Raw genomic sequence first — 111,420 nt, 5'->3', positions numbered from 1 at the left:
TCAAACACTGACGTCACCTTGGACCGGGCTAGCAGGGGGGTAAAGTGATTGGTTTACCGGTCCTTCGCCATGACGCATCATGAAAATAAAAGTTATCCTAGCCCTTAATTATCATATTCACCTTTCCAGTGCACTCTCCCGTGTTGTTTTGGTAGGACGTCCAGACCAATACCAGACTTGCCGCAAACAGCCCTTTGACCACAATGTCTGTCACTACACTCGAATAAAGAAATAAACAGTCAGGCAAAAGGTCACTATCGGTTTTGGCTGGGAAACTTCCATGGTTCTGTTTTTACATATTGTCCGAGGTTTTCCCACCACAAAAGGTTTGCAAGCGGACCCAGTGATGAAATGGAAAACTTGCATTGTGTTTTTATTGCTTGAGGTTAGAACGCTCTCCCTCTTTCTCCTGTGTCTTGTATAAAACCAGTGTGACAACAAAATGTGTAAAATTAAATATGTCATAGAAGGTCTCTGGTTTTCTCTGTGGGGTGGTATTCCTATATGACACTGCTCCTCCTTCCATTGTCTACAAAATATTTTTTATCGTGCTCTGTTCCATGGCTATATTTTAACGTTTTCATATAATCCCATGCTTGTTATTTGTAAATACAAATAATTTAAAATAGATTTTTCACTACAATAAGGCTTTAGTAGTGATTAAAACATTCATTACAAAAAAATATTTTTACCGTCTGTCCTTTTTTCTATAATTTCTTGTTGACAGGTCAGACTGAATTCACCTCTGGCTTTTCAAAAGAATACATCCAAGGTATAGATGTGTGCTTTCTATACCAGGACTACCTATGGAGCATAACATATGCATTACACCAATCTGTAACCCCTGGGCTTTAGTAATTTCCTAAAACTCTACCTCTTAATGTCTCCGTTTATTTTGAGTGTATAATATTGCTTCCCGTCTGGGGGCAGACAATTGTGTCCTGATAAGTGCCCGAAACAAACTAATTTCCTAGAATAAATAGAAGATTAAGTGCCACACCTAGTGGTCAAAGGGGGTAGAGCATTTACAGCATAATTCTGCCAGAACAGGCAGTGAACACTGATGGACCTAGTGGAGCAAATAGTTGTCAAATCACCTTACATTCTCCCAGAGTAAGGCCTTTGCATCTTTGAAGTTGCATGCATTCTTGTTTCTTGGGAGCAAATGACGAGAATGATAGCAACGATAATGAAGGTAAAACATTGATGATGGTTATGATCGTTGTCTTCCCAATTTATCCATTGAAATTAGACCATTCAATACATCTGAATCAAGGCCATACAACTATATTTTAGTTTCCTTCGAAATCCTAAAATGAGAATAACTTGCACTGCGATTCACTAGCTGAGGCATGAATAGGCCTATTTGTCATATATTGGAAATAACAGTTTAACCATACAGGTACTATTCCCGACAAGATTTACAGTTGAGAATAAGTTTCCTTTTGGTGTTAAATGTGATAGAAAAGGTGCACGCATGTTGGTTAATGGGCCCATTTTGAGTGACTTCTTCTCATTGGTCAATTGTTCATAATTGAACGACCAATCAAACTCGTTTCCAAACCCCATATAGAAAAACTACTTTTAAAAACGTAAAGTACCGTAATATTAGTTTGGGAGAGAGTATATGAGTCATTCAACTTCGAGACTAGGGGTGATAGCCTACAACAATATCCCACTCAAACGTCACGTGTTGTGCCTAATTTCACACGAGAATCAAAACGTCTGCGATTGTTTTGTTTCATGCACTAGGACCTTGAGGGAGCCTCGGTGTAGTGTGAGGACCTAGGCAGCTAAATAGCATATGTCATCTTCATAATCTAAAATAATAAGAAAAAGTACTTCACTCTGGTCAAGGGGCTTCTAATTCTGAGCAGCCCCACAGATCTAGAGATCTCCACGTGACAGGAGCAACTATATGAGAATGCAACCCAAGCATCAGGACCAGTAGTAGCCTACCACTTCATCTCAGCTCGACGCGCAGATGCAGACAATCTAGAGGAGAATCTACTGGCTTTGTAACCTTTGCTTTAAACCCCAACGTAAAACGGGACATCCGAATGGTATAGACAAGTTTGTTTTAGTGGAAAGCTTTCACCGGGGAAACAGGTATTATCGGAATAAAACTCGCGTGCGTCTCAAGGAGAAGGGAGATCACCCCGACCTCTCTTCAGAATCACTTTTCATACAAGAGGGATGCTGTATGCTCCAAACCCACTGTGGCTTTCTGAAGGAACTTAGAAGTACTGAAGTGGATTTAGACTGTCACATGCAGGTATGTTTCACATTGTGTTCATTGTTAAACACAGCTTCTTGTGCTCCTTATATTGGAAGGTTATTGCTTGTTTGAGGGGCACAACAGCCACGTTAGAATGTAATGCATTCACTTCATGCCAATCTCTTTTGTCGAGAATGTAGCGTAAATTAACACGTGGGCAGAATAAAGTTTCATTGTTGCAGTGTATTTAAATACAGTAGCCTTACCCTCCGAAACTCCTTAGATCAAGTATTCTTCCCATGTTTGGATAGATGTTGATCTCGTCACATTTGTTATCACAATAACCCATATCTTTCTTTTTACAGCACACAAAGGGACACTTGTGAATGAAGGATCCGTGCACTTCATAAAATGATATTATTCAGTGGTGAGATACTATGTTGTCGCTGCTCGTTTAATGTGTGACAAATTGGAATCATTCAAGAAACTGGAGGACACGTACCAGATAATTCATCCCAAACACCATTGGCACTTCTTATTCGACTCGGAACACCAGCCGTCCAGATGCAGTTTCGACTTTTCTCATTGGCTTTAATCGTGTTGAACTGTATGGAGTACAGCAACTGTCAAACGCAGTCAAATCGCTGGAGGAGGAACAAAAGAGGTAAGGGAAAAATCGTCTATCTATGCATATAGCATCCTTGACAGTTGAGAGCGAGATACGTTTGGGATAGTTTCTGAGACAGCAACATTATAAAAATAAAAATAGACATGGCCGGACAACTAATATTGATATCAAATTTTGAGACCAAGAGTTTAATCAACATTTGTTGCCATTGTATATCCTGTTCTGCTTATGTTGATGCTGATGTCATCATAAGCATGATCAGATAATTACCTTGCCAATTTATTCAAACATAACTCGTTGGCACGTCGCCTACACATTGACACTATCATCGCCCTGAGCACGGTGTATTGATTAGTATACAGTGAACAACTTCAATTAAATAGGAGCCTACAGAGGTATCGTGCTTTATCTCCTGCATCAATACAGTGGGTCCGACCGTCCAGTATCCTGTAGGCTATGCGTGGCTAGGCTATTTGAGGTGATGCATTTCTGGTAAGTGCGCTCGTGAGTTCCTGGATGAGTTCTATGCACTCTTGTTATTATCGGCCGACAGCCGCTTTAAGATTAAAGGAGCATTCAAAAAATAGATTTGATCCACCTAATATATCCATCCCCCCAAGACGAAAAGCCTACCGAAAAGCAAAGTCCCACAGTGGTGTAAAGCAGTAGCCGAGTCTGCCCAGACTTTGGGTATATTTTATGAGGCAACTGTTCGGGACTTCTCGAGTTCAACGTGGAAACTATTTTTCTAAATTGTAACAAATTGGTGAGACTTCACCACGCAAAGACATTGTTAGTTGTATTACTAGATTACACGTAATTCTTGAAGTTATGTTTTGGGGACATTTTGGCAAATGCGCAAAATGTGCGTCTTGGACACATAACGGTCATGGTTTGCCAACGCAAAATATGCCTGATAAGATTTGTGATATTGTTATCTGCTTCGTGTTCCTTACACAGTTGCTGTTGTTGAGTCCTTTGGTCAAATAGTCTAGGCTACCCCACATTGCTTCGGGCTCTCTGTGGTTTTACCTGTCCGACTGTCTGTGCCAACAAAGAGAGAGGGCTGTGTCTTTAATTAAATGTGGTACTGCTTAGTAGGATACAGCGACTAGACAGTAAAAAGCTGGTAGTGCGGCTATGTCTATCTATTGTGGAGCGCAGCGGCTTAGGGGGGCCTATTGTGGGAGTTTTAATGAATAGATGCGGAACCCCCTTCCCCTGGCATATGAATTCGACCTCTCCAACCTCCTAAGCTGGTTTTAATTGATCTCATAACCGCAGAGTTATCTTTGAACAGTTGGTACACGCATAACAATCGCCTCTGGGGATGTGCAGGGATTTAGCCCATTGGTAAATACAGCAGCGCTGAATGAATGAGCAGACAGTGAAAGCAGTGTGCCTGCTGTTAGCAGCACCCCCCTGGATCCGTGACATAAGCAAGGTCCTTACTCCAGTGGTGGCAAGAGAGAGAGGGAACACTGCTTAATCTGAAGTGTGTGTGCTATTCCTTATTGACCCCATGGTAAACTGGTTATAGCACAAATACCCTAAACAGAACATGTTAGGTCTATACAGTGTGGTGTTGAGTACAGTAGGAGGATCCTCTTCTCAATGCACATTTTTGGGGGCTTGTAAATTGTAAGGCAATCACAGATTTAATCATATGCCAGGGGGAACCTCCACTCCTGGCTGCAAGCCTTCCACTGCCCATCTGCAAATAATCAAGCAATCACTGCGGGGTACTGGCACACACACACATTTCTATGCTCCTCTATTTTTCTCTGAGGATTGGGGTGATCTCAGATGCTCCGTAATATAATGTTCTTAATGGGATCAAACATTTTGGCACAGAGTGGAACTGGTTAAGTTTGAGATGTTATAGGGAGAGAGGCAAATTGATAATGGCATAGGTGTGTGTGTTTGTCTGTGTTTCTGTGTTTGTTGTTGATAGAAGTGGTTGAAATGCTTTTGGCTACCAGTCTAAAGGCATAACCCTTATGTGTGCGTGTATGTATGTGTGTGTGTGAGAGCTGAAGGTGGGGGTGAGAGCAAGAGGGTAACTCATACATTTGACCCTGAGGACGGGATTAGGCTGAGCTGTACACACATTACCGAAAACTCTCTGAACATCTCAAACTGAATGCTCTAGCCCTCAGCCATGTATGGGTTTTATACAGATTGTTTTTTGAGGGGAAGGTGGAGGATTGGTTCCTGTTGTTTTGGAATGGAACGGTCCAACTGAGGCCAAAAGCGACATTTAGCATACACTGGCAGGCAGCCAAGCTTTAGGTTTTCACTTCCTTCCTTTATTTATTATGGTTATTATGGTTATTGAGAGAGAGATAGGCTCTGAGAGGGCTGAATTTGTGTGCCTTGCCCTCGAGGTTCACTATGACAGCTCTACATACAGTATGTCTGGCATGCAGCAGGAACATAGTGAGGTTTCCAAATCAGTCTGGAGTGTTGAGTCCCAGACACATTTTTAAAAACTGAATATGGAATTGGCCACGTTATGCTCCCCAGGCATATATTTTATGCGTAAAGAAAAGTATCCTGTGCGTGAAATAAATAGTAGAGCCTTTGCCGTTGACATACAGTATATGATTGGATTAGCTAGTGAAGTGTATGGGAAGGAGATGGGTGTATAATAAGAGGATGCAAGAGTGAAAAGCAGGGCTGTTCTAGTCGGCAACAGTCTGTGTTCAATGGCAAACTGTAAGAGAGTCTGGCTAAATTAAGGGAATCTCTGGTGTAAATGGTTTGATCATGTCTTGCAAGCAGCTCCCATACTCTACTACATGACTCAATCCTCTCTTCCACTGTAGTTATTGTTTTTTCTCTTCATATAAAACAGATGATTTACACCTCCTTACTCCCCCACCCCACCCCACCCACTAAAAAAGGGGAAATCATTACTTTTACATTTTAGTCATTTAGCAGACGCTCTTATCCAGAGCGACTTACAGTTAGTGAGTGCATACATTATTTTTATTTTTTATTTTTCATAATGCCCCCCATGGGAAACGAACCCACAACCCTGGCGTTGTGGGTTCGTTTCCATGCTCTACCAACTGAGCTACGCCATGCTCTACCAACTGAGCTACATCATGCCAATGAAGCCTGCTATGATATCATTGAGAGACTCAAGGGTATTGGTTTTCATTTTTATTCTCTGGCTAATGATGCCACCTGCTGACTACATAAAAACAGGCTCAAGTACCAATGTTGCCTGGAGGAAGAGATGCACCATGGGTCAGGGGAGTTTGTAAATCCACTACTAGGAAATGGCTATAGTAGTGAAAGACTGTACAGCGCTGAAGAAATTAACCCTTAATGTTTTGTAATCATTCCAAGGTGAACTTTGATTGTGTAGGTCTACTGTGTCAAAAGATAATAGAAATGATATGGTTTTGAATGTCCCCACAATCAGATTTTTTACAATAATAAAATAATCAGAATCAGATGAATTCAAATAATAATCTTCAGCTATTTTTCCAACGCTGCCCGAGGAAGACTCTAGTAGTCAAAGTGCGTTTTGCAGTTGTGCGTCCTGATGTACAATGCTGATTGCTCCTGTATGTATTATTTTGTAAATATATTCTGTTAATAGTTCACTAAAGTTATTTGCAATGTACTGGCCGCCTACTCTTCTTCTTTCTCAAAATGATATGAAACAGATTTTGAGATTAAGATACTTAAAGATTTACTCCAGTATCTTAAGCAAAACAAATTTGTAATATATCATCCATACGAATTGCAAAAAATATATAATAATAATAATATTTGCAGGACGTAACTGGTTCGAATCCCCAAGCCGACTAGGTGAAAAATCTGCCGATGTATCCTTAAGCAAGGCACTTAACCCTAATTGCTCCTGTAAGTCGCTCTGGATAAGAGCATCTGCTAAATGACTAAAATGTAAAAGTAAAATGTACACAATTTGATGACATAGTACACAAAAAACCGGAATCACTTTTATCTCATGAGCACTACTTTCAAAACTACTGGCTGAAATTATACAAAAGTTTGAGATTGCATCTTTAAGTAACTTTGTAACCACTAAGTGATAATAAATTATCTTAATTGTGTCAAAGTCTACTTGAATATGGAGAGGTTTGGGCTTATTTGAGGAACCAGACTCAATTTATGTGAAATAAGATGAAACACACAGTGATGATGCATCTAATGGGAAAAGTTATTTAGAACATCCAAGATACAGATCGGTTAGTACTGTACCTGCTGAAGTCGTATTCATTAGTCACCAAACAGAAGAAAACGGACTGAAACAGCGAGGGACTACCAATAAGAAACACTCATTTTTGTTTTCCGTTACTAAACATTTTCTGTTGCTTGTAGTATGAACACACACATTCAATACAGATTTTTCACCTAGCCGGCTACTGGCCCAACGCTCTTAACCGCTAGACTACTTGCCGCCCTGAGAGCACTCAGACCGCACTTGCTAATTCTCTGTCTTTTCTGTGAGAGAAATTGATACAAATAGCATGACTGTAAGTCACTTGGGATAAAAGTGCCTGCTAAATGGCATATATTATTATATATTAATAGTTTATGACTGTCTATTAAATAGCTTATTGTCCCTCTTATTGTTTGGTGGACATGAAGCCATTTTTAACTGACTGTGAGTGAGAGAGATGTGTAGGAGTGAGTCAGCAGGTTTGGAATGTAATTTTGAGATGATTTGGAGAGAATGAGCATTCCCTCTCTCCAACAGGGAGAGGGAATGCTCCACGAGGCCACTCTTAAACCAGCTTTGCCACTCTGCCTTTGGAAAAAGTGAAAAGGGGCCGCAGATGGCATGTCTTTTAACAAGGCTTTTCACATAATGCCACTCTAATCCATGGGATGGGTGCCCTGTATCCTGCTGTGTTAGTTTGTGCGCTCTCTCCTAAGCCAGGAGGACTGTGTGACTTTTTAATTCCACAGCAGCAGTGCGTTTCTCCTGGCTGGTTATGAAGGAGCCCTGTACACTGTGCACAGGCCTGTTCACCGCGCCAAGCGGCACATGGAACGATCACTTTACGGAAACGCTGAAAAGCGATCCGGGGTTCGTGGTGTGGAATAGCAGTATCCCCCATCCTCCCAAGTTCTGCTCCTTGCCGAGGGGGCTTTTAAAGATGAGAGGGGGTAGGGGGACGGGGACGGGAGAGAACATATTTAAGCAGATCAGCTGGATGTGGCTGAATGTGAGCAGCATCACCTGAGAGGGATTACTGCTCGCCAAGTCCTGACCTGAGTCCCGGCTACAGCGTCTAAGAGGAACTGTGTTCCCTTTCTCTTCCCATCAGCCAAGCCGTTAATGTGTGTGTGTGTATGTGGGTGTGTGTGCGTGTGTGTGTGTGTGCGTGCGTGCAAGTCTTTATGCAGGTGTGTTTTTGTGTCTGGACAGTGCCAATTTTGTGGAAAACATGGCAGGTAATTCAAGTTTTCAGCTGCATTCACAAATAAATTCAGTAATAAAAACAAAATCTGTGAACTACAGTAACTGGTGCGGTGAGGTCAGTCTGGTGTGACCCACTAACCCAAGCATGTCCATCCTGTCTGTCTGTAGTGTAGCAAGACCTTCTAGGTCTCAGTCACAGCCGTATCAAATGAAGCCAGTGAAAGGGTCCTCAGTCCTCAGTGCACCCATTCCATGCTACACTGGTGGAAATCCCCCCTGAGAAAAAAACAACACAGGTGTCATGAACTTGTAGTTAGGCTCGGAGAGATTCCTCGGGACCCAGGTGACAAGCTGTGGGTTATCTGTTTCTGTCTTGTCTTCATTTTCTCTCACCACAAAAAAACATTGTCTATTCACCCTCTGTCTATTCACCCTCTGCCTAGCCCCCTTTACCCTATAAACTAAATTAGCCCTAATTCATTTCAATTGGCACCAAAACGTTGCTTTCGGATTTGATGGCGGTGCAGTAGGTTTGCGAACTAGAGGGCTTAGGTTTTCCCCTTTCTCTCTTTATTTGTGCGCTGTTTCGTGTCAGAGCGCAGACCGAGGAAGATCCATTTCACACAGAGGAGAAGGCTAGTTTTGTAACACTTCTACACATTTCCATTTATCACGTCACGGCAGAGAAACAGTCATTGTGTGGATTTGGTCCCTGTTTTTTTTATTTTTCTCAGGGCAATGCACAAGGGGATCTTCTCTTCCACCCTCAATCATTGTCATCAGAGGATCCCATATGTTGGCATCGCTAAATGCCAAACAGATGTTTTTCTTTCAGGCTACATTTTACCACACTGTAAAAGTTCATTTTCGGAAATGTGAAATAAAATGGACTTATTATATAAATCTTATAATACACTCCATATTTCCCAGTGGTGATTGGAAACTCCAGAGCTACAGACAAAAGGTCCAGTGTCCCTTTCGAGTGCGAGGAACATTTTGTAACCTTCACCTACATTATTCTCTCAATAGCACGCCTGCCTACAGCAATTACACCTTAATACGTTTTCGTATAAAGCTACTAAATATGGCCAGCCAGTTTGGTTCAATACTCTTGAGTTTATTGGGCCGTAAAAGTCAGAATGTGGCAATCGTTTCTAAGTGGCGCGCATATAACAACAACACAAAAGAAGCAATTAAACACAAAAGTGAGTCATGCGAGGGCTTCAGAGGTAGGAGAGTGGACCAGAGACAGAGAGAGGGAGGCCCTCATCAACTAACCTCTCACTATACTCATGTGAAGAACAACACTCAAGCATTTACTCAGCATTTACTGAACATTTACTCAGAACAGTGTATTGATAATAACATGGTGATAACTGGTGTGATTCTTAAGGCATACTATAAGTGTTGGGATCAGAATAAAGAATTTGGGCATATTTTAAGAGGTTAAACTCGTCGACCAGCAGTTTAGCAGTCGTTGGGCTACAGGTGATTAACATCACCACTCCTATAGTCATAGCTAGAGACACAAGGGCAGGGAGGGAATAGGGATTGTTTAGTGTTGTGCTACTGCAGTGAGCCACATATCTGACTCTTGTTTGCCATGTCTGAGTGTGTTCGTCTCTGTGTGCTTGCAGACTAGTACCTACTTTGGATCGATCGCTGCAAGGCCCTGGTAACTTGAGATCAGGAGCCCTCCTCCCCCTGACACACACAAACACACACACACACACACACACACACACACACACACACACACACAGAGGAAGACAGGCAGGCGTGTGGGGTTGGTTTCTGGCTCTGCAGAGTATTTACATCCACGCTTGCTCTAATGGCTGCTACAACTACATTCAGGGAGGCATGGTGGAGCTGTGTGATCCGGAGAGCAGAGCAGGGCTCCCTCTACCCCCTCCACCCTTTAACACTCGACAGATGGACATGCCTTCTTTTTCCCCCTCTCTGCTTTTATTGGACCTCTAATTATGCTTACACGCCACATCAAAATAAGGCTCAGCATGCAATGCCTTTGGTATGGGGAGGAAGTGAGCTGGTCAGATGCAATAAGCCGTCTCACTGTGTGGAACTCGCCTGTAATTTAGGAATCCGCCGGACATGGATGTACTGTACTGTAGGTGATGGTGGTGCTCCCGAACCCACCCACCCACTGCGTGCTACCCTGTGTCCGGAGAGTTCATTGTATCATAGAGAGGCTGCTGGATTGATGAGTGCAGCTGGGGATAGGGCTGGGCTGCACCTGTGGCTTGACTGGGGCTGGGGGTTGGGCAGGGGTTGGATCTGAGGCTGGAGCTATAGGACTTGGACAGAAGCTTGACTTGGGCTGAAGCTTAGGCTGGGATATTGGGTTTGTGCTGTATGGGGCTGGAACTAGGCTGGGACTGGGACTACTCAGCTGGGGCTGAGGCTGGAACCGGGGCTGTATTTGTATTTATTAAGGATTTGGGCACGAGGTTGGATCTAGGTCTCGGGCTGGGGCCAAATGCTGGAAGTCATTACAGGGCCCTGATGCTGAGCTTATTGTCTGAGAGAGAGAGAGAGAGAGAGAGAGAGAGAGAGAGAGAGAGAGAGAGACAGAGAGAGAGAGACAGAGAGAGAGAGAGAGAGAGAGAGAGAGAGAGAGAGAGAGAGAGAGAGAGAGAGAGAGAGAGAGAGAGAGCCTCATCAATCGTCTAATTAGGCTCACTACGTTGCTGCTATTAACAATGTTGACAGTTGACAGTCTCACACTGAAAAGGACTGTCAACACAGCACCGTCATTCTGCTCTAACAGAAGTGAACAGAGCACTCTAGCCATCCAATGTACAAAACCATATGAGTGGCACTGGCATTACATACTGGCATTACATACAGTATGTAGTTACAGAGTTGTAGATAGAGAGTGAACAGTGCGATATTCTCACCAAGTGCTGAATATGAAATGCCCCATTTAGATGCACCAAGTTACTTTCTCTGGAAGATTATCCTGGCAAGAACCAAATACAGTGAAGGCAGAGCTAGTTAAAACCATGGTTCCTAGTCCTGTGTACTTGGTGCTTCTGATCAGAACAAGCATTCTCCTCTCCATCAGACCTTGTCGGAGATGGAATGCATCCCGAGTCATTCCACATGGGCCCAGACATAAGACTGTCTGTAATATAGCTTACTGCATGGTTGGGTTCTGGTCAGTGTGTGGTTGTGGTCATTGTTGTTGTTTGTCTTGTTGTCTGTGTAGACTCAAGGCCGTGCACGTTTGTGTGCTTTGCTCTGGCTGCATGCCACACAGCCAGGATACACAGAACAGACAAAGAGCGAGATATGGAGAGAGATAGAAAGAGAGAGAAAGTGTTAAGTGTAATCTAGGGAAATTTACAAGCTGCATTATGTTTTTAATGTCGCTTGTGGCTCCCTCACATTTCCAGCTTGTTTGTTTACTGAATATCCTTTGTTGCGGTACTTTTATGCATTCTCGACTCCATTCATTTTTTTCGCTAACTTGGTTTATGGACCAGACAGTGGAACAAAACTGCGGTAGGGAAGATTGATGAAGAAAAAGTGAAAGGGGGAAAAAAAGAAAAAACCCATTAACATTTTTCGAATTCCTTTCTTTCTTTTTCTTAAAGTTATCCGCTTGTATTACATCTTGGCTGACTTCTCCTTAACTCAATATTATTATTTTTTGAACCGCAGCCAGGTCTCATGAGAAGACTGTATAAACAACTGTCACAGACAGGAGCCCTAACTAATAGGTGTAAGTAGGCAGGGGTCACATGTAGTTTACATGTTTACGCACTAATGGGTTTCGAGATGGCACGGCCATGATGCCATAATGGACAGTAGCAAAGTGTAATGGACAATTTAGGGCTGGATATCATCATTAAAGCACAGTCGCTCGTACATGCACAGTGCACACGCACACACTGTACAGTATGTGTATGGTTTTAGCAAGCAGTGTTTGGTTGAAAACAACACAATTTAAATGTAAGAGCCAGAGGAAGGATGATACCTAAAACCCATCAGCTTTTAAGGATGTAGTGAAAGGATGTAGAGAAGGTACACTCTTAGAAAAAAAGGTGATATCTAGAACCTAAAATGCTTCTTCGGCTGTCCCCAAAGGAGAACCCTTTGAAGAACCCTTTTTGGTTCCAGGTTAGGGTTGCAAACCTACCGGTAAGTTAGCGGACTCTTGAGTAATTTTAATAATTAACAGAATCTATGGTAATCTATCATAACTTTGGTAATTTATAAAAATTTATTCATATACAGTATTCATTTATTATATCTGTGTCCATATTTTCCATGAGTTTCTAGTAGATAGACCATATGGTTGAAGAGAAAATAGCCCAATTAATGAAAAAAGCATCTAATCAACAATGGCATTGCTTTCGATTAACTCTGCCAAATCTTCCATCTATTGAATCCACCAGTTTAATGCCAAAACATTGACAACAAATACATATTGACATAGTAAAATAAAAAAATATATATAAAGGATATTTCATGCTGAAACCCTCATATTAAACACCAATGGTATTCACTAAATTGATGGTTTGTATTTAAAATCATCTTATATCATTATTTCATATATTGTACATGTGATAGGCCACACAGAAGGCCACACAGAGGGACAGCAATTATTACAGACACCTATGATAATCTGAAGTACCCAAAAGGGTCACTAGATGTCTTGTGATAGACATAAAATCCTTGAAAGATACCAAAATTCTGGTAGTTTACTGGTAAACTTAGAACATTTCCAATAATATACCCTCCCTTTGCAACTCTATTCCAGGTAGAACCCTTTTGGTTCCAGGTACGACCCCTTTGGTTTCCATGTAGAACCCTTACAGAGGGTTCTACATGGTCTATCTACTACAAACTCATGGAAAATATGGAAACAAAAAGGATTCTAACTGGAACTTAAAGGGTTCTCCTATGGGGACAGCAGAATAACCCTTTTTTCTAAGAGTGTAGTTTTCTAACTCTGAATGGTAATCCTACCACAACAGGGCTAGGAATTCCATCAGGCAGGACTGTTTAGACAAGAGAAGAGACTCCTGCGGTTTGAGTTATCATAACTCCTTAGCACGGCCAGTGCCTCAGGGGCTTGGGTAATAGCAGCGGCTCTTGCATAAAAACTAATTTGTTGCTAATTTGTAACAGTAAGTAGTGTGGCATGTTGACACCTGCCAGGTAGGGACTTAGCCTACTCTAGGCTGATGACTTCTTTGTAATGAGACACTCAGGGCTTACATGCCACCCATGTAATTGGATGGAAGCCACCTCCTAATTCACACGTATCACATGATCTATCCTATCTGACACGTCTTGTTTTGTTTTGCTTGTTAGTTTTTTTAGGAACTCAGTTGGGGTCTCAACTTACTGTTGAGTTAGAAGAGTAGAATACACAAGGTGCAATTTCGAAATTTGGTTGTGCATCTGCAGTTTTGTTCTTGTTATGTCAGTCACTGACAGTCACTCAATTAGGCTGTGTCAGCTAACATTTTTTAGATTGATAAGTTAGTCTAGCCAGCTATCTAAACTTGTAGTAGTCATGGCTGAATTACTGACCGATGGGCCCCCATTGATTTTGTTAGTCACTCTCACTCAGATATCATATTCAAAACTGTAAACATTTATGCAGGACATTAGCAGTAAAACTGCGTACATTTTTCACATTTCAAACACATTATTTTCCACTTAGGGCCCTCAAAAGGCATGACTGCATGTGTGGGTACGCAGACCCGCGAGCCACTGCGGCCCCTCATGATGAGTTCAGATTTTTTGTGGCCTCCACCCCCATCAAAGCTGCCCATCCCTGCTCTAGTATGTGAATTAGACGTACGGTTCACTATCCCAATTGGAACACCTATTGCACATACCATACTGCCCCTAGAGGTGTGGAGGGTTAACACATTATTCTGTACTTTTCCATCCGCTTTCATTACTTCTATGGGAAATGATCTCTAATAGGACTCTTATACACATTTCAAACCCGCCAACTTTTTGCAGAATTTTCATATATACAGTATGAAAGGTATTGCCAGCGATAAAGCCTCTACTTTTATTTCCGGCAACCGACCTAGTCATGATTGCGGTAAAGTTCTGCCTACGGAATGAAATGTAGCCGTAATGCTGCGGCGGCATTGACACGCACTACGCTCTTAAGCTCTTAATGGTTGCTAGGCAGCGCCCATTACTACCATTCTCCTGCCAGTTCTAAACTTTGCGAGGCATGTCACTTCACCCATATGTTCTCATAGCCCACCACATGCACTGTTTTCTTAACCACAACTGGATGTATCCATAAAGAAATACTGTTCCAGTAAATATCACTGAATGACGAAAATATTGGAATTAAGTAGGCTAATGCAATTGAAGACATCAAATTGTTGCTTACTGAAACTGAAACTTAGGATGAAAGTCATCCAATTGTTATAATACATTTGAAGCGATAGCTTACCCGCGTGTGTTCAACTGTTTCAGCACTGTTTCACGCGTGGTGTCTCGTAAGCGTGGGGCCTTATCTTAATAAATTGATCAATGTCAGATTTTTCTTTTCACTGAATCTACATTTGAATATTGGTTAGGCTACGATTAGGCTGTAGAAATGTTAGCTAAGGTGAGTGCTGCTCATGGTCATCTTGTCCAGTTGGCTAATGTATTAGCACTGGTGATCAGAACATTTGCCAGCATGTTATGTAGCTTAACAAGTGGATTATGTTGCTCTTCACTCGCAGTCGCTTAGTAGCCTAGGCCTTCTCCCGACCAAAAGCCTGTGACTCGTCTTAATCAATCAATGTGATTTTGTTTCACTGAATCTCCCTCTGTAGGCCTATATTTGGGGAGCCAGGTTCAGCCAATCAGAATTATTTTTTTCCCACAAAAGGGCTTTATTACAGACAGAAATACTGGTCCGTTTCATCAGCTGTCCAGGTGGCTGGTCTCAGACGATCCCCCGCAGATGAAAAAGCTGGATGTGGAGGTCCTGGGCTGGCAGGGTTACACGTGGTCTACAGTTGTGAGGCCGGTTGGACGTACTGCCAAATTCTCTAAAATTATAGAGAAATTAACATTACATTATCTGGCAACAGCTCTGGTGGACATTCCTGCAGTCAGCATGCCAATTGCACGCTCCCTCAAAACTTGAGACATCTGTGGCATTGTGTTGTGTGATAAAACTGCACATTTTAGAGTGGCCTTTTATTGTCCCCAGCACAAGGTGCACCTGTGTAATGATCATGCTGTTTAATCAGCCTCTTGATGTGCCACACCTTTCAGGTGGATGGATTATCTTGGCAAAGGAGAAATGCCCACTAACAGGGATGTAAACACATTTTTGCACAAAATTTAAGAGAAATACGCTTTTTGTGCGTATGGAACATTTCTGGGATCTTTTATTTCAGCTCATGAAACATGGGACCAACACTTTACATGTTGCATTTATATTTTTGTTCAGGGTATTTGTTTGCACATCTATCACTGATCAGAAACATTTAGCATGCTATAATGTAGCCTAAATCAAATCAAGTGTAGGCCTATTATTTTGCTTGATTGCATTAAGGCAACTCCAAAAGCTTGCAGAGGTTGTGAAATATGAACACGAGACTCACATCCTTTGAAAATATAGATTGCTATTATTTTTCTGTTATTGATACTCTCGCCTGCTCCCTAACAAAGCAGAGTGAGGGAAGGAAAGAGATGAAAAGTGGATCAAAAAAGCATGGCCTTGCCTTATGCTCTGTTTCAAAATATCACTTTTTTAATATATTTTCATCGGCATGAAACTGGTCAGAATTTAAGGAATGATGGTTGGTGCTAAATACAGGGAAATTCTTGAGGGAAACCTGTTTCAGTCTTCCAGAGATTTGAGACTGGGACGGAGGTTCACCTTCCAGTAGGACAATGACCCTAAGCATACTGCTAAAGCAACACTCAAGTGGTTTAAGGGGAAACATTTAAATGTCTTGGAATGGCCTAGTCAAAGCCCAGACCGCAATCCATTTGCGAATCTGTGGTATGACTTAAAGATTGCTGTACACCAGCGAAACCCATCCAACTTGAAGGAGCTGGTGCAGTTTTGCCTTGAAGAATGGGCAAAAATCCCAGTGGCTAGATGTGCCAAGCTTATAGAGACATACCCCAAGAGACTTGCAGCTGTAATTGCTGCAAAAGGTGGCTCTACAAAGTATTGACTTTGGGGGGGGTGAATAGTTATGCACGCTCAAGTTTTCTGTTTTTTTATCTTATTTCTTGTTTGTTTCACAATGAAAAATATTTTGCATCTTCAACGTGGTAGGCATGTTGTGTAAATCAAATGATACAACCCCCCAAACAATGATTTTTAATTCCAGGTTGTTAGACAACAAAATAGGAAAAATGCCAAGGGGGGTGAATACTTTCGCAAGCCACTGTAAAAGGCTTATCTCAGCAAGAATGTGGTAAAAATGGGACTGTATGAATTGGGCTCTAAACAACAGGCAACATACCATAAAGTCTATCTGTAAAGGGTATTATAAGAAACAGTCCTCAATTACTGTAGTTTGAAAACCCAAGGTGGTGCAATTCTCACTCTCAAGTGAAAGGTGGTGGTGGGAGATATTGGAGCCAGCCAAACTCTCAGGGAACGATGCTTTGAAGTTGGCTTTTTGTGGCGTGGACCATGTGTGAAAGTAAGACCGTGTCTTAGCCATCGGCCCCCCTGTGGAGCGCTCCACTTTTGACCCTGTGGATCACCTCAGATCTCCCTCCAGGCCGCAGGGCCGAGCGGGGGTGTGAGGTTGTATCTTGTTAAAGGGTTAATGAGGTAGAACTGTGTGGCACGGTTCATGTTCACCCAGTAGAGAGAGGGAGGGCCGTAGTGATAGTCAGTGTGACTATGTATACAGTGTGTGTGCAGGGCTCTATAGTGCGACCTGGAATTGTATTTTGGGAGCACCAGTGCAACAAAAAGAAATCACCCAGAATGATAGTTGTTATGATTAGGATACGTTGTACCACTGCCTCCGAGTGCCATACCCTTCGGGCCCGGAGAGCAAATCAAGTGCACCTATAGGCCTATGGCTGGCTAATCGGATAGCTCAGATTACCGTGTCTGCAGCTTCCAGGAGCGCACAGAAAAATTGATACTATGAGATTTAAAAAGTTTAAAAACCATGACTAGAGACCCAGCTAGCACATTAGGTTCCTTGGAAGTTGTGGGAACGTACAATTTTGGTTTACCATTGGTTCTGGGAACGAAGCCATACGTTTCCTGAATGATGAAACTGAAAGTTTTTTTAAACGTTCTAAGAACGGTAGTGAAAATGTTGCCTTCTTCTGGGAACGTTTATTTTTAGGTTGCAGGAAAGTTCTGATAACGTTTTACTCTTGTTCCTTGCAAGTTTTCCTTGGAAGTTTTTAAAATAACAAATATTTCCATAAAACTTTCACAGAATATTCAACAAGACTTTTAAAAACACTGCTAGCTTATTTTGGGTTAACTTTTTTAAACTCCAAACACAGATAGGACACATGGAAATTAATTTCCTTAGGCATTAGTCATGGAAACATAAAGTTTGTATTGTGACACGGCATCAGAGATTCAAACCTATAATCGTCTCTATTCATGGAATTAGTCCACTGCACCACAAGGATGGAGCTAGCATGCCATGTTCTTTTTACGCATACAAAGCTGTTCATTTTAGTCTATTCAAACAGACCACAATTCAAAGGAAACAAGCACTCATTAAGATCAGGTGTGGCCAATTAGTGGGTGAGACCAACACACCAGAACACACTTAACAAGTTAGAGGATAGGGAGAGTTTTGTTGATGCACAGAACGGAATGTATATGTTTTTAAATAATATTCTTAAAACGTTCTCTGAACGTCACTAAAGTTTTCTTGTGGTTTTTATGGAACGTTTTCTTAACGTTCTCGGGAACAATTTGAGAACATGAATTTAAATAGAACCATGAGGAAACCTGTAGGAAACATAATGCTAAAGTACTGAAATTCCCACAGAAGAACATTGTTTATTTACATTCTCTGAACTATTTGAGAATATTCTCAATGTCAAACAAGTTGGAGAACTTTCCTAGAACATTACCAAAATTGAAATGAAATGTAACCATGTTTGAACTTTTAGGAAACATTCTGTTAAAGGAATGAAATACCAAGAAAATAACTATTCCCAGAAGGTTGTGGAAAGGTTGTATGCAAAATCATCATAGGACAACCACGCTCTCACCAAGTTCTAAGAAACATATGGTTCTCAGAACGTTATGTACTAAATGGGGAGAGACTGTCATGAATACAGCAAAGAGCTGCTGTTTTTAAGAGCAGTTAATGTTTACGTTTTTATTCAGCACTGTCAACACTTTTTAGTTAACACTTTTATAAGCCATAAAATGAGCTTCTCCCTTCTTCCACTCGCACTTTAACCAGCACTGCAGCTGCAATGAACGAATAGCAATGTGTATAAAAAGTATTGCATTGTTATTATTAGCACACGAGGCTGAAATAATGGGGTGCGACTCGAGTTTCGCCATCAGCTGGAAGAGGGTGCTCACTGGGCACAGACGTCAATTCAACGTCTATTCCACATTGGTTCAATGTAATTTCATTGAAATTAGTGGGCGTCCCCTTTTTGGTCACGGTCAGTCTCTGCGGGGGGATGGTGAGAGGCGGACCCTCTGCTGCTCTCTCCCTCCCTCTGCTGAAACTGACCATCAGATGTAGACAACATCAGTCCAGTAAAATTTAAAAAGCAAATTATTTAAATGTATGCTCACTCAGCTGTGCCTCACGATTAATACAACAACTGATCTATTACCAGTCTGATCATATACGGTAACTGACAAAATAAAGGAAACACTTGAATAAATGAGGGATACAAAGTATATTAAAATCAGGTGCTTCCACACAGGTTTGATTCTTGAGTTAATCAAGCAATTAACATCCCATCGTGCTTAGGGTCATGTATAAAAATGCACAGTTGCCCATTATTTTGGCTACCATGGCTAAAGAAGAGGTCTCAGTTACTTTGAAAGAGGGGTCTTAAAGGAGCGTGCGCACGTGTGTGTGTCACCAGATCTCAACCCAATTGAAAACTTATGGGAGATTCTGGAGCGTTTTTCACCACCATCAACAAAACACCACATTATGGAATTTCTCATGGAGGAATGATGTCACATCCCTCCAATAGAGATCCAGACACTTGTAGAATCTATGCCAAGGCTCAAGCTGTTCTGGCGGCTCGTGGTGGCCCAACAACCTATTAAGATGCTTTATGTTGGTGTTTCCTTTATTTTGGCAATTACCTGTATCCTAAGTTTTTAAATATAATTTAAATGGTCTGAGACAAACAACATTGGCAGGGCAAATCAAGCATAGCCAATATGCAGTGATAATGTATTGGGCCTATAGCTTACTGCACAAACCTCATTGCTACAGAACTGTTTTTAATAGGTTATTGTTGCATAGGCTTAAATATTTGTAGATTTTTTGTTGTTGTTGGTATTTTACCCCCTTTTTCTCCCAATTGCGATCTTGTCTCATCGCTGCAACTCCCCAACGGGCTCAGGAGAGGCGAAGGTCGAGTCATGCGTCCTCCGAAACATGACCCGCCAAACCGCACTTCTGAACACCCGCCCGCTTAACCCAGAAGCCAGCTGCACCAATGTGTCGGAGGAAACACCGCTCAACTGACGACCGAAGTCAGCCTGCAGGCGCCCGGCCCGCCACAAGGAGTTGCTAGAGCGCGATGAGCCAAGTAAAGACCCCCCGGCCAAACCCTCCCCTATCCCGGACCAATTGTGCGCCGCCCTATGTGACTCCCGGTCACGGCCGGTTGTGACACAGCTTGTGACACTGCGATGCAGTGCCTTAGACCGCTGCGCCACTCGGGAGGCCAGGCTTACATAAAAAAAAAAAATCTGCAGTAAATCTCGGCTTGCAGGTATTTGTATGAACGTTTTAGCTTTTTATAATTAACAATGTCTTTAAAGGGTTATTAGTGTCTAGGGCACATAATGTGCTTCAGAAGTAGCTAGAATTCATATAGGCCCAATATAGGCTTTATCTTAATTAAAAAATCAGCTTTTCTGGTGCTTCTAAATTTTATGTTGTGCTCCTACATTTTTTAGGTTGGAAGTATCAGTGCTACCAATGAAAAATGTTAATGTAAAGCCCTGTGTGTGTGTGTGAGAGAGTGTAGTGTGTGTTAATTTGTGTGGATGTTTTTGTTTGTTTGGGACGCTTCAAATAGACCCGAGCCCTAAGGGATGTTTATTTTTGGTGCTACATAGCAGGGAGAAGCTTGGTATCCATCCACCTTTTCTTTCAGATGTGAAGAACCTAAAGTATCCATGGCTGGTAGAGTAAAAGCAGTAAGAGCGAAGGAGGGGGCGGGGTGGGGATGGAAGAGGCCAGACTGAGCCATGCTACATGTGGTGCAAAAATGCCAAGCACGCATGCCCCTGTCCACTCTTCACAGGCTGTCATGTCCCCTTTCCTCTCATTCCGAGCCGGGCGTTGCGGGGAAACCCAGGACTCAGCCACACTCAAACACAATGTGAGAGTGAATTACTGGGACTCACAGCACATTGAGCTACAGGTGTGAAAATTAGGTGTGAGGTTTATGTGTGATAAATTACCAACAGGTGTGCTAATTTGAGCCACTCGACTTCACCTCCATCCACCCCTTCTCTAATTCTACCCCTTTTCAGAGAAAGGAAAACACATTTCACTCGCAGCTTGAGAGGAATTCGGGGATTGGAAAATACCAAATATAAAAAATTCCCCCCAAAAAAGAAGGGAGAAAAGAAAGAGAGAGAAACATAAACCACAGGGCAGAAACATAAACCACATGTTTGTGCCTTCGAGCATTGCCAGAGAGTGATAAGATCCATTGTGTTGAGTCACCCATTAACTCTTTCTGTGATCCTGCACTGGAGAGTAGTAAACCCTGTAGCACCTGCTCAGACCTATTGGCCACACTGGCATCTAAACAGCATAGCAACATGACAACCAGAGGCAGATGCTATATAGACAAGAGCACCGTGCCAGTCAGTAGCTGGAAGATCATTCAGAGTGATAGTAGAAGTAGATCACAGAGCATGGTTTAGAGGAGATGTGCCACAGAGGGACAACTATACACAGTTATAAATGCATCATGTAATGAAATTAGTTTAATCAAGTTAGTAAATTATGCTATCAAAACAGTCATGCTTTTTAATGGGATGTTTAAGTAATGTGATTAATGATGGTAAATAGTGTTGCTGTTGTTTCTACTTTCCTCTCCTGAATGGACTATAAAGGATTTGATGGGACCTCGTGTAGAGATGACACTGACTTGTCAACTGCACATCAAGGCAGTTCTCACTGCTTTTCCTGTGCAGTTCAGTTCAAATGGGGCTATGAGAGTTTCCAGTCCTTTCCAGTTCTTTAAAGGCATAATCCTTAATTCATTTTATTTATTATGCTAGAGGTATTATTTTGTAGCAATACATTGTTAGTTTACAACGACTAATGTTAACAATTGAGTAAAAAAACCAAAACATTTTGGGTTATGTTGGGGTAAGACAATTATACTAAGTTCATGGGGCTTTATAAGTTATATTCTTCAAGAATCAATGGGTATATACACGACTGTTCAAAAGTTTGGGGTCACTTAGAAATGTCCTTGTTTTCCATGAAAACATACATGAAATGAGTTTGAATAGGAAATATAGCAAAATGCATAGGAAATGTAGTCATTGACAAGGTTAGAAATAATGATTTTTAATAGAAATAATAATTGTGTCCTTCAAACTTTGCTTTCGTCAAATAATCCTCCATTTGCAGCAATTACAGCCTTGCAGACCTTTGGCATTCTAGTTGTCAATTTGTTGAGGTAATCTGAAGAGATTTCACCCCATGCTTCCTGAAGCACCTCCCACAAGTTGGATTGGCTTGATGGGCACTTCTTACATACCATACGGTCAAGCTGCTCCCACAACAGCTCAATAGGGTTGAGATCCGGTGACTATGCTGGCCACTCCATTATAGACAGAATACCAGCTGACTGCTTCTTCCCTAAATAGTTCTTGCATAGTTTGGAGCTGTGCTTTGGGTCATTGTCCTGTTGTAGGAGGAAATTGGCTCCAATCAAGCACCATCCACAGGGTATGGCATGGCGTTGCAAAATGGAGTGAGAGCCTTCCTTCTTCAATATCCCTTTTACCCTGTACAAATCTCCCACTTTACCACCACCAAAGCACCCCCAGACCATCACATTGCCTCCACCATGCTTGACAGATGGCATCAAGCACTCCTCCAGCATCTTTTCATTTGGTCTGCGTCTCACAAATGTTCTTCTTTGTGATCCGAACACCTCAAACTTCGATTAGTCTGTCCATAACACTTTTTTCCAATCTTCCTCTGTCCAGTGTCTGTGTTCTTCTGCCCATCTTTTCTTTTTAATGGCCAGTCTGAGATATGGCTTTTTCTTTGCAACTCTGCCTAGAAGGTCAGCATCCCGGAGTCGCCTTTTCACTTCACTGTTGAGGTTGAGACGGGTGTTTTGCAGGTACTATTTAATGAAGCTGCCAGTTAAGAACCTGTGAGGCGTCTGTTTCTCAAACTAGACACTAATGTATTTGTCCTCTTGCTCAGTTGTGCACTGGGGCCTCCCACTCCTCTTTCTATTCTAGTTAGTTTGCGCTGTTCTGTGAAGGGAGTAGTACACAGCGTTGTACGAGATCTTCAGTTTCTTGGCAATTTCTCAGAACAAGAATAGACTGACGAGTTTCAGAAGAAAGTTATTTGTTTCTGGCCATTTTGATTCTGTAATCGAACCCACAATTGCTGATGCTCCAGATACTCAACTAGTCTCAAGAAGGCCAGTTGTATTGCTTCTTTAATCAGCACAACAGTTTTCAGCTGTGCTAACATAATTGCAAAAGGGTTTTCTAATGATCAATTAGCCTTTTAAAATGATAAACTTGGATTAGCAAACACAACGTGCCATTGGAACACAGGAGTGATGGTTGCTGATAATGGGCCTCTGTACGCCTATGTAGATATTCCATAAAAAATCTGCCGTTTCCGGCTACAATAGCCATTTACAACATTAACAATGTCTACACTGTATTTCTGATCAATTTGATGTTATTTTAATGGACAAAGAAATGCTTTTCTTTCGAAAACAAGGACACTTCTAAGTGATGCCAAACTTTTGAACGGTAGTGTATTATTAATTTATTGAAATGACCACAGCTGGAGGATATTGCAGATTGTACCTTTAATGTGACACTTCCACCATACAGCAGGATCTCAACCAACTACTGGTTGAGATCCAACTGACTGGTAACTGGCGCTGACGAAGATGGCGGCCTCGTGACTAGCTCTTAGGAAACGTTTAGGTATTTAGTTTTTTTATGTATTATTTTGTAGATTATTAGCTCAGAAAGTGTTTTGTATCATTACAAACAGCCGGGAAAAACTATTGGATATCAGAGCGGCGGTAACTCACCAGCATTACGACCAGGAATACGACTTTCCCGAAGCAGATCCTTTGTTTGCTCTCCCCAGGGCAAATTAACTGATTCCAGCGGTTGACCCAAAACATCGCAGGCGGAGGAGAGGCACTCAGAGCGGCCTGCTGGTTCGACTTAGAAGGCACGCACACCACCCACCGCTTCCAAGTATATTACTCGCTAATGTTCAGTCTTTGGATAACAAAGTCGACGAGCTCAGGGCAAGGATTTCTTTCCAGAGAGACATCAGGGCCTGTAACATACATTGTTCCATAGAAACATGGCTCTCTCTGGATATTCTGTCGAAATCGGTCCAGCCAGATGGGTTCTCAGTTCATCGCGCAGACAGAAATAAATATTTCTCCGGGAAGCAGAAGGGCGGAGGTGTGTGTTTCATGATTAACGACTCATGGTGTAATTGTAGTAACATACAGGAACTCAAGTCCTTTTGTTCACCCGACCTAGAATACCTCACAATCAAATGCCGACCGTATTATCTCCCAAGATAATTTTCTTCGGTTATAGTCACGGCCGTGTATATCCCCCCTCAAGCCGATACCATGACGGCCCTCAAAGAACTTCACTGGACTTTATGCAAACTGGAAACCACATATCCTGAGGTTGCATTTATTGTAGGCGGGGATTTTAACACAGCAAATTTGAGGACTAGGCTGCCGCAGTTCTATCAACATATCGACTCTTTTACTTGGGCTGCAAAAATTCTCGACCATTGCTATTCGAACTTCCGGGATGGTTGTAAGGCCCTCCACCGCCCTCCTTTCGGCAAATCTGACCACGACTCCATTTTGCTCCTCCCTTCCTATAGACAGAAACTCAAACAGGAAGTACCCGTGCTAAGGACTATTCAACGCTGGTCTGACCAATCGGAATCCACGCTTCAAGATTGTTTTGATCACGCACACTGGGATATGTTTGCAAAAATAATTTAGACGAATACACTGAAACGGTGACTGAGTTTATCAGGAAGTGTATGGGAGATGTTGTGCCCACTGTGACTATTAAAACCTACCCTAACCAGAAACCATGGATAGATGGCAGCATTCACGTAAAACTGAAAGCGCGAACCACCGCATTTAACCATGGCAAGGTGACTGGGAATATGGCGGAATACAAACAGTGTAGCTACTCACTCTGCAAAGGCAATTAAACAGGCAAAACATCAGTATAGAGACAAAGTGGAGTCGCAATTCAACGGCTCAGACACGAGACGTATGTGGCAGGGTGTACAGACAATCACGGACTACAAAAGGAAAACCAGCCACATCGCCGACACCGACGTCTCGCTTCCAGACAAGCTAAACTCTTTCTTCGCCCGCTTCGAGGATAACACAGTGCCACCGACGCGGCCCACTACCAAGGACTCTCCTTCTCCGTGGCCGACGTGAGTAAGATATTTAAGCATGTTAACCCCCGCAAGGCTGCCGGCCCAGACGGCATCCCTAGCCGCGTCCTCAGAGCATGCGCAGACCAGCTGGCTGGTGTGTTTACGGACATATTCAATCTCTCCCTATCCCAGTCTGCTGTCTCCACATGCTTCAAGATGGCCACCATTGTTCCTGTAAGCAAGAAAGTAAAGGTAACTGAACTAAATGACTATCGCCCCGTAGCACTCACCTCTGTCATCATGCTTTGAGAGATTAGTCAAGGATCATATCACCTCTACCTTACCTGTCACCCTAGACCCACTTCAATTTGCTTACCGCCCCTATAGATCCACAGATGATGCAGTCGCCATCACACTGCACACTGCCCTCTCCCATCTGGACAAGAGGAATACTTATGTAAGAATGCTGTTCATTGACTATTGCTCAGCATTCAACACCATAGTACCCTCCAAGCTCATCATTAAGCTCAAGGCCCTGGGTCTGAACCCCGCCCTGTGCAACTGGGTCCTGGACCTCCTGACGGGCCGCCTCCAGGTGGTGAAGGTAGGAAACAACATGTCCACTTCGCTGATCCTCAACACTTGGGCCCCACAAGGGTGCGTGCTCAGCCCCCTCCTGTACTCCCTGTTCACCCATGACTGCGTGGCCAAGCACGCCTCCAACTTAATCATCAAGTTTGCAGACGACACAACAGTAGTAGGCTTAATTTCCAACAATGACGAGACAGCCTACAGGGAGGAGGTGAGGGCTCTGGGAGTGTGGTGCCAGGAAAATAACCTCACACTCAACGTCAACAAAACAAAGGAGATGATCGTGGACTTCAGGAAACAGCAGAGGGTGCACCCCCCTATCCACATCGACGGGACCGCAGTGGAGAAGGTGGAAAGCTTCAAGTTCCTTGGCATACACATCACTGACAAACTGAAATGGTCCACCCATGCAGACAGTGTGGTGAAGAAGGCGCAACAGAGCCTCTTCAACCTCAGGAGGCTGAAGAAATTTGGCTTGGCACCTACACTACCGGTCAAAAGTTTTAGAACACCTACTCATTCAAGGGTTTTTCTTTATTTTTACTATTTTTTACATTGTAGAATAATAGTGAAGACATCAAAACTATGAAATAACATATATGGAATCATGTAGTAACCAAAAAAGTGTTTAACAAATCAACATATATTTTGTATTTGAAATTCTTCAAATAGCCACCCTTTGCCTTGATGACAGCTTTGCACACTCTTGGCATTCTCTCAACCAGCTTCATGAGGTAGACACCTGGAATGTATTTCGATTAACAGGTGTGCCTTCTTAAAAGTTAATTTGTGGAATTTCTTTCCTTCTTAATGCGTTTGAGCCAATCAGTTGTGTTGTGACAAGGTAGGAGGGGTATACAGAAGATAGCCGTATTTGTTAAAAGACCAAGTCCATATTATGGCAAGAACAGCTCAAATAAGCAAAGAGAAACGACTGTCCATCATTACTTTAAGACATGAAGGTCAGTCAATGCAGAACATTTCAAGAACTTTGAAAGTTTCTTCAACTGCAGTTGCAAAAACCATCAAACGCTATTATGATGAAACTGGCTCTAATGAGGACCGCCACAGGAATGGAAGACCCAGAGTTACCTCTGCTGCAGATGATAAGGTCATTAGAGTTACCAGCCTCAGAAATTGCAGCCCAAATAAATGCTTCACAGAGTTCAAGTAACAGACACATCTCAACATCAACTGTTCAGAGGAGGCTGTGTGAATAAGTCCTTCATGGTTGAATTGCTGCAAACAAACCACTACTAAAGGACACCAATAATAAGAAGAGACTTGCTTGGGCCAAGAAACACAAGCAATGGACATTAGACCAGTGGAAATTTGTCCTTTGGTCTGGAGTCCAAATTGGACATTTTTGGTTCCAACCGCCGTGTCTTTGTGAGACGTGGTGTGGGTGAACGGATGATCTCTGCATGTGTATTTCCCACCGGAAAGCATGGAGGAGGAGGTGTTATGGTGTGGGGGTGCTTTTCTGGTGACACTGTCTGTGATTTATTTAGAATTCAAGGCACACTTAACCAGCATGGCTACCACAGCATTCAGCAGCGATACGCCATCCCATCTGGTTTGCCTTTGTGGGACTATCATTTGTTTTTCAACAGGACAATGACCCAACACACCTCCAGGCTGTGTAAGGGCTATTTGACCAAGAAGGAGAGTGATGGAGTGCTGCATCAGATGACCTGGCCTCCACAATCCCCCGACCTCAACCAAATTGAGATGGTTTGGGATGAGTCAGACCGCAGAGTGAAGGAAAAGCAGCCAACAAGTGCACAGCATATGTGGGAACTCCAAGACTGTTTCGAAAAGCATTCCAGGTGAAGCTGGTTGAGAGAATGCCAAGAGTGTGCAATGCTGTCATCAAGGCAAAGGGTGGCTATTTTGATTTGTTTAACACTTTTTTGGTTACTACATGATTCCAAATGTGTTATTTCATAGTTTTGATGTCTTCACTATTATTCTACAATGTAGAAAATAGTGAAAATAAAGAAAAACCCTTGAATGAGTAGGTGTTCTAAAACTTTTGACCGGTTGTGTAAAACCCTCACAAACTTTTACAGATGCACAATTGAGAGCATCCTGTTGGGCTGTATCACCTCCTGGTACGGCAACTGCACCGTCCCCAACCGCAGGGCTCTCCAGAGGGTGGTGCGGTCTGCCGAGCGCATTACCAGGGGCAAACTACCCGCCCTCCAGGACACCTACAGCAACTGATGTCACAGGAAGGCCAAAAAGATCATCAAGGACATCAACCACCCGAGCCACTGCCTGTTCACCCCGCTATCATCCAGAAGGCGAGGTCAGTACAGGTGCATCAAAGCTGGGACCGAGAGAATGAAAAACAGCTTCTATCTCAAGGCCATCAGACTGTTAAATAGCCATCACTAGCACATTAGAGGCTGCTGCTGCCTATTGAAATCACTGGCCACTTTAAGAAATGTAACACAAGTCACTTTAATAATGTTTACATATCTTGCATTACTCATCTCATATGTATATACTGTATTCTATAATATTTTACTGTATCTTAGTCCATGCCGCTCTGTCATTGCTCATCCATATATGTATATATTCTGTGTATTGGGTATATGTTGTGAAATTGTTAGATATTACTTGTTAGATATTACTGCACTGTCGGAGCTAGAAGCACAAGCATTTCGCTACACCCGCAGTAACATCTGCTAAACACGTGTATGTGACAAATACATTTTGATTTGATTTGATTTGAACTAGCCGACTGTTCAGAACAAAACAAAATGAAGCTCAACCCAACAAAGTGCAAAGTCAGGTACACCTGTTTCAGCCACAATCCTGACCCACCTCCGCCATTATCCATCTCCGGCCACACACTTGAGGTGGTGTCTAGTGCCAAAGCGCTCGGTGTGACATTCCAATCCAACCTAAAATGGGACACACACATCTCCGACATTAACACCAAAGGAAACCGAAGGCTCTTCATGATGAACCATCTTCGCCACTTCAACCCCCCCCTGTGTCATGAGCCCTCTCACTCCACCGGGTTACCACCTTAATTGGTTTCCACTATCTTCCACTCTGCTCACCTCCCTCTCTCTACTCAGCCTAACTAGCTCCACCTGTCCCTGCTCTGCTCGGCTCTAATTACTCTGCCAGCTGCGCTGCATTACCCACTAACCTCTCCCAGTATTTAAGGCCCTGTCTTTCAGCTCTCCGGTGTCAGATCGTCTGCAAAGCTCACTCCCGGAACCTGTTTGCTCGCGCTTCTGGCTCACCCTGGTTTTGTGACCCCGGACCTGCCTGTTTTTTGGATACTCTTCTGCCTCAGGAGATCCAGACCTGCTTCTGCCATTACGACTCCTGACTACTCTTCAATCCCGGTAACTCTGACCAGCCTTCTGCCTTGCTACTACGTATTTTGGATTTCCCTTGAACTGTACTTCTGCCTGTTTTCATCCGCCCCGTTGTGTCTGTGTTTCCTCCCCCCCCAGGACTTCTGGACCACCAACCACCGGCGTCATCGGACGCATCGCTGCCACTGGGGGAGGCACAGACCCAGCACATCGGACGGGATAACCCCTGGAGCCTTCACTCACTCCCTACATCCCTTTCCCCTTAAGTTTAAATAAACTTTCTGGTGTGACGCAATTGTGGTCCTCTTGTCGTCTGTCTGAACCGTGACAGTACGATCTGACCATCATGGACTCAGCGCACACTTCCCCCGACATGGAAACCGAAGAGCCTGAGCAACCCACCGCCATGCTACGCCTGGAACACACTGAGAGAGAGCTAGGCCGCATGAGCGGCGTCATCTCCTCTCTGCTTCAGGTCGGCCACCAACAGCTTCAGCAGTTCCAGCAGCACCAGCAGCAGTCCCAGCAGCAGCAACAACAACTCGCCATGATCATTCAACTCCTCACCAACCTGACCCCAGCCAGTCTGCCCACCAGCCCTGCCCCCGAGTTACCTGCCCCGGTCATTGCAGCCGCTGCTCCGAACCCAAGATTGGAAACCCCGAGCGGTTCAACGGCGATTCTACCCAGGTCCGGCCATTCCTGACTAGCTGCCGACTTCAGTTCTCCTTGCAGCCAAGGACCTTCGCCACGGAGGGGGCTAAAGTTGGGTATGCCATCACTCACCTGACGGGCCGAGCTCGACTCTGGGGAACAGCAGAGTTCGAACGTCAAACCCCCGCATGTGCAACCTTCGACCTGTTTGCTGAGGAGATGCTGAAGGTGTTTGACCTGGATTCCCCAACCGCAGAGGCGTCTCGTGAACTGTTCAGTATTCGACAAGGCAGACGTACAGTCGCAGACCATTCCATCGACTTCCGAACCCTGGCTAGACGAAGTTCTTGGAACACACCATCGTTGGTGGACGCGTTCTTCCATAGTTTGGCTGACTATATCAAGGACGAGTTGGTCTCCCATGAACTGCCTTCCACTCTTGATGAAGCCATCGCACTGACTGTCAGGATCGACAGTAGGATACAGACCCGTCGTCGTGGGAGGGGCGCCAAGGTCCACCTACTACCGGCATTCGGAGAGATCCGACTGGGCCCCTGTCATCTACTGCCACTCACCCAGGTCAGCTTGATCAGTCTGAGCCTATGGAGATTGGGCGAGCCTCTCTCACTCCTGCAGAGCGCCAGCGACGCTTCACCTCAAACCTCTGCCTCTATTGTGGAGGTGATGGACATCGTGTGGGAACCTGCCCTTTAAAGGGCCGAAGCTCACCGGGCATAGGGGGAGTCCGGTTGAGTTCAATGACCATCCAGTCCTCCGACCGCAAACCCCTGCTGCAAGTTCACCTCCGCCTCCCTGACTCAACTCACACCCTGGCTGCTCTGGTGGATTCTGGCGCCGAAGCCAACATAATGGACATCAAGCTGGCACGCCAACTGGGACTGGAGAACCTCCGTTTGACACCTCCTATTCCTGCCCGGGCACTGGACGGACACTTACTCGGATCGGTCACTCATGTCACGGCCCCCGGTCTCGATGGGTCTGTCCGGAAACCATCAAGAAACTATCCAGTTTCACCTGCTCCCTCTCCAGGCCAACCCCTCATCCTGGGTTACCCATGGCTCCGCCGGCACAACCCTCAGCTCGACTGGGTGACCGGGGTGATCAGGGAGTGGGGAGAGGACTGCCACCGAACCTGCCTGCTTGCCGCCGCACTACCCCTCGGCCAGTACCTACTAACTCCGCTCCTGACCCCTCCAAGGACCCTGTGTCGATTCTGCCAAGTTCCTGCATCGTTGCAGCTCTGACCTGGGCTGTTGAGGAACAGGTGCTGGAGGCTCTCCGTAACCAGCCAGGTCCCAGCACTTGCCCAGCTGACCGCCTTTTTGTCCCCGAAGACCTGAGGTCCCAGGTCGTTCAGTGGGGACATGACTCCCGCCTAGCTTGTCACCCTGGCTCCACCCGCACTTACAACCTGCTCGCCCAGAGGTTCTGGTGGCCCTCTCTGAGGAAGGATGTACGGGAATTCGTCCAAGCCTGCCCCATCTGCAACCAACACAAGTCGTTCTGCCAGCCCCCAGCTGGATTGCTGCAGCCCCTGCCTGTGCCCAGGAGTCCGCTGGTCCCTGCTGCGCCTTGTCCTCCTCCTCCACGGCTCGTCGATGGTGGTCTGGTTTACACCGTCCGCCGCCTGCTTCGGTCCAGACGGAGGGGTAGGGGTCTCCAGTACCTCATTGACTGGGAGGGCTATGGACCTGAGGAAAGGACCTGGGTGCCAGCTAGTCGGATTGTGGATAGGACTCTCATCACCGCTTTCCACCAACGGCATCCTGATCAACCTGCAATCCGTAGGGGCCGCCCCAGAGGGGTCCCTAACCGTCCGGCCCGCTCGGCTTCCTGTCCTGTGCCTGATCCTGTCTCGGGACCTGTCCCATCTCCCGACCACGGCCCTCCGGCTTCCTCCGAGGTTGAGGACGTTCACTCGGGACCGTTCGGAGGAGTTCTAGCCCTCCTCCGGCTCCCCTCCTCCCGCCCGGCGTGGTGTTGCTCTTGGGACTTCTGGGGCCGTCCCTTGGGGGGTTCTGTCATGAGCCCTCTCACTCCACCGGGTTACCACCTTAATTGGTTTCCACTATCTTCCACTCTGCTCACCTCCCTCTCTCTACTCAGCCTAACTAGCTCCACCTGTCCCTGCTCTGCTCGGCTCTAATTACTCTGCCAGCTGCGCTGCATTACCCACTAACCTCTCCCAGTATTTAAGGCCCTGTCTTTCAGCTCTCCGGTGTCAGATCGTCTGCAAAGCTCACTCCCCGGAACCTGTTTGCTCGCGCTTCTGGCTCACCCTGGTTTTGTGACCCCGGACCTGCCTGTTTTTTGGATACTCTTCTGCCTCAGGAGATCCAGACCTGCTTCTGCCATTACGACTCCTGACTACTCTTCAATCCCGGTAACTCTGACCAGCCTTCTGCCTTGCTACTACGTATTTTGGATTTCCCTTGAACTGTACTTCTGCCTGTTTTCATCCGCCCCGTTGTGTCTGTGTTTCCTCCCCCCCCCCAGGACTTCTGGACCACCAACCACCGGCGTCATCGGACGCATCGCTGCCACTGGGGGGAGGCACAGACCCAGCACATCGGACGGGATAACCCCTGGAGCCTTCACTCACTCCCTACATCCCTTTCCCCTTAAGTTTAAATAAACTTTCTGGTGTGACGCAATTGTGGTCCTCTTGTCGTCTGTCTGAACCGTGACACCCTGAAGACCTTCTGACAGTCTACACCTGCTTTGTCCGTCCAGTACTCGAGTAAGCCACTCCAGTATGGCAATATATAAATATTAATGGCCAAGGTTATTCTCATTTGGTTGTCCATAACTTGGATGAAACGTGGGAACAGACCGCAGCACATACTACCATGCCATTGGGTCAGTCACCTTTTCATTTTTCATAAAAGCAAAATAATTAGGTTTCTTTCACATGAGAAAATCCAGATGTGGGATCTCACATAGGTACATGGGACTTTAGTCAGAATCCATCATAAAGAAATTAATAAGATTGTGAACCAACCTGGATTCTTCATATAGATGTGGAAAGAGTGCATAGGGTAAGAGCAATGAGGAGCCCCTCACTGAGTTGTAGAGTTAGACAGATGGGTGAAAGGTTCTCAGAGTGTTTCCAGATTGTGTCTGAAACGCACTAAGTTCCACTACAACCTGATGCAATAATATGGACCCGGATTGCAGAGAGAGAGAAACCTTGGTATTATGGTCATAGACTGACTGGGTTCTCATTTCCAGGTGAGGAGTTCTTTTCAATCTGAGAAACCAACTGCCTATGTATCTGACCAGTTCGTTTTTACTATATCTCTGCTATGCTCGCCTCTTGACAGGTCGTCATTGCAAATAAGAATCTGTTGTTAACTGACTTACCTGTATACAAAAGTTTAAAAATGAAAGTATAGGATTGAATATGAGTCAAGCCTTGAGTAACATATGCTTTTCATTAATGAAGACCAAGGGCCTCTTTATGAAGAGTATGTTAATAAAATCTTGACAGTTGTGTTGTGACACAGTTTGAATTCTAAAAGGGAAAGGGCTTTTAAGGACTGAGTGGACTTGGTCAAGGGAGTGGCTTCAGAGAGAGGAGAGTATATGAATGAGTCATGGTTAGTTTGAGTAATTGATTGATTGATTGAGTGAGGGAGGCCAATGCCAGAAAGAAGCTGTCCGGAGGCCTACTGTAGGCCAGGAGTCTTCAACTTGTGGCCTGCAGGCCAAATCTGTCCCATGAGCCGATTTATTGTGGCCTGCCAAGGATGTCATTTTTCTCTGCATGGAAATGGGCACACATGCAAGGTACAGGCTGTGCCACAACTCTTTACTGCCCACCCTCCTATTCCCTATTATAAGCTGCAGGTTCCTACTCATATAGCTGCCTGTTTTCCCCATTGCTTTTGAGATCTCTAGCTCCTTTCAAGTGATGTGATCAAATCTCTCCGCGCTTGCTTGCCTGCCTGCCTTGTCTTGCCTTGCCTGGTGGGTCTGTGTCACAGGAACACTTTGGCTAAAATAATAAGTCTGAAAACAACAAATGTGTTTGCTCAGACACATGCTGCAAAATCATTATAAGCAGCAGAATTGTCCTAAATTATAAACATGTGCATACAGAACGATCTGTTAAAGTAAACTCTGTGAAAAAAACATAGATCCTAAATCCTGACTGTTTCCAGCTGGAAAGGAGTCAGAGCCGAGTCCAACATATTTTCTGCTAAATTGGAACAGAAATGTGCCTTCAGCGCATAGGGCTGGTGTCCCCCCCCCTTCAGATTTTTTCCCTAATTTTGAGCGAAGTGTGATTTCCAGAACCGTGACAAATAAAGTAATATGCTTAAAATGTGGGTGGTTTGATATCCTTTTCCATGTACCGACTTTAACAAGCTAGAACAATGTGTAACCGTTCCGGGGTTGGTTAACATTGGGTGGACGGTCTGAGAGTTTTACAGTGTGGAATTGGCTGTTCAGCCTCTCGCTGCTACAGCGTAAGCTTTAAGGGTTACGTGGTTTGAAGAGGGATACAGCGAGCGGTCGTGTCTCCAAGTTCGATACGAGGCCAGCCTGTGGTTGTGATGGTGTCCCGCATGTCTCTCGCCCAGGGGTGGCACATCCAGACCTACCCTCTCTCTCTCTCTCTCTCTCTCTCTCTCTCTCTTTGACTGAATAACAGTAAGCTTATACCATCATTGAGGGTAAAAAAATACAATAATCGCCTCGATGCTATGAAGAAAAGTCCACATATATAGTTTTGTTGGTGAATGTTGTTCTCACCACATAAGAAGAGAGAACCTCCTAACCAGGCTGCGGCTTTGTAACTTAGAGGCCTGAGGTCTCCCTCACCATTTGCATCCAATATGAATGGATCCATACATTAATGTAGACTAGAGCTCTTTCAAAACTCTGGTTAGCTACTAGGGATATAGCTAGCCTAGTGTTATTAGATTGACATACCAGGTCCCTCTTGGAGTAGCTAAGGAGACGTATAAGGATAGAACCTCTTGTATTACGTTTGGTGCATTTGACCCTGAATCTCCTGTACTGTATCATTAGCACAAGCCTCCCAGTCAGAACAGTTTGAGTAAGAGTTTTCCCCCTCTACAGAGAAACATTAGTCATTAATCAGGCCCTGAGTGAGGTTTGATGTGTAGCAGCGTTCATTACTCACTTAGGGAAAGCCCGATGATGAGAGAGAATGGACCCTGGGCCCGGCAACCCTCCTCCTCTGCCCTCTCATGACATCCCATCTATCCCTGCCTCACACAACTTCAACAAATGGGATCAACAGTAAATGAGCCCTAGTGATGTGGGCGGGATGCTCCCTTTTACTTTTCCATCCCAGGCGGTGGATGGATCGAGGGGCGACTCAGTGTGTGATTCCTACGGGGAACAATCAAAGTTCTCACATAAAACAAACACCAAAATCTGATCTGCAATTTTCCTTTTTATGGTTTAAAAGTTGCAGAAAGTTGTAATGAGTCAGTGTGGTTGATGATGTCATGGAGAGTGGTAGGTGCGTGAGAGGCAGGAGGTGGTTGGCTCAGACCAGGCCCGGCTAGCTCCCCTGCCTGCAAGTGGGGCTTTGGCAGCTGCCGGCGATGCCCATTACGCTTGTTTCAGAGTCGTTAAACGTACCTGAGACAGACTGTGTTCCTGCTGGATCTCACCGTGGGCCTAATTGCTCCTGAGCTGCGTTCAAAACAAACCTCCCAGCAACAGCACCGCTGCCCTGCTGAATGAAACTGCTACACTCCAAACATCTTGTCATCATAACTCATATTATGGGCCAGTGTTTTGCATGAATGGAGGACCAACACTTTGTGTTCACCTGAATGAACTAGAATATCTCTCTCCAAACTGGGCAGTGCAACTGGAACTCTGTTGGAGGAACATGTTGCCTCTCAGTTTAAATTAGATTTGATTTGATTTCATAGTCTGGAGACTGAAAACATTGTTGAATGTCGTAGATATTGTTCTCATTCATAGATCAAATTGCACAGTTTGTTCTACCAGAACTGCTTGTAAAATGGAGTCTCATGGAAGCCCAGAGAGAGAGTCAAATGAAGAATGATTATTACTCAACCCAAGCAATTGATTTGTAGAAACCTTTCAGGACTTCCCAGCAACACAAAAATACAGCACATATTGGTTCAGTTGAGAAACTTAGTGTAGTAGAATTGAGGCTGTCAACACAGTGGAGGACTTCAGATATATGTAAAATTGCTTCCTGCATATCTCACACTGGCACATACAAGGAGAACCCTCAAACCCACTACCGCAAAGAGTTAGATGTCTGTGGCTGGGGGAGGGTTTCTCACATTATCTACTGTATGTGGTGCCAGAAGAAGACCAATATTAACTAGCAGCTATATGTCAGTCCCACTTCACTATACAACCGTCACACAATGATTTGTAATATGTGTCTTGTCAGCTTGGTTAGCTTGCTGTGCTAAGGTACCATTGTGGTGGTGTCTTCTCCAGTGATGTTCAAAGGGGCCCTGGTTTTTGTAAATACAATACAGAGGGATCATTAGATAACCATCAGAAGTGGGGACTGCAGAGATGTTTTGTTTTAAGTTCTATTTATTCTGTGGTTGAAACTGTAAACTATGTTGGTTGATCATGGGGAGGGAGTGGCATTTTTAATGGTGTGTTCACTGCTCACATTCTCTCTCTCCACAGTTAAAAAAACAGGGTGTGCTATGGCATTCATAATCTCATGATGACCATTTCAGCTAGGCCTATGTTCTGGTGATGAAAGATGAAATGAAAGAGAAAAGAGCTGAGCTACTACAGATGCCTTGAAAAAGTCTAGCATGTGAACATGTCAAAATATGGTTTGCATAGTTGTTTGGTTGGTTTCAAATGTATCTGCTGTTCGGAAAACTATTTATGTTCAATGTCAACTGCTGCCTATAACTTAGAGCGTTGCAAGTTCACATAACATACCATCGCTGTGTGTTTAAAAGCGCACATGGGTGCCAAATTAGGTTAAGATGCTGTAATTTTCAGAGAGCCCGAAATTCCTCCAGACCGATGCACTTTGATAGTCTCCTCTCTAGTGTGACTTGAAAACATAGCTATAGATGCTGTTTACACATCAGAGCAGCATGGCTTTCACAGTTTCGGTTGGAGGCACTGTAGCATGTGAGCTAATGGAGTAGAGGCTTCTCTTTTGATATCTATCTGATCGCTTCGCCATGGATCTATCTCCTCATTGGCCTGCTGTCTCTCTCTGCAATGCACTGAACTGGTGGTGGTGGATGCCATATTCCCCTAGAAAACCCCCAAATTGTTGATTTTCTAAACTTTTTTTATTGGAATTTTTCAAGGATATTGTTGGTTTTCTGCACAAATATTGTGAGAGGTTTGTATCTTAAACATACATTCCTTATAAATGTCCAGGTCTATGTAGGCATGAAATTGGAGAGAACTCGTTTGGACACCTTGTTGTCCTTAGAAAGCAAAACCGTTTTCCTTTTTTGAGCTTGTTTCATGTTTGGTTCACATCGATGTGTCTGATAATTGATGAATGACTGAAACCAGCTGGCAATGTTGATGTTTGAATGTGCTTGACAACGTAGGTCTAGTTGAGTTGGACAGGGCCACTCCAAACAGGCAGACGGACAGACTGACGGACAGACGGACAGACTTAATCATTGCCTCCCCTCTGACATACCTGTGGGCTGTGCTTCGAATGCACTCCAGACTTCGACCTCTTCCAAAGAAGTCTCCAAAGAACAGTTACCAAAAAAAATTCTCACTCGCCTGGTTTCCTTCCTTCTTTCCATTCATAACTGTAGGATGTGGGATCTGCATTGGATCCGAACAGTGCATGCATGGCTGTTGTTATCCTTAATCAGCATGTGTTGCAAGATTAGCAACGAGACAACATTTTTTTTCAACAGGATCAAAGAGGAATGGCATGGAGTGTGAGCCAGAGATGTGATGAAGCGATTCACTGATGACGTTCTCGCTGATTGATTGACCAGTGGGCTGAGGTGATCAGAAATAATGAACGCACAGTTAAATGGCGGCTAATAGGAGGCAGCAGGCACATTAGTTATCGACCACAAAAAAGAGGTGAGCCACAGGCGCCGCTGGTCAGATCAAATGAGTAACTAACCCGCCCAGATGACGAAAGATAGGGACACACTTTGTGATAGTAGTGCCCTGCCTTCGCCACTGTTAGAACCCAGAACCCCTTCTCTCCCAATGGGTGGGAGATGAACTCGCGAACTTCTCACAATTTCCGTCTTCATGCCAAGCCCAGTTTTCCCTTCTGTCAACGTTGTGTGTTAGCAATTATGTTTGGATGGGTTTTGGGAAAGGCGAGTACATTTGGCCAATTTACAGTGGATGTCAGGTCAATGTAAACATGCCCAGAGTGTATATTCTACATTAATGTATGGCTGCGTGAAGCGATGAGGAAGAAAAATACTCCTGTTTATTTTCTCTTTATGGAGAGATTGACAGCATGAACCCAGAAATACAGTGAGCTCCAAAAGTTTTGGGACAGTGACCATTTCTGTTGTTGTTGTCACACCCTGGCTCTGGGGACTCTATATGTTGAGCCAGGGTGTGTAGATTATATGTGTTTGAGTTCTGTGTTGTAGTTCTATTTCTATGTTGGCCAGTGTGGTTCTCAATCAGAGGCAACGAGTGTCAGCTGTGGCTGGTTGTCTCTGATTGGGAACCACATTTAAACAGGCTGTTTTCCCACAATAGTTGTGGGATCTTGTTCCGTGTTCCTTTTGGTTTGTTCCGTGTTGGTTGTGTTTAACCTAGGACGTCACGTCATCGTTTATTGTTTTGTTCGTATTATCACTAAAGATAAGAAAGTATGTTCGCTCATAACGCTGCGCCTTGGTCTACTCCGTTCAACGATCGTGACAGTTGTTTTGTCTCTGTACTCCAGCACTTTGGAATTGGAATGATACAATGACTATGCGGTTAAAGTGCAGACTGTCAGCTTTAATTTGAGGGTATTTTTCATCCATATCGGGTGAACCGTTTGGAAATTACAGCACTTTCTGTACATAGTCCCCCCATTTTAGGGGACCAAAAGTATTGGGACAAATTCACTTATATGTGTATTAAAGTCAAAAGTTTAGTATTTGGTCCCATATTCCAAGCACGCAATGATTACATCAAGCTTGTGACTCTTCAAATGTTTTGGTCGCATTTGCTGTTTGTTTTGGTTGTGTTTCAGATTATTTTGTGCCCAATAGGAATGAATGGTAAATAATATATTGGGTCATTTTGGAGTAACTTTTCTTGTAATTAAGAATAGAATATGTTTCTAAACACTTCTACATGAATGTGGATACTACCATGATTATGGATATTCCTGAATGAATCGTGAATAATGATGAGTGAGAATGTCACGAGTTACAAAGCCAGAACCCAGAAGCAGACCAGGACAAGGTAAGTTGAAACGAAGGTGAGTGTTTATTTACAAATTCAAGAGTGATGCTGAATAATCCAGGGAACAGAGCGGGCGGCGTTGATTAGTTGTTGGGAGTGCAGTGGTTGATCCCATCATGGCTCGGCAGCCGCCGACCACCAGGCAGAGGTTGGATGAAGGTTCCGGACGAGTGACTGCAGATGGAACAAAACGGAGGTAAGTAAACAACAAACCAACAAGGTGCAAAAACAACAAAACTAACGCTAGAAGCTCTAAGACTTGATACTCTGGTAAACCTACTGTTCATGGCTAACGATCCGGCAGGGAATGGATGTTAGGCCAGAGCCTAAGAAGGGTGATGATCAGGACCAGGTGTGCAGATTGCTGATGGGATGCAGGTGCGGAAATCAAGAGAGCTCCCCGGAGCGTTCCAGAACCCTCGGGAAACTGGAGATCACGAGCAGAAAAACTAGTCCACAGACAGGACCCGACTCAGACTGCCGGGATCGTTACAGTACCCCCTCCGACGAACGCCACCGGGCGGACTCCCGGAGCGCCAGGATGGAGGCGGTAGAAGTCACGGATGAGGTCAGCATCTAGGATCTGTCGCCGCGGAATCCAACTCCTCTCTTCAGGACCATACCCCTCCCAGTCCACGAGATACTGGAAACCCCGGCCCCGCCGTCTGGAATCCATGATGCGCCGCACCGTGTAGGCAGGACCGCCTCCGATCATCCGAGGAGGAGGAGGAGGAGGCGGAGGAGGCAACAGAGGACTGAGGAAAACAGGCTTGAGGCAGGAGACATGAAAGGTGGGATGGACTCTGAGCGTCCTCGGGAGTTTGAGTCGAACTGCCACCGGATTGATCACCTTCTCCACCACAAACGGACCAATGAACTTCGGTAACAACTTCCTAGATTCAGTCCGTAAAGGAAGATCCCGTGTGGCCAACCAGACCCTATCTCCGATGGTGTAGGTGGGAGCGGGGATCCGGCGACGATTCGCCTGGAGCTGATACCGGTCCGAAACTCTAAGGAGTGCCTTTCTGGCCCGATGCCAGGTCCGGTGGCAACGACGAATATGGGCCTGAACAGAAGGCACTGAGAGCTCCTTCTCCTGAGAAGGGAACAAGGGAGGTTGGTAGCCATACAGGCACTGGAAGGGAGACATCCCAGTGGCAGATGTAGGGAGAGTATTGTGGGCATACTCAACCCAAGGCAACTGAGAGACCCAGGAGGTGGGGTTGGAAGAGGCCAGGCAGCGTAGCGTGGATTCCATCTTCTGGTTGGCTCTCTCCGCCTGACCATTAGATTGGGGGTGAAAACCAGATGTGAGACTGACTGTAGCTCCAATGGCCAAACAGAAGGACTTCCAGACAGCAGAGGTAAACTGAGGGCCACGGTCGGAAACGATATCACTGGGCAACCCGTGGACCCTGAAAACCTCCCCTAACCAGGATCTCGGACGTCTCCGAGGCAGAGGGAAGCTTGGCAATTGGCACAAAGTGGGCGAACTTGCTGAATCTGTCCACGATAGTCAGAACGACCGTGTTCCCCTCAGAAGCGGGCAACCCAGTGACAAAGTCCAGGGCCAGATGCGACCATGGTCGCCGGGGAATAGGAAGGGGGTGAAGTAGTCCAGAGCTGGGCCGATTGGTACTCTTATTCTGCGCACACACTGGACAGGCAGCAACATAACCCCCGAGTATCCTCGGCCATGGCAGGCCACCAAAAACGTCTGCGAAGAAACGCCATCGTCCGAGCCACGCCAGGGTGACAAGCCATCTTGCTGGCGTGGGACCATCTGAGGACCGCAGGACGAACCGACTCAGGCACAAACAACCGACCGGGTGGACCGTTACCGGGACCGGGCTGCGTCCGAAGAGCCGCCATCACCTCCTCCTCAATCTTCCACCTAACAGCTCCCACGACGCAGTTCCGGGGGAGAATTGTCTCGGTCTTGGACCCACTCTCCTCCGTCTTGGAGAACATCCGAGACAAGGCGTCCGCCTTGCCGTTCTTAGATCCAGGTCGGAACGTCAGGGAAAAATTGAATCGTCCGAAAAACAACGACCACCTGGCCTGACGGGAGTTGAGACGTCTAGCCGATTGCACGTAAGCAAGGTTCTTGTGGTCAGTCCAGACAATAAACGGCTGCTCCGCCCCCTCCAACCAGTGGCGCCACTCCTCCAAGGCAAGTTTCACCGCGAGAAGCTCCCGGTTACCCACATCGTAATTCCTCTCCGCAGGCGAAAGGCGACGAGAGTAGTAGGCGCAGGGATGGAGTTTACTGTCCGTGGAGCATCGCTGCGACAGGATGGCGCCAACTCCCACATCAGACGCGTCCACTTCAACGACGAACTGACGGGCCGTGTCCGGTTGAGAGAGAATCGGTGCGTTGGTGAATCGCCTCTTCAAATCCAGAAACGCTCGATCCGCCTCCGGATTCCACTTGAAGCTCCTGATACTGGAAGTCAAGGCCGTTAACGGAGCGGCCACACGGCTGTAATCCCGGATGAATCTGCGGTAGAAATTCGCAAACCCCAAAAATCTCTGGAGCTGCAATCTCGTACCGGGCTGGGCCCATTCCAGAACCGCTCTAACCTTCTCCTGGTCCATCCTAATCTCTCCCCTGGAGATGATGTACCCGAGAAAGGATGTCGTGTGGGCGTGAAACTCGCACTTCTCGGCCTTCACGAACAGGCGATTCTCCAACAATCGCTGCAGAACCTGCCGGACATGCTGGACGTGGTCGGAAGGTTCCTTCGTTCTGTCACGAGTTACAAAGCCAGAACCCAGAAGCAGACCAGGACAAGGTAAGTTGAAACGAAGGTGAGTGTTTATTTACAAATTCAAGAGTGATGCTGAATAATCCAGGGAACAGAGCGGGCGGCGTTGATTAGTTGTTGGGAGTGCAGTGGTTGATCCCATCATGGCTCGGCAGCCGCCGACCACCAGGCAGAGGTTGGATGAAGGTTCCGGACGAGTGACTGCAGATGGAACAAAACGGAGGTAAGTAAACAACAAACCAACAAGGTGCAAAAACAACAAAACTAACGCTAGAAGCTCTAAGACTTGATACTCTGGTAAACCTACTGTTCATGGCTAACGATCCGGCAGGGAATGGATGTTAGGCCAGAGCCTAAGAAGGGTGATGATCAGGACCAGGTGTGCAGATTGCTGATGGGATGCAGGTGCGGAAATCAAGAGAGCTCCCCGGAGCGTTCCAGAACCCTCGGGAAACTGGAGATCACGAGCAGAAAAACTAGTCCACAGACAGGACCCGACTCAGACTGCCGGGATCGTTACAGAGAAAGTTAGAGGCATACATTTCATACCACCCCCAAAAAATGCTAACCTCCCCTGTTATTGTAATGGTGAGAGGTTAGCATGTTTGTGCTTCTGTAACTATCTAATTCATCTAGCACAGACTGGAATATGTTCCGGGATTCTTCTGATGGCATTGAGGAGTACACCACATCAGTCACTAGCTTCATCAATAAGTGCATCGATGACGTCCCCCCCACAGTGACCCTACGTACATACCCCAACCAGAAGCCAAGGATTACAGGCAACATCCACACTGAGCTAAAGGATAGAGCTGCCGCTTTCAAGGAGCGGCACTCTAACCCGGAAGCTTATAAGAAATCCTGCTATGCCCTCCGACGAACCATCAAACAGGCAAAGCGTCAATACAGGACTAAGATTGAATCGTACTACACCAGCTCCGATGCTCGTCCGATGTGGCAGGGCATGCAAACTATTACGGACTATAAAGGGAAGCACAGCTGCGAGCTGCCCAGTGACACGAGCCTACCAGATGAGCTAAATTACTTCTATGCTCGCTTCGAGGCAAGCAAGACTAAAGCATGCATGAGAGCATCAGCTGTTCCGGACGACTGTGTGATCACGCTCTCCGTAGCCGATGTGAGTAAGACCTTTAAACAGGTCAACATTCACAAGGACGCAGGGCCAGACGGATTACCAGGACGTGTACTCCGAGCATGCGCTGACCAACTGACAAGTGTCCTCACTGACATTTTCAACCTGTCCCTGAAATAAGTCTGTAATACCAACATGTTTCAAGCAGACCACCATAGTCCCTGTGCCCAGGAACACTAAGGTAAATGACTACAGACCCGTAGCACTCACGTCTGTAGACATGAAGTGCTTTGAAAGGCTGGTCATGGCTCACATCAACACAATTATCCCAGAAACACTAGACCAGGGTTCTTCAATTCCGGTCCTGGAGGGCCGAAACACCTCTGTTTTTCATCCTCTCCTTCTAATCAGGGGCTAATTCAGACCTGGGACACCAGGTGAGTGCAATTAACTACCAGGTAGAAATAAAAAACAGAAGTGTTTCGGCCCTCCAGGACCGGAATTGAAGAACCCTGCCCTAGACCCACTCTAATTTGCATACCGCCCCAACAGATCCACAGATGATGCAATCTCTATTGCACTCCACACTGCCCTTTCCCACCTGGACAAAAGGAACACCTACGTGAGAATGCTATTAATTGACTACAGCTCAGCGTTCAACACCATAGTGCCCTCAAAGCTCATCACTTAGCTAAGGACCCTGGGACTAAACACCTCCCTCTGCAACTGGATCCTGGACTTCCTGATGGGCCGCCCCCAGGTGGTAAGGGTAGGTAACAACACATCTGCCACGCTGATCCTCAACATGGGGGCCCCTCAGGGGTGCGTGCTCAGTCCCCTCCTGTATTCCCTGTTCACCCATGACTGCATGGCCAAGCACGACTCCAACACCATCATTAAGTTTGCCGACGACACAACAGTGGTAGGCCTGATCACCGACAACGATGAGACAGCCTATAGGGAGGAGGTCAGAGACCTGGCCGTGTGGTGCCAGGATAACAACATCCACGACCTCTATACCAGGCGGTGTCAGAGGAAGGCCCTAAAAATTGCCAAAGACTCCAGCCACCCTAGTCATAGACTGTTTTTTCTGCTATCGCACGGCAAGCGGTACCGGAGCGCTAAGTCTAGGTCCAAAAGGCTTCTTAACAGCTTATACCCCCAAGCCTTAAGACTCCTGAACAGCTAATCAAATGGCTACCCGGACCATTTGCATTGTCACCCCCTCTTTTTACGCTGCTGCACCTCTCTGTTTATTATCTATGCATAGTCACTTTACCTCTACCCACATGTACATATTACGTCAATTACCTCAACTAACCGGTGCCCCCGCACATTGACTCTTTACCGGTACCCCCTGTATATAGCCTCGCTACTGTTATTTTACTGCTGCTCTTTAATTATTTGATATCTTTCAATTTTTTACTTAACTTTTTATTTAATTTTTTTACTGAATTATTGGTTAAGGGCTTATAAGTAAGCATTTCACTGTAAGGTCTACAGCTGTTGTATTCGGCGCATGTGACAAATACAATTTCATTTGATTTATGATTCATTCAGGACTCCCAAAAAAATCCAGTGCTGAAGACAGAGTCAAAACAACAACAAAAATGTTCACTGTCCCAATACTTTTGGAGCTCACTGTATATTGTCCAAGAATATCATTACTTTGTAACATTGTTATCTTTGAAAATGAAATGGCATCAACTCCCCATATCATTTCTCTGTCAGAGTAGACCAAAGCAGGTTGGGGTTTGACGTCCTGAAGCGAAAGAAGAAAAAGAGGATGGTCTGTTTAGATTTGGATGTTACAATACGTGGCTGCAATGAATCCGATCTTCTCACAGTTCGGAAATATCTTGAAATGTGTTATCTGTCTGACGTATTGAGGTCTCTGTTCATTGCTGAGTGAGTAGTCGTGCAGTATGGAGATGAGCAATCACCAGGCCCCAGTGATGAATAGGCCACGGAGTACAGTGGGTGCTAATCTGGACATGATAGACGAAGTGTCGGGTTGAACTTAATCCCTGGAGACGATCACAGACACACTCTGATTAACACTAAATCTCACTCTCTGCTCTCTCTACTCTCTCTCCATCTCGTCACTCCCCAACACAGATTTTGTGTGTGTGTGCACGTGTGTAGTCTGGCATGCGGTTCTTCTCCTCTGTAAATCCTCAGTACTCTGCTTCAGTCTTCAACACCATGGGGAAGAGTGAACCCCATGTCAAGCACTAACATCTCGTTGCTGCTGCTTCTCACATGATTACAAACTGCTGTTATAGTTCCACTTAGCAATTTCTTGTTGTCTTTAAACGGGTTGGAGAAATGTAATATGCGAATTCATGGCCAATGGAGAAACATGCTCTGTTCAGTCTCCCACAGTTGACTTCTCCTCTATGATGTTTTAATAAGCACTGTGGTAGGTTGCCCAGTCGGTGGGAGCTGTTACCCTATCTCCGCCTGTGATATTTAAAACTTGGCTCCGATCGATAGCAGTGTCTCTCGTTTGCAGCTATTGTGTTTGCCCAAGGACATTTTCTTGTAAACGGAATCGCTAAGGAGTTTATATTAAGAGACGCTTATTGTGGAATGGACTGGCTGTTACTGGCTCCTTTGTCCTCCGCCGGCAACTCAATCCGGGCCCGGAGTCACTGCGGTTTGGGGCTTTCATCGGCTGTCTCAACACAGCGTCAACACAGCGTTCATGAGGGCCAGTTCTGACCAGAATTAATGCAATATTCAGATTCAAAACCAATCAGCATTCAAAGTAGCAGAGGGGAACCAAAGTTTGCATGAATGACACATTTCTGAATCAGACAAATGTCCTACAAATTAGAAAATATCTTCGATACATATCTGTTACTATTGTTTGGCTTATATTGTGTGATGGACTTTTCAACTGCTGACTTTTTCCTCAGGTTCAGTCTGTTGCCTCAAGTGTACCTTTGTCCTCAGCTCTGAGGCCATCCACAGTTCAGTCTTACCACCGTGACAGGAACATGTTGTTGTTAGGCCCAGTGAACTCAGCTGCACTATCACATGTTAGTTACAGTGGAATATACTACCAAAGACAGTTATCATTCATACTGACGGTGCCTGTATTCTCAAACTCAAGCATTTTTCCAGGGAGTTTGTCCTTGCCACTGTGCTTCTCCCTGCTTTTTGGGGTCTAAACCGAGTTACTGTAAGGTACTTTCTGACCACTGCTGATGTAAAAAGATTTTAAAAGTAAATTTGATCGACTGATTGATGAATTGCTTGATTGGATTGCTTTACATGTAGTTGAAACTAATCACACTTTCTGTTTGTACCCTCTGTCTCTCGTCTCTCTCCTGCAGCTAGCTATGGAGTGTATCCCATCTGCAAGGGCTGCTCGGTGTGCTCCAAGGACAATGGCTGCGTGAACTGCCAGCCCAAGCTCTTCCTGTTCCTGCGGAGGGAGAGGATGAGGCAGTATGGCGAGTGTCTCCACGCATGTCCGGCGGGATACTATGGCGTTCGAGCTCCGGAGATCAACACGTGCTCTCGTAAGGCCTCCCCTCCTCCTCCCTCCTTCATCCCTCCATCATCCCCCCGCTCTCTCTTTAATCTCTCCTCGCTCCTCTCTTATCACATGATTTATTGTCTTGTCCCATGCTCCTTATGCAGCCAAGAGGGAGACACACATGCTTCACATTTTGAACGGCTGATCCATTAGCACAGGTGGATGTTAGTGCCGAGACAAGTCTTTATTAAGAAGGGCCTTTCCTCCAGGGGATAACAGTATAGGATGTGGGATCTGAGGATCTGAGGCTGTAGATGTCTGATTAATCCGGCTTCTCAACCAACAGTCCCACTTGGTGAGCATTTAGAGGCTTGCTTGAGGGTGTTGTGGATGAGCTTCAGAACGAAGGCTAGGAAGGCTATTCAGACGTACTTAAATGGGTTGTTATTCAAGTTCTAGGCATACCTTGGTGCTTTGTTTTGTGGAAGATTAGTAACGCTTACTAATAGTTTGTAGACTTTGTACAAACGGAACGCTGCCATGTGCAGATTAAAGCGAGTGGAATAGGTTAAGGCACTCGCAGAGGGCTTGGTGATGTCATTCTGAGGAAAGACTATCCTGATGATGATGATGTAAGGAAAAAACAACAATCATATTAGATATTTCCATTAATCCATGTCATAAATGTATATCATTTTGTGTGGGATTAATGTGCTCATGTGTTCAACGTGTTTTCTGTATGTAGTCAGCTGTATTCAATATCAGGATTGTTTTGGTCTCATGACAACCTAAAACAGACAACACCTTTAGACACACATCTTTTGAATTATGTTTTCTATTTTAAAAACTGAAAGGGGAAAAACTAAAACCCAACAATGGCTCTCAGCAAAATAAAATAAAAATTTACAATAATTATAAAAAATCAAATTAATTAAATGTCTCCCTCTCCTCTCCTATTGGACCAGGCTGCGCCCTCATCTCATAACCTTATTTTAACATGGAGTCTGGCTTGAGAGAGGCCGGCTTTATAGGTTTAGAGAGCGCCTGAGGTGTTGGCTGAGTGTTTCATGTGAAAACTGAGAAAGAACTTGAACCCATTGGGTTCTGTTAGCCAAACTCCTGACAGACATGCTGAAATGAGGCCCCAGAGGAGCGTGTCAGGACCTCTAGGCCCAATAATCCAGACGCGCAGCAGACACCGGAGGAGAAACAATTTGTCTGCTTACTCACTCGCTCTCTCCAAACCTCCATGCAAATGTGTCCGCTGCTTTTGTCAGTCAGAAAAATAGAGCAAATTGACGACTGAAATGCCTGGTTTGTCGTAAACTGCTGGTATCAATTGGATTTTCCCCTCCCCGAGACACTCGCTTCCCCTGCACAGCACACACATGCTCATCTCTCCATTCCCCACAATAAAAGAAGAGAAGGAAGGGCCTGCAGTCATTTCACCCTATCTTCACAAGTCAGGGAAAATCGGAGGAGAAAGACATTTTGTTCTTCAGCGGATAGTAATTCTTCCCCATCCCTCCCCCCACTGTCTCTCTGTCCTGCGTGAAGTTTGATTTTAAGCGGTACCGACGTGCGGCACCAACGTGTGGCAAGTTAATCTGAGTCCTTTTCCGAACAAACTGCTCCAAGAACAAAAATCTTACCATTGTCAAGTAGCATCAAATCTCGGCGGCCAGGCCTACTTTGATGTGATCGCAATTGTAGTCGTGACTTCGTAATCCCACTTCGCATTTGACCTTCCTCCTTAAGTTGCACTCGTTATGTCATTTCCACTAAACAGTTTGGGCCTGTTGGCCATAACGGGCCGTTCTATCAGGTCGGCTCTACGAAGCTAATTGTCGGGTCACTGGGAGCGATTTGTGGGCTGACAAGGCAGCTGGGTTCTCCTCTGAGCTCAAAGACACCGGGGTTCCTCCCCGCCACCAGTGCCCCAGACCCAGAGCCAGTGCCTGCCCCTGCTCTCTAAAAGGCCTGGAAGGTGGCATTACGTCTCAGTTATCATGGTCTTTCAAAACAGCCTCTGAAATCACTTAAGGAGCAGCTGCTTATTATTACACAAGAGTTTGTCTGTGTGATCTTATCTCATTCAAGAATGTTTTGTGGACTGGGTAAAGGAAAACCAAAGCCAGACGAGAGAGAGAGAGGTTTACACACTCACTCCCAGGCCCAGCCGTGATGAGGCTGGAACCCCAGGGCTAAGTTCCTCACTCTCTTTCAGCCGCCACTTGACAGCTTGGCATTAGGAGAAGAAAGAGTGTAGCCACACACTTTAACCTGTGTGCCAATGTGCGGTAAGGCTAGGTGACTGAAGCTAACCAGGCAACTGAACCAGCCGGTGGCTGAATTTAAAAGAGAGAGGGGGAAAGTTAAAGCTTGGGAAATGTGAGGGGAGGAAGATGACAGAGCACTAGTAGGTCCCTATAAATATCAGTTAAATGTTTTGCCTGATTCCGCTTAGTTTCTTCTCAAATTCCGTTTTCTCCGTTTAGTTTTTCCAGTTTCCAGTTTTTTTTGCCAAAATTGAATGTTCAAAGTCCACAACAATGCTTTTACCACACCAGGAGACCACTTTTGAGGTCTGGGAAAAATCTAAGAAATATTGCATTTTTGGTGTAGTTATCCTTTAATGCAAGTGAGCACCAGCCAGAGACTATTGTTTGGTTAGCAGTGTAGCGCTCATGTGTAGCGCTCATGTGATTGCAGAGTTTGCAAAACAAATGGCTACTGGATTGATACAAATCATCATGATATCATTTTAACAGGTAGGCATAGGCTACATTATAGTTAACATTTTGTTTAGAAGGTTTTGGTGAAAGCCTTTCCATCTACCAGCAGATGGTTATCATTAGCATTATCGCTAATGGCTACACAAAGTGTAGACTAGACATATGCGCACTGCACACAACACACAGACAGGGGCATTCCAGTCACATTTCAGAAACTTGCAGGAAAATACGAATCACTGATGCATTTTGTTCATGGATTAACTTGGTAAAATTAATGAATTTTCTATAAGTCCAATAAATGTAGTTAATTTCCTACTAAGTTCAATAAATGTTTGAAATGTTATTTTTTTATGTCTGGCTTACGTGATTCTGTCCGCGTTTTCCGCATCTCTCTCGCTCTCTCTCTCTCTCTCTCTCTCTCTCTCTCTCTCTCTCTCTCTCTCTCTCTCTCTCTCTCTCTCTCTTTCTCTTCATCTCTCTCTCTGTTGCTCTCTGTCTCTCACATACACAAGCACACACACACACACACACATACACACAAATACACACCTTTCAGCAGCTAATGGTGAAGAGTTTGTTATGAGCCATAACTCCAGATGCAGTCATGGAGGCACTTATCAGCTCAACAGACTAGTACTGCTCTATGCTCATCTGTCTCTATGTCAACCTCTACCTCTACCAGGGAGATTTCTAAGGATAGAGATTCACATATGGTTTATATACAGCCCAGTCCTGGTAAGTGCACATATATACTGTAAGTGATGTGTACGTTAGCAAACTATGTGTAAGTTCGTTGCAGTTGCACCAGTGCTAATACAAACTAATCTGTCTACTTGCCTGGGACATCTATCTGCATGCTTTAGGTTTAGCGCAGGCTTTTATAACATTATTTCATTCCCAAGCTATGGCATAGACTGTATCAGGCATCAACTGTATTTTCATATGGGTTAAAAATATTAGGAGGAGGAGGTGAATGGTGGATAACAGTGTGCTGAGTTTAACGGGAGGGAAAGTGTTGACAGGGACAGCATGAGAGTAATACTCTGAGCAAAACTTCCTCCCAGGGGCTGTATAATGGTTTTAAACACTGCTGAGGAGGTGGGGGGAAGCGGTTTGGAGGGTGTCCTGGTGGACAAGGCTTTAAGTCTGGGATAGATTGTCCCTATATGCACCCCCTTCAACAAACACACGTCCCTTAGCCACACGCACCCGTGCATGCATGCACGCACACACATGCACACACAAACACAGCTCTCCCTCAGCCACAGCGCTCCCTCAGCCACAGCATGCTGTAATGCTCACAGAAACCCCAGCAGCGAGCGTCCCCCTGCCAGGATAGAAACCCTGTCAAGCTGAGCTCATAGATATGGCCAATATCCTGGAAATGTGGTTCAAATATCACAGCTCGTCCAGTGCCAGTATATATGCCACTCGAGACTCCCCGTGATTTTTAAAACTCAATTTCTGATTTTATTTTATTGCCTCTCTCGTACTAAAAATTGGTTACTGAATATCACTGTTGCATTTTGTTTCTGGTTTGTCCCGTTTTATGTATTTATTTAAATGCCAGTGTTTTGGATGATTGGTTACACCTTTGTAAGTTAGTTCATTTTTAAAGTGCATCATGAGAGTTTGGTGGGTTCTGAGGTGGACAGTAGCCACACGTCAGTTCTCCAGGCCAAATGAGGACCGAAGAATGAAGCACTGTAAAGGAACTAACTCATAATACCATGAGTTACGTTGGCAGCACAGGCAGAAACAGGCTACTCTGCATCTCTGTCTTCCTGTGGGTATTTCCATTGCACATTTTAACCAGAAAAATACCAGTTGCTTTTGGCCTTTGCGCCTTACCAAGGGACAGTTAATCATCACAGCTTTTACAAACCACAGTTTAGACACACTGCCAGACAACACAATGGACACAACCAACTGACAGGCGTGTCGTGTCTCCTCTCCACTGGCCCATTCTGACTGACAGGAACACCGGCACTGTCTCGCCCAGCAGCCCCTTGCCAGTGTGTTGAAGAGCATCCACGTGGAAAGAAAAGAGAATGTCAGAGGGGAGAACATGCAGCCTTGCCCTGTGCCATGAACTCCTGCCATCCATCAATCCACATGACATGGCTGGGTGGCAGCTAGCAAGCCAAGGGTTAAATGTCAGCCAAGCCTTCTGATTTAGAGAGTAGGTCAGAGCGCTATTAGGCTAGCACTAGGCTAGCTGCTTCCCTCAGACCCGCTTGGAGAGGAAGGCTGGAAAAATGGGGGTTGTTTTCCCTCGCTTCAGTGCCAGAGCTTCTTTCTGTCTGATCATGGACATGGACACTGCCGCTGCCTGCCTGTTCAACAGCAGGCCTGGTTAGCATCCTGGAAGACTTTGTGACTTTTCATTAGACTGATGATTGGCTTGACAACCTAACCCCCATACCTTACAAGAAAGGCCCTCTCTGGGCTCCCAACAGATTCTCCATCTTATGAAAAATGATTTACAGTATTTTTAACATGATTATTCATATAAATAAATCAAGTGATGGCATAAGTCCCATGTCAACCCAATCTCAGACAGAGCACCTCTGAAATTGACAATTGCTTTGAGTGTCCCTGATCAAATTAGCAGATTTTCTATCCAGACCACAGCAGAGAGAGAGGGGAGAGTCGCTGCCAGCTAGACTCGCAGGATTAGATCACGCTTTTAAAGCTCCATGATTCAACTCCAAATGCAGTTGACATGAAAACCACAAAAACAAAAAATGGAAACAGTCACATTCATACAAGTGCAACCATGACTTTCCTTTAAAATATGTTGACCCCTCTGCTCAGCCACTGTCTATACTCGGTGACTTTGAATTCCTATCTTAGCAGAAACATCTTTTTAAATTTTTACATCTTGTATTAAAGGTCCAGTGCAGTCAAAAACTAGATTTTCCTGTGTTTTACAGTGTATTTCCACATTATGTTGTTGTAATAATACTGTGAAATTGTGAAAATTATAATAATGCCCTTTTAGTGTAAAAGCTGTTTGAATAGAGCGCCTGAAATTTCAGCCTGTTTTGGTGGGATGGAGTTTCGGCCTAATAGAAAAATAAGAAAGAGAGTTCCAAACCTCTCTGCCAAAAACAACTAGTTTTCAGTTTTCCTCTCCTCACTCAGACCATTCCCAGACAGTCCTAACAAAATTCTTGCTTGAGAAATTGCACTTTACTAAGAAGCTATTTATTTTTTATTTTTGACCATTTTAATTAAAAACAATCACAGTACGGTACTTAATTGTTACCTAGAAATGATTTGATATTTAGTTACAAACTGAGAAACAAAGCTAAGAGGAGATAATGTGTTTTAAGCCTCAAGAAGAACATTAAGCCTTCCTTCCATCGGATTCCTGCCAGATCTGATGACCTCATTATTTCTTATTAGTCTCCCAGAGTCACCTAGACGAGACGTTGGAGGTGGCACAGAGGTTAATCCCAAAGGGGGCTATAACCTGCTCCTATGCATCTGAGGGCCATGGGCCCCTGGGGGCCTCATCTGGGGCTCTCATTTGGGCCCCTGGCCACCGCGAGGCAGACAAGTAGCCGGGCAGATGCAGCACCCTGTGGGAACTCCATCCAACTCTGATCACAGACCCATATATATATAGGCTCTGTCTGATCTTAGATAGCCTCTCTGTTCCCTATCTTGACAGAGAGATGTCTGTCTGTCGTGGCATCTCCCCCCACGTACTTCTTCTTCCGATGACCTTTGACCTCGATCACTGACTAAGAGGGAGGTCTTCATCTTGGGAGTCTCTCCCTTGTCAGAGCTATATGCATATGTCGAATATCTGTAAAGGAATGATGTATCTTCTATCTTATCTGATAAGGAGTAGGACAGGAATCGCTACCACCAGTGTTTGCTAATACATTTGACTATAAGCTTGTTTTTGACATCTATATTGTAAGGTGAACTTTAACGTTGTGGCACTCGTTAGTCATGTGTGTTTCGGTGTACCAGCATCTCCACTCCTGTTTGTTGTCAATAACAGCAGGTTGCGCAACAAGCCGGTGCTTGAGAGTGTAGTAGCGCCAGATGTTATTTTTTCTTTTATTTCTTCAGAGCGAAAGAAAGAAAGAGACTCAGGTGATGACAGGCCTCGGAAGGCTTGTGTTTGAGGGGTAAAGAAGAGCGCTGTGTTCCATTTTACTCCTCTGATTTATTGGCTGTTGGGTCCCTGTCTTGGGCCTGACGTGTATTGACACCGAGCCCCACTGCTATCTCATTTCAGCGGGAATGAAGAGGAGAGGAGAGGAGAGAGAGATGAGAGCTAAGAAAGTAGGGAGGGAGGGGAGAGCGAGCGCATCCTGCCTTTGTGTGGGCCTCTGCCTTACCTCCCCTATTTCACTCATTCCATGTCAAAATCTCTACAGCACTGCTTAACACTAGTGGCCCAGTGTGTTTATCAAACAAGAGATAAGCAAGTGTGTGTGTGATATGCTGGACCAGGGATGAGAGCGGGCATGATAGTGAGAAGGCAGAAATGTCTATATTGTAAATGTTGGCTGCCTTCCATGTGTAGTTTGTTTTGTTCTATCTAGGTCATGTTCAATTGGCACGAAATGGAAGAAAACTATTTGTACTTGTCCAGTGTAACAGAGTGATGCTGAGACTCAGATTTTTCACTTTAAAATGTACAGTATATCCAACAAAACCCAAGATTTCAAAGTTAAACACACAGAATGTCGGTTTGTGCTGTTTGTGGCGTCATTCTGTTACCAAACTTTGCATCAGCACTGTTCTTCAAGTAAATGTGTTTTTGTAAAATGTTCAGTGGAAATTGCTAAAAGTAGTCATTGTGCGTAGAGTTGTATTGTCTAACTTTGCAATCATTGGTTTTTGTTGGATATACATTTTAAAGCATCACTCTGTTACCGTGGAATTGCCCTACAGTGTGCCCTAATGAACACGACCCAGGAGTGCAGTGAGGTCCTACAGGCTGCCTCAGACCACCTCTTGAATCTGAGTTCTGTTGAATGCCTCCATATACCACATCCGCACATCCGTTCCAGTACCACTGGATTTACACTGTTCCTACCCCAACATCCCGTTTTTGCAAATCACAGCTGGTTGTCACATATGGTTGTCACCTTCGGAGAGTTTCTCTCTTTTCCTTACGATAAAAGCGTATGTTAAATTACATTATTGTGCCCTAGGTTGCACTGTGCTTTTACCATTAGATAATTTAGGTTGTAGCTGATTTTATTCATGTCCCAAAGGATTATTATAATTTTTTAGCTTTTTTGTTACATATACATTTTACATAATACATACATGGTACTTTTATATATAGCATTCACATGACAAATATATTATTTATACATACAGTACATACAGTTCTGCATGAAAGTATGTGAACCCTACAGGGCTGGTCATTATTTTGCTATAAAATAAACATAAAATCCTTATCTAAACCCCAATTCGAAATAAAGACATTCCAAGTAAATGACAGAAACAAAAAAATATGATATATTTTCATTGTTTATTTAATAAAAATGGTTTATTTAACAGAAACTCAGATTTGATGTGTGCAAAAATGTGTGAACCCCTTCAGTCAATAGCTTGTGGCACCTCCATTAGCAGCGATAATTTGGACTAAACGTCTCCTATAGCCAGTAATCAGTCTCTGACATCTATTTTGAGGCATTTTTGCCCACTCCTCCTTACTGAACAATTGAGTGAGGTTTGAGGCATGAGCTGCCCGCTTCAGGTCCTGCCACAGCATCTCGATTGGATTTAGGTCAGGACTTTGACTTGGCCAATCCAAACACAAATCTTATTTTTCCTGAGCCATTCTTTGGTAGATTTGCTTCAATGCTTTGGGTCGTTGTCTTGTTGGAAGACCAATTTTCGGCCCAGCTTTAGCTCCTTGACTGATGGCCTGACGTTCTTTTCAAGAATCTCCTGGTATACCTCAGAATTCATGGTTCCCTTAATGATGTGGAGTCGTCCAGGTCCAGAGGAGGAAAAGTAACCCCAGATCTTGACATTCCCACCACCATGCTTGACTGTTGGTATAAGGTTATTTTGGTGGTAGGCAAAAATTTCCAGGTGGTCTCTGCCAAAGTTAAGATGGGCAGATTGGTTCTTTTTTGACAGCAGAGGCTTCTTCCTAGCAACCCTCCCATGAATGGCATTTCGATTCAGTATTCTTATTGTTGAAGCATGCACAGTTACCTGAGATGCAGCAAGGAAGGTCTGCAAATCTCTAGATGTTATGTTTGGGTTTGCTTTTACCTGATTTATTATTGTTCTTGTGGCTCTTGGGGATATTTTGGAAGGGCGTCCACTTCTAGGCCGAGTTGCTGTCATGTTAAATGCTCTCCATTTTTAAATTATTTGCCTCACAGTGGACTGATGGAGCTCAAATCTTTATGGGAAGATTTTATAGCCTTCTCCCTATCCTCGTCCTGATGTCTTCTGAGATGTCCTTTCCTCTCGGCATGGTGTGCTTTGCATTCACCTGGATGGGTACCACCAAACTGACCAAGTTTCTTATCTTTATTTATCAGAGTCCCGCCCAAACTCTTTCCTAACGATCTCTCCTTTGATTGGTTCATTTGGTAGCTAATTATTTACCGACCTGATTCTACTTACCTACTTGATTTAACCAATGCAACTTGGGGTTCACTTATTTTTGCACCTGCTCTAATTCTTTTTTAATTTTGTTTTTCTACTACACGCATGAGTTCCTCTACACCAACATATGGTATTGGTAAATATAAACCTGTTATGTCAGATCAAAAAGACTGGTTCTGATTAATTCAAGATTTCATGGTAGAAACTGAAAAAATCTGTAATTGCACAAGGGGTTCACATACTTTCAAGCAGCACTGTACATACATACATATACATACATACACACATGCATACATACACACATACATATATACACACACATATATATATATATACATTAGATTTGACTCCGGTATACAATATATTATATGTACACTACCGGTCAAAAGTTTTAGAACACCTACTCATTGAAGGGTTTTTCTTGTAGAATAATAGTGAAGACATCAAAACTATGAAATAACATATATGGAATCATGTAGTAACCACAAAAGTGTTAGACAAATCAAAATATATTTTATATTTGAGATTCTTCAAATAGCCACCCTTTGCCTTGATGACAGCTTTGCACACTCTTGGCATTCTCTCAACCAGCTTCACCTGGAATGCTTTTCCAACAGTCTTAAAGGACTTCCCACATATGCTGAGCACTTTTGGCTGCTTTTCCTTCACTCTGCGTTCCGACTCATCCCAAACCATCTCAATTTAGTTGAGGTCGGGGGATTGTGGAGGCCAGGTTATCTGATGGAGCACTCCATCACTCTCCTTCTTTTTTTCTTTTTTTATATATTTTTCTATTTTAATTTTAATTTTATTTTTTTGGGGAATGGATCAGCTTAATATTGCAGATATATTGTATCTTCTATCAATGTAATTGTCTGCATCACTTCCAATCCCCCATGTTTTTTAAAATTATTATTATTATTTTTTATATATATACTCCCCTTTATTACTTTTCAACCCCACCATCCTTTCCCTACTTGGAGTAAATTAGTGAACAACAATGCCCAGGCATCTACTTCCGGTCTATACTTACTATCTACACCTTATGGACAGAGTTAATTTTACAATAATTCCATTATATATATATATATATATATATATATATATATATATATTTTTGCTCCTGAACTTCTTCTACTCTCAACCTCTCCATCACTCTCCTTCTTGGTAAAATAGCCTTTACACAGCCTGGAGGTGTGTTGGGTCATTGTCCTGTTGAAAAACAAATGATAGTCCCACTAAGCCCAAACCAGATGGGATGGCGTATCGCTGCAGAATGCTGTGGTAGCCATGTTGGTTAAGTGTGCCTTGAATTCTAAATAAATCACAGACAGTGTCAACAGCAAAGCACCCCCACACCATAACACCTCCTCCTCCATGCTTTACAGTGGGAACTACACATGCAGAGATCATCCGTTCACCCACACGCATCTCACAAAGACACGGCGGTTGGAACGAAAAATCTCCAATTTGGACTCCAGACCAAAGGACAAATTTCCACCGGTCTAATGTCCATTGCTCATGTTTCTTGGCCCAAGCAAGTCTCTTCTTCTTATTGGTGTCCTTTAGTAGTGGTTTCTTTGCAGCAATTCGACCATGAAGGCCTGATTCACACAGTCTCCTCTGAACAGTTAATGTTGAGATGTGTCTGTTACTTGAACTCTGTGAAGCATTTATTTGGGCTGCAATTTCTGAGGCTGGTAACTCTAATGAACTTATCCTCTGCAGCAGAGGTAACTCTGGGTCTTCCATTCCTGTGGCAGTCCTCATGAGAGCCAGTTTCATCATAGCGCTTGATGGTTTTTGCGACTACACTTGAAGAAACTTTCAAAGTTCTTGAAATGTTCCATATTGACTGACCTTCATGTCTTAAAGTAATGACGGACTGTCGTTTCTCTTTGCTTATTTGAGCTGTTCTTGCCATAATATGGACTTGGTCTTTTACCAAATAGGGCTATCTTCTGTAAACCCCCCCCCTACCTTGTCACAACACAACTGATTGGCTCAAACACATTAAGAAGGAAAGAAATTCCACAAATTAACTTTTAAGAAGGCACACCTGTTAATTGAAATGCATTCCAGGTGACTACCTCATGAAGCTGGTTGAGAGAATGCCAAGAGTGTGTAAAGCTGTCATCAAGGCAAAGGGTGGCTATTTGAAGAATCTCAAATATAAAATATACTTTTGGTTACTACATGATTCCATATGTGTTATTTCATAGTTTTGATGTCTTCACTATTATTCTACAATGTAGAAAATAGTATAAATAAAGAAAAACCCTTGAATGAGTAGGTGTTCTAAAACTTTTGACAAGTAGTGTAGTGTTTTCAATAATACCATTACCAATCATGAGCTCTTTAATCCCACCCCTCAGCTAAGAGTAGGTAAATACCCTTAATGTAATCTCCATTGAACCTCACAGGATATAGGCCTACAGTAGGCCTATACATATCGTGTCAGGAACATCAATCATTAAACTTTCTTTGATGAGGGTGATAATCAAGCATTATGCCAATGACCAGCCAGAGAGCCACTAGATACTGTATCTAGGTAAAGAATCAAGAAGGGTGTGGAGGCTGGTATTCAAACATCTTGTCATCCTGTCATCTTTTCAGAAGGTAGGCGACATGGGCGACAGCGCGACGGGTGTGTCCCCAACCAACTCTGATTTGAGTGTGGTTAGTGTATGTGATGTGTTTGTGTGTGTGTCTGTTTGCATATATGTGTGTGTGTGAATGTGTGTATACAGTATGTGTGTGTGTAAGGTTTTGTGTTTATGTGTACACGTGTATATGTTTGTGTGTGTACATGCCGTGACGTGTGTGTATGTGTGTACTAATGTGTGTGTGTGTGTGTTCGCGGTGGGTTTGTTTAGACTGGTTGGGATTGGAAAAGCGTGAGAGACAGAGTGAGTGGGAAGAGGCCATACTTAGGGGTTCAAAGTGAAAAGGGGAGGGACCTCCGTCGTTGCGGAGGAATGCAGAGCGAGCAGAGGAGGCCTGATGGTTAGCTGGAGATGGTGTAATTAAGGGGCGTGATTGTGAGAACCTTCTCCGGGCCCGCAAAAGGGTCCTAGATAAAAGAGTCTCGGGCCTTGTACTCTGTATCTGTTACATGTGGATAATTACTTCAACACACAATCACACACTCACATGCACATATGGTGACTCTCCGTGAGACACAGAGAAGACCAGATGCCACCACCATACCTGAGAAAGCCTAGTAGAGCGAGTGATAGAGATGACTGCTGCTAGTTGGCTGGCCTATAGATCAGTGGAGGCTGGTGGGAGGAGCTATAGAAGGACGGGCTCATTGTAATGGCTGAAATGGAATTAATGGAACAGAGTGAAACATGTGGTTTCCATATGTTTGATATGCTTGATACGTTCCATTTATTCCATTCCAGCCATTACAATTAGCCCGTCCTCCTATAGCTCCTCCCACCAGCCTCCTCCGCTATAGATTGTGGTTAGCCGACCAATCAGGCCACTTCGGAATTCTGAGGAGTGTCATAAATTAGACAGCTCGGGTGAGGGCTTCCTTTTAATCATGCAGCCCAGTGCGTCGCCCCGTCGGTGCGGCTCGTGTAATTTGGGCCCCTGCCTGAACATGCTATTTGCAGAGTAAAAGGCTTGATGACACGTCGCCCTCGCCGCACAGTGCTGCGTTTCAGCCCGGCAGGGTGGGGCGTGAGACGATAAGTGTGGCGTTGTGTTTCTCACCAAAGACATAAGCGTTGATTAGTTAGTTTGGCAGGGGCTCGCAATGTTTTTGTTCCCCAACCCAAACTAACACAAAACCGAGGATTCTATCACAGCTGTATGCCAGCTTCCTAATCACAAAAAGTTCATTCTTACCCCGATCAATGATGCAATGTCTGATAAAACTAAGCTTAGAATAAGCCATATCAAACATAAGTTGAAGACACGGGTAACACTAACTTGCTTAAAAAATGTATTTAAAACCAAAACAAAATGGAATCCCTCAAACCCATTCGTGGCTAGGACATGAGAACCAGGCCCAGACCTCTGTGTTGTCTCCAGACTGTTGGATGTCAGGCTAGTGATCTGTTTTCCTGCCTGTGTTGAAAGGGGTCACAGTGAGGGAATGTTTCACTAACTTTACTGTTGTCATTTCACAGTTCACACTCTTCACTCGCTCACACTGAAAACCGAGTGTGCTGAAATATAGCATAGCCCTGGAGATATATGATTATATGATTCACAGGACATCAACACAGAGGCTTTCTTTTGGAGGGGGGCGGTAATCCTTTCAAGAACTCCATCTCCTTCCCCAAACCCCCTTAGTCTTCTATCAACTCCAGATGATATGAGTGTATACTGTACTGTACCGCTGCCTAGCCCTGGCCTTGCCGAGACCTCTTCTCTCCTCTCCTCTCTTCACTTCCCCTCCTCTCCCCGCATCGCCTCTCATCTCATCTCCTCTTCCTCCCACAGGGTGCAGGATAGATAACTGTGAGTCCTGCTTCAGTAAAGACTTCTGCACCAAGTGCAAGGCAGGGTTTTACCTGCACAAAGGGCGCTGCTCCGAGAAGTGCCCTGAGGGCTTTGCGCCCATGGAGGACACCATGGAGTGTGGAGGTAAGAAGGGACAGACATATGTGCGTCTGAAATATCTCCCTATTCCCTATGTAGTGCACTACTGGGCTATGGTCCAAAGTAGTGCACTATATAGGGAATACGGTGCCTTTTTGGAGTCATTCATATTGTGTTTGAAATGTGGAAAGTTGACAATGTGGATCACATTGAGGCAGGATCTCCTAGAACTGATTGACTTTACCCAACAGTCTTTAACCTTCTAACCTCTAGTATATGTTTTTGAATGAAACAGTAGAAGGATGGAAAGGACCACACACCAAGAGGTTATGGCCATCCTATAGTCTTTTCACTATGTACTGTAGTAAACCTTGATTTGGGCCCTCCATCGAGTGTCCCTGGTGCTACCCTTTAAATACTCATGTCTCTCCCCACACAGAGGGCTGCGAGGTGGGCCAGTGGAGCGAGTGGGGGTCCTGCACCAGGAGAAACAAAACATGTGGCTTCAAGTGGGGTCTGGAGACCCGGACGCGGCACATCGTGAAGAAGCCGCCCAAGGACACGATACCCTGCCCCACCATCGCCGAGTCCAAGAGATGCAAAATGGCCATTAGGCACTGCAGGAGAGGTAAGACGTATCACCGTATTGGCAGACAGCTGTTTGGGTGGGTAGATGGATAGTGTGGATGTGTGTGTGTCATCCATCTCTATCTTTATGGTGTTTTTGGTCTGTGGTGTGTCTGTCATGTGCAAGTCTCTCCTCAAGGATTATAGTGCTTTAGAGCAGGGGTGTCAAACTCATTCCATGGAGGGCCTAGTTTCTGTAGGTTTTAGTTTTTTTCCTTTCAATTAAGGCCTAGACAACCAGGTGTGAGGAGTTTCTTACTAATTAGTGACCTTAATCCATCAATCAAGTACAAGGGAGGAGCGAAAACCCGCAGACACTTGGCCCTCCGTGGAATGAGTTTGACACCTGTGCTTTAGAGACTTGTATCTAGGGTAAGGGGGTAAGGGGCCAGAACCCCCTCTAGGGAGAACCCATTTCCCCTCTCTGGTCTCAGAGTCCCACCAGGTATGTCTGCTGCTCTAGCCCACATTAACCCTGTGTGTCCCTCAAACACAAACCCACCACTTTCTGCCTTTTATTTAACCTTTTGGTTTTTAGGTGCACAGTGGCGTTTTCATGCATGAAATATCTGTATTTTTCCATGGCCGCCCCATTCAAGCCAGCTCACCAGGTTTTTCTGGGGTATATTTTCTCTCTCTCTCTCTCTCTCTCTCTCTCTCTCTCTCTCTCTCTCTCCCTCTCTCTTCAGTTGAATTCTTCAAAGTATGAACTGCAGGTTTCCTCAATGGCACTCTCTGTTTCCTCCCGTCCATTTGAAAGTTATTTGCGGTACGCACAGCATGTACGTCGACCATTAAATGAGAAGTCAGATCTGGAAATATTTTTTGTGTAAATACAGCTAGGAAAATATTTTTCCTGAAGGTTTTCAGTTCTTCACAGATGATCCAAACACACCATTTAGAGTGATGGCCTCGTACAAGTGTGCTTATCGACGAGGTGATGACAGAAAAGCTGTCCCTAACTCAAATATGTCCCTAACTCAGTCAATGTGATTTTGGATTAGGATATGCTGTGCATACACTTCCTTAGGCAAAACAAGGAGATATAGGAGTTATAGTGGCAGAATGGCAAATTTGATTCAAGCCTTCCGAAAAATTATGAAAAAGAACATTGTTCAACAAAAGCAGGAAAATGTCCTACTCTCTCTCCAGGATTTTCCTCAATTTTTGGTATTGTATGTTAAATCCAAGTACCATTTAGTGAGGTGGTGAGAGAGTAAATAAACTTGAAATAAACCATGATCGTCTCTCATATTCCAGCAATATTGAGGCAGGCAGTGCTTTCTGGCTTGGAAACTGTCCCACTGGGCACAGACGTTAATTCAATGTCTATTCCACGTTGGTTCCACGTCATTCAGTGTGTGCCCAGTGGGGTGATTATGTGGCACATTTCGTTCCCTATCCCTTGTCCTGGTTTCTTCTTTAGGAATTTCCCCCCCTAATTTAGCACTGCTTGCTTGACCTTTTCCAAAGTATTTTATGGTCTTCTTTAATTAAAACCTGGCATTGTTGGGCCTGTGTTACTGGCATAAATTATTTAGTATGAGGTCAGTGATGGGGAGTTATTGTGAAAAGTCTAAATTGAATGCATAGCAAAGCTATTTTTCTGCTAGCCTGTAGAAACCAAGTGTGGGGGCCTCTAACGTCGACCTCGCTTATCACTCCTGTCTCATGGTTGATACGGTCATTGTCAGTATTAGTGTCTTCACCCCATTCAATGTCTCTGGGAATGGTCCATGGCTTCAATTTAGTTGTGTAGTTAAAGTTGTCTGTAGTTGTTGCAGTGTGCTCTTTTTGGTTACAAAAATGGCAGAGGTGGCTCGTATCATAAAGTTGAGTTTTGTACTTAAACAGCACTGTTAACTCCCCGACCCTCAAGCCGCTCAACCCTAAGTGGTAGTGAGAAATCCTACCCCCCAAAACAAAGCCTGTGAAACGAAAGACTCGTCAATGTCAAGCTGTTTAAATAAATACTATGTAAAATGGAAGCCATTTAAGTCGAGCGGGATAAGGGAATGCCAAGAAAGCAAAGAAGAACAAGTACTCAGGGTTCAACACAGCCCAGAGATTCATTTCAGGCAGGCAGCATGGACCCAGTCCCAGACCGACTGACATTGTAAAATAATCACTTCCCATAAGTGATAATAAAGAGTAATCCAACGGGAGGAATGTCTGTCTTTCCCTTTGGTGTGCAGGTGACCAGGAAGTGGTCCAAGCCGGTGGATGAAGATCAAGAGGTTCATGGAAAGGCCTCATTACGCCTGGGTTCATTATGAAATACCTCCCATTTGACCTCTTAAATTACAACAGATTCCAGGGACTTTGGGCAGTAAGGCCCTCCAATGCTATCTAATACACCACGGCTTTGCTCCGCAATATAACAAATTACGTCTTAAGAAGTGAATAGGATTATGCCCAGGCTATAACCACAATGTATGTTTTTTCTTCTAAATATACCTTTACAACAATATAACCCAACAAGAAAATAAGTTAGTGTGTGAACTAGAGTAGAATCCCGAGTGACACGAAAGAAAGAAAGGCTGGGTTAAGAAAATATAATTTGGACTGCATGTAATTTCTTCCCATTGAACACCAGTATTTGGGATAAGTATTGGATTAGATTGCTGTGGATTAAATGAGACAGGAAATATATATATATATATATATATATATATATATATATATATATATATATATATATATATATATATATATATATATATATATATATATATATATACATGTATGTAGGTATACACTATTTATGGCAATGTTTATCTGATCGCCCCGGCTTGCATTTCCATGCGCTGAAATAACACTGGAAGTCATTTACAGATTCATGTCCCCCAGCTTAACCCTGACGCACAGAGTCAATGATCTTTCTTCCTCAGTGTCTTCTGAGAGACATAATCCCTCATCAAGAAAATATACATGGAGAGAGATAGTCAAAGCCCAGATAATGTCAAGGACGTCAAGGAACAAAGCATTTCTCACCGAAACGCGAGGATACGTCTAAAGTGTGTCTGATATATTCATGACATCTCACTGTACTGTATAAACAATATGATATAGTTTTCCCTTCCACCACCATGTTTCAATTTATTTTCTCTACTGGTATTGACATAATAACTTGCCACTGGGCACAAACTGGCTGAATTAACATTGTTTCAAGGTGATTTGTCAACGTATTGTGACTTGGAATCTACGTGGAAAATACATTGGATTTGAAAAAGTAATCAAAGCTGTTGTTTTGAGGGTGAAACTTAAACCACAGGATTGTCATCATAGTAACCACATTTCAACATAGACAAACCTTGTATAAAATATGTTGAATTTCTACCTTTAAAACAACGTCAGATCTTCAACGTAATATCCAGTATCAGAAAACAAAATAGATTCACTGTTGCTATCAAAGTCATTCCAAAGGGTAGGTTTAATAGACAATAGACAAGAACAACATAAGATATTACATTACATTCAAAATAGACAATTCACCAAGAGACAACAAAAATACTATTTACACACTATTCATATATACATATTCATATTCTTATATACAGTACAGTTAAATTAGATCTTTAGAAAGAGGAGATACAATATGTATTTTTTATCAATTTTTTTTTTTCAAGCTAAACTTGCTTTTTGCCTGAGTAACCTCTGATGGCAGACCATTCCACGATGACAAGGCTGAGTGACGCATAAATCTGTTTTTGGTTTGGGTACCGTGAAGAAACCCATAGTGGCGTGTCTGGTGGCGTATGTATGTCTGTTTATCAAAAATGTAAGTTAAAGAATAGGACTGAATCAAATCAACCAAATTACATGATGGATTCACGTCTCAACCAGAAATAAAAGTTGTGGAATGGGATTAAGCCAGAGGCTCAGATGAAACTATCCAAGCAGTAGATACATCTCCTTTAAACTTAGATATTTTGTTGCGTTGTCAAACAAACACAATTCAATATTACTTTTACAGGAAATAGCCTAAAGTTAAGGCTATCTGACATTGTATTCCTATTTGAACCTTGCCATGCTTTTAAATTGATTGAAAGCACTGTGATAGACATTGGGTGACAACTAAACCAAAAATCTGACATTGTTTTTGCATTGGAATTTGGTTGTGCTTTTAGATGGTTGAAATCATAGTGATAGGACATTGGAAATTCAACTTTTGGCTGTCTTTTTGAGCGGGTTAATATAGGTCTTCCCTGTTGGGCAGTGGTGTAAAATATTTAAGTAAAACTACTTTCAAGTACTACTTAAGTCGTTTTTTTGGGTATCTGTACTTTACATTATTTTTTTTATTTTCTTACAACTTATACTTTTACTTAACTACATTCCTAAAGAAAATCATGTACTTTTTACTCCATACATTTTCCCTGACACCCAAAAGTACTCGTTACATTTTGAATGCTTAGCAGGACTGAAAAATAGTCCCTGGTCATCCCTACTGCCTCTGATCTGGCAGACTCACTAAACACATATGCTAAGTTTGTAAATTATGTCTGTGTTGGAGTGTGCCCTTGGCTAAAATAAAAAAACATCTAGAAAATTGTGGCGTCTGGTTTGCATAATATAAGGATAATATAAGTATATTTTAGCAATTACATTTACTTTTGATACTTAAGTATATTTAAAACCAAATACTTTTAGACTTTTACTCAAGTAGTATTTTACTGGGTGACTTTCACTTTTACTTGAGTCATTTTCTATTAAGATATCTTTACTTTTACTCAAGTATGACAACTGGGTACTTTTTTCACCACTGCTGTTGGGTGCCAGTCTTCTTCTCCTCACCTCTTCCCTCCCTCAGGGCAAGTAGACAGACTGCTGTTCTGTTCCTTCCATCCTCTCCTCTCCTCTCTCCCCAGGGTGGTCCACTGAAAGGGCCATAAACATGCCTTATTAATAGCTGCTCCATTGGCCTCTGCATTGACACCCTGTTTTCCTCTCTCTCTCTCTCTCTCTCTCTCTCTCTCTCTCTCTCTCTCTCTCTCTCTCTCTCTCTCTCTCTCTCAAATTCATTATGCTTTAATGGCATGATGACAAGTTCAATGTTGGCAAAGCAAAGTGATACCCATAACAATTAGGAAAACAACAGTGACAACAATAAGAATTGTAGCTATGAGAAGAAAGATATATAACAATAAATATCCAATACAAAAATGTAATAATGGTCAACTGTTCAGAAATTTAATTCAAGAAACAAAATTGTCTATTATAATACATGGAGAAATTAGTAAAAAATATATGTTTCTTCCCTTAGCTTGTGGCAAGCTGTGACATATTGTGCTGCCAACTCATACATATCAGACCTTTCACCCAAAAATACATTTTTTTTGATTGTTCTGTGAATGTGTGTGAGAATTTGATTTGAAGGAGTCAGGCGCAGGAGGGTAAATCACCGAATACAGAGTTCATTCCGTAGGACACAGTTACGCTGGATAGCGTCAACAAAATACAGGCACACGGGGAACAATATCCCCGGAAATACAAGGTACGGGTAGCTCAACCGAGCTACACTCAACTCACAAATAACAATCACCCACAAGGACAAGGGGGGCAGAGGGAACACTTATACATGTACTAATGAGGAGATATGAACCAGGTGTGTGTAATTGACAAGACAAGACAAATGGAATGATGAGATATGGGGCGGCAGTAGCTAGTAGGCCGGTGACGACGAACGCCGAAGCCTGCCCGAACAAGGAGGGGAGGCAGCTTCGGAGGAAGTCGTGAGAATGTGGACATTTTCATTTTTCATTTGGGGAAAAGGGAATCTCTAACCAATATGTATTTGGGGCAGAAGATTAGAAAGTGTTCTTCACGTTCTATTTCTCCCGACCCACAGTGATGACATAATCGCTCTGGCCAGCCATGTTTTTTTGATGGCGTCCTGTTTCAATTGCCAGGCTATGATCACTAATTATGTATTTAGTTAAAGATTAAATCTGCATTAGGCGGAAACAGCACAACGTCCAACCCACCACCGTTGTTATTGTTTTTGTTGCCAAGCTGAAGAGATGTCGCGCAGCATGGTTAAACAATTGCAGTACATATTGTGCTCTTGCAATGATGTCAGAGGGGAAAAAACTGTGTTTGTTGTTTGCAGTACCTTCTTTGTTGTTGTAATATCGCAGATGGACTTGGCAGTTTCACCATTAAGGATTTCAGCTTTAAGGTTTTTCTTTGTTTGGGGTCTTTTAAACGGGTTAAGTATTCAGTGAAGTCTCTTTCCAATGCTCGATAGCGTTCCATCTTTCTCTGACCTTTGACCTCACTCCACCAATGGTCAATGTATGTGTTCTTATTATTCACCCCCAGCTGTCTAAATTCTGCTCTTGGGGCCTCTCTCTCTCTCTGGAGTCTGAGGCTGCTCAGTATTGATGCCATTAGGATTCTCCCTCAGGAGATTTCCCTGCAATCCTAAAAATATATGACAGCCCCCCCTTCTCCTAACCTCCAAGCGACAGGTTATTCCATTTTAATACTATTAGATGTTGTGTAAACAACTTAAAATCTTTAAGCTCTAGAAACACCTACTTAATCTTTATGTAATCCCTGGTTTTGGGATTTAGGCTGAGTAGTAAGGTCTTACACAAACACGCCATTGAAACTCATTGGCTAATTTTCTACTGCTCGGCAAATCCTCTTTCAGATTCACAGACGGCTCCAAAGTCACTAGTTGTCATTGACAAGCGGGACATTTGTGTAACTCTTGTTTGCATTTTCTGTTAAATAGGCCAAGTAATGATTAGTCAACCCAGAGTGGATAATATCTATCCACACAAAGACAGAGAGATGAGATGAGCAAGACTCCCAGGCACCATGGTGACAGGGGAGGGAGAGTGTAAGGCAGACTGAGAGAGAAAGAGAGACCCCATAATGATTATCTATGGTCATTGGATTAGGTACCTGTGCTGGGAGCAGAGAGGAGCAGCAGTAGTAGGCCAGTGTGGTGGGGGCTAATGATCTCCCCTGTGTGTAAGAGGAGAAACCTTCTCTGCTGTAGAGCTCGTCTGAGGCCAAGCCCTCCATCGCACTGTCATCAATCATACACTTAGCTAAACTTCTCAGAACAGGCCGCGAGCACTTGCCTTAGCCAGGCAGCAAATGCTTCTCATTGGAAAACCACTTGTGTGTGTGTCCGTGTCTGTACAAGTGTGCAATGCATACTGTACGTGTACTGTACCTTTTTTCCGTAGAGAAATTATCACAGCCTATGAAAAAAGTTGAAAGTATTGGTCACTTGTAACTTGTTATACAGTATTAGTATTTCAGTATTAGTAGTATTTCATTATTTCAGTGTCCATATAAAGTTACATGGCTAGATGAAAGCTAGAAGGCCTGTGAGGTCTTCGTCAGCTGTTAAAGAGCTATGGAATCTGACAGAGTGACAGGCAGCAGCTTTGTGCTCAGCAGCCACCTCTTTGTGTCCACAGGCTCTGTCTCACCCGGTGTGGTTATGAAGTGAACACACAGGGCTGTGGACCAGGTTCTGTCTAAGTCTAAGTGTGGGTCTGTAGATTCTGTCTACCCCAGTGTGGTTCTGCAGTGTGGTTCTGTAGGGAACACAGAGCTCTGTGGACCTCCTTGCCGCCTCCGTCTGGGAACCATGTGTGGCGGTCGGTTTGGTCCTCCTGTAAAACGATGCACTGAGAACTGTGACTGCCCCAAATCCGTTTGGGAGGAAGCGCGGCCGCCTGTCTGTAACACACACCGTCCGTGACACCAACTAGCTCAAGCTAGGATTCGCTTGATGTGTGTTTGTTTGTTTGTCTGTGCCAAATCAAATCAAAGTTGATTTGTCACATGACAAAATACAACGGGTGTAAGCCATACAGTGAAATGCTTACATACAAGCTCTTACTTACAAGCTCTAGTGTGTGTGTGTGTGTGTGTACTGTGTCACACAGAATTTGCCTGTTTACGGTAAGAAAGCCAAGCGATTTAGGCGCTGGCAAAGGCTATCCACTGATCGCATCTGACTCCAGCTCATTTCTGGATGTCTGTGTGTCTGTCAGACATACCCCGCTCCCTCTCCTGCTGCCATCATCATGCCAGTTTGCGGAACACAGACTGACAGACTTTCACTGAAGACCTAACTCCTCTCTTATGGAGCACGCTCCTCTCCTTTTCCTCCACAGAGAAGTTCATGGGACAGGCCTCATCCAAACCAAACAGCAAGTGCTTTGCCTTTGCCACCACACTTAACCAAACCTCTTAAATGCTCTCGGGAAAGAACCAGTCTCTTATTCCTATTCCTCCTCTCCTTTCTGTGAGGCTTTAAAATGACATGATTTGTAGATGATGATTCCTGAGTCCTGATGATTCCACGGCAGATCCGGAATGGGGCCGATGATTAACAGGCGAACTCCGGCCTTAGTAATATCGTGGAAAATCCAGATAAATGTATTTCCCGCCAGCGGGAGTGGGCCGCCAAGTGCTTTCCCAGGGCAGACGGAGAGCACTAATTGGCTGCTGGCCTGTCAGAGTGATTATGCTCGCCCCACGCGGCAGCCTGTTGTGACTGCGAGAGCCATGGCCTAATCTTCATTTAATTAGCTCGGCACGGCCGACACGGTAGCCACTAAGTGGGGCCTCAGAAGTGCCGCGCCCTGATGATCCCCACCTCTCCCTCTCCCCGCAGCCACAGGGGCAGCTCTCTTCCCCTCGGACATCTACCATCCACTGCTGTTCTCAAGAGCTGGTGACATGGTGACATGCATTAACTATGTAATGTATCTGAAATGAGTCATTAAGATGTGATGAGTCAGGATATTCATGAACAGGTAGCTCTCGATGATAATGAGGACGTCGTTGAGCGTTGTGTGACATTCATTTCACCTCTGAGTTTGAGATTTGGAATATATTAGAATGGCGAGGTAGAGAGATTAGAGAGCGTTTACTGCCGTGTTTCTGAGACTCAGATAGAGGATCACGGGTCAGAAGGAAAGACATCAACCTGTCATTGGATTGGCCGGGACCTCTGCAGCTCTGGGCCAATGGCAGTTATAGCCACTGCTGCGGTCGCATTCACAAATTAACACACAAGTTCTGTTTCAGTCATGCTCAGTCCCCACCAATCGCTGTCTTAGATCATTCCTTTCCCTATAAGCACTTATTATATTCTTCTTTGCATCTCCTAACCGGATGGAAATTGATTATCCAAGCGCATGTCTGGACAGCCAATCAACACTTGATTTATGCTGACGGTTCCCTGACCAATCTTTGGGTTTATTTTTCTGCCTCTCAAGCGTTTTCGCTGTGTTAAATCTTCCACAGGAGGAGAAAGTCATTACCAGTAGTCTCCGGTCCTTCTCTGCCGTGGTTGCATTCCTCGAAGAAGGGTGGGAGAAGGGAGTCGGGAGTCTCTGATTAACTCCCCACAAAGTGCCCTGCTCCCTGACCAAAATAAATACGGCCGCTGTCATTTTGTCAGCAACTGTCTTCGGAGAGCAATATTTGAAACACCCGATGATCCTTGCTGGCTTTTATATGGAGAATCCATCGTCATACCACAGGCATGAGCCATAAACATGTGGAGGCCTTTCAAAGACCAGGGGGGTGGAGGAGAAGGGAGGAGGATGGGGTGCATTAGTGCTCACTGGGGCTCCATACTCCACATTATTGTCATCTGGTCGGTTCCAAGCAGGAAGAACGAGGGGGGGACCGGGGCTTTTTTCTCCCACTCTTTGGCCCGACAAACTAGTCGTTTTACCGAACGGCCTCTCTAGACACATGTAGTCACATTACAACATGGAAATCCCAGGCATTTTTTTCATTCATTTTTAACGGCGATTACCATATTAATTATTGCTTGATTTTCTGACATATGGCGATAACGTTTAGGGCCGTGTTAAGATGTAATCTTATACGTTATATGATGAAACATCCATGGAACAACAGACTATTAGTGGGTTTAATCAAGATGATTTGTATGTCCCAAAGTAGCCCAACCAGGTGTCTGACTGTTTGTCTGTTTGTGACAGTGTGTATGTATGCAAGTGTGTGTGTGTGTCCATGAAAGTGTGCGTAGAGCGAGATAACACTGTTCAGGAAAGCCTCCCTGGCTGAGGTTCTGCCTGGGAGGAAATGAGGCAGCATATGCTCAAACAGCAACAGCCCCATCAAAAACAGACGTACACAAACAAACAAAGTGGCAGCACACTGGAGGGGGAGCAGAGCAGAAGGAAAACGTTTCAAGTCCCCTTCAACATGTTTCACAAATGGGAGAAATGTACTGTCACAGTGTGATATTGTCCATGACATGGTTAGGGCTGTAAAGCCAGGTTCTCTGCTGAAGGTTCATTGGAGGTTTTAGGGCTTTGATGGGTTGTCAGTGGTTTCTGTATCTAGAGATGAGATCGGAGGCAGTCTTAGGTGCTTCAACAGACTCACATTGAGTTGATGAGTTCAAATGTAAGTAACCCTCAGTGTGGCCCTTGCCCGGGCTGCAGCTCTGCCTACCAGACCTCCAGCTCTCTGACTGTGGCCCGCACACGCTTTCATCTCCACATACAGACCACACATAGCATACCAACACACACACACACACACGTATTAACACACACGCAAACACACACACACACACACACAAACACACACACTTGCCTACGTACACAGACACAAACAGACTTCAAGCAGAAAAGGACATAGTGTAGCTTATGTTTATCTACTCTGCTCTACCCTTGTCTTCTCTCTCGTGCACTCTCTCTCTCTCTCTCTCTCTCTCTCTCTCTCTCTCTCTCTCTATCTTTCGCTCTCTCTCCCTCTCTCTCTCTCTCTCTCTCTCTCTCTCTCTCTCTCTCTCTCTCTCTCTCTCTCTCTCTCTCTCTCTCTCTCTCTCTCTCTCTCTCTCTCTCTCTCTCTCTCTCTCTCTCTCTCTCTCTCTCTCTCTCTCTCTCTCTCTCTCTCTCTCTCTCTCTCTCTCTCTCTCTCTCTCTCTCTCTCTCTCTCTCTCTCTCTCTCTCTCTCTCTCTCTCTCTCTATCTTTCTCTCTCTCTCCCTCTCTCTCTCTCTATTTATTTCTCTCTCTCTCTCACTCTCTCTTTCTCTCTCTCTTTCTTTCTTTCTCTCTTACACTCAAACATACACACATATATTTCAGACATGCAAGCACTATATGACAAAGCCAATCGGAATGACAGAGAATGTGCAGTGCACACAACACAGGATGACATTTTAGCATGGTGGTAGTGGCGCACATTTTTGAGGGGAACATCGGTGTGCCTGCGTCCGCCCCCTTGAGTGTGCTGGCTGTAAGGAGAAGGGAGGAGAAGGGAAGGGGGCCGGCTGGGAACATCTGGGACACAGTTGCACCGGCTCAGCCACCAGAAGCCCCTCTACCTCCCCCCTCCCATTCTCTCCCCTCTTTCTCTCTCTCTCTCTCTTACTCCCCCCTCTCTCTGTCTCCCTCTCTCTCTCTCTCTCTCTCTCTCTCTGTCTCTCGCTCTCTCTCCCCCCCACCCTCCCTCCCTCACTCCATCCATCTCTGGCGGGCCTGGTCTTTATAGAGACATCACAGCTTTTAATTAGAGCCTGATGATTCACAGAGAGAGGCTGTGGCTTTTGACCCACTCATGTCCAGGAGCTTGGACCAGGGAACAGACACACAGACACAACAAAGCAACAAGTACAGGCCTGCCAGATGCTGCTCAGTGTCTTTGTGTGTGTGTGTGTGTGTGTGTGCGAGCATACGTGTGTGTGTGTCAGTGTTTGTGAACACAGACAAATACAGGGAAGGAGAAGCAGAGCACTTAAGTAGAGGCCCACTCATAAAGGTTGTACTCAACTCAACAAACGAAAGCAATGTGCCATGGGCTCTGAGGAGACAGCAACAGTTTGGCCTGTCTGTAACTATAATACGTGTTTTATTACATGGCTGAGGTGAGGGGGTGGCTGCCGTTTTACAGGCTCCAAACCAAATGTGCTATTTTGTGTGTTTTTTCGCATTGTTTGTAACTTATTTTGTACACAATGTTTCTGCTACCGTCTCTTATGACCGAAAAGAGCTTACCGGTACCCCCTGTATATAGCCTCGTTATTGTTATTTTATTGTGTTACTTTTTTTACTTTAGTTTATTTAGTAAATATTTTCTTAACTCTTATTTTCTTAGAACTAGATTGTTGGTTAAGGGCTTGTAAGTTGGCGTTTCACGGTAAGGTCTGCACCTGTTGTATTCGGTGCATGTGACAAATCAAATTTGATTAGATTTGATTTGAAATGTGATTGTGTATATACAAAAGGGAAAAACTTGAGAAACCATAGATTCTTCTATGGCTCATCCAACCTCTCAGACTTCTATGTGAATTACTCATTGACCAATCCCAGGTGCCCTATGGTTGACGTTTTAAATCCCCTGTAAAGTGCACCTAGTTTGCTTCATTGGTGGCAGGCTTTGGGATCATAACCCCACCCCACTGGGCCTTGAGACTGGGTATTGAGGTTGAATGGGATCACGAGTCACTCTATGAGCAACCGTCATACCTCTCTGGAAGGATGTTGTTGCCTGAAATACACAACTCTCTCTCTTATTCGACCCTGAAACGGCCATCAAAATGGAAATTGCACTGTAATCAAAGGAGGCCAAAGAACAAACCCATCAAATGTTTTCCATATGTCAAGACGTCAGGAAAGCCCCCTGTTTGTGTTTGAGTGAGTGGAGGGGTATTGGAGGATTATTGACAGACAGGGATATGGCTGGTGCCTGTGTAGGAGAGGAGAGGAGACTACAGCAGCAGCCTATAGCTGGATGATACAGGATCTGTAGGATCTGTCAGCTTCACTCAGCTGTCTGCTTGACTGGCGCTTGACAGGCTTCTGATCGAGCGCAGGCCTTAGTGAGGATCAGGGACTACTGAGAACTGACTGCTCTGGGTCTCTAACGAAAACACACACAACAGGAGCTCTGCTAGGACATCAAACAGACTGAGACTTCAAGGTTCAAATTAGATTTTGTCTAGTCGAAAATAACTATTTTTACAAAATGGTTTGTTGTGTTTTCACGCTTTGTGAGTGCATTGTCGAAGGAGATGGGGCGAAAACCGTCCAGAGTTACCCAAACAATCCAAGAAGATAAAAACACAAAAACAAGGTTATATCCTTGAATCCCTTGTCATTCGCTATAGTACGGGGATTGTGCCATGATCCCCACAGCCCCTCTCTCTGGTTTAGCGTCTAAGCCCATCTGATTTAGCATGGCTCCCTCTTCGTTAGGGCCTAGTTCCTCTTTACGGGACAATTGTGCTCATTGTCCAGACATGGGGGGGCGATTTCCTCCCCTCAGTTTTCCCAGAGGAGCAGGGGATGAAGGGACTTGGTGGAGAAATGAGGTATAAAGCAGTGAATCATGCCGAACAATTTCCTCCTAGATCCCTGCAAGCCCCCCCAGGCCCCAAGGGGGGGGGGGGGGTAGACCAGAGGGGCTGTTGTAGGCCAGGGAGCCAGGGAGCCAGGGAGAGGAGAGCACACACACATGCCCCAGACAGCAGACAGACAGGCTGTGTGTGGCAGACTCTGGGTCGCCCCTTGGCGTCCTCACAATGCAGACATGATGTTCTATATGTACTGTATGTATGATGCACTGTTGACACAGCCTTGATATTTCATTGTATGTGAGCCCCTCTGTCTGGAAGAGGATGCACTCCATCGTGTATGGGTGTGGATGCGTGCATGCTTGTGTGTGTATGCACTATACATACAGTACATATGGAATCATGTAGTAACCAAGAAAGTGTTAAACAAATCAAAATATATGTTATATGTGAGATTCTTCAAATAGCCACCCTTTGCCTTGATGACAGCTTTGCACACTTGGCATTCTCTCAACCAGCTTCACCTGGAATGCTTTTCCAACAGTCTTGAAGGAGTTCCCACATATGCTTAGCACTTGTTGGCTGCTTTTCCTTCACTCTGCCGTCCGACTCATCCAAAACCATCTCAATTGGGTTGAGGTCGGGGGATTGTGGAGGCTAGGTCATCTGATGCAGCACTCCATCACTCTCCTTCTTGGTAAAATAGCCCTTACACAGCCTGGAGGTGCATTGGGTCATTGTCCTGTTGAAAAACAAATGATAGTCCCACTAAGCCCAAACCAGATGGGATGGCGTATCGCTGCAGAATGCTGTGGTAGCCGTGCTGGTTATGTGTGCCTTGAATTCTAAATAAATCACAGACAGTGTCACCAGCAAAGCACCCCCAAACCATAACACTTCCTCCTCCATGCTTTACGGTGGGAACCACACATGCGGAGATCATCCGTTCACCCACACCGCGTCACACAAAGACACAGCGGTTGGAACCAGAAATCTCCAATTTGGACTACAGACCAAAGGACACATTTCCACCGGTCTAATGTCCATTGCTCGTGTTTCTTGGCACAAGCAGATCTCTTCTTCTTATTGGAGTCCTTTAGTAGTGGTTTCTTTGCAGCAATTTGACCATGAAGGCCTGATTCACACAGTCCCCTCTGAACAGTTGGTGTTGAGATGTGTCTGTGACTTGAACTCTGTGAAGCATTTATTTGTGCTGCAATTGCTGAGGCTGGTAACTCTTGTGACGTCACGAGAGGCTACACAGCTTTCAGCGGGATTGTGTAGTCCACGTTGCAGCTAGTGGCCAACCCAGCAAAAAGTCCTTCCAAATGTCTCTCACGTATTTCCACAGGTGCATATATCCCAAGGTGAGTATTTCCCAAAGGTAAGTATCTCCAAATCCTTATATTCCTCATGGAAGTGGACGTGCAGCACTCTTGTCCTCCAGAGAGCCCAGGTTGGAGACTGTGTCTCTTCCCTTCCCAAACCTTCAGCTCATCAGCTCCTCATTTGGTTCAGCTGCGTGGGAAGATTGGCCATAGAGGGGTGGAGTTCCCGACCATACCAGCAGATGGAGCCATAGCTGTCTGGGTTTGCAGCCACCTCAGGGGGATGTAACGTCCCTCCAGGACACAGCCTCTCGTGACATCACACTCTAATGAACTTTTCCTCTGCAGCAGAGGTAACTCTGGGTCTTCCATTCCTGTGGTGGTCCTTATGAGCCAGTTTCATCATAGCGCTTGATGGTTTTTGTGACTGCACTTGAAGAAACTTTCAAAGTTCTTGAAATGTTCCGTACTGACTGACCTTCATGTCTTAAAGTAATGATGGACTGTCGTTTCTCTTTGCTTATTTAAACTGTTCTTGCCATAATATGGACTTGGTCTTTTACCAAATAGGGCTATCTTCTGTATTACCCCCCTACCTTGTCACAACACAACTGATTGGTTCAAACGCATTAAGAAAGAAAGAAATTCCACAAACTAACTTTTATAAGAATGCACACCTGTTACTTGAAATGCATTCATGACTACCTCATGAGAGAATGCCAAGAGTGTGCAAAGCTGTCATCAAGGCAAAGGGTGGCTATTTGAATAATCTCAAATATAAAATATATTTGATTTGTTTAACACTTTTTTGGTTACTATATGATTCCATTTGTGTTATTTCATAGTTTTGATATCTTCACTATTATTCTACAATGTAAAAAATAGTAAAAATAAATAAAAAACCCTTGAATGAGTAGATGTGTCCAAACTTTTGACTGGTAGTGTACATACTCAGCAGGACTCATGATAGTGTGAGTACAGTATATATTACACAATGTATGTGTGTGTGCATGTTAGGAAGGGTCTTCCAGACAGCACCGTGAGTGTTAGCAGAAGAACCCTCCTCCTTGTGGCCCCACAAAAGGGTCCAGAGGTCCAGAGAACCCCCCTCCACCCAGAACACTTATTGCCTGCCCCCTCCCTGCTCTGCTCCCCACTTTGGGCCCCGGCCCACGACCCAGGCCCACTCAACACCCCCAGCAGGCAGCAGGAAATGCATCTTCACCACCCTGAAATGAAAAGCAAATGTTCCATCCAATAATTTGTTTAATCCTTGGTGTGAGGAGGTCACCTCCTTGGCAGGACTACGTATGTTTTTTCTCTCGGTGCTAGCGAGCGTGCTTTTAAAAGTGTACAGTTAAGACTGGGAAGGTGGGGTTTTACAGAGGGAGAGAGTTGGGGTGCTCTGGAGTGGGAGTTCTTCATTCTCTTTAGTTAAAGGGTGCCAAGGCTGGTTTTAAAAGGCAAAGGCAGAGTGTGTAAAAATGTACTGCCAAGTCCTGTTTTTATTAGATTTTACTGTTTAATGGCATGGCGTAAGATAATGAATCACAGAGGCAATCAATGTACTTCTACTACAAACAAAGGGAGAGTCAAGAATGCAACCAAGTCAGCACCACGTTTCCCTGTTTAAAATGGTTCATTTCATTAGGGAATTACCCTGCATCTAACAATTGATATGTAAATTGTGCGATGGAACGAAGATCAATGATTCTGTTTCTACCCCCCAAGGCACCTTTCTAAGGCATGCAAGAAATATTTACATAAAATTGATTCAATTAAATGAATGAGTGAGATCAAATAATATATTGTGATCTGATTATGGAAGACACCCCACAATGAAAGCATGAGAATGACAGCCCAACCCTCTCCTCTGCTATGTGACTGAAGTGGAACGTAATTGACATCTGCCCTATAATTCCAGCCAGGATGATAAATGTGTAATATTCCACCCATAGTCCCCTTGATCTTTTAATTGGACGCCCGGTCCCCTTTTACACCACCCCCTGGTTTGCTACAGCTATCCACAGCTCGCTAACATTCACACACACACCCGCTCGCACCAGCACACACACTAGCGGAGCCACACACACTGAGAAACACGCACACATACACACATGCATGCAAGCAAGCATGTACACACACACACACTCATAGTCATACACACAGATCCCCACCATTGGCCATGCTGGAGAAACAGTGGCGAGGGGGGCCCCCTTTGATAATGACAGAGCTTTTTATTTTGCTCGTCAGAAATGAAACACAACGTTTAGCCATTCATTAAAGTTAACTAAAGCAAATTATTCCTCCTTTTCCGAGGGTTCTGTAGGGCAGCAGCTCAATGTATTTAGGCCCAGATGTGTGTGTGATTCAGATAGCAGACCACAGATGATGATGTGCAGCTCTCTCTGAGTTTCAGGCTTATCAGACACAGCAGCCTAGTCATCACGCCTGCACTCTGCGTGACCCTCTGACGTTGCCGTGGTGACGCCATCCATAAAGTAGAGCCAGAGTTGGTGAGCAACCGCCAATTTAACTTGGAGAGGGGTACCATTCAGGGGAGCAGAGTTGTGAGTGACTCTCCGGAGGTTGCCAATTTTGATTTCCAAAATTGGGGCATGGTCTGCTGGCTTGACTATATTAAGGTAGTTAGCGGTGTGGCGTTAGCGGTTAGCCAAATATTGACCAAATATTTACAGGTAGCGCTCTCATTAGCGAAGTATACCTGCTCAGAGTTGACAGATCAGAAACTGTTGACTGAAAGTTCACTGAATGTTTTCATCGTCAGACAGTGCCCTTCCCTCAACACTGGACCATTCCTCGATACCGGACCATTCCTGATACCGTTCCTGGGGAATGTTCCATTGTCTTTGTCACAGTCATTCAGCAGCTCGAAGGAGGAAAAAACCCAACTCCATATTACCCATCGGACAGATTAATCACTGTGTCAGTCATGCATGTTTTGCCGGGGCTTCTCCTCGCTAAAGACGCTAATCTCTGAGTTGGGTTTTCAATTTGACTTATTGTCAGCGAAATGGAGCTTCAAAGGCGGGACCGGTGGACTAACCTGCTGCTTAATCTCCCGACAGAGCCTCCGCCGCATAGATGAGAAAATAATGACCCACCTAATCCCAACATTAGCTTTTTAAATCGGAATGCATATGTTTTAAATCATCCCTGCTAAGCAGGATGGGTGATTGTAAGCAGAGCACTGGGGGAAAGAGAATGAGAAAGAGAAGAGTGAGCGAGAGAGAGAAAAAGTACGATTCAGAGTAATCTTGTTAGGCTAAATGACGCTGTGCAGAGAGGCTCTTGTCATCCGGTTGGCAAGATGGACTTGTTCTCATAAAAGATTGTCCTCTCTGGACAAAGAGGCAGTTTTTTTCTTTCTCCTTTTTCGCCGGCACATCTCTGTGTATCTTTCCCAATTCCCAACTATTTCCCCTTTTTTTTCAAATGTCTCTCCATCTCTGTCTCTCTCTCCCTCTCTCCCCCTTCTCTCGCCCTCTTTCCTACCTCTCTCTCGTGTACACTGTCACTCAAAAGCCCCCACTAAGTTCTTCCTTTTCTTCATTATCATCCTCCTCCTCTTCCCCCTCTTCTCTATTACTCACTCTCTAAACTCTCTGTCACTTTTAGGTCATATCTTTTAATGTGAACATCTGTAGACCTTGGCTCACCATATGTCCTTACCATTTTACATATTAACACACACATACTGTCCATGGAGTGTATCTTCTTCCAGACAGAAGAGCTCATCGGTGTGAGTGAGAGGAGCTGGCTACAGATACATTCCCCTTCACGGAATTATAAATGTATGTGTGAGGAGGCCTTTAATGGCTGCTAATCCAATTTCTGCCACTGAAATCAAATCTCGCTGGCGCCAGTAGTCCCCTCCTTCCTTCACAAATAATGGCTTTTGCTTTGGCATGTTTATGAAGAAGATGAGCCTCCAAAAACTCCGGCTTTACCGTACTAAATCCACCAGAATCTTCTTCGGAATTGTTTTGATCCCCTACCCTCAACTCCCCTTCTCTTAAGAAACATATTAATTGATGGTCTTGGGATGGTGGCAGCGTTTACTGGCGGGATGAGGTAACAAAAGGAGTGGAGAGGGTTCACTTCAGAGGAGGAACCCATTTACCGTTCGTCTTAATGCCTTCTTGTGGTTGGGCCCATCGATTTCCTCCAACCGCAAGCGGAGCAGATAAGATTAGGCCTTCGATTGGTGCGCTGCCTGCTGAAGCCTGAGCACTGGGTGGATGAAGTCACTTGGCCATGCCGCCAGTCAGTCAGTACACACACACACACACACACACACACACACTGTGGGCATGGCCTCAGTGATTATAGATTTGCATGCAGGTACACACTCCCACAGTGGCAGCCACCAGGTCCGTATCGAAATAATCATCCTTGTTCTTTTCTCTCTCTATCGAGGTCTGTTTTTGTCAATGACCTCATTGAACTGAGCCCATTCTTGGCAACGGGAAGAATACAACATTAACCTAATTATGGAAAAACATGATTTATTCCATAATTCAAACACTCACTCATCGTAAGGGATACATTTTCTCCGGTTTATTTGGTTCTCCAAAACAAAGATATTGGATGAAGGGAGTTTTGGCTCCATCTTTCTCCCCTGTGTAAAATGCTATTGAATGATTACCTGTGATTCAATTAGACAAGTTGAATGGACCGCAACTCAGAGTGCCGTGGGCATATCTCCTGAGAGATAGCATAGTGTTATTGGTACTATACAACAGGCCTACAGCACAGCATTCCTGTTGGGATATCTGGCTATGTCTCAACCACCATCAGAGATGGACAGAGAGAGAAAGAGAGAGATGTGAACGAGAGAGAGAGAGAGAGAGAGCGAGAGAGAGAGAGAGAGAGAGAGAGAGAGATGTGAAAGAGAAATGGAAAGTCATGGATCTCAACCGGACTGGTCCTGGAATGTCCTGGTCAGCAGAGGTCAGGGTGAAACTCCCACCCCAGTGCATGTAGGGAAGTCTAATCTGCCTCTGCCAGGTGCTTTGGCAGCTGATAAGATTGTATGTGACATTAGAGGGTCCAAGAGACATTTCTCAAAGACCTTGAGCTGATATGGAAGAGCGTACACACCCAGGCACACACATACATAGCCTACTCTTAGACAAACACACACACACAAAACAGACTTGGAGCGCGCTCCAGGGCTTTCTTCAGGTAGCAAGCACTTTACCAGAACCAGACTCAGACACCTGGCTCCTGCAGTGAGACCAATATTGGGCTTACTCACACAGGCACAAATACAGTCGTGGTCAAAAGTTTTGAGAATGACACAAGTATTGGTCTTCATAAAGTTTGCTGCTTCAGTGTTTTTAGATATTTTTGTCAGATGTTACTATGGTATACTGAAGTATAATTACAAGCATTCCATATGTGTCAAAGGCTTTTATTGACAATTACATTAAGTTTATGCACAGAGTCAATATTTGCAGTGTTGACCCTTCTTTTTCAAGACCTCTGCAATCTGCCCTGGCATGCTGTCAATTAACGTCTGGGCCACATCCTGACTGATGGCAGCCCATTCTTGCATAATCAATGCTTGGAGTTTGTCAGAATTTGTGGGTTTTTGTTTGTCCACCCGCCTCTTGAGGATTGACCACAAGTTCTCAATGGGATTAAGGTCTGGGGAGTTTCCTGGCCATGGACCCAACATTTCGATGTTTTGTTCCCCGAGCCACTTACAGTGGGGAAAAAAAGTATTTAGTCAGCCACCAATTGTGCAAGTTCTCCCACTTAAAAAGATGAGAGATGCCTGTAATTTTCATCATAGGTACATGTCAACTATGACAGACAAATTGAGGAAAAAAAATCCAGAAAATCACATTGTAGGATTTTTAATGAATTTATTTGCAAATTATGGTGGAAAATAAGTATTTGGTCACCTACAAACAAGCAAGATTTCTGGCTCTCACAGACCTGTAACTTCTTCTTTAAGAGGCTCCTCTGTCCTCCACTCGTTACCTGTATTAATGGCACCTGTTTGAACTTGTTATCAGTATAAAATACACCTGTCCACAACCTCAAACAGTCACACTCCAAACTCCACTATGGCCAAGACCAAAGAGCTGTCAAAGGACACCAGAAACAAAATTGTAGACCTGCACCAGGCTGGGAAGACTGAATCTGCAATAGGTAAGCAGCTTGGTTTGAAGAAATCAACTGTGGGAGCAATTATTAGGAAATGGAAGACATACAACACCACTGATAATCTCCCTCGATCTGGGGCTCCACGCAAGATCTCACCCCGTGGGGTCAAAATGATCACAAGAACGGTGAGCAAAAATCCCAGAACCACACGGGGGGACCTAGTGAATGACCTGCAGAGAGCTGGGACCAAAGTAACAAAGCCTACCATCAGTAACACACTGCGCCGCCAGGGACTCAAATCCTGCTGTGTCCCCCTGCTTAAGCCAGTACATGTCCAGGCCCATCTGAAGTTTGCTAGAGTGCATTTGGTTGATCCAGAAGAGGATTGGGAGAATGTCATATGGTCAGATGAAACCAAAATAGAACTTTTTGGTAAAAACTCAACTCGTCGTGTTTGGAGTACAAAGAATGCTGAGTTGCATCCAAAGAACACCATACCTACTATGAAGCATGGGTGTGGAAACATCATGCTTTGGGGCTGTTTTTCTGCAAAGGGACCAGGACGACTGATCCGTGTAAAGGAAAGAATGAATGGGGCCATGTATCGTGAGATTTTGAGTGAAAACCTCCTTCCATCAGCAAGGGCATTGAAGATGAAACGTGGCTGGGTCTTTCAGCATGACAATGATCCCAAACACACCGCCCGGGCAACGAAGGAGTGGCTTCGTAAGAAGCATTTCAAGGTCCTGGAGTGGCCTAGCCAGTCTCCAGATCTCAACCCCATAGAAAATCTTTGGAGGGAGTTGAAAATCCGTGTTGCCCAGCGACAGCCCCAAAACATCACTGCTCTAGAGGAGATCTGCATGGAGGAATGGGCCAAAATACCAGCAACAGTGTGTGAAAACCTTGTGAAGACTTACAGAAAACGTTTGACCTGTGTCATTGCCAACAAAGGGTATATAACAAAGTATTGAGAAACTTTTGTTATTGACCAAATACTTATTTTCCACCATAATTTGCAAATAAATTCATAAAAAATCCTACAATGTGATTTTCTGGAATTTCTTTTCTCATTTTGTCTGTCATAGTTGACGTGTACATATGATGAAAATTACAGGCCTCTCTCATCTTTTTAAGTGGGAGAACTTGCACAATTGGTGGCTGACTAAATACTTTTTTTCCCCACTGTAGTTATCACTTTTGCATTATGGCAAGGTGCTCCATCATGCTGGAAAAGGCATTGTTCGTCACCAAACTGTTCTTGGATGGTTGGGAGAAGTTGCTCTCGGAGGATGTGTTGGTACCATTCTTTATTCATGGCTGTGTTCTTAGGCAAAATTGTCAGTGAGCCCACTCCCTTAGCTGAGAAGCAACCCCACACATGAATGGTCTCAGGATGCTTTACTGTTGGCATGTCCTCGTCAACACTCTCACCTGTGTTAACGAGAGAATCACTTACATGATGTCAGCTGGTCCTTTTCTGGCAGGGCTGAAATGCAGTGTAAATGTTTTTTGGGATTAAGTTAATTTTCATGGCAAAGAGGGACTTTGCAATTAATTGCAATTCATCTGATCACTCTTCATAACATTCTGTAGTATATGCAAATTCAAATCAAATCAAATTAAATCAAATTGTATTGGTCACATGCGCCGAATACAACAGGTGCAGACATTACAGTGAAATGCTTACTTACAGCCCTTAACCAACAGTGCATTTATTTTTAACAAAAAAAGTAAAAATAAAACAACAACAAAAAAAGTGTTGAGATAAAAAGAGCAGAAGTAAAATAAAATAACAGTAGGGAGGCTATATATACAGGGGGGTACCGGTGCAGAGTCAATGTGCGGGGGCACCGGCTAGTTGAGATAGTTGAAGTAATATGTACATGTGGGTAGAGTTAAAGTGACTATGCATAAATAATTAACAGAGTAGCAGCAGCGTAAAAAGGATGGGGTGGGGGGGCAGTGCAAATAGTCCGGGTAGCCATGATTAGCTGTTCAGGAGTCTTATGGCTTGGGGGTAGAAGCTGTTGAGAAGTCTTTTGGACCTAGACTTGGCACTCCGTTACCGCTTGCCGTGCGGTAGCAGGGAGAACAGTGTATGACTAGGGTGGCTGGAGTCTTTGACAATTTTGAGGGCCTTCCTCTGACACCACCTGGTATAGAGGTCCTGGATGGCAGGAAGCCGCCAAAATTGTCATACCAGGCGGTGATGCAACCAGTCAGGATGCTCTCGATGGTGCAGCTGTAGAATTTTTTGAGGATCTGAGGACCCATGCCAAATCTTTTCAGTCTCCTGAGGGGGAATAGGCTTTGTCGTGCCCTCTTCACAACTGTCTTGGTGTGTTTGGACCATGATAGTTCGTTGGTGATGTGGACACCAAGGAACTTGAAGCTCTCAACCTGTTCCACTACAGCCCCGTCGATGAGAATGGGGGCGTGCTCAGTCCTCTTTTTTTTCCTGTAGTCCACAATCATCTCCTTTGTCTTGGTCACGTTGAGGGAGAGGTTGTTGTCCTGGCACCAATTGCCATCATAAAAACTGAGGCAGCAGACTTTGTGAAAATTAATATTTGTGTCATTCTCAAAACGTTTGACCACGACTGTACTCATGTACACACACACACACCATGTCTATAATACACACACAGTGGTAATGGTGGGGTCATCCTCTGCCACCACAACAGCTTCTGATTCAAAACTACAAAACATTTTGATTTGCTTATAAATGTTTCGTTTTTTTGTTCAATTTACTCTGACCATGAACCCATCCACATGCAAAGCTTTAGTTGGCAGATTTTATCTACAAAAAAACAAACAAACATTATGCAATTAAGGATTGCAGAAGTGATGCGAAATGTGGCCAAAACTGAAAAGAAAATTGGGGAAAATATAGTACAATTATTTTCTGAAATGAAAGCCATTCTTCAATTTTGGCAGCAAGTTTTAATTCTGGGTCAGTGTGGGGTAAAACAAAAATAGCAAAAATGATTTGAAGGTTTCTGTTTCTTCCAAGACAAATTATCTGTTCTCGCTCAAAGATTTATGAATTTGTTCCTTGTTTGGAAAGTAATCGAGTTGACTTCTTAATCATCTTTTTCCTGGTAAATTAAACGTGTTTTTTTCTTCTAGGAACTCTGGGTTGCATAATCATCTTAAGTGATTACATTGGTTGTAAATATGACATCATAAAAGCCTTGTGTATTCATTCTGTGTTACGCCCTTGGAAATGCTCAATGTGAAAGAGACAGACCCTGATCTGAAGCCTTATATCAGATCCAAAGGGGGGAAGATCTAAGTTCTCTTGGTATTGGTTGCCCTCTAGCTGTCAGCCTAGAGAACTCTGGTTATGAAATATAACCCAGCGTAGTCCATGCTCTCATGGACACAGTGGTCAAACAGAAACAGAAAAGTTAATCAGCTCACTTGGACAGCTCTGATGATATTCCAATGTTTGGTTTTCACAGTTCACATTGTCCTGGAATAAATGAGATATTTTGAGATATGAGAAGCATAATAATGACGCGAGGCAGACAGACCTCAGACCTGGGACAAATACATAATATGTCAAGGTAATACTTTGAGGGGTGCTCGATTTAGTTTGGAATTTTGGACTATTCCTTCTTTTTTTATCCATTGGTTACATTGTACTGGGGCAAACCAAATGAAGCACATCTCAAGCTTTTGAAAGTGTTTGACAAAGAGTGTGTATTTGACCCAGGTCTGGAGGCAGCCTTGACCTACTTACACAACGTACTTACATCTTATGAGATGAGCAGTACTGTGACATAGAATCATGGTCTATATAATGTCATGGAGATGTGTAATCCCTTGTTTTTCCAAGAACATGCTTTAATCATGTTTGTGTGTGTTGTAAGAGAAGTGTTATGTAGTTCACAAACATATTAAAGCCGTGTGGATCATATCCGTCCTGTGTTCTTGACTATCCAGGAAAGCTATACAGTAGGTCTTTAAGTGAGATCTCACACATTTATTTGCACTACACACAAACTCGCACTACACGCAAACAGCCTATTTATTTATAAGACAGGATATTGTTCTAATGGCTCCAAGGAATGGCCCACATGGACCTAGCCCAGCTACAGAGGCCTTTTTAATACAGCAATGTGTGCTTTATTGTCATCAAATGTAATTTGTCTTGAGTTGATTGTATTGAAGGCCGTGTTTATGAAGTGACCTCTTTAAATGGCAATTAGGAAAATAAACCTATGGTCCAGATTGAATTGAGTGTTAATGCGTGCACTAACAGTCATAACCATACTGTAACTCACCCAAAGCATCTAAAGCGACATTTACTAAACAAGCATAGCAACTTTGCTGTTAATGTTTTTCAATTGGAGGTCATGGAAAGTTTAGAGCAAGATGTATGTTTTCCCCATGAGATGTGATTTTAAAGACTTTATGCTCTGAAGAGGGGATTATTTTTCACCCTCGGAATGGCCGATGTGACCAAAAAATAGCTAGCTAGATTGAATTAATTGCAGGAAATGGCTCTGAAATGTCAAAGTGAAATTGTTTGATATATGTGCAACTGTAACATTGCTCTCGTTAAAAATGCGAAAACATAATTTTTTTTATATCTCTTTTCCTCAAGTCTGTCTCTATTGATAGGAAATAATATTTTCTAATATATTTTACAGTGTGGTGCTGAGATGTTCAATTGAACCAGACTTTTTTGGGGCGGCTTTAAATGGCCGGCGTTTGGCCAGGCCATATAAGAAGGTAATTAGAGGTAATTCTGCCACATATTACATACTTTAGCCTTATTTTCCTTAGTGAAATGGCATGAACAAGTGCAATAATAGGACACGGAGCCAGGTTTTGAAAACCTACCGTTGAGACATCCATTTATATAGCATTCTTCTGTATTTTCCCCCCTCGGCGAACCATAGCATGCCTTGCTGTGCCAGATCAGGATCCAGATAGCATCTCATCATCCAAGCCTGACTCTAGTTTCTCCCCCATCAGATTTTATTTTTCTTCAGATCAGTTACCCACTCAAAACCAGCAGAGCTATGCCACTGCGCAGAGGGGTTGGCAGCAGGATTTTGCCCCCACCACCACCACCACCCAAAGCCAACCTAAAGGATTTTGCCCCATCAGTTCTCTCTCTCTCTCCCTATCTCTCTCTCTCTCTCTCTCTCTCTCTCTCTCTCACGCTCACACTCACATGCACACACACACTTCGTTATATTATTTGTGTCTTTTGGCAGCCAAACTGTTGCCTTTTTGTTCAGTAGCCTCTGTCATAGCGAACCAGGGGTACCGAGGTACCGCCACACACGGTTCCATTAGCACAGATTCCCAACATGCTTTGCCCACACCAATGACACCTGGGATACATTAAGATACATGAACCCTGGGCTTGCAAACGAGGACCTTTCCAGTTCGGAAAGAGTGTAATGCAATTTCCCCTTCTCTCCCCTCTGTGTACCCTAGCAGAGTGACTGGAAGTGATAGAGAGAGAGAGAGAGAGCGAGAGAGAGAGAGTGATGGGGCTGAATAAAGGTTGGCTTTGGGTGATGGTGGTGGTAGGGGCAAAATCCTGCCGCCAACCCCTCTGCCCAGTGGCATAGCGCTGCTGGTTTTGAGTGGGTAAGGAGGGGACCAAGATATATGGTATATACAGTTGAAGTCGGAAATTTACATACACTTAGGTTGGAGTCATTAAAACTAGTTTTTCAACCACTCCACAAATTTCTTGTTAACAAACTATAGTTTTTGCAAGTCGTTTAGGACATCTACTTTGTGCATGACACAACTAATTTTTCCAACAATTGTTTACAGACAGATTATTTCACTGTAATCACAATTCCAGTGGGTCAGAAGTTTACATACACTAAGTTGACTGTGCCTTTAAACAGCTTGGAAAATTCCAGAAAATGATGTCATGGCTTTAGAAGCTTCTGATAGGCTAATTGACATCATTTGAGTCAGTTGGAGGTGTACCTGTGGATATATTTCAAGGCCTACCTTCAAACTCAGTGCCTCTTTGCTTGACATCATGGGAAAATGAAAAGAAATCAGCCAAGAGCTCAGAAAAAAAATTGTAGACCTCCACAAGTCTGGTTGAGCAATTTCCAAATGCCTGAAGGTACCACGTTCATCTGTACAAACAATAGTACGCAAGTATAAACACCATGGGACCACGCAGCCATCATACCGCTCAGGAAGGAGACACGTTCTGTCTCTTAGAGATGAACATACTTTGGTGCGAAAAGTGCAAATCAATCCCAGAACAACAGCAAAGGACCTTGTGAAGATGCTGGAGGAAACAGGTACAAAAGTATCTATATCCACAGTAAAACTAGTCTTATATCATCATAACCTGAAAGGCCGCTCAGCAAGGAAGAAGCCACTGCTCCAATACCACCATAAAAAAGCCAGACTACGGTTTGCAACTGCACATGGGGACAAAGATTGTACTTTTTGGAGAAATGTCCTCTGTTCTGATGAAACAAAAATATAACTGTTTGGCCATAATGACCATTGTTATGTTTGGAGGAAAAAGGGGGGACTTGCAAGCCGAAGAATACCTTCCCAACCGTGAAGCACGGAGGTGGCAGCATCATGCTGTGGGGGTGCTTTGCTGCAGGAGGGACTGGTGCACTTCACAAAATAGATGGCATCATGAGGAAGGATAATTATGTGGATATATAGAAGCAACATCTCAAGACATCAGTCAGGAAGTTAAAGCTTGGTCGCAAATGGGTCTTCCAAATGGACAATGACCCCAAGCAAACTTCCAAAGTTGTGGCAAAATGGCTAAAGGACAACCAAGTCAAGTTACTGGAGTGGCCATCACAAAGCCCTGATCTCAATCCTATTTGTGGGCAGAACTGAAAAAGCGTGTGCGAGCATGGAGGCCTACAAACCTGACTCAGTTACACCAGCTCTGTCAGGAGGAATGGGCCAAAATTCACCCAACTTATTGTGGGAAACTTGTGGAAGGCTACCCGAAACGTTTGACCCAAGTTAAACAATTTAAAGGCAATGCTACCAAATACTAATTGAGTGTATGTAAACTTCTGACCCACTGGGCATGTGATGAAATAAATAAAAGCTGAAATAAATCATTCTCTCTACTATTATTCTGACATTTCACATTCTTAAAATAAAGTGGTGATCCTAACTGACCTAAAACAGGGATTTTTTACTAGGATTAAATGTCAGGAATTGTGAAAAACTGAGTTTAAATGTATTTGTCTAAGGTGTATGTAAACTTCCGACTTCAACTATATGCATTAGCTGGTTTTAGAGAGACACCAAAGGGATGGAATAAATGTTCCTTTTTTACATTGATGCACTGCTTTTCTAATAGGCTCTCTTCTCCTTCTTGTCTTTCTGCTTCAGGAGGATCAGGGAAGCACCGACCCAAAGAACCAAAGAAGAAGTCTAACAAGCAGAGGCTCCGGTTCCAGGCCCAGAACCAGCATAGTGACCACCTGGCCTCCATGCGCTCCAGCCAGTAGAGGACTGAGTCCCCCCGGAACCTAAACAACACAAAGCTGCTAGCTGCTGCTCCACACACCTCCACCCTCCACTCCTCACCCCTCAACCCCCCAGCACACAGTCACACTACACCCTATTACTGTCCCTACACATGTCTATGGTTGTAGTAAAGTACACATATGCCCTCTGTCCCTGTCTCCCTCTGCCTTCTGCTGCTTCCCTCGTACCGTAGAGTACCGCATCATAGTGTACCGCTGACAGATCAGCTCCCCCCTTTGACCCCACTGTGACATCATAGAACTCATAGAAACACTCGTTCCCTTTGCTCACACGTCATGTACGTCGGGGGAGAACAAACCAACACAGACAGACTGACAGACTGAGGATGCAAAAGAGCAGAAGGAGAATGAGGAATGAGATGGATGTTGATAATAGTGATGACGGTCCAGCTATGGGGGCAATGGAAGACGTCAAGACGATGATTCTGACGGAGAGAGGAAGAACGTGCGAAGAGATAGAATGAGAGGATGATCAAGAGAAGAGGAGAGATTTGCAGAAGCAACGAGGGTGATGGCTATAAGTGACGTCTTGAAATAATTGAGACTTTTCTGTATTTATTTCAAAGCAAACTCTTATTTTCCCCCAATGGAGGCGGATTGTTCCATGTATGGCCTTTTTGTTCATTATGTACATTTTTGAGAGTCATGTTAAGAAATACCATGCATAGTTGCAAAGTATTTTATTCTCAGCACAAAATGTTTACGTCCAGAACCGCTTTAATGCTCTGTATAGTGTGGATAAAGAAATGTAGTTGTTCGACTTAGCATGGCAACAAACTCATGTGTGCATAGTTGAGTTTATCTAATTATAAAACCTATTACAGTATTTTCAGTATTGACTCCTTCACCGTTCTAAATGTTTTAGAGAAAAGGTTGTAATACCAAGCTACAGATTAAAAAAGAATGAAAACTAAATAATAAACATAGCCACCACATAGCTATTACATTTATATGGTATATATTTGATTTATTTATTGATTCTATTTTGTACTTTTGTGTTCGGTGACAATTTTGTCTCATACTGTTGCTCCTCTGTGCTGAAATATTATTTGAATCCCACAATACAGATATCTTTAAAAGAGCCTCTTGTTTGTGTCTGGTCATGCGAAACAGTTTGAGTGTTGTATCGCATTCATTTGACCTCATCTACTGATTTCAATGTTTAAAAAACGGCAAAATAAAATGCATACTTTGTTTGACATTCTTTAGGTTTGATATTCAGGATTCAACAAATATATGGTCATAGGACTACATATATGTACATTGTGTTTTATTAAAATACATTTCATGTGACTGTTGATGTAGCTTTTCAGTCTTATATTGTTCATGAACAGCTAAGAGCACTAGCTTTAGCTTGTCCCTCCCACATTAGTATATAATTATGTAATTTGAAAAACATTTGTGATATCAATCATGCAATGTGCACTGCATGACACAAGCTGCCTTTAAGCCAGGGGGATTCGATATGGTCAATTGAACCATGACAGCATGACGTCGCTGTGAACGGCCTGTAAGTCATCTTGACTTGACGTGTCCTCATGGGTGGTGCAATGCCACATTGTGATGTCACCACCAGATCATTAATTTCCAACCTCATTATCTTACACATGACTTGGCCATACAACTGTCTAACTGTGCTTCCTTCACACACACCCACACACGTGTACACACACGTGAGCACGCACATATACACATACACACACACACCCATTCACCCCCTCTTTATTTGAGCACACATCAGATCTCATTCATTTTCAGGGTTTCAAAACATCAAATAAATAAATATAAAAATCTCCCTTCTGGCAAAATGTGCTGGCTTGCCAAGAAAGGTTTAACGCCAGTCACGGCTAATTAACCTAGTGATGCATACTGTATAATCATTGCCCCTTAAAAAATGTGAAGCCGTATCTGCCAGACAGCTTATGGACGCACAGTAGCGAATGAATCAACGTTGTGTCCTATATCATCCTGGGAGACACCGACCGCATGCTTCCTGTTCCTAGTAAACCTCTGAAGTCACGCATGATATTTCCAGAGGGAAAGAGGCGACGGTGTTGATGCTCAAATAACCCATAATACCCGGTTCTCCCATGTAGCCTTCTCTGAAGAGGAGTGAAACAAACCTCTTACAGTGAAACAGTAGCCTCAGCTAGGCATGGCGAATGCCTCAACATACAGTAAGGTCTTTCACAGGTGTTGGAAAGGGGCATGGAGAAGGATGCTTGACATTTTTACAGCTTAACACTTCACTTAACCTTCCCCTTGATGAAATGTATGGGTACTCATTGTCATAAAAGGGGAATATCCTCTTTGATGCGCCTTATAGCAATTAGAGATATCCATAAAGCCTATAGTGCAGAACAGTGAGTGAAGAGTGAATGGAAATGTAAAAGTAGTACTAAGTGTTTTAAAAGACATCTGCTGCTGGTTAAAAGTTAATGAACGATTTACAGATGTCATCCCCAGGGCCAGACTGTCACTGCATCAGACTGGGAATTAACTGCACTGAAGTGGATACATTAAGGAGAAGACCACCAACACCACTGAAACACTACACAATGTCTAGTGGGGTGAAACCAAGTGCGCGCTGGAGAATCACCACAATACATAATTCTAAATGTCTTGTTTCCCTTACCTTTCCGCTTCCAATTATTCCTCTGTCTGTCATCCATTCTGGGTGTATTTGTGTCGTCGGTGAGAAACAGCATTCAGGGTTTCTTTAATGTTGGTTAGGGCATCAACGTTCACCCAGACATCAGAAGGTAGCCCTGCTAATCCCCTTTTATTAGTGAAACCACTTCTGTAAACTTTTAGGCAGCTTAAAGGAAGCGTCTGTGTTTCTCACTGTGTGTGTGTGTGTGTGTGTGTGTGTGTGTGTGTGTGTGTGTGTGTGCGTGTGTGTGTGTACTTTATATGGTTGAAGGACATAGTTAGGTGGTTGAGGCTGACGCTCCCTTTTAATGTGACTGGGTGCATTTTCATTAGTTCAGTTCAGTCCTATTATTAAAGCCCACTTCAAAGGCCCAACAAGTGAAACCACAAACAGGAAATGTCCCAGTGGGCTCTGCAGTCTAGAGATCCATACTGTAATACAGGAAGAGCACAGTGAAGTAGTGTTAAAGGGATAGTTCACCTAAATTGTATACTAATATCGAGATTTGACAGCTGCCAGGTCACCCAAATTAGGTGACTATCCCTTTAAGAACTGTGTATCTTGCAGGTAACAAGGGTAAAAGCCAATTTATGCTTGATCCGAAAATGTGCATGGAGGCTATGTATGGAGGTTGTGATGCAATTGCTGAGCCTCCGGAGGCATGAAGAGGCCAAATTGAGCTCTGTATTGCATCGCCGTGCGCCTCCAAAATGTTGTAACAATGTGGAGGGCTCCGTATAGCTCCACATTGACATGATTGGTTGACGGTAGGTGGGGGTGGGAGGTCCTGTATAAACACAAACTCACTTCCTTGACAGCTTCCTTCACAACAGCTCTGCTGAACCGCTCTGCGCTGCTCCACGAAGCGCAAGTAGTATGAATGCCCTGACTTAAATGCTGCACGGCCAGTGCAGATGTCGGATTGACCATGCAGCGCCTTTAAGGTTTTCAAGCATACATATATTGCAGTCCCTCTCTTCAGCTACTTCAAATCTGCAGCACTTTGTGAGTGACACATTCGTTCCAACCCCAGATGGCAGAAGTGGAAGTTATGACATCGGCGGGTTATTAACCTTGCCCGGGACAATAAACGTTGAAATAATTAGCTGTGTTTAATAACTATATAATTGGGCATCGGTTGCCCTTTGAGCTGAAGGAAATCTGGAACTATTAGCGTTCACATGGGCTATGATGACGCTTGGCACGACGGGTTGTAGGCAGCACAGAGTAGGTACAATGAAACCAGTCTAAGACTTTCTACAAGTTTACCATATGTCAGCTATCATATGCAAGGGTACTGAGTGGAGGCATAAATGACATGTCTTTCATCCACCAAATTCGGACAAATTCCCTCATAATTGCAAAATGGTATCCGGAATCCACTTCCTTTTGAAAAGCAGATTGGCTTCATTAAGAAAAAGTTGCTAAGTAACACGTTTATTACAGGCATAAATAAATATGTTAATAAAAGGTAATTGTCTGTGACCCTCTCGCTGTGTTCTTGGGAGACTAATCGGATGGGAAATTGAAAGGGACCAGGCCCGGTAATGGGACTCCATAGCTAATGCTGGTGTGTTCTGCCTGAGTGCAGCTGAAGTGAGGCTTTGAAGGTGGCTATCTGAGGCAGTGCTCGTGATCATAGCCGTCTGACCTCTTATACATCACCTGCTGGAGAGAGATGGACCAACCTAATGACTCCTACTGAAGTCAGTTGTTTCCTGTTTACATTGCACATCATCATGTTCTGTTTGATTCTTTCAAATGTCCAGCCTTCGACTTTGTCAAGTAGGGGGATATTTATGACTCATTTCCTTGGGCTGTGTTTCTTTGGTTACATTTCAACAGGTGCAGAAGTGGGGCCATGGGGTTCCATAGTACACTCCCCGGAAGGGCAAATCTATATTATATTCCTAACCTGGTATGAGGTTTCCTTTGGGGCTTGGCAGTCGTTTTCAGCCTGTTTCACCCAACATTCCTCTTCTCCTTTCCAATGACTCATTTTACTGATGGTGAACCACCACCAGCAGCACCATGGAGAGAGTGATGCTATTTTCTCAAGTTCAATAAACCAACAGTGAGGCCCAGACAATGAAAACACACAACCATTGTCCCTTACCTCCACCTACCTCCACCTGAGGGAAATAAGCACAGGGACCCTGTCCTTCCATTCAGGATGTGACACACATGGTCTTTATGACCCCAGCTGAATCATACTGTGCACTTAAAAAACATTAGTGATTACCTAACGGAGCAAACAATTCCCCTTACTGGCAGACAGAGAGCCATGGGCATAACTAACTGTTGCATTTAGCTCGGAAGCCAGCTGGTAAGGACGTCCACAAAGACTACTATTTTCCCCCCTTTTTTGGCAGCCCTTCTCCATTCATTGACTTTTTATATGTGCCTAGTAGCCGCATTACCACTGGTTTCAAGGGAGAATTAATCAAAAACAGCTCTTATTAAACCATATTAAGACCACTCGTGTTGGCTATAATGTGACCAGCAAATGCCCAAAAGGGCCGTATCTGTTCCAAGTGGCCCCTGTAGAAGGGGCTGTCCGCTATCATGTAGGGGAGCACAGGTTCCAGGGGGGCCATTTGGGCATTAGAGCCAAGTGTCCTGCATTCATGGTAAGATGGGGTAAGGGTGGTTAGGAGGGTATAAGTACAGTGGGGGGTAAGAGGGTCTCATTGTCCTGGAATGTTTACCCCACCTTCCCCCATGCCTTCATTGAGAGAGGATTATGCAGCGCCATGCTTCATAGTCAACCTCTGCCTCGACTTGGAGGGTCTTGAGTGGAAATCTTCATCCAGACACACAACACACGCACACACAGACACACGCACATGCACGCACACATATAGGCACGCGTGCGCACACACACACACACACAAACACCACACATAATCTACACCACAATAAGAAGCCTGTTGTTTCCTGCTTCCAGCCAGCGATGGGGGTCTCCTCTTAGAGGTGGTAGGTGTGGGTCTGGTCTGGTCTGGTCTGGTCTGGGCTGGAGCCGGGCCAGGCTGCAGCAGGGTGTCATGGCTGCTGTCTCTCCTGACTCCTCTGTTGTCTGGAGCCATGGAGCCAGCCATAGAACACCCTCCACTCCATCAGCCTCCCTCAGACTCCCGCCTGCCCGTCATTCCTCCTCAGCAGCCAGCGCCAGCTTTTATTGGCTGCATTGTGCGGTGTGTCTCAGAAATGTGTTTAATCAACTAACCATAGGAGAGGTCGTGACCTCATGTCAATGGTTCCCAGGCCTGGGTGTGAAGTGTGATCTGTGGTTCAGCCACTAGTTCACACTCAGGACTCTTTGTTGGTAGAAGTGATAAATTGTAAGAAAGTAATGACTAACGTGGCATTAAAAAAATTATTCATCGCACTATGGGAGGTAGCCTGACAGACAGCGCAATCCACAACAATCAATTTCAATTAAATGCTAATAATGATCTCAAGGCACTGGTTATCTCAAGGCACTATAGTTCCTCTGCTTCCAGAACAGTGAAAGATTGCAGATGCATGTAAACTCTAATCTATAAGTGTGTGTGTGTGTAAACAGAACAGGCAATGGTTCAGTACATGTACAAGCTACATCCCTCTGGGGTGTGTGTGTGTGTGTGTGTGTGTGTGTGTGTGTGTGTGTGTGTGTGTGTGTGTGTGTGTGTGTGTGTGTGTGTGTGTGTGTGTGTGTGTGTGTGTGTGTGTGTGTGTGTGTGTGTGTGTGTGTGTGTGTGTGTGTGTGTGTGTGTGTGTGTGAGTCCGTTTTAAGGTGGTCGTCTAATTATCACAGTGATTTGTTTTTACACTAGGCTGAACAAATCCACCTCCTACCAAGTCTCACGTTACCAAACAAACATACAGTAGATTTTCTGGGGTATAAATCCATAGCATGTACTTATTAGCTGGGAGAGTGGAGGAAGTAGCAGTTAATCCATTGGAGCAGATAATATTAGGCTATAGCCAGGCTGTACTATCAAATCCTCACTAAAGTACTTCAGCAGGACCCTCAGTAGCATTTAGCAGGTTTTGTAAAGCATCCAGCGAAGAGTGTCTGCTAATCAAATGACTAACAATGGTAGCATCCTGTGGGATCCTCAGTTTACCGCCCTGCGTGGAAATTTCTGCACTTTAAAACACTACCGTGAAGATTTATAGAGCCAGTATACTGGAGCAAACCAATGAGACAGACATTTAATTGCTGTTGCCTGCCTGGCTTGTATGCATTGTATGAAATAAAATAAACCACATGGTCTGTGTGTGTGTGCATGCATGCCTGTTTGTGCATTCCCGCGTGTGTGTGTGCGTGAGACAGCTGCCGGACCTAGCTCTCTGCCTCCATTGTCTGTCTCCCTGTGTGGCTCAGCTTGGCAGCGGTTGTGCTGGTACGGGGGCGTACAGCGGGCATCTGTCTGGGCGCGAAGCATGGCAGTGTACTGCTCAACCCCCTGCAATGGTTGGCTGCTCAGAGGTCTATGAGAGTGGGAGTCTAGCAGGCAGGCTCCAGTCTCTGTGGTGGGGTTAAGCCCCAATCTAACAGGCTTATGGAGACCATGGGTTTACTAGTGCCCACACACATACACCATTGACATCCACTCACAATCAGACAGATCACACATATGCCACAGCAACTGGCAGCTGATTACAACGTGTGAACACACAATGCCTTGACCTCTCTGGCCTATGTCCGTGTCCCGCATCAGTTTGCGTGGCCATGCTACTGAATGTGTTTTTATATAAATGTTTTCACTAAATTAACACCATGCCATTAACGTCCTTAGTGGTCATTATAACTGTTAGCTGCGATCCATCCATGCTTAACATAATACAATAGCACACATACCACCCTGGCTAACAGCCATACCTTCCTGTACCTCTCTGTTGGTGAACAAATGAAGCAGAGTGGGGCAGTGCTTGGTTAGCACTTGGATGGAAGACCACCATAGGAAAATCACGTTGCCTCTAGAATGGTTGTTTGTTGAGCCAGTAGACAAGCTTTTTCCTATGTGGATCTCCATTCCCCGGTGTGGTAGGCTAGTGGAAATTCTAGGCTGGAAAGAGGTAGGCTCAAAGTCTTAACTGTTTTGAACAGGTCCTGTTTCCCTGTGATCATTCTTGAACCTACATTTAACCAGGAAAGACCCGAGGTTAGAAACCTCTTTGGCAAGGTTGACCTAACAAGAGATCAGAAGGATAATATGAACAACAAACATTTGCATGCAACTTGATGTCAAAATGCTGAAGTGTATGCAGCGGTGAAGTCAGGCGCAGGACACAGAAGATCAGTAACGACTGCTTTACTTTCCAAAAATACGCACAAAACAAAAGCCTCCAAAACACAAGAGGAGGATAATACGCGGAGTGCGTAATAAACAGGATGATCAATGCCAACCATACATACAGGACACGCGGACAATAACACACAAAGGCAAACATAAAACAAGGGAACTTATATGTAACATAATCAATACAGAATACGAAACAGGTGTACCAACTAGACATTACAAAACAAACATCGAAAACATCGAGTGGTAGTAGCTAGTACTCCGGGGACGACGAACGCCGAAGCCTGCCCGAGCAAGGAGGAGGAGCAGCCTCGGCGGCATCCGTGACAGTCCCCCCCCCTTGACCGTGCGCCGACCCCGGCCTCGGGGACGGCCAGGAGGACGCGGAGCAGGGCGCGTGGGATGACTCCGGTGGAACTCCGTCAGGAGGGAGGGATCTAAAATTTCCCTCCTAGGCACCCAGCACCGTTCCTCCGGACCGTACCCCTCCCACTCCACGAGATACTGCAGACCCCCCATCCGACGTCTCGAATCCACGATGGACCGGACTGAGTACGCCGGAGCCCCCTCGATGTCCAGTGGGGGCAGAGGAGTCTCCCGTATCTCATTGTCCTGGAGTGGACCAGCTACCACCGGCCTGAGGAAAGACACATGGAACGAGGGGTTAATGTGATAATCATTAGGCAGTTGTAACCTGTAACATACCTCGTTCAATCTCCTCAGGACTTTAAATGGCCCCACAAACCGCCGACCCAGCTTCCGGCAGGGCAGGCGAAGGGGCAGGTTTCGAGTCGAGAGCCAGACTCGATCTCCAGGTGCGTACACTGGACCCTCACTGCGGTGGAGATCGGCGCTCGCCTTCTGCCTACGGATAGCCCGCTGCAGATGTACATGCGCAGCGTTCCATGTCTCCTCCAAGCGCCGAAACCACTCATCCACTGCAGGAGCCTCGATCTGGCTCTGATGCCATGGTGCCAGAACCGGCTGATACCCCAACACACACTGGAAAGGGGTCAGATTCGTAGAGGAATGGCGAAGGGAGTTCTGGGCAATCTCTGCCCAGGGGATATACCCCGACCACTCCTCCTGCCGGTCCTGGCAATAAGATCTCAGAAACCAACCCACATCCTGGTTCACTCTCTCCACCTGCCCATTACTCTCAGGGTGGAAACCAGAGGTAAGGCTAACCGAGACCACCAAGCGTTCCATGAACGCCCTCCAGACTCTAGAGGTGAATTGGGGACCCCGATCAGACACTATATCCTCGGGTACCCCGTAGTGCCGGAAAATGTGGGTAAACAAAGCCTCAGCAGTCTGTAGGGCAGTAGGGAGACCCGGCATTGGGATGAGACGACAGGCCTTAGAGAACCGATCCACAACGACCAGAATAGTGGTATTCCCCTGGGAGGGGGGAAGGTCCGTGACAAAGTCTACCGATAGGTGAGACCACGGCCGTTGTGGAATGGGTAGGGGTTGTAACTTCCCCCTGGGCAGGTGTCTAGGCGCCTTACACTGAGCGCACACCGAGCAGGAGGAGACATAAACCCTCACGTCCTTAGCCAATGTTGGCCACCAGTACTTTTCACTAAGGCAGTGCACTGTCCGGCCAATACCAGGATGTCCAGAGGAGGGTGACGTATGAGCCCAATAAATGAGACGATCACGAAATCTCGAGCGGAACGTACGTCCGCCCCACTGGAGACTCTGGAGGAGTAGGGTCAGTATGTAACGCCCGCTCGATTTCCGCATCGACCTCCCACACCACCGGTGCCACCAGACAAGACTCCGGCAGTATGGGAGTGGGCTCAATGGACCTCTCCTCTGTGTCATATCGCCGGGACAGGGCGTCTGCCTTAACGTTCTGGGACCCTGGGATGTAAGTGAGCTTAAAAACAAACCGGGCCAGAAACATGGCCCACCTAGCCTGACGAGGGTTCAGTCTCCTAGCTGCCCGGATGGACTCCAGGTTACGATGGTCAGTCAGAATGAGAAAAGGGTGTTGAGCCCCCTCAAGCCAATGCCTCCACACCTTTAGGGCTTGAACCACGGCTAGCAGCTCCCTGTCCCCCACGTCATAATTACGTTCCGCCGGGCTGAGCTTCTTAGAGTAAAAAGCGCAGGGCCGGAGTTTAGGAGGCGTGCCTGAGCGTTGAGACAGTACAGCCCCAATACCGGCCTCTGACGCATCCACCTCCACCTGGAACGCTAAAGCGGGGTCCGGATGCACCAGCACCGGAGCCGAGGTGAACAGGTCCTTCAGTTGTCCAAACGCCCTGTCCGCCTCAGCCGACCACTGCAAACGCACCGGGCCCCCCTTCAGCAGGGAGGTGATGGGAGCTGCTACCTGTCCAAAACCCCGGATAAACCTCCGGTAGTAATTGGCAAAACCCAAAAACTGCTGCACCTCCTTAACCGTGGTTGAAGTCTGCCAATTACGCACGGCTGAAACGTGGTCAATCTCCATCTCCACCCCTGACGCGGACAACCGATGGCCCAGGAAGGAGATGGACTCCTGGAAAAACAGACATTTCTCTGCCTTGACATACAAGTCATGCTCCAACAGCCTACCCAACACTCGACGCACCAGGGCTACATGCTCGGCTCGTGTAGAAGAGTACACTAGAATGTCGTCAATATACACCACTACACCCTGCCCATGCAAATCCCGGAAGATCTCGTCCACAAAGGATTGGAAGACTGAAGGAGCATTCAATAACCCGTATGGCATGACGAGATACTCATAGTGACCCGAGGTGGTACTAAATGCTGTCTTCCATTCATCTCCCTCCCTAATGCACACCAAGTTGTAGGCGCTCCTGAGATCCAGTTTTGTGAAGAAACGCGCTCCGTGTAATGATTCCGTCATACTCGCAATCAGAGGGAGAGGATAACTGTATTTTACAGTGATCTGATTGAGACTACGGTAATCAATACACGGGCGCAACCCTCCATCCTTCTTCTTCACAAAAAAGAAACTTGAGGACGCAGGAGAAGTGGAGGGCCGTGTGTATCCCTGTCTCAGAGACTCAGCTATGTATGTCTCCATAGCCGCCGTCTCTTCTTGAGACAGAGGATACACATGACTACGCGGAAGTGCAGCACCTGCCTGGAGGTCTATCGCACAATCCCCCTGTCTATGAGGTGGCAATCGCGTCGCCCTCGTCTTGCTGAACACGAGTGCCAAATCATCATACTCAGGAGGAATGTGCAGTGCGGGCACTTGGTTCGGACTTTCCACCGTGGTCGCCCCTACGGAAACACCTAGACACCGCCCGACACACTGGTCAGACCACTCCTTGAGAGCCCTCTGTTGCCACGAAATGGTGGGGTCATGGGAGATTAACCAAGGAAGTCCCAGCACCACGGGATACGCAGGAGAGTCGATCAGATACAACTGAATGATCTCCTCATGACCCCCCTGCGTCTTCATCTTTAGTTGCGCTGTGACCTCCCTAATCAACCCAGATCCCAACGGACGGCTATCTAGGGCATGAATAGGAAAGGGCACATCTACTGGTAGGAGGGGAATCCCTAACTTAACAGAAAAATTACGATCAATAAAATTCCCAGCTGCGCCTGAATCGACTAGCGCCTTATGCTGGAAATGAGATGCAACCTGGGGAAATACTACTGGTATACACAGGTGAACAACAGAGAGCTCTGGGTGAGTTGGGCGCCTACTCACTTGGAATGACTCCCCAGTGCGTGACCTGTTGCCTCGATCCCCTGGAGGCCCTCCCCAGCACCGAACCGCAGTGTGTCCTCTACGGCCACAGTTGGTGCAGAGGACGGCCTCCCTCCGGATCTCTCTCCTCCTCTCTCTCTAGCGCCAGCACCCCCGAGCTCCATAGGGCTCGGCTCGGAGGTGCTGGGGGATGGAATGGACGGCCCCAACTCCGGACGTCCGCGGGTAGCCAGCAGGGTATCCAGACGGATCGACATGTCCACCAACTGATCGAAGTTTAGATTGGTGTCCCTGCAGGCCAACTCTCGTCGAACGTCCTCTCGCAGGCTGCACCGATAGTGGTCGATGAGGGCCCTCTCATTCCACCCCGCATCCGCCGCTAGAGTCGGAAGTTCAGGGCGAACTCTTGTGCGCTCCTCTTCCCCTGTCGGAGGTGGAACAGACGCTCCCCCGCCGCTTTACCCTCTGGGGGATGATCGAAAACAGCCCTGAAGCGGCGGGAGAACTCCGCGTAGCTGATGGTGGCGGCGTCTATTCCCCTCCATTCGGCATTGGCCCACTCCAACGCCTTGCCGGATAGACAGGAGATGAGGGCGGAAACACTCTCGTATCCCGAGGGCGCCGGGTGTATGGTTGCCAGGTAGAGTTCCACTTGAAGTAGGAACCCCTGACACCCGGCTGCGGTGCCATCATATGCCCTCGGGAGCGAGAGCCGAATCCCACTGGACTCCGGAGATGGTACGATGGGGCTGGCCGATGGTGGTGGTAATGTAGGAGGAGGTGTGGGCAAGCCTCCTCTTTCCCATCGGCGCAGGGTGTCCATCACGTCTTGCATGGCGGAGCTGAGTCTATGGATCATGGCGTCCTGGCTGCTGATCCGATCCTCCAGTGACTCGGTCACCGTCGCTGCTCCTGCTGACTCCATGGGTGGTGTGTTATTCTGTAAAAATGCTGAAGTGTATGCAGCGGTGAAGTCAGGCGCAGGACACAGAAGATCAGTAACGACTGCTTTACTTTCCAAAAATACGCACAAAACAAAAGCCTCCAAAACACAAGAGGAGGATAATACGCGGAGTGCGTAATAAACAGGATGATCAATGCCAACCATACATACAGGACACGCGGACAATAACACACAAAGGCAAACATAAAACAAGGGAACTTATATGTAACATAATCAATACAGAATACGAAACAGGTGTACCAACTAGACATTACAAAACAAACATCGAAAACATCGAGCGGTAGTAGCTAGTACTCCGGGGACGACGAACGCCGAAGCCTGCCCGAGCAAGGAGGAGGAGCAGCCTCGGCGGCATCCGTGACACTTGACCACAAAGATTGGAGCATTAACCCTGATGTTCTGATAAAAAAATTTAATACACAACCATTCATTACCCACATTGACTAAAAGTTTATCTTCCTGAAACAACTCAAAATGGTTCTAGAAGGTGGGAGCAATTCATTGACGATGGTTGATATGGTAAGTCACCAACAGGCTATCAAGAGATTCGATAAAGCACTAGGTCAATGCAGGGCTCATGGTTGTGGGCCCAACACAACTGGGTAACATGGCTCAAACTGTCTACCATTTCCAGACTTGAGTCCACCAGTAATGAGTTCTAGACAAACAGCAATGACTGAAGGTATGTCAAGTGGTGGAAAATGACAGGTTCTTTTGGATCTGGGTTGAGCAGGCAGAGTGAAGTAGAGACCAAACAACGTAAAAAAATAAAAATAATAATAATAATATTATTTAATAGAGAATGTGGCTCAGGTAGGGTACATCTCACGTGAAAATGCTTGCTGCATTAGCTGTATGAAAAGGAGCCATTAGTCACACCTGTGACAGTTACTCCTCACATCCAACATGGTCTCATTAGAATATGTCATCTTGAGGCATGAGGTCTTGATCCAGGAATACATATCTCCAGGGATTATTTAGTTTTGAGGAGAGTTTGCAAACTGCTAACCATTAGAGCAGGGTTCCCCAACTGGCGGCCCGCAGGGCCGAATTTGGCCCACGGGTGGTTTTATTTGGCCCCCCAAGTTTTCTGGGTTTTTATTATTTTTCATTTTCATTGTTGGACATAAAATACTGTAAAAATCAGATCCAAGTGATTTACATTTTGGAAATCTGTTTTCCCACGCATAATACAAATGTAAGCAAGGTTTGAAATTATTATGTTTTTGTCAAATATTACAGTGAGGGAAAAAAGTATTTGATCCCCTGCTGATTTTGTACGTTTGCCCACTGACAAAGAAATGATCAGTCTATAATTTTAATGGTAGGTTTATTTGAACAGAGAGAGACAGAATAACAACCAAAAAATCCAGAAAAACGCATGTCAAAAATGTTATAAATTGATTTGTATTTTAATTAGGGAAATAAGTATTTGACCCCCTCTCAATCAGAAAGATTTCTGGCTCCCAGGTGTCTTTTATACAGGTAACGAGCTGAGATTAGGAGCACACTCTTAAAGGGAGTGCTCCTAATCTCAGTATGTTACCTGTATAAAAGACACCTGTCCACAGAAGCAATCAATCAATCAGATTCCAAACTCTCCACTATGGCCAAGACCAAAGAGCTCTCCAAGGATGTCAGGGACAAGATTGTAGACCTACACAAGGCTGGAATGGGCTACAAGACCATCACCAAGCAGCTTGGTGAGAAGGTGACAACAGTTGGTGCGATTATTCGCAAATGGAAGAAACACAAAATAACTGTCAATCTCCCTCGGCCTGGGGCTCCATGCAAGATCTCACCTCGTGGAGTTGCAATTATCATGAGATCGGTGAGGAATCAGCCCAGAACTACACGGGAGGATCTTGTCAATGATCTCAAGGCAGCTGGGACCATAGTCACCAAGAAAACAATTGGTAACACACTACGCCGTGAAGGACTGAAATCCTGCAGCGCCCGCAAGGTCCCCCTGCTCAAGAAAGCACATATACAGGGCCGTCTGAAGTTTGCCAATTAACATCTGAATGATTCAGAGGAGAACTGGGTGAAAGTGTTGTGGTCAGATGAGACCAAAATCGAGCTCTTTGGCATCAACTCAACTCGCCGTGTTTGGAGGAGGAGGAATGCTGCCTATGACCCCAAGAACACCATCCCCACCGTCAAACATGGAGGTGGAAAAATTATGCTTTGGGGTTGTTTTTCTGCTAAGGGGACAGGACAACTTCACCGCATCAAAGGGACGATGGACGGGGCCATGTACCGTCAAATCTTGGGTGAGAACCTCCTTCCCTCAGCCAGGGCATTGAAAATGGGTCGTGGATGGATATTCCAGCATGACAATGACCCAAAACACATGGCCAAGGCAACAAAGGGGTGGCTCAAAAAGAGGCACATTAAGGTCCTGGAGTGGCCTAGCCAGTCTCCAGACCTTAATCCCATAGAAAACCTGTGGAGGGAGCTGAAGGTTTGAGTTGCCAAACGTCAGCCTTGAAACCTTAATGACTTGGAGAAGATCTGCAAAGAGGAGTGGAACAAAATCCCTCCTGAGATGTGTGCAAACCTGGTGGCCAACTACTAGAAACGTCTGACCTCTGTGATTGCCAACAAGGGTTTTCCCACCAAGTACTAAGTCATGTTTTGCAGAGGGGTCAAATACTTATTTCCCTCATTAAAATGCAAATCAATTCATAAAATTTTTTACATGCGTTTTTTTGGATTTGTTTTGTTGTTATTCTGTCCCTCACTGTTCAAATAAACCTACCATTAAAATTATAGACTGATCATGTCTTTGTCAGTGGGCAAACGTACAAAATCAGCAGGTGTCACGATCGTCGTATCGAGTAGACCAAGGCGCAGCGTGTTGAGCGAACATACTTTATTTAATTAAAGTGCACACACGAATAACAAAACAACAAACGATACCGTGACGTCCTAAGTCAAACACAACCAACTGGAACAAGATCCCACAAACACTAAGGGAAAACCGACAGTTTAAATATGGCTCCCAATCAGAGACAACCAGCCACAGCTGACACTCGTTGCCTCTGATTGGGAGTCACTCAGGCCAACAAAGAAATACAACACATAGAATGAACACACCCTGGCTCAACATATAGAGTCCCAGAGCCAGGGTGTGACAGTACCCCCCCCCCTAAAGGCGCGGACTGCGACCGCGCCTCAACTAGAACAAAACAGGGAGGGCTGGGTGGGCATTCCTCCTCGGCGGCGGTTCTGGCTCCGGGCTTGCCCACCACCCTCCAATAAACCCCCCATAGCGCCCCTGGTCCGGTCTGGCCCCGCTGGCTGGAGCTGAACTGGACGTAGCAGGAGCGGTTAGCTTCAGCTCCGTTGTGGAGCAGTTGACCGGTACCTGATTAGGCACCGGTGACCCAGGCACGGGTTGTGCCGGACTGACGACGCGCACCCCTGGCTTGGTGCGTGAGGCAGGAAAGGACCGAACCGGGCTGACGATGCGCACCCCTGGCTTGGTGCGTGGAGCAGCAACGGGCGGACCGGGCTGACGATGCGCACCCCTGGCTTGGTGCGTGGAGCCGGAACGGGCCTCACCGGACTGACGATGCGCACCCCTGGCTTGGTGCGTGGAGCAGCAACGGGCCGGACCGGGCTGACGATGCGCACCCCTGGCTTGGTGCGTGGAGCCGGAATGGGCCTCACCGGACTGACGACTCGCACCCCTGGCTTGGTGCGTGGAGCAGCAACGGGCTTTACCAGGCTGACGACTCGCACCCCTGGCTTGGTGCGAGTAGCAGGAACGGGCTGGACCAGGCTGACGACTCGCACCCCTGGCTTGGTGCGAGTGGCAGGAACAGGCCGGGCCGGGCTGGCGACGCGCACCGTAGGCTTGGTGCGAGTGGCAGGAACAGGCCGGGCCGGGCTGGCGACGCGCACCGTAGGCTTGGTGCGAGTGGCAGGAACAGGCCGGGCCGGGCTGGCGACGCGCACCGTAGGCTTGGTGCGAGTGGCAGAAACAGGCCGGGCCGGGCTGGCGACGCACACCGTAGGCTTGGTGCGAGTGGCAGGAACAGGCCGGGCCGGGCTGGCGACGCGCACCGTAGGCTTGGTGCGAGGAGCAGGAACAGGCCAGGCCGGGCTGGCGACGCACACCGTAGGCTTGGTGCAAGAGGCAGGAACAGGCCGGACCGGGCTGGCGACGCGCACCGTACACTTGGTGCGAGGGACAGGAACAGGCCGGACCGTACTGGCGACGCACACCGTAGGCTTGGTGCGAGTGGCAGGAACAGGCCGGGCCGGGCTGGCGATGCACACCGTAGGCTTGGTGCGAGGGGCAGGAACAGGCCGGGCCGGGCTGGCGACGCACACCGTAAGCTTGGTGCGAGTGGCAGGAACAGGCCGGGCCGGGCTGGCGACGCACACCGTAGGCTTGGTGCGAGTGGCAGGAACAGGCCGGGCCGGGCTGGCGACGCACACCGTAGGCTTGGTGCGAGAGGCAGGAACAGGCCGGACCGTACTGGGGGCACACACCACTGGCTCTACACCGGGATCTGGAACGGGCCGGACCGGACTGGTAACACACCCCAGTACCTCTCGCCGTGCCTCTAAACCTTCCTTCCCTTCCTTTACCAGTGACCCCCGTAACCTGGTGGCCTTCTGAATACGCCCCTTGTCTGCCTCCGTCAGTCCCGTCGTCCATGCCCTGTGCCCCCCCAAAAATTGTTTTGGGGGTTGCCTCTCGACCGTCCGACGACGACACTGATCACGCCATTGCTCCTCTCTCCATCGCGCCTCTACTGTCTCACTCCATGGCCGGCGATCCATCCCGGCCAGGATTTCCTCCCAGGTCCAGGACCCCTGCCCGTCCAAAATCTGCTCCCACGTCCAGGCTGCCTGCTCCTGGACACGCTGCTTGGTCCTTGTATGGTGGGATCTTCTGTCACGATCGTCGTATCGAGTAGACCAAGGCGCAGCGTGTTGAGCGAACATACTTTATTTAATTAAAGTGCACACACGAATAACAAAACAACAAACGATACCGTGACGTCCTAAGTCTAAACACAACCAACTGGAACAAGATCCCACAAACACTAAGGGAAAACCGACAGTTTAAATATGGCTCCCAATCAGAGACAACCAGCCACAGCTGACACTCGTTGCCTCTGATTGGGAGTCACTCAGGCCAACAAAGAAATAAACAAACTAGAACTCCCAACAAAGAAATACAACACATAGAATGAACACACCCTGGCTCAACATATAGAGTCCCAGAGCCAGGGTGTGACAGCAGGGGATCAAATACTATTTTCCCTCACTGTATATCTCTTTGGGCTTCTTGCAGTCAATTTGCAGTCTCTAAATTATATTATTTGTAATTTGATCCGGCCCCCCCAACCATCCACTCAAGAAAAAAATTGGCCTGCGGCTGAATCTACATATAGTTGATGATCCCTGCATTAGGGGATGTAATCTTGGAAGAGGGGGTGGGGTTATTCCATCTATGTTTTTTCATTGGTTGAAGCAGCCTCTTCCTTGTTACAAAAGTCACTCTCTCACTCACACACATGCATGTATACACGCATGTATGGTATACTGTATTTCCTCAAAAATCAGAACCACAAATCCATCTTTTCATGCAGTGAATATAGTGACATTTAATATATATATAGTGACGCCTAAGCTGACCTATTTGCTACAGTATATCACTTACAGTGTATGGTGGGTGACATGTCACATCGGAGTGAAGGTGAACAAAGGGCAACCAGGGCGAACATCTCTCCATAATTCACACTGTAGGCTAATGTTCTTCTTTCCTTCCTTCCTCTGGCAATGTGCACGGCCACGAATAAAAAGACATTGTGACATGGGAACTCTGCCAAGGCATCTGTAACACAGGAAGAAAATTCAATGGGAGACCGGTGTAATTAGTCTAATAAATGTTTTAACGTGGATGTATTGGAAACAAAGCAGAGCTTATTGCGGCGCGCATGGCTTTTATTGTGAGACCTTGTAAGCGGATGATGTTTTCTGCTCCGAGTCAAAGGGCTCTCTCATTCGGTGGCAATGAAACTAGTTAACGGGAGCACTTGCACTAACAAAAACGGTTTTCTACTACTGAGGAAGCAAAATGTGGAACTGCTCTCCTTTTTTATAATACGAGGATGCAATAAAAATGTGCGTATGGATTTTGTTTTAATTCAAAATCTTTTTTTATGATCGCATTAACCCCGATTAAAGATATATGAATGAACGTGGATGAGGGATTACATAAGGAGAGCATGCTGATTTAATTATGCTTTTTAATTATGTGCTAAGTAACATGGATGCTTGTTTGGAGCATCCATTAAAAAAGCCATGTGAGACTGTATGAATGGTGGTATATAGAGCTACTAAGGTACTGAGCAGGGTGACATGTTTCTGGTTTAATACTGTTACAATAGGCTGCCATGCTCATTACTGAGAAGGCGGCTGTACTGGTTAAGAACAGCTTGCCCAGAGCCTCTGGATAGGACCTGCACACACACCAGACTGCCCTCCTTTAATGGGCTGGGGCTGCCAGTTAGTGCTTTGCTGGTTTCTGCCCTATAGATGTGGCTTTTCAGAGGGTGTCGGGGGTTTGGAGGGGCCAGAGAGGGGGTCAGGCTCGCTTTCTACTGGGTGTCAGCCGGCCAAATTGCTGCCACATGAACGCCATGTGTACTTGTGATTGGGAAACGAAGGAAAATAAAAGATGTTGAAAATGGGTTCCTATGGTGCATAATTGAGCCCTAAAAGGGACACGGCCGAACTTGAACGCATCTTTAGCATCTACACAATCCAAGCTTGAGGGATGAACAGTGTGTAGACACAACACAACCATCTAAGCAGGGGGCTCTGAGCATGGAAGAGGGAGGGTGAGGGACGTGAGAGGAGCTGGTCACATCATGGCCGCCATGTGGAACCATCCAGTTACACAAGTTGTGTTGGTCTCTTATTTACTATCTCCTGTGCAGTGTTGGGGAGTAGTGAACGACATGTCATTCAACTAGTCATTTAACTACATTTTGCAGTAGCTTGGTGGTAGTTGAACTTAATTCAAATATTATTATATATTTTGTGTTTGATGGGATGAATTACATAACATTAGACTACAGAGTGATCTGTTCTTGCAATTTGTATTCTATGATATTTCAGATTTCTATATGATTATTTTTCATGAAGTAGATTGGGTGTAATGAACTACTTTTTAAAAGTAGCTTTAGCTAAGTAAACTATATTTTTCTTAAGAGTAGCTTTAGTGTAGCTTAACTTATTCTAGTGTGAAGTAATTGGTAGCTTGGTAAACTATATTTTCAGAGTAGCTTCCCCAACACTGGTCCTGTACTGCTTAATTTACCCCCGATGGGCTAACTTCTAAACCAGAAGTTAACCCGTCGTCAGGCTCAACTGTTTTATGTATTCCTTTCTTGATGTAGGAAGATATATTTAGCCGTCTAGTGTGGCACTGCGGGGTGGCTGTTTAGAGGAGGTCGCTGTGCGCCGTGGCCTTCTCGGTCATAGATTACAGTCAAAGTTGTAAAAATGTTTGTGAAGTGAAAACCTCTGAGCGCTGTGGTGCTCATGCCAAAAAATAATCTTCACACACACATACAGTAGTAGGGCATAATGAAAGAGCAAAACTAATCCACAGGTCACAGTCAGTCAACATAGGTCCCATGGATGTCAGCTAAGTGAAGCCACAGCAGCCCTCAAGTTTGTTCAGCTATCTATCTACCCAAGGGAATTACACACAAACCTGTTCTTATTTTAGCTGTCAATGAACACAAGTATTAAACCTTTTCACTGACTACTAAAGCGCCTAAAAACCATGTCTACAAAATAATGCTGTAAAGTAAGAAGCTAAACCTCAGGCAAGCCAATTAACATCCTATTGTCATTCAATGTCTCTTCAGTGGTGGAAATAGCTTGTTGTGGAATCTCCATCCTCTGTCTACATCTCATTAGCTTACTACTGTAGGCATAGCCTAGCCTACCTACTAGACTAGACTACAATTAGCCTGAAATCTTAATTTGCTTGCAAAGTTAATTCATCAAAATAACTCTGAAAACAGACTCGTAAAGACATACTCTAGCACTCGTATTACATTATGGAGACATTCACAATGGAAATGCTTAGTCTTGTCTTGCAGCCACCCAGGACCACTTAGTAAGCAAAATGGCTTTTTCAACACCACGTTATGTCCTCCTTTCATTGGTTTCTTGCCCACCATTTCTTCCAGCGGGCAGTCAAAATGAGGCACATTGGAAATCGCTCTAATTTTATCCATGTTGCTTTACACCCAGCTTTTATAACGTAACGTGGCAAGTATTACATGGTAAGGGACAAATTATATATTTTCTCAGCTGGAACGTGGGAATCACACCGCGGACCCGGAGCAGTGTCGGGTCTCAGTAAATTAGTGCGTGCTGCTAAGTGAAAAGCGAGCCGCTTGCCAGCCCAGCGCCGTGCTGGCTTGTGATCCGTGGGGAACCCACTGCCCACATGATATGAGAGGGAGGGAGTTGCGGGGAATAGAGAGAACCTATACGGAAATGAAGTCCTCTTTCACTGGAGAGACACTTTCAAAACCCAGACCCTCTGACAGCTCGGAAATATCCATTTTAATATGGGGGAAAAGTGGATTTGGCCAGACAGTTTCGTTCTTCATGTGGAAACTCATCTGTCCCGACTCTCGTCTCTCTCTGATGTGAGGCGACACCCAGTGACTTTAGGGAGAGGAGAGCATATTCGGGCAAGCACAGAGTTAGGTCACACAAGTGATGGTTATTCTGAGGTCTGGTAATATAGGGTCTGGGTCAGAGGCCATAGAGGGAGCTGGAGACATATTTGACAGGAAGGTTTGAGTGGCTCGCTTTTCACAGCCTTCAGCATTCTACACTATCCTGCTCTGATGTGTACCTTCCAAACGTATAATTTAATTTAATTTAATTTTAATTTTAGACATTTAGCAGACGCTCTTATCCAGAGCGACTTACAGGAGCAATTAGGGTTAAGTGCCTTGCTCAAGGGCACATCGACAGATTTTTCACCTAGTCGGCTCGGGGATTAGAACCAGCGACCTTTCGGGTACTGGCACAACGCTCTTAACCACTAAGCTACCTGCCGCCCTTATGCCTCTCTATTGGTCTTTATTTAATCAAACCCTGAGTTTCTGGGATCAAAAACAATCTACTGTAAGAATGCAGATGAAATTCTCTGGAGTGATGAATTACGCTTCACCATCTGGCAGTCCGACGGACGGATCTGGGTTTGGCGGATGCCAGGAGAACGCTACCTGCCCAAATGCATAGTGCCAACTGTAAAGTTGGTGGAGGAGGAATAATTGTCTGGGGCTATTTTTCATGGTTCGGGCTAGACCCCTTAGTTCCAGTGAAGGGAAATCTTAACTCAACAGCATACTGACATTCTAGATGATTCTGTGCTTCCAACTTTGTGGCAACAGTTTGGGGAAGGCCCTTTCCTGTTTCAGCATGACAATACCTCCGTGCACAAAGCGAGGTCCATCCAGAAATGGTTTGTC

The 111,420-nt window shown here is 45.1% G+C and overlaps 1 protein-coding gene across 2 annotated transcripts; it reads left to right on the top strand.

The window, feature by feature from the left end:
- Positions 1–1,761: 1,761 nt before the first annotated feature.
- Positions 1,762–89,267, top strand: LOC121560381 (R-spondin-2-like). 2 transcript variants are annotated; one of them, XM_041873377.2, is made up of 6 exons: positions 1,762–2,275; positions 2,584–2,882; positions 46,312–46,500; positions 60,257–60,400; positions 60,795–60,983; positions 89,140–89,267. In XM_041873377.2, the coding sequence occupies exons 2-6, from the start codon at positions 2,783–2,785 to the stop codon at positions 89,256–89,258; spliced, it is 741 nt and encodes a 246-aa protein (XP_041729311.2). In that variant the 5' UTR covers positions 1,762–2,275; positions 2,584–2,782; the 3' UTR covers positions 89,259–89,267. The 2 variants fall into 2 exon arrangements, with proteins under 2 accessions (XP_041729311.2, XP_045069732.1); XM_045213797.1 differs by lacking the exon at positions 1,762–2,275 and having other exon boundaries at positions 2,737–2,882; positions 46,316–46,500.
- The last annotated feature ends 22,153 nt before the right edge of the window (positions 89,268–111,420 follow it).

This window comes from Coregonus clupeaformis, unplaced genomic scaffold (assembly GCF_020615455.1).
Source record: "Coregonus clupeaformis isolate EN_2021a unplaced genomic scaffold, ASM2061545v1 scaf0155, whole genome shotgun sequence".
In the NCBI taxonomy this organism is placed as follows: domain Eukaryota; kingdom Metazoa; phylum Chordata; class Actinopteri; order Salmoniformes; family Salmonidae; genus Coregonus; species Coregonus clupeaformis.
The sequence above is the reverse complement of the archived record's forward strand: the minus strand, read 5'-3'. Positions and strand labels throughout refer to the sequence as shown.

Coding starts and splice junctions, on each gene's coding strand:
- LOC121560381 (XM_041873377.2), top strand. CDS start 2,783: ATGCAGTTTCGACTTTTCTCATTGGCTTTAATCGTGTTGAACTGTATG. Junction 2,883..46,311: donor CTGGAGGAGGAACAAAAGAG/GTAAGGGAAAAA, acceptor TCTCTCCTGCAG/CTAGCTATGGAGTGTATCCC. Junction 60,984..89,139: donor CATTAGGCACTGCAGGAGAG/GTAAGACGTATC, acceptor TTTCTGCTTCAG/GAGGATCAGGGAAGCACCGA.